At 47.4% G+C, this 144179-nt stretch overlaps 1 protein-coding gene across 4 annotated transcripts; it reads right to left on the reverse strand.

Annotated features, from left to right (window-relative positions):
* Positions 1-33459: 33459 nt before the first annotated feature.
* LOC141162313 (uncharacterized) lies at positions 33460-105092 on the reverse strand. Of its 4 annotated transcripts, none has more exons than XM_073648291.1 (4): positions 104970-105092; positions 77093-77204; positions 39566-39649; positions 33460-36204 (listed from the first exon to the last, which is right to left on the reverse strand). In XM_073648291.1, exons 2-4 carry the CDS (start codon positions 77154-77156, stop codon positions 33872-33874), a joined length of 2481 nt encoding a protein of 826 aa, XP_073504392.1. In that variant the 5' UTR covers positions 77157-77204; positions 104970-105092; the 3' UTR covers positions 33460-33871. The 4 variants fall into 4 exon arrangements, with proteins under 4 accessions (XP_073504392.1, XP_073504393.1, XP_073504394.1 ...); XM_073648292.1 differs by having other exon boundaries at positions 104952-105048; XM_073648293.1 differs by lacking the exon at positions 39566-39649.
* Positions 105093-144179: the final 39087 nt, after the last annotated feature.

The raw sequence follows: 144179 nt of genomic DNA on the forward strand, positions 1-144179 counted from the left end.
ATGCAGAAAATTTTTTTATTCAATTTGCAACCTGATGGAGGTCAGTATAGATGGACTAATAGACCAAGTCCCACACACTGCTAGAAGCCCAAATATTTTTTCAGAGCTAGATGCAGAAAAAAATTATTTTTAATTTGCAACCTGATGGAGGTCAGTATAGATGGACTAATAGACCAAGTCCCACACACTGCTAGAAGCCCAAATATTTTTTCAGAGCTAGATGCAGAAAAAAATTATTTTTAATTTGCAACCTGATGGAGGTCAGTATAGATGGACTAATAGACCAAGTCCCACACACCGCTAGAAGCCCAAATATTTTTTCAGAGATAAATGAAGAAAAAAATTATTTTTAATTTGCAACCTGATGGAGGTCAGTATAGATGGACTAATAGACCAAGTCCCACACACTGCTAGAAGCCCAAATATTTTTTCAGAGCTAGATGCAGAAAAAAATTATATTCAGTTTGCAACCCGATGGAGGTCAGTATAGATGTACTAATAGAATGATGCTATGCCCAAAAGATTTTACTTCACTAGGTGCAGTAAAAAAATTGGTATTCTATACACAGGTGGTATATCTTGCAACACAGATAGGCTACTCCACTGACTAACACACTCTGCAATAGGCCAAAAAGGATTAGCTTTGCTAGATTCAGCCAAATGCTGTGAAAAAAACTTGCACAGCACTGGCACAGACCTGCCTGGCAAAAACTGATAGGAACTGATGTAACCTAGTCCTGAAAAGGACTCCAATTACAATTAGTCTTTACTCCCACAATCTATCTATTTAAGAGCACAGACCTGCCTGATAAAAGTCGTAGGAAATGCTGTAACCTAGTCCTTAAAAGGACTGCAATCACAACTATTCCCTACTCCCAAGCTATCTGTATATTTGTGCGAAAATTGGCTTGAAATTAACAAGGTATAGCACACACAGCAACAGCGGTGCCGTCTAACACGCAGCTGCAGCAGTGAGAAAATGGTGGCGACGGGGAAAATGGCTTGGTCTTATAGGGCAAGGACATGTGACATACACTGCCAATCACACATGCCCTTGCTTGTGTGAAAAAAAGCACTTCGCTCCGTGTGTGCGCTGCTGATAGGCTGACAGATTGCACCTCCCCACTGCAAATGCGGGAAAGAGAAAAAAAAATGGAGATCTTCATTGTTCCTGCAGAGATCCATCCCCTCCCCCCACCCCGCTGTACACTCAAACTGCGTATTAACATTAATTTTCATCATTACTGAGAAAAAATCCAGTTATGATTTTGGTGCACGAACAGTTATCGAACATAACCTCGAACAGCCGAATTTTTCTCAAATTGTTCGTGTTCGCCGACCGGCTCGAACACCGCCCAAAACAGCTCGAATTTGAGATTGTCGAACAGTTCGAGTAGAACAACGCTCATCTCTACTACAGACATCAGATGTATACAGTATACTCCTTGTTATATGTACACACCCATGTATATGACTATATATTGTAACATCTGATGTCGGTATCACTGTGTATCATATACCAGTCACATATTATCCTGTGTACTGGATGTGTACAAACATCTGATCTAATATAAAGGATAATATCTGTCTGGTGTAATATCTGATGTCTGTAGTATATAACTGTCACATCCTATACATGACATTGTATATCATACACCAGTCACATATTCTCCTATATGCTGGATGTATATACTATTTACAGACATCCGATGTTAAATACAGGATAATATGCAGCTGGTGTAATGTCTGATGTCTAATAATAATAATAATCTTTATTTTTATATAGCACTATCATATTCTGCAGCGCTTTACAGACATTATCATCAATGTTCCCAATGGGGCTCACAATCTAGATTCCCTATCATTATGTCTTTGGAGTCATACTATAATATATACTGACATATTCTCCTATATACTGGATGTAATATACTATATACACAGACATCAGATGTTATATACAGGATAATATGCAGCTGGTGTAATGTCTGATGTCTTTCTCACACTTTATCATATTCTAGTCATATATTATCCTGTATACTGTATGTGGTATACTATGTGCACAGACATCAGGTGCATATACAGGATAATATGACTTATATATCCTATACTGTGTATACAGACATCATATGTCATACAGGACAGGTTACTCAGTGCTACCGCTTTGCAGCATCATTCTACAATGGTCAGATACAGCAGACCTATACTTACATTTTTATAACTATATGTCCCCAAATTTAAACATCGCATTTCATTAAAGGGGTTGTCCACTACTTTCACAATGATGCCCTTTCCATAGGATAGGGCAACAATGTATGATCGGCCGGGGTCCCGCACGCGGCTCCCCCCCGATCAGCTATTATCGGTGCCAGCGGCGGTTGCCGGCCGGAAGTGCTCACCTGCGGTGCTTGGCCGTCAAGTTGTAGTGGCCGGCGCTTGTTACTGCACATCCGTCTCTTATTCAATTGAATGGGCGGCGAATGTGCAGTTACAAGCAGCGGCCACTACAGATGACGGCCAAGTAACGCAGGTAAGGACTTCCGGCCGGAAACCGCCGCTGGCACTGATAATAGCTGATCGGGGGGGAGCCGCGTGCGGGACCCCGGACGATCATACATTGATGCCCTATCCTACCGATAGGGCATCATTGTGAAAGTAGTGGACAACCCCTTTAATGCATAGGAAAGAAAAAATCTGAGACTATTAAGTCACAGTTAATGAAAAGTTTTACATTATCATAGATCTCTTCTTAAACTGTCAAATAATAGTCTCAGATTTTTTCTTTCCTATACTTACATTTCACCGCCTTTACACTTAGTACATGTATTATTTTTAATACATTTTAGTAGTGTAGAAAAGCACAGCGTACCATGCTTTACTACAATTAAAAAAAAAAACATATACCCTACTTAAAGGAAATCTGCCATCCCCAAAACACAATTTAAGCTACTTTCCTACAGGGTACTGTAACGAGGGGTGTTCACACCGTGCAGTAACTGAGGCAGTGACCCAAGCAAGTCCAACATAAACAGCTTTAATCAGCAAATCACGGGTAAACAGAAAAGTCCTCTGGTTCACAACCGGGTTAACATGAGTCCTTAAACAACGGTTGCCGTCGGCAACGGCCGCGCCGGGCCGCTCAGAGCCTGACGGGTGCAGAGCCTTCCCAGGCATGGGTTCAGCTACTCACAGGCCTGCCAAGCTTTCCTGCTATGCTTCTAGCAGGTCCCAACACTGAACAACACTAATCCTTAGTGCAGGGTTTTTAAAGGACCTGTGGCAAGAGCCCTGGAAAATCCAGGTTGGAGGGAGGAGGCCGCCCCACTGCCTCCTGTGACCTCCTCCAAGAAATGAAAGCCCTGCCGGGTTTTACTTAATCTGCCTTGGCCAGATAGCCTGACCAGGTCAATGCTCACCTTCATTCCTGCATTGCAGCCGCAGGTGAGTTTTTGACTGCAATGCACTACAATGGATTTAATAAGCCTCTGTGCACATTCTGGGGGATATATAATGTCCCTCGTATACGATCCCAGTCACTGCCTCACATATCCCCCCCCTCTGTTCAAACTTGTGGGGTTGAACATTTGTCACCATACAGGGTTGTATTGCCAAGCTTTTAGCAATAAGGTTTGGATACGGCTTTAAAGAAGGCAACCACTTGTAATATAGCACAATTTTATTTATAACAGTTAATTTGAAAGATAAAATACAGAATCAAAGGAATATTATGATATTATGATATTGAGTACACTTTTGTAGATTAAAGGTTACAAAGGTTCAATACTTATAAAGGTTACATACTTACTATTAGATAGAAGAAGAAAAAGATTTCCCTAGTAGCATGTACATCATCTGTCCGGAAACTTCAGCTGGAGAAGCATTCAGCGATGGGCAGAGAATACGTACTAGGTCCTACACTGTGAAGAGCGTCCTCTTCACAGGTCCACAATGCTTCTGCCATAACTGAATTCTTCAAGAGCTTTTATATTTTAGAAAAAGGCTTACCCAACCTAATATTACGTAAGCATGAAAGTTCATTGGTTGTTGTCCAGCATTTCAATCCTGTGACAGTGGCCAGCTATCACAGATAAGCAATACTGGACAAGACCTGTTCACGGACCATTCTACTTCTGTCATGATGTTTACATATGATAAGAGTAAATCCTACACCGGGTTATAAATCAGAACAAGGTTTTCTTCCCAGACAGTATATTGTGTTAAGAAGCTATGTATCAGTGAGATACATTCACAGACAAAGTATACCTTAACACAGAATATATAATCATAATATTAATTAAAGGTTGAATACATCATAAAGGGTTTCAGATAGCCACTTATATTTTTGGTACTACAATAAGCTTCTCCATCTTAAGCCATATGCCTGTAGTCTTATTTACAATATTGTGCAATCGTCTGTGTCTGGTTGTACCACGGATCTAATGGCAAACACAGCTATACAAAGTCTAATTCCCTTCAGCAATAAAGATTAAACCTCAGACTGTTAGCAAACTTAACCTAAAGCTATGTTTTAGTATGTCTGGACTAATGACCCCTAGTCTACTGAGGTAGGATACCTACAAATGCTGACATGTCTGGTTCCTATTTTATTTCAATATGGATTTGAAATATAAAATAGCCATTTTTCATGTTCATACTACAAGGGAGCCGGGGACAGGGCATCTGCATTTGCCTGCGACTTCCCAGAGCGATGTTCTACAGAGAAACTGAAATTTTGCAGTGACAGGAACCACCTGGTGACTCACGCATTCCTCTCCTTGGCGGTCCTCATCCATACCAAGGGTGAGTGGTCCGTCACCAAGCGGAACTGACGCCCGAGTAAATAATAACATAGTGATTCCAAGGCCCACTTAATAGCCAAACACTACTTCTCTACCATGCTATAGTTTTTCTCTGCCGGGATAAGTTTTCTACTCAAGTAGGTTACCGGGTGCTCTTCGCCATTCACTTTTTGTGACAATACCACCCCGAGGCCTACCTCTGAGGCGTCTGTCTGTACAATGAAGGTTTCCTTGAAGTTGGGGCTGATGAGGACCGCCTTTCCACACAGGGCCAACTTCATGGACTGAAAGTCTTCTTCTGCCTGAGGGTTCCACCGAACCATTACCGATTTTTTTTTCCTTTCAAGAGATCGGTCAGGGCCGGCGTTCTCCCAGCAAAATTAGGTATAAATCGGCGGTAATACCCAAGGATGCCAAGGAACGCCCTCACCTGCTTTGTACTTGACGGTTTAGGCCATTTTTTTATGGCCTCAACTTTACTGATTTGGGGCTTGATAACTCCTCGGCCAATAACATACCACAAATATCGGGCTTCCTCTAGCCCTATCACACATTTTTTTGGGGTTTGCCGTTAACCCCACGGCTCTGAGAGAATCCAGCATCGCTTGTACCTGGATAGATGCGTATGCCAGTCGGTGCTAAAGATGATAATATCATCTATATACGCGGACGCGTACTCCTGATGGGGCTTGAGCACTATGTCCATCAGCCTTTGGAATGTACCCGGGGCCCAATGTAACCCAAAAAGGTAAGACCACAAAGTGATATAGACCCTCCAGAGTTATGAAGGCGGTCTTTTCCTTCGCCGATTTCGTGAGAGGTACTTGCCAGTAACCCTTGGTGAGATCGAGCGTGGTAAAGTAGTGGGCCTGCCCCAGTCTCTCAATCAGCTCATCCTCCCTGGGCATTGGATATAAGTCAAATTTCGACACTTCATTTAATTTCTGGAAATAGTTACAGAAGCGTAACGATCCGTCTGGTTTCGGAATCAGTACGATGGGGCTAGCCCATCACTCCATGATTCCTCGATGGCGCCTAACTGGAGCATTTGATTTACCTCAGCCGTGATGGCTTGCCTCCAGGCTTCGGGTACCTGGTACGGTCTCATTCACACCCTTACTCCAGGTTCGGTAACAATTTCATGTTGGCGAACGGTAGTCCTACCCGGTAGCTCTGAGAACACGTCGGTATTCTGCTGCACCAGCGAGCGAGCCTCCCGTCGCTGCTGCTTAGTGAGGGCATCACTTATCCTGACCTCTACCCCAGGCGCATCCCTGGCTGAAGGTAGAGAACTCTCTGACGGCATGCCCGAAGAGACGTCTGTAACTAAACACTCTCGATCTTTCCACGGTTTTAGCAGGTTTACATGGTAAAGCTGCTCAGGTTTCCTCCTTCCGGGCTGATACACCCAGTAATTTATCTCCCCCACCTTTTCTCGAAACCTCATATGGCCCTTGCCACTTGGCCATCAGCTTACTCTTGGCTGTGGGTACCAGTACTAATACCCGATCGCCCTTGTTAAAAGACCTGACCGTGGCTCTTTTATTATATGTGTGCCTCTGGACTGCCTGGGAATCTAACAGATGTTCTTTCACGATGGGCATGACTGCCGCAATCCGGTCCTGCATACTAGCCACGTGTTCAATTATGCTCCTATGTGGAGTCGGCTCTTGCTCCCACATCTCTCTAGCTACGTCCAACAGACCCCTAGGGTGTCTGCCGTACAATAACTCAAAGGGAGAGAATCCTGTAGAAGCCTGGGGTACCTCACGGATGGCGAACATAAAATAGGGTAGCAACATGTCCCAATCCCTTCCGTCCTTAGAAACCACCTTTTTTAACATGGACTTGAGGGTTTTATTGAACCGTTCTACTAACCCGTCGGTTTGTAGGTGGTACACCGAGGTGCGCAATTGTTTAATTTTTAGCATTTTGCACAGTTCCCTTGTCACCTTGGACATAAAAGGGGTCCCTTGATCCATCAGGATCTCCCTAGGTAGTCCAAGGCGACAGAATATGGCAAACAGCTCCCGTGCAATCAGTTTCGCTGAGGTGCGGCATAGCGGTATAGCCTCCGGGTACCGGGTGGCATAGTTAACGACCACCAGTATATGTTGGTGGCCACGAGCAAATTTTACAATGTGCCTTACCAAGTCCATTGCAATCCGTTCAAAAGGTACCCCTATCACTTGCAGAGGTACCAATGGGCTACGGAAATAGGCGGTGAGTGTGGTCAGTTGACATTCGGGGCAGGATTTGCAGTACTTTTGGACCTCAGCGTAAATCCCTGGCCAAAAGAACCGCTGCAAAATACGTTCTTGCGTCTTTTTAACCCCTAAGTGTTCACCCAGCAGGTGTGTGTGTGCCAAATCTAGAACCACCAGACGGTACGACTGAGGTACCACTAACTGTTCCACGACCTCGTCCCTGATCTTGTCTTCCCTATAGAGCAACTCACCATTGACTACCATGCGTGGAAATACAGTATCTGCACCGGGCTGTTGAGAAACACCATTTACCTCTAACACCCTTTCCCGTGCCTCAGTTAGGGTGGGATCCTGTAGCTGAACTGTCCCAAACGTGTCCCGGGACACTTCCAGCTCGGGGATTGATGGGGTCTCCTCGACCTCTCCTGCCAGCACCTCTAGGGGAGACCTATCAGGGTCACACTCTGTCCCTAGGTTGGACACCCCTACTGCAGGTATCCCCGACTCGGGCTCATCGGGTACAGCACCTGTAATAAATTTTACTAGGGGAGAGTGGATTTTGTTTTTCCACAGAGTCCACAACAGGGGCAAGTCTCTTCCCAACACAGACCCATAGGGAAGAGATTTTACCACCCCCACCACATGTTTTATGCTGCCACATGGCGTGGACAAAACTACCTCCGCGGTTGGGTACTCTCGACAACCTCGACTGTCCATCCACTGGGGTTGTCTCCTGCCACCAGCGACTCATGCACCAAAGTCACTAGGCTCGCTGAGTCTAGGAGGGCCTCCGTGGGGTAACCATTAACCAGTACCTGGCACAGTTGGGGTTCGCTGTCCAAGGGGTCAGCACTCTGACACCGCCAGCACCTAATGGTGGAGGTACCGTTAGGTCTCATGCCCGTTTGGGAGGGAACCGGTCTTCTGCTACTCTCACTCCGGGGTACCCCTTCAGCACGGGTTCGGTGCTGACTGTCCTCAGCAGAGGGAAGCGACCCCCTTCCCGGTTCCTGGGTTGGCAGGGATCGGCGTGACACCCGCGAGGGGGCAGAGTCCCGGATAAAGTCCTGAGTGGCCGAGTAGCGTTCGATCAGGCTAACCACCTGGTCGAGGGTGCCGGGTTCCCCTTGTCCCACCCAATGTTGGATAGCGGCTGGCAGAGTCCTCACCAGCCGGTCGACCACTACCCTCTCCACCATCTGGGCTGGAGTCAAAGACTCAGGCTGGAGCCACCTCTTTACCAGCTGCAAAACGTCATAAGCCTGAGACCGGGCAGGTCGGGTCTCAACAAAGGCCCATGAAAAGGCGCGCTGAGCCCTTACGTACGTATTGACCCCAGCCGGGCAAGGATCTCACCTTTGAGCCTCTGGTGGTCCTGGTGTCCTACCGACTGAGGTCGAAATAGGCCTTCTGGGCATCGCCGACCAAAAACGGAGCCACCACTTCCGCCCACTGGCCGGCTGATAGGTTTTCCCGCTCTGCTGTGCGTTCGTAGACAGTCAGGAAGGCTTCCATGTCGTCCTCCAGTCCCATCTTCCTCAACGCTGAGCGAACCTTGTCCCGGGCCTCTCGACATTCCGGAATCGGTGTTGTGGCCATTTCCCGCAGGGCAGCAATCTGTCGCAGCAACAGTTCATTTGTTTTTTGCTGCTGCTGGTACAGTAACTGCTACTGCTGATTGTGCTGCTGCTCCCGCTGTTGCCGCTGAGACTGCAGCTGCTGCTGATTGTACTGCTGCTCCGGCTCCTGCAGTTGCCGTTGGAGACTCTGGTGCTGCTCCTGCTGTTGCCGTTGGAGACTCTGGTGCTGCTCCTGCTGTTGCCGTTGGAGACTCTGGTGCTGCTCCTGATGTTGCCGCTGAGACTGCAGCTGCTGCTGCTGGGTAAGTAACAGCTCCTCCATTTTGTCCACGGGGTGGGGCTGAAATGTGGCAGGCCGGATTGTAGTCATGCAGCTGCCGGTGGGGTATGCCTCAGTCACTATGCCCGCATTCTCCACCAAGCTGTAAGGCGGCGGTGTTCACACCGTGAAGTAACTGAGGCAGTGATCCAAGCAAGTCCAACATAAACAGCTTTATTCAGCAACTCACGGCTAAATAGAAAAGTCCTCTGGTTCGCAGCCGTGTTAACATGAGTCCGCAAACAACGGTTTCCGTGGGCAACGACCGCGCCGCTCAGAACCTGACGGGTGCAGAGCCTTCCCAGGCGTGGGTTCAGCTACACACAGGCCCGCCGAGCTTTCCTGCTATGCTTCTAGCAGGTTCCAATACAGAACAACACTAATCCTTAATGCAGGGTTTTTAAAGGACCTGTGGCAAGAGCCCTGGAAAACCCGGGTTGGAGGGAGGAGGCCGCCCCACTGCCTTCCTGTAGCCTCCCCCAAGAAATGAAGGCCCTGCCAGGTTTTACTAATCTGCTTTAGCCAGACAGCCTGACCAGGTCCACGCTCACCTTCATTCCTGCATTGCAGCCGCAGGTGAGTTTGTGACTACAATGCACTCCAATGGATTCAATAGGTCTCTGTACACATTCTGGGGATATATAACGTCCCTCGTATATGATCCCGGTCACTGCCTCACAGTACATAGCCCCTATAAAACCTACTGTATAGATTTCACTTTTTTAGTTTTTCCAGAAAAAAATGTTTTTTTTTTTAAATGTAAATGAGGGCTCCTCTGTGCTCCCTTGGCATGGCCAAGGGCTCAGTGCACTATTGACCCCCTTAATCACCTTTCTGCACACCTCTACTTGGCTCGATTGACAAAGCTCACTTGCCCAGAGCGAGAGCTGTCTGAATTTAATCTCTGGCCCTGTGCACACGGTCAGCACAGGTGCACGCTCATCCCTCTCTCCTCTCTTCATCAACCACCCGCTACTATGTGATTCTTGAGTTCAGTGAATGGGAACTGCACACGGGAGAGGAGGATGAAAGCACACCCGCACTGATATGGTGTGCGCACAAGCTGGGGTCCTGCAGTGTCAATGCAGACATGGAGGGGAAAGGATTCAACTCAGGCAGTGCTCACTCTGGGCAGACGTGTGCTGTCAATCAATCTAAGGGAGGTATGAGACATGCTGATCGAGAGGGCGGAACGGAGTGTGAGCCCTTGGCCACGCCAACAGTACACTGAGGAGGAATGAGACATACTGATCGAGGGGGCGGAATGGTGTGTGAGCCCTTGGCCATGCCAACAGTACACTGAGGAGGTATGAGGCATACTGATCGAGGGGGCGGAACGGTGTGTAAGCGCTTGGCCACGCCAACAGTACACTGAGGAGGTATGCTGTCAATCAATCTAAGGGGAGGTATGAGACATGCTGATCAAGAGGGCGGAACGGAGTGTGAGCCCTTGGCCATGCCAACAGTACACTGAGGAGGTATGAGACATACTGATCGAGGGGGGGGGAAACATGTGAGCCTTTGGCCACGCCAACCGTACACTGAGGAGGTACAGTGCTGGCCAAAAGTATTGGCACCCCTGCAGTTCTGTCAGATAATACTCAGTTTCTTCCTGAAAATGATTGCAATCACAAATTCTTTGGTATTATTATCTTCATTTAATTTGTCTTCAATGATAAAACACAAAAAGAATTGTCCTAAAGCCAAATTGGATATAATTCCACACCAAACCTAAAAAAGGGGGTGGACAAAAGTATTGGCACCCTTTGAAAAATCATGTGATGCTTCTCTAATTCGTGTAATTAACAGCACCTGTAACTTACCTGTGGCACCTAACAGGTGTTGGCAATAAGTAAATCACACTTGCAGCCAGTTAACATGGATTAAAGTTGACTCAACCTCTGTCCTGTGTCCTTGTGTGTACCACATTGAGCATGGAGAAAAGAAAGAAGACCAAAGAACTGACTGAGGACTTGAGAAACCAAATTGTGAGGAAGCATGAGCAATCTCAAGGCTACAAGTCCATCTCCAAAGACCTGAATGTTCCTGTGTCTTCCGTGTGCAGTGTCATCAAGAAGTTTAAAGCCCATGGCACTGTGGCTAACCTCCCTGGATGTGGACGGAAAAGAAAAATTGACGAGAGATTTCAATGCAAGATTGTGCGGATGGTGAATAAAGAACCTCGATTAACATCCAAACAAGTTCAAGCTGCCCTGCAGTCCGAGGGTACAACAGTGTCAACCCGTACTATCCGTCGGCGTCTGAATGAAAAGGGACTGTATGGTAGGATACCCAGGAAGACCCCACTTCTTACCCCGAGACATAAAAAAGCCAGGCTAGAGTTTGCCAAAACTTACCTGAGAAAGCCTAAAACGTTTTGGGAGAATGTTCTCTGGTCAGATGAGACAAAAGTAGAGGTTTTTGGGAAAAAGCATCAACAGAGTGTACAGGAACAAAAAAGAGGCATTCAAAGAAAAGAACACGGTCCCTACAGTCAAACATAGCGGAGGTTCCCTGATGTTTTGGGGTTGCTTTGCTGCCTCTGGCACTGGACTGCTTGACCGTGTGCATGGCATTATGAAGTCTGAAGACTACCAACAAATTTTGCAGCATAATGTAGGGCCCAGTGTGAGAAAGCTGGGTCTCCCTCAGCGGTCATGGGTCTTCCAGTAGGACAATGACCCAAAACACACTTCCAAAAGCACTATAAAATGGTTTGAGAGAAAGCACTGGAGACTTCTAAGGTGGCCAGCAATGAGTCCAGACCTGAATCCCATAGAACACCTGTGGAGAGATCTCAAAATGGCAGTTTGGAGAAGGCACCCTTCAAATATCAGGGACCTGGAGCAGTTTGCCAAACAAGAATGGTCTACAATTCCAGCAGAGCATTGTAAGAAACTCATTGATGGTTACCGGAAGCGGTTGTTCACAGTTATTTTGGCTAAAGGTTGTGCAACCAAGTATTAGGCTGAGGGTGCCAATACTTTTGTAAGGCCCTTTTTTGGAGTTTTGTGTGAAATGATCAATGATTTGATTTTTGCTTCATTCTCTTTTGTGTTTTTTCCTTGCAAGCAAATTAAATGAAGATAATAATACCAAAGAATTTGTGATTGCAATCATTTTCAGGAAGAAACTGAGTATTATCTGACAGAATTGCAGGGGTGCCAATACTTTTGGCCAGCACTGTATAAGACATACTGATCGAGGGGGCGGAACGGTGTGTGAGCCCTTGGCCACGCCAACAGTACACTGAGGAGGTATGAGACATACTGATCGAGGGGGTGGAACGGAGTGTGAGCCCTTGGCCACACCGACAGTACACTGAGGAGGTATGAGACATACTGATTGAGGGGGCGGAACGGTGTGTGAGCCCTTGGCCACACCAATTGTACACTGAGGAGGTATGAGACATACTGATCGAGGGGGCGGAACGGTGTGTGTGAGCCCTTGGCCACGCCGACAGTACACTGAGGAGGTATGAGACATACTGATCGAGGGGGCGGAACAGTATGTGAGCCTTTGGCCACGCCAACCGTACACTGAGGAGGTATAAGACATACTGATCGAGGGGGCAGAACGGTGTGTGAGCCCTTGGCCACGCCAACAGTACACTGAGGAGGTATGAGACATACTGATCGAGGGGCGGAACGGAGTGTGAGCCCTTGGCCACGCCAACAGTACACTGAGGAGGTATGAGACATACTGATCGAGGGGGGGAAAAATATGTGAGCCTTTGGCCACGCCAACCGTACACTGAGGAGGTATAAGACATACTGATTGAGGGGGCGGAACGGTGTGTGAGCCCTTGGCCACGCCAACAGTACACTGAGGAGGTATGAGACATACTGATCGAGGGGGTGGAACGGAGTGTGAGCCCTTGGCCACACCGACAGTACACTGAGGAGGTATGAGACATACTGATTGAGGGGGCGGAACGGTGTGTGAGCCCTTGGCCACGTCAATTGTACACTGAGGAGGTATGAGACATACTGATCGAGGGGGCGGAACGGTGTGTGTGAGCCCTTGGCCACACCGACAGTACACTGAGGAGGTATGAGACATACTGATCGAGGGGGCGGAACAGTATGTGAGCCTTTGGCCACGCCAACCGTACACTGAGGAGGTATAAGACATACTGATCGAGGGGGCGGAACGGTGCGTGAGCCCTTGGCCACGCCAACAGTACACTGAGGAGGTGTGAGACATACTGATCGAGGGGGTGGAACGGAGTGTGAGCCCTTGGCCACACCGACAGTACACTGAGGAGGTATGAGACATACTGATCGAGGGGGCGGAACGGTGTGTGAGCCATTGGCCATGCTGACAGTACACTGAGGAGGTATGAGACATACTGATCGAGGGGGCGGAACGGTGTGTGAGCCCTTGACCACGTTGACAGTTCACTGAGGAGGTATGAGACATACTGATTGAGGGGGCGGAATGGTGTGTGACCCTTGGTCACACCACCAGTACACCGAGGAGGTTATGAGACATTCTGATCGAGGGGGCGGAACGGTATGTGAGCCCTTGGCCACACCAACCGTACACTGAGGAGGTATGAGACATACTGATCGAGGGGGCGGAACTGTGTGTGAGCCCTTGGCCACGCCAACAGTACACTGAGGAGGTATGAGACATACTGATCGAGGGGGCGGAACGGAGTGTGAGCCCTTGGCCACACCGACAGTACACTGAGGAGGTTTGAGACATACTGATCGAGGGGGCGGAATGGTGTGTGAGCCCTTGGCCACCCCGACAGTACACTGATGAGGTATGAGACATACTGATCGAGGGGGCGGAACGGTGTGTGAGCCCTTGACCACGTTGACAGTTCACTGAGGAGGTATGAGACATATTGATTGAGGGGGCGGAATGGTGTGTGACCCTTGGTCACACCACCAGTACACCGAGGAGGTTATGAGACATTCTGATCGAGGGGACGGAACGGTGTGTGAGCCCTTGGCCGTGCTGACAGTACATTGAGGAGGTATGAGACATACTGATCGAGGGGGCGGAAGGGTGTGTGAGCCCTTGGCCGCGCTGACAGTACATTGAGGAGGTATGAGACATACTGATCGAGGAGGCGGAACGGTGTGTGAGCCCTTGGCCACGCTGACAGTACATTGAGGAGGTATGAGACATACTGATCGAGGGGGCGAAATGGTGTGTGAGCCCTTGGCTGCACTGACAGTACATTGAGGAGGTATGAGACATACTGATCGAGGGGACGGAACGGTGTGTGAGCCCTTGGCCGCGCTGACAGTACATTGAGGAGGTATGAGACATACTGATCGAGGGGGCAGAATTGTGGGTGAGCCCTTGGCCACGCCAACCGTACACTGAGGAGGTATGAGACATACTGATCGAGTGGGTGGAACGGTGTGTGAGCCCTTGGCCATGCTAACAGTACACTGAGGAGGTATGAGGCATACTGATCGAGGGGGCGGAACGGTGTGTAAGCCCTTGGCCACGCCAACAGTACACTGAGGAGGTATGCTGTCAATCAATCTAAGGGGAGGTATGAGACATGCTGATCGAGAGGGCGGAACGGAGTGTGAGCCCTTGGCCACGCCGACAGTACACTGAGGAGGTATGAGACATACTGATCGAGGGGGCGGAACAGTATGTGAGCCCTTGGCCACGCCAACCGTACACTGAGGAGGTATGAGACATACTCATCGAGGGGGCGGAATGGTGTGTGAGCCCTTGGCCACGCCAACAGTAAACTGAGGAGGTATGAGACATACTGATCGAGGGGCGGAACGGAGTGTGAGCCCTTGGCCACACTGACAGTACACTGAGGAGGTTTGAGACATACTGATCGAGGGAGCGGAACGGTGTGTGAGCCCTTGGCCATGCCGACAGTACACTTAAGAGGTATGAGACATACTGATCGAGGGGGCGGAATGGTGTGTGAGCCCTTGGCCACGCCAACAGTAAACTGAGGAGGTATGAGACATACTGATCGAGGGGCGGAACGGAGTGTGAGCCCTTGGCCACACTGACAGTACACTGAGGAGGTATGAGACATACTGATCGAGGGGGCGGAATGGTGTGTGAGCCCTTCGCCGCGCTGACAGTATATTGAGGAGGTATGAGACATACTGATCGAGGGGGCGGAACGATGTGTGAGCCCTTGGCCGCGCTGACAGTACATTGAGGAGGTATGAGACATACTGATCGAGGAGGCGGAGCTGTGTGTGAGCCCTTGACCGCGCTGACAGTACATTGAGGAGGTATGAGACATACTGATCGAGGGGGCGGAATGGTGTTTAAGCCCTTGGCTGCGCTGACAGTAAATTGAGGAGGTATGAGACATACTGATCGAGGGGGCGGAACGGTGTGTGAGCCCTTGGCCGTGCAGACAGTACATTGAGGAGGTATGAGCCATACTGATCGAGGGGGCGGAATTGTGGGTGAGCCATTGGCCGCGCCAACCATACACTGAGGAGGTATGAGACACACTGATCGAGGGGGTGGAACGGTGTGTGAGCCCTTGGCCACACCAACAGTACACTGAGGAGGTATGAGGCATACTGATCGAGGGGGCGAAACGGTGTGTGAGTCCTTGGCCACGCCAACAGTACACTGAGGAGGTATGCTGTCAATCAATCTAAGGGGAGGTATGAGACATGCTGACCGAGAGGGCGGAACGGAGTGTGAGCCCTTGGCCACGCCGACCGTACACTGAGGAGATATGAGACATACTGATCGAGGAGGCGGAATGGTGTGTGAGCCCTTGACCACGCCAACAGTACACTGAGGAGGTATGAGACATACTGATCGAGGGGGTGGAACGGAGTGTGAGCCCTTGGCCACACGGACAGTACACTGAGGAGGAATGAGACGTACTGATTGAGGGGGCGAAACAGTGTGTGAGCTCTTGGCCACGCCGACAATACACTGAGAAGGTATGAGACATACTGATCGAGGGGGCCGAATGGTGTGTGAGCCCTTGGCCATGCTGACAGTACACTGAGGAGGTATGAGACATACTGATCGAGGGGGCGGAATGGTGTGTGACCCTTGGTCACGCCAACAGTACACTGAGGAGGTTATGAGACATGCTGATCGAGGGGGCGGAACAGTGTGTGAGCCCTTGGCCGCGCTGACAGTACATTGAGGAGGTATGAGACATACTGATTGAGGGGGCGGAACGGTGTGTAAGCCCTTGGCCGCGCTGACAGTACATTGAGGAGGTATGAGACATAGTGATCGAGGGGGCGGAACGGTGTGTGAGCCCTTGGCCGCGCTGACAGTACATTGAGGAGGTATGAGACATACTGATCGAGGGGGCGGAACGGTGTGTGAGCCCTTGGCCGTGCTGACACTACATTGAGGAGGTATGAGACATACTGATCGAGGGGGCGGAACGGTGTGTGAGCTCATGGCCGTGCTGACAGTACATTAAGGAGGTATGAGACATACTGATCGAGGGGGTGGAATGGTGTGTGAGCCCTTGGCCACGCCGACAGTACACTGAGGAGGTATGAGACATACTGATCGACGGGGCGGAATGGTGTGTCACCCTTGGTCACGCCAACAGTACACTGAGGAGGTTATGAGACATGCTGATCGAGGGGGCGGAACGGTGTGTGAGCCCTTGGTCACGCTGACAGTATATTGAGCAGGTATGAGACATACTGATCGAGGGGGTGGAACAGTGTGTGAGCCCTTGGCCGTGCTGACACTACATTAAGGAGGTATGAGACATACTGATCGAGGGGGCGGAACGGTGTGTGAGCTCTTGGCCGTGCTGACAGTACATTAAGGAGGTATGAGACATACTGATCGAGGAGGCGGAACGGTGTGTGAGCCCTTGGCCGCGCTGACAGTACATTGAGGTGGTATGAGACATCATTGAGGTGGTATGAGACATACTGATAGAGGGGGCGGGATTGTGGGTGAACCCTTGGCCGCGCCGACAGTACATTGAGGAGGTATGAGACATACTGATCGAGGGGGCGGAATTGTGGGTGAGCCCTTGGCCACGTCAACCGTACACTGAGGAGCTATGAGACATGCTGATCGAGGGGGCGGAACGGTGTGTGAGCCCTTGGCCACGCCAACAGTACACTGAGGAGGTATGAGACATACTGATCGAGGCGGCGGAACGGAGTGTGAGCCCTTGGCCACACCAACAGTACACTGAGGAGGTATGAGACATACTGATCGAGGGGGTGGAATGGTGTGTGAGCCCTTGGCCACGCCGACAGTACACTGAGGAGGTATGAGACATACTGATCGAGGGGGCGGAATGGTGTGTCACCCTTGGTCACGCCAACAGTACACTGAGGAGGTTATGAGACATGCTGATCGAGGGGGCGGAACGGTGTGTGAGCCCTTGGTCACGCTGACAGTATATTGAGCAGGTATGAGACATACTGATCGAGGGGGTGGAACAGTGTGTGAGCCCTTGGCCATGCTGACAGTACACTGAGGAGGTATGAGACATACTGATCGAGGGGGCGGAACAGTGTGTGAGCCCTTGGCCACGCTGACAGTACATTGAGGAGGTATGAGACATACTGATCGAGGGGGAGAATGGTGTGTGAGCCCTTGGTCACGCCAACAGTACACTGAGGAGGTTATGAGACATACTGATCGAGGGGGCGGAACGGTGTGTGAGCCCTTGGCCACGCCAACAGTACACTGAGGAGGTATGAGACATACTGATTGAGGGGGCGGAACTGTGTGTGAACTCTTGGCCACGCCAACAGTACACTGAGGAGGTATGAGACATACTGATCGAGGGGGCGGAACAGAGTGTGAGCCCTTGGCCACCCCGACAGTACACTGAGGAGGTATGAGACATACTGATCGAGGGGGTGTAACGGTATGTGAGCCCTTGGCCACGCCGACAGTACACTGAGGAGGTATGAGACATACCGATCGAGGGGGCGGAACAGTATGTGAGCTCTTGGCCATGCAAACAGTACACTGAGGAGGTATGAGAGATACTGATCGAGGGGGCAGAACGGTGTGTGAGCCCTTGGCCACGCCAACAGTACACTGCGGAGGTATGAGACATACTGATCGAGGGGGCAGAACGGTGTGTTAGCCCTTGGCCACGCCAACAGTACACTGAGGATGTTAAACACAAAAACACAAAGAATATAGCCACATGTAGGAGGGTTTTCATCAAGGACCAGTTGGTCAATATAAAATACCCATAGTATCAAAATTGTGTGCTATATGGAAAAAAATAAATGGCAGACCATTCGGATGAAAGCACAACAAACAAGAGAACCACAGAACGTCGGGTCCAATTATCAGTATGACAATAATTGGGATACATAAAAAACCTTTATTAAAGTACTGGTTACAGTGACACTACAAGCACAAGAATGCCCACATAAAAATACAAAAATTAGACGTATGAGTCATGATAAAAGGATCAAATAGAGAATAAACATATAAACAATGTTATAATAAGGTATGTAAAAACCAAGGTACTACCAGCAGGTACAAAAAATAGTGGAATGTAGAAACCAAGGTACTACCAATAGGTACAAAAATGGTAGTATGCCGTGCCTATTTGATACACCAATATAATACTTCAATGATATTATGTATAGAAATAAAAATTATTAAATCAATCAAATACCAAACCAATAGTGGTGTATCATTAGGCACCTCATACAGGTCTGTAATCAATGGTAGTATAACAATGACTAACTCCTACAGTGACCATGATGTATAATTGCTGACACTTGCTGCCCTCATGGTGAAGGAGACCTAATGATCAATATGAATAGTATGGAGAGCTGGTCACGGATGGAGGCAATGCTGATTGGCATACCTGATATAACGATCCTGTGTTTGAATGCAGGGCAACCCCGATGCGCGTTTCGGACGGGGAATCCTTCGTCAGGGGTTTATGAGACATACTGATCGAGGAGGCGGAATTGTGGGTGAGCCCTTGGCCATGCCAACAGTACACTGAGGAGGTATGAGACATACTGATCGAGGGGGCGGAACGGTGTGTGAGCCCTTGGCCACACCGACAGTACATTGAGGAGGCCTCATTAGCATATGTAATAAAAAAATAAGTGAAATCTACACTACAGGTCGGCTGTTCTTTATATGGGACTACGTCCTTCTATAGCTGTTTAAATAATTTAAATTGAGTTTTGAGGATGACAGACCTTTTTTAGTTATAGTCCATTTACAATAGCCAAATATGAATGAGGGTTCCTAGGAACAAAGGGAACCTTTCACCAGTTTTATATCTTATAAACCCTGCCCATCACCTATGAATGCATGTAAGCAGGTTTCCTACAGCCCCGTTATACCCTCCTAGGTTCTTCTGCATATCTACAGAAAAGTGTTTTTATTCATGTCTCGAGCTGTTGGGCTATGTTCATACTAGGTGTTTTTTTCAGCATTTTTTTTTCTGCAGCACAAACCTAATCTAGCCAGGAAGGTTTGTTCAGGATTTTGCTTGTTTTTTTTTGTTTTTTTTTGCTGCAGTTTTGCTGTTTTTTTCACTGTTCTTTAGTCTCTTTATGCATGTACATAAAGTTCAGTGAAAAAAAAAAACTCATTCTATTTCATCAGGTTATGGCACAAAAAACGCTGCAAAACCTCATGTCTGCATTTATTGGTGCGTTTTTTTCAGTATTTTTTAATCACCCAATACTTCCAATGGGTGAAAAATGTAAAACGCTGAAAAAATGATGAAAGAAGTGACATGCTCTATTGTGCAAAAAAACATGCAAAGCACAAAATACTGGTGAAACAAAAACCAATGTGTGTGCATGAGATTTCTGAAATCTCATAGACTTTGCTGATACTGTAAAACGCAGCTGAAAATTTACATAAAAAAGCATAAAAAAAACGCAATGTATGAACATAGCTTTACGGATAGCAAACTATCTGTAATTACATAGGTGTGTGCCATCTCAATAACACACCAGTTTTTGTTTTTTTAAAGCCTTGGTACCTTTAATTTATGAAGCAGCCAGAGGTAAATATGATACTGATGAGTCACGAATCATGGGCCACCATTGTGTGCTTGCCCCCCCCAAGCTAAAATTTGCCAGCCAGCCCCTGATCACGTTCAACCTTCCTCCACCAATTATACATTTTGTCACTAATTTAACTATAACCCACGATGTTATGTGTACTGAGGAAATCATCCAGCCCTTTTTTAAAAGCTGTTACAGTGTCGGACATCCGTATCTCTTGTGGTCGGCATTCCACAGTCTGACTGCTCAGACTGTAAAGAACCCTTTCCTGTTTAGGTGCCGGAATCGCCTCTCTTCCACCCGTAATGAGTGCCCCCTGGTCCTTAGTATGGTCTTTGCAAGGAATAACTTTATGTGCCAGTACTTTGTACTGACCACACATATATTTGAGATCTCCTCTGAGATATATTTTTTTCATGTAGAATCCATCCGTTCACCTTTTCTGTGTCACACAAAGACACGGTGGTTGGAACCAAAGATCTCAAATTTGGACTCATCAGACCAAAGCACAGATTTCCACTGGTCTAATGTCCATTCCTTGTGTTCTTTAGCCCAAACAAGTCTCTTCTGCTTGTTGCCTGTCCTTAGCAGTGGTTTCCTAGCAGCTATTTTACCATGAAGGCCTGCTGCACAAAGTCTCCTCTTAACAGTTGTTGTAGAGATGTGTCTGCTGCTAGAACTCTGTGTGGCATTGACCTGGTCTCTAATCTGAGCTGCTGTTATCCTGTGATTTCTGAGGCTGGTGACTCGGATAAACTTATCCTCAGAAGCACAGGTGACTCTTGGTCTTCCTTTCCTGGGGCGGTCCTCATGTGAGCCAGTTTCTTTGTAGCGCTTGATGGTTTTTGCAACTGCACTTGGGGACACTTTCAAAGTTTTCCCAATTTTTCGCACTGACTGACCTTCATTTCTTAAAGTAATGATGGCCACTCGTTTTTCTTTACTTAGCTGCTTTTTTCTTGCCATAATACAAATTCTAACAGTCTATTCAGTAGGACTATCAGCTGTGTATCCACCAGACTTCTGCACAACACAACTGATGGTCCCAACCCCATTTATAAGGCAAGAAATCCCACTTGTTAAACCTGACAGGGCACACCTGTGAAGTGAAAACCATTTCCGGTGACTACCTCTTGAAGCTCATCAAGAGAATGCCAAGAGTGTGCAAAGCAGTCATCAAAGCAAAAGGTGGCTACTTTGAAGAACCTAGAATATAAGACATATTTTCAGTTGTTTCACACTTTTTTGTTAAGTATATAATTCCACATGTGTTAATTCATAGTTTTGATGCCTTCAGTGTGAATGTACAATTTTCATAGTCATGAAAATACAGAAAAATCTTTAAATGAGAAGGTGTGTCCAAACTTTTGGTCTGTACTGTATGTCATGACACAAAGCTCTCAGGTGGGGATGCCACATTTTGTGTTATACAAGCTCTAGTAAAGCCTCTGGTCCTGGGTGAGCAAAAACTGAATGATTAAATTTAATCAGGGGCTTGATCATTGTCGTGGGTATGTAAGGCACAGGCTTGTCATTAACCCTTTTGTAGTACAGAGACTCCCCTTTTTCCATGGACAGAGACTCGAGGGAATTAAACAAGGATGAGTCTCCATCCTTCTTCTGTGCTTTTATAAGGTCCTGACAAGGAGAAAAAACAAGGAGAAAAAACAAGGGGGGGGGGGGCTCTTGAGGCTTCTTAGTAACAGCAGCGATCACTTAATGAGGGTATTTTTCCTCCCCTGTAAGGGCGGCTTCCTTGGCTGCATGTTCTACATATACATTGCAAAGGGTGTGGTGGTCAGGAGTTAGTTTTTGGTGACCTTTGATTTTACAAAAGGACCATAAATTTGGGAATTCTTTGCCCCGATGTACAATTTGTCTGAGAATCTCTGCATGTTGTAAGGGCTTGTTCTGTGAATCAACCATCCTCCTCAGGGCCGTAACATTTATATACAAAGTGAGGGAGGAAACAACATAGGCACTGTCACTGAGAATATTCATAGGTTCGGTTTACGCTAGAATAAGTTGTAGAGCTGCTTCTAATTCAGCTCTTTGGGCAGAAAAGTGACCTGTGAGTCTGTACTGCAGCAACAACTGTTTATTGGGAAAGCATACAGCATAACCTGTGGCAGAGCATCCATTATATCAGTATCGAGCTCCGTCAATATAGGCACAAGGGACGCCTTCCTGAAAGTCTGCTCAGAAGAGGGAGGGAGTGACATTAGCCTGCTCAACTTGACAATCGTGACACTTTCCTGCGTACTGCATCATCTGAGCTAAATGATATTTTTCACCCACTTCAACTTGTAAGTCTCTGGTCTCAAAGTCAATGATCCATTGAGCCATTCTCTGTGAATTTACCCCCCAGGCTTTTCCTTTGAACAGAGTTTTTAGAGTAACATGTGGGGTTTGTAGAATTAACGGAGCAAATCCCACTACATATCTTACTTGATTCATCGTCCAGTGCACGGCCAGTAAGTGCTTCATGCATGGAGTAAAACCTTTCTCCACAGGGGTCAGCAACCTTCAGTAACCCAGGGCATACAACTGACTGGACACTTCAGGACTATCTTTGGGCCATTTTTGTAAAAGCACAGAGGAAATCGATATATCACCGGTGTGGGCTTGAATGTAAAAGGGCTGGGACGGGTCAGGGCTGATTAACGCAGTTGCTGCTGTAAGGGCTTACTTCATACCTTCAAAAGCCGGCAAGGCTTCTCCCTCTACAATGACAGGGGCGTGATCGTTATCAACTTCTTTTAACAAATCATACAATGGTTTAGCCAGATGAGCAAAGTCAAATTCTCTGGAAAAATTAATAAGACCCTAAAATTTTGTCAGCTCAATAATATTAGTTGGTATGGGAACAGGTTCAATAGTATTAACCCTAACATGCATTTTTTTTTCCTTCTGCTAAAATTGACACACCCAAAAATTTAACCTTTGACTTCATCAATTGTACTTTGTCAAGGCTCATTTTGAGTCCCGCGTCAAGTTTCAAGGGTCTCTTTGTGTTCATATTCATCAACAGTTTGAATTAACGAATTATCAACATATTATAAGACTTTGTCTCCGTAACCAAGGGGTTCTAAGACCTGAGCCAATGCCTGATGGAAATACACAGGGGAACTGTGGACTCCCATGAGCGACCGCATGAACAAGTACTGCACATTCTCAAAGGTGAATGTAAAGCGGAGGGCAGATTCAGGTGTTAGGGGTACTGAGAAAAAGCCATTTGCAATGTCCAAACAACAAAACACTTTACAATCACTCCTCAGCTGTGACATAACTTGAGGGACAGATGCAACTAGGTGAACACCTGAGGGAGCGTACTTATTTACAAGTCTCAAGTCTATAACCATGCGAAAGCTACCATCTTCCTTTTTTATAAGTAAAATGGGACTGTTACATGGAGAATTACATTTTACAACAAAACCTTGTTTTTCTAATTCACTGACCGCAACCTTTATGTGAGGCATTGCATCCTCAGGAATTTGGTGCTGATGCTGGACAGGTGGTAGCTTTTCATTATCAATTTTAACTTGTGTTTGCATTAACACATAATCAGTTTTCTTTGAGATCCATAATTCAGGGAACCTTTGTTTCAATTCATTTTTAAGTACATCATTATCAACATTTTCATCATTTTCATCAGTAAGTACATGAACTTAGACTGGCAATGGGTAATTTGTGACTCTCCAACTCCTCCTCCACAGGTACAATTATAGAACAAATATTTGCTTCTTTGTTTCGCCCCAGAACTTTGTTACATAAATCAACAACAATCCCCATTGATCCCAAAAACATTGGTACCCATAATAGTGGACCGTAATTGTGGATTTACCCAAAAATTGCATCGAAGACCCCTTTTCTTCGATCCCCCTGCAACCTGAAATGTCAGGTTCACTGGACGACTTTTTACTGCTTGAATACAAGAGCCCTCAAATCCTACCAAAGTGGTAGTCTCAGGCAGTTCAGGGGGTGACTGCAATTTGTGTCCGGTTACTGAAACTGAGGCTCCTGTATCGATGAGGATGTCTTCCCTCGGCAGTCCCTCTATTCTCTCGTTGACATAAGGTCTTCCATCCTTGCCCAGGGAACGAGGGACAAGGAAGGCAAGAGGAACAGGGGAAGCACATTATCAGTTGGTGTTACCTGCGTTGGGAAGCCTGAAAAATCCATCATCTTCATCTGAGAAAGTTTTCCATCCTACAGCTCCCACCTCAGCCCCAAAGAGATCTTCAGTAAGAAACCGGTCCTCATGATCCCACAGCTCCTTCATTAAAGAAGCATGGAGATGATGAGGGGTGGCTCTTCCCTGAATAATATTGATCTCCTTGCTGGACAGCTGGGGGCTGCTGGAGAGAAAGCAAGAGCAGAAGGCTCCTGAGAGACAGTGTTATCCATTTGAAGACCCCTATACTGCTGATATATCCTAGGATCATTCACAGCAGGATAAGGAGATCACCAGTTAACAAAGTCTTTACAACACCATCAATAGATTCAGCATTCTACAAGACTCCTGACTTGAAAGCTCCCTCTAAGGGTAGTTTCTTTAAAAATTACATAAACTCTTTTCTAAACTGTTCCTCAACGCTTTCAAGATGTCTTATCACCACATTCTGTTTCTCTAAATGTCCATTCTTCTATTCTATGTCTCCTGTCCTCAATCTTATTATTGTCAATCTCTGCTACCCCTCTCATTTCATCAATGACTATTTATGAAGCCCAGTATTCATACCCATCTTTCCCTACTATCTCTGCTTCCTTTAGAGTTTCATCCAGCTTTTCTACTCTCTCTCTGAACACTGCCCCTCCCTGGGTGATCACATTAACATGCTGCCTTGCAGGAAATCTATGAATGGACTGAAGAAAGCAATAACTCTTACACAAAGCCACTGTTTGGCTACTATATTTCCCTAATGCCCTTCTCTCATCTAGTTCCCTGCTTTCTTTTGTTAACCACTGCATACAATTTAGCCAAGTGGATTTAACATTAACCCCCTACAGCTACGGTGTGCCAGTATGCTTATCTGCCTGCTTTCCTAACCACTCCATACTGGAGGACTACAAGGACGTGATTTCTTTGTTCTGGTATTAACAAGTGCAATTTAAGCAAAAGTTAGATACTCACACCTCTCTGTCTTGGAGACCCTTTGCAGGCTTGAGTCGATCAAAAGAGGTGTGGCCGCGTTTCCAGCCTCTCTCGCTACGCTTGCCAGGTGTCTCCCTCCGCTTTTTAAAGCCTCATTGCTACCAGGCTCACAACGTCTTCTTCACGGCCTTGTAGATAACTCACGTAGAGGTTTCTTCTTGGTTGCACATATATTTTTATAGACCTTCGCTTTTGTAGTTTTCTTATAAATTCTGGCAGGCTTGAAGCTCTCCACGAGAGGTCCTCTATCCGGCTGGCTTACTTTGAGCGATTTACACGTGGCGCCACACCTTTTCTGTCCTTCCAGTCTCTAGCTCCTTATCTACAATCCTCTCCTTTGGTTCTTCTGGAGGCAGCTCTCCTGAGCCGCTCCTCCTGGCTGGCTCGCCAATTGTAAGAAAGTCCTTACTAAGAGCTGAAAGAGCCTGGAAAAGAGTGTAGATAATTCTTCAAAGCAGAGAATGAAGTTTATTCAGAGGTACGCGACAGAACAGTTCAAAATGCAGGCAGGCAAAATACACTTGCCACTCGCAGGTGTCTAGATAAGCAAAACAGCATTGAGATATCTGGCGATGGTCTGGCCATGGTGTGACTTCGGTCTGGCGATGGTGTGGCCTTGGCGATGGACTGCCTGTAGACTGGCGATAGAATGGCCCCGAACAACAGTATCAGAGCCTTTTTATGCATAGCTTAAACAAAGGAACTGCATATTGCGGCAAAAGGCGTATACATGATAACATCATACTGCAGGGAAGACTTGCATTTTAGAACAACAATGTGATAATGCAACATGACAATATTCATAAGTATTCTAACCAAACTCCATTAAATCCATAAATCCCCATGTCCTTACTTAAGAAATGGCATATTGACAACTATATTGTCCTAATTTCTATACCACAATTACAATAACATTATTTACTACCTTATAACACCACTTATTTACTCTAATATTGACCTGAAGCTGCTGCTTTTAACCTTTGTGTATACTAACCATACCTGCTAATGGCACTGACATCATTTTTTGGCTCCATTGTTATTAGGACATGTGTAGGACATGCATCTCATTAGCTGAAAAACTCAAATCTCAAACTTCTGAACAAGATGGGTGCTAGGTTTAACATGGCTGTTCAGAATATTAGGAGTTTTCATTCTCTTACACTGCATTACCAATATCCAGATATACAGGAACAGCTGGACTGGGACAGGTGCAGACAGGGTCAGGAAAACAGGATGGGCAGGATCAGATTCAGAGCGCACAGGTACAGGGACCATACAACTAGGTAGAAGGAACTCACTGATAGAAATGAAGTTGCTAAAGCACTTCTTCTTTGGGGAAGGTGCCTTACATATCCAATGTCTCCCAGACATTTTCAAAAGCACGCACAGCCCCTTTAAGAAGCAGGAAGCGCATGCGCCCTAATGCATTCTCCCAGGAAACCTGCGTTCTGTGCGCAGACCCGGGAGGAGAGAGAAGCTGGGGGAGCGCAGACGGGTAAGTGAACATGCTGGCGTCCCTGCTGAGGTGAGGAAGGGCACCCATGCAGGGTCAAAGGCGCTGTTCTAAAAGTATCCCCCCTCTTCTTCAAGTCCTCCATTTATTTCTGTAGAAGTGGAGCATGAAGGTCCAAATCCCTTCCAATCAACTAAGAAAAATGTTTTTCCTCTCACCTTCTTCAAGTCTAGGATATTCTTTACTTCAAAGACATCCTCTGAGCTGATGAGAGCAGGCATGACACAAGGATCCTTAAAGAAAAGACTCAAGATGACTGGCTTCAGGATGTACAATTGGGTATCCGTAAGGAGACTGGCAGCATCAACTTATAGGATACTTCATTAATTTGCTTGCTGACTTCAAAGGGACCGATGAAGCGCGGGCCTAACTTGCAGGATGAGATCTTAAGACTGATGTACTTAGAAGATAGCCACATCTTATCCCCTGGACGATAAGCGTCTCTTATCCAAATGCTTTTTCACACGCTCAGACGATCTCTCTAGAGTGGTTTTAGTGTCCTCCCATATCTTCGAGAAATCCTTTGTAAGAGCATCAGCTGCTGCTATGCCAGAAGCAGGAGATAATGGAAGAGGAATTTCTGGCTGTTGCCCAAAGACGATAAAGAATGGAGAGCTTGCAGAAGACTCTCTTACGTTACGTAGTTGTTATAGGAGAACTCTGCACATTATAAGAGCTTGAACCAATCGATATGATGTGTGTTTGTGAAGTGCCGCAGGAAGTTGGCCAGAATCTAGTTGATTCTCTCTACCTGTGAATTGGATTGAGGGAGATATTCAGATGAGATGTCCAGCACAACATTCAGAAGTTTGCACAAAGCTCGCCAGAATCTGCATGTGAACTGGATATCTCGGTCGTATACGATGTGGCGAGGTTATCCGTGAAGATGGAAGATGTGCTGGATGAATTTCTCTGCAAGCTCCGGAGTGGCTGGAAGGCTTGAAAATGGGGTGAAATGTCCCATCTTCGAGAAGGGATTCATAGGTACCCAGATGACGGAACAGCCGGATGACATAGGAAAGTCTGTAATAAAGTCCATGACAATATGCTGCCAAGGCACCGAGGGCACAGGAAGGGGTAGGAGTCACCCAGACTACGCATGGTGGGGCACCAGTAGTGTCGGGATATGCGCTGCAATGTCTTTCTCTGCCCAGCATGGCCGGCCACCTTGGCGGAGTGCCCCCATAGTAGAACTCGCCTCTTGTCCTATTCTGATACCAAGGTCTAACCAGGAGGAATTTGGGACAAGTTTACCGGAGCCATAGTAACCATCGTGGATGACTCGATGATGAGTTGATGTTCCTCCTCTTGGTCGGTGGGCAGGAAGAAGCGGGAAAGAGCATCAGCTTTGATATTTTTGTCAGATGGCCGGAAATGCAGAAAATCAAAGCTGGCAAAATATAACTACCACCTTACCGGGCGCGGGTTCAGTCTTTGCGAGGACTGCATATTGGCCTGGTCTTAAGTTCTGTTTAAATAATGACTGGATGGATTTCTCCGTCAAGAAGGAACTGCCCCTCCTTTAGAGCCATCCTAATTGCCAACAACTCTCGGTCGCCAATCGAGTAGCTGAGCTTCGGGTCAGAGAATACCTTGAAGAAGAATTCACAGATTACCATACGGCCAGAGGAAGACTTTTGGGTGAGAACTGCTCCAGCCACAGAAGATGAAGCGTGTACCTCCAGAAAGAATTGTTTGCTCACTTCTGGTTGATGTAATACTGAAGTGTTGGAAAAGGCCTGTTTCAGAGAGAGAAAAGTGTTCTCAGCCTCAGTAATCCATACCTTTGGATCGGCACCCTTACGGATCATAACGGAGATGAGAGCGGTCTGGGATGAAAAATGCGGAATTTTCGGTAGTACAGGTGCATCTCACTAAATTAGAATATCGTCAAAAATTTATTTCAGTTCTTCAATACAAAAAGTGAAACTCATATTACATAGAGTCATTACAAATAGAGTGATCTATCAAGGGTTTCTTTCTGTTAACCCCTTAACCCCCGAGGGTGGTTTGCACGTTAATGACCAGGCCAATTTTTACAATTCTGACCACTGTCACTTTATGAGGTAATTACTCTGGAACGCTTCAACGGATCCCCCTGATTCTGAGAATGTTTTTTCGTGACATATTGTACTTCATGATTGTGGTAAAAATTCTTCGATATCACTTGCATTTATTTGTGAAAAAAATGGAAATTTGGCGAAAATGTTGAAAATTTTGCAATTTTCAAAATTTGAATTTTTATGCCCTTAAATCAGAGAGATATGTCACACAAAAGAGTTAATAAATAACATTTCCCACATGTTTACTTTACATCAGCACAATTTTGGAACCAAAATTTTTTTTTTGTTAGGGAGCTATAAGGGTTAAAAGTTGACCAGCGATTTCTCATTTTTCCAACAAAATTTACAAAACCATTTTTTTAGGGACCACACCACATTTGAAGTCACTTTGAGAGGTCTTTATGACAGAAAATACCCAAAAGTGACACCATTCTAAAAACTGCACCCCTCAAGGTGCTCAAAACCACATTCAATAAGTTTATTAACCCTTCAGGTGCTTCACAGGAATTTTTGGAATGTGGAAGAAAAAAATGAACATTTAACTTTTTTCACAAAAATGTTACTTTAGACCCAAGTTTTTTTATTTTCACAGGGGTAACAAGAAAAAATGGACCCCAAAATTTGTTGTGCAATTTCCCCTGGGCACGCAGATACCTCATATGTGGGGAAAAAACACTGTTTGGGCGCACGGCAGGGCTCGGAAGGGAAGGAGCGCCATTTGACTTTTTGATTGTAAAATTTGATTGAATAATTAGCGGACACCATGTTGCGTTTGGAGAGCCCCTGTGTGCCCAAACATTGGAGCTCCCCCACAAGTGACCCCATTTTGGAAACTAGACCCCCCAAGGCACCTATCTAGATGCATAGTGAGCACTTGGAACCCCCAGGTGCTTCACAAATTGATTCGTAAAAATGAAAAAGTGTTTTTTTTTTTTCACTTTTTCATTGTTCGGGCACACAGGGGCTCTCCAAACGCAACATGGTGTCCACTAACAATTTGAGCTGACAATTTGTTAGCGGACACCATGTTGCATCGCAGCATTGCGGGGGTTAATGTGCTGGGAGCGGTGCGTGACCGCTCCCTGCACATAGTACCGGGTGTCAGCTGTGACAATCAGCTGACACCCGGCGGCGATCGCGCCCGCACAGCCTGTGACTTACTAATAAGGGTCTGGCTCTTAAGTCCCAGGGCACAGACGCGTATTAGCACATCTAATGTTGCTAAGGGGTTAATGTTGATGATTATGGCTTACAGCTAATGAAAACACAAGTCATTATCTCAGTAAATTAGAATACTTTATATAAACCGCTTGAAAAATGATTTTAAAAACCAAAATGTTGGCCTACTGAAATGTATGTTCAGTAAATGCACTCAATACTTGGCCGGGGCATCATCCTTTTGCATCAATTACTGCATCAATGTAGTGTGGCATGGAGGCGATCAACCTGTGGCACTGCTGAGGTGTTATGGAAGTGCAGGTTGCTTTGATAGCAGCCTTCAGCTTGTCTGCATTGTTGGGTATCATGTCTCATCTTCCTCTTGACACTACCCCATAGATTCTCTATGGGGTTAAGGTCAGGTGAGTTTGCTGGCCAATCAAGCACAGTGATACTGTTGTTTTTAAACCAGGTATCGGTACTTTTGGCAGTGTGGACAAGTGCCAAGTCCTGCTGGAGAATGAAATTTCAATCTCCAAAAACCTTGTCGGCAGAGGAAAGCATGAAGTGCTCTAAAATTTCCTGGCAGACGGCTGCACTGACTTTGGTCTTGATAAAACACAGTGGACCTACACCAGCAGATGACATTGCTCCCCAAACTATCACTGATTGTGGAAACTTCACACTAGACCTCAAGCAACATGGATTGTGTGCCTCTCCACTCTACCTCCAGACTCTGGGATGTTGATTTCCAAATGAAAATTGAAACTCTGGGCCTTAGTGGAGTGTGTCAATGACTGCCTTCTGGACATCTGTCAAGTCAACAGTCTTCCTCATGATTGTGGAGAATACTGAAAGAGACTAGGGGACCTTTTTAAACGCTAAGGAAGCCTTTGCAGGTGTTTTTTGTTAATTATTTTAATTTACTGAGATGAATTTTGTGTTTTCATTGGCTGTAAGCCATAATCATCAACATTAACAGAAATAAACACTTCAAATACAGTACAGACCAAAAGTTGGGATACACCTTCTCATTTAAAGATATTTCTGTATTTTCATGACTATGAAAATTGTACATTCTCACTGATGGCATCAAAACTATGAATTAACACATGTGGAATTATATACTTAACAAAAAAGTGTGAAACAACTGAAAATATGTCTTATATTCTAGGTTCTTCAAAGTAGCCACACTCTTGGCATTCTCTTGATGAGCTTCAAGAGCTAGTTACCTAAAATGGTTTTCACTTCACAGGTGTGCCCTGTCAGGTTTAATAAGTGGGATTTCTGGCCTTATAAATGGGGTTGGGACCATCAATTGTGTTGTGCAGAAGTCTGGTGGATACACAGCTGATAGTCCTACTGAATAGACTGTTAGAATTTGTATTATGGCAAGAAAAAAGCAGCTAAGTAAAGAAAAACGAGTGGCCATCATTACTTTAAGAAATGAAGGTCAGTCAGTGCGAAAAATTGGGAAAACTTTGAAAGTGTCCCCAAGTGCAGTTGCAAAAACCATCAAGCGCTACAAAGAAACTGGCTCACATGAGGACCGCCCCAGGAAAGGAAGACCAAGAGTCACCTCTGCTTCTGAGGATAAGTTTATCCGAGTCACCAGCCTCAGAAATCGCAGGTTAACAGCAGCTTAGATTAGAGGCCAGGTCAATGCCACACAGAGTTATAGCAGCAGACACATCTCTTCAACAACTGTTAAGAGGAGACTTTGTGCAGCAGGCCTTCATGGTAAAATAGCTGCTAGGAAACCACTGCTAAGGACAGGCAACAAGCAGAAGAGACTTGTTTGGGCTAAAGAACACAAGGAATGGACATTAGACCAGTGGAAATCTGTGTTTTGGTCTGATGAGTCCAAATTTGAGATCTTTGGTTCCAACCACCATGTCTTTGTGCGACACAGAAAAGGTGAACGGATGGACTCTACATGCCTGGTTCCCACCGTGAATCATGGAGGAGGAGGTGTGATGGTGTGGGGGTGCTTTGCTGGTGACACTGTTGGGAATTTATTCAAAATTGAAGGAATACTGAACCAGCATGGCTACCACAGCATCTTGCAGCGGCATCCTATTCCATCCGGTTTGCGTTTAGTTAGACCATCATTTATTTTTCAACAGGACAATGACCCCAAACACACCTGCAGGCTGTGTGAGGGCTATTTGACCAAGAAGGAGAGTGATGGGGTGCTACGGCAGATGACTTGGCCTCTACAGTCACCAGACCTGAACCCAATCGAGACGGTTTGGGGTGAGCTGGACCGCAGAGTGAAGGCAAAAGGGCCAACAAGTGCTAAGCATTTTTGGGAACTCCTTCAAGATTGTTGGAAAACCATTTTGCGGTGACTACCTCTTGAAGCTCATCAAGAGAATGCCAAGAGTGTGCAAAGCAGTCATCAAAGCAAAAGGTGGCTACTTTGAAGAACCTAGAATATAAGACATATTTTCAGTTGTTTCACACTTTTTTGTTAAGTATATAATTCCACATGTGTTAATTCATAGTTTTGATGCCTTCAGTGTGAATGTACAATTTTCAAAGTCATGAAAATACAGAAAAATCTTTAAATGAGGTGTGTCCAAACTTTTGGTCTGTACTGTAGATCACTCTGTTTGTAATGACTCTATATAATATATGAGTTTCCCTTTTTGATGATGTTTTAATTTAGTGAGTTGCACCTGTAGTTGGCGAATACAAGGAATCACTACACTGTGTTCCAAATTATTATGCAAATAATATTTTCTCAGATTTTCCCAAATTACCTATATGAATTGCAGTCATTGTAATTTTCCAGTCAAATAACTATTAGAGTACAATTGAAAGTTTTTTGTACAAACTGCCTATGATAACAGTATATTTTTAAAAAAATAAAACACTCAAACTGCACTCAAAATGCATGTTCCAAATTATTATGCACAGCAGAGTTTTCAACCTTTTCATTTTAATAAAGAACAAAAAATGGTCATTTTTGAAATTATAAGCATTAGCAGGTTATTAGAAACTGAAATCAAACAGTTTTCAACTCAAAACTTTATTCTAGGTGATGTAACATTTGCACATAGGACCCCTTGTTCAAAAGGAGCTTCTGAACTCTCTCGTCCATTGAATTTGTCAGGTTTTGGATGGTTTCTGCTTCAATTGTTTTGCATGAGGACAGAATACCCTCCCAGAGCTGTTGCTTAGATGTGAACTGCCTCCCGCCATCATAGACACTCCTTTTGATGATGCTCCAAAGGTTCTCAATGGGGTTGAGTTCAGGGGAGCATGGGGCCCACACCATAAGTTTGTCCCCTTTTATGCCCACAGCAACCAGAGATGCAGATGTGTTATGTGCAGCATGAGACGGGGCATTATCATGCATGAAAATGATCTTTGTATACTTTGCGGGTTGATATTTTTAAAGTGATATCCCTTCAGGGGAATTTCCAATATATAGGCCCCTCAAAGGCACTTCAAAACTGAATAAGTCCCTAAAAAAATAAGTTTAGTACATTGCCCTAAAATAATGAAACCTTGCTGCTAAACTTTTAACCCTTCTGACAAAAAAACTTGAATTATTTTGACATTGTAAACATAAGGTAAATGTTACTTATTCACTTTTTTATGTAGTATAACTATTTAGTTTTTGTGTATAAAAATTCAGTTTGAATATTATAAATTGTTTTTTTTTAAAACTTGTATAAATAAAAGTGAAACACATTGATTTAAATTTATTACTAATATAAAATACGTTCCAGGAAAAAAAACACTGTGATAACAGGGATAAGTTGAAAAATTCCATGGTTATTATCAAAATAAAGTGACACGTCAGATTTAAAAAATTGGGCTTAATCACAAAGAGGTTAAAATGGCTCCTTCCATGGGCGGAACGGTGGCGCAGTGGTTAGCATTGCAGCACTGAGGTCCTGGGTTCAAATCCCACCAAGGACAACATCTGCAAGGAGTTTGTACGTTCTCCCCATGTTTGCATGGGTTCCCTCCGGTTTCCTCCCACACTCCAAAGACATACTGATAGGGAATCTAGATTGTGAGCCCCGATGGGGACAGCGACAATAATGTATGTAAAGCGCTGGGGAATATGTTAGCGCTATATAAAAATAAATATTATTATTTATTATTATTCTTCCCAATGTGAATTCTCTGATGTCTAACAAGTTGTAATTTTATAGTAAAACATTTCCCACATTCTGAACATGAAAATGGCTTCTCTCCTGTATGAACTCTCTCATGTTTAACAAGATCTGATTTATTAGTAAAACATTTCCCACATTCTGAACATGAAAATGGCTTCTCTCCGGTATGAACTCTCTCATGTTTAACAAGATCTGATTTCTTAGTAAAACATTTCCCACATTCTGAACATGAATATGGCTTCTCTCCTGTGTGAATTCTCTCATGGATAAGAAGAGATGATTTATCTGTAAAACATTTCCCACATTCTGAACATGAATATGGCTTCACTCCTGTGTGAATTCTCTCATGAGTAAGAAGAGATGATTTAACTGTAAAACATTTCCCACATTCTGAACATGAAAATGGCTTCACTCCTGTGTGAATTCTCTCATGTATTTCAAGATGAGATTTTAAATTAAAACACTTTCCACATTCGGAACAAGAAAGTGGCTTCTCCCCTGTGTGAATCCTCTCATGTGCAACAAGATAAGATTTACAATTAAAACATTTCCCACATTCTGAACATGAAAATGGCTTCACTCCTGTGTGAATTCTCTCATGTATTTCAAGATGAGATTTGAAATTATAACACTTTCCACATTCGGAACAAGAAAATGGCTTCTCCCCTGTGTGAATTCGCTCATGTATTTCAAGATGAGATTTGAAATTAAAACACTTTCCACATTCAGAACAAGAAAATGGCTTCTCTCCAGTGTGGGATCTCTCATGTACAACAAGAAGTGATTTCTTAGTAAAACATTTCTCACATTCTGAACATGAAAATGGTTTCTCTCCTGTGTGAATTTTCTCATGTGTAACAAGAAGAGGTTTGTTACTAAAACATTTCCCACATTCTGAACATAGAAATGGCTTCTCTCCTGTGTGAATTCTCTCATGCCCTACAAGATGTGATTTCATAGCAAAACATTTCCCACATTCTGAACATGAAAATGGCTTCTCTCCAGTGTGGGATCTCTCATGTACAACAAGAAGTGATTTCTTAGTAAAACATTTCTCACATTCTGAACATGAAAATGGTTTATCTCCTGTGTGAATTCTCTGATGTGTAAAAAGAGTTGATTTAATCGCAAAACATTTTCCACATTCTGAACATGAATATGGCTTCTCTCCTGTGTGAATTCTCTCATGGGTAAGAAGAGATGATTTATCTGTAAAACATTTCCCACATTCTGAACATGAATATGGCTTCACTCCTGTGTGAATTCTCGCATGAGTAAGAAGAGATGATTTAACTGTAAAACATTTCCCACATTCTGAACATGAAAATGGCTTCACTCCTGTGTGAATTCTCTCATGTATTTCAAGATGAGATTTGAAATTAAAACACTTTCCACATTCGGAACAAGAAAATGACTTCTCCCCTGTGTGAATTCTCTCATGTATTTCAAGATGAGATTTTAAATTAAAACACTTTCCACATTCGGAACAAGAAAGTGGCTTCTCCCCTGTGTGAATCCTCTCATGTGCAACAAGATAAGATTTACAATTAAAATATTTCCCACATTCTGAACATGAAAATGGCTTCTCTCCTGTGTGAATCCTCTCATGTGCAACAAGATAAGATTTACAATTAAAACATTTCCCACATTCTGAACATGAAAATGGCTTCTCTCCTGTGTGAATTCTCTCATGTATTTGAAGATGAGATTTGAAATTAAAACACTTTCCACATTCGGAACAAGAAAATGGCTTCTCCCCTGTGTGAATTCTCCCATGTGCAACAAGATAAGATTTACAATTAAAACATTTCCCACATTCTGAGCATGAAAATGGCTTCTCTCCTGTGTGTGAGCTTTCATGTACCACAAGATTTGATTTAACAGCAAAACATTTCCCACATTCTGAACAAGAAAATGGCTTCTCTCCTGTGTGGGATCTTTCATGTACCACAAGATTTGATTTCAGAGCAAAACATTTCCCACATTCTGAACAAGAAAATGGCTTCTCTCCTGTGTGAGTTCTCTTATGTTTAGAGAGATTGCTTTTATCTGTAAAACATTTCTCACATTCTGAGCATGAAAATGGCTTCTTCCTTGTGGACGCTCTTTGATCTTCCCCACTTCTTATGCTAATTTTATATTGCTTAACAGTCTGTGATGAATTAGGAGATAGTTCTTTGCTATGAAGGGCTGAGGGTATATCTGAGATGTTGCTATGCTCCTCATATGTTTCTTGTGAAATGCTATCATCTTCTGCTTTGAAATACGAACATATCCGATGTCTTTCGGAGCTGCTGGTACAATGATCTGCAAAGAAGAAAACGGATTGGATTTTTGAACAAAATAACTTTAAAAATCATATTCATCTAAATATGAAAATTACAAATTTAGGAAAAAGTTAAAAATTCCATACAAATTTATAAGGTAGGCAACAACGCTCTATTAATAACTGACTAAAGTATCATTTACATGACGTGACGATTGCAAAGAATCAACTGTACTAATATTTGTTCAAATCATTGCCCGGTGCAAACATGAAACGTCAAAGAATAAATCATTTGTCATGGATTGCATATTTTATACAACCATAAAAATTATCATTGTCGGCAGCGCATTTCTTTGTGTAAATAGAGGATGTTCTGCAATGATAAAAATGCATGAGAGAACCATCATTGCTACATCACAATGAAAGCCAATAAGCACCAATCAACTTCCTATATCATCAATCAGTTATATTCTCCTTGCAGCCGCTCACTTTCAGTCTTCAATGGAAATAGACGGTTGTAGCAGTCATCTCTATCTGAGCAGTGACTGTTAGAGCTAACTGCACCTCCTCAATGACTAGAAGAAAGCGGCTACAGAGAAAATATAACTTCAGTTTCTCCCAGTAGCCGCTCTTCCAGTAAAATAATCTAACAAGATTTAAATACTATTTACCTGCAGATTACCACTATAACTTTACAAAGGCAGATAATGGCCTGCAACAAGCACTGTTAGGTCATATGAGAGCATATTTCTTCTCTCTCCCCATCGAGAACAGATAGACACATGGCCGGACGTTCATGACTATAGAGGATTCAGGAGAGACATCGGACAGCAGACTCAGCTATAATTGCATGTTTTCACTAACATCACTAATTACATGTCTGTGGCCTGAACTGTTCTTGAATAATGAACAATAATTAGGTTCCATCAATTGCATACCCCAATGTGTGCTGTGGAAGTTATGTTTACTGTTCAGTGACTACCTCAAGCCGATCACTAGCACCCCAACTTCCATGTGACAGAACCCAGGACACGCTCATATTGTACCACTCGTGTTACGGGAAATGCTCAGGTATCAGTGCTATTAGGTGGTGTCCGTCTCATACACTCCCTGCAAGCTATATGCAGAGGAGAGGAGCAGTATGGTCGTGTATTAGGAAGTCATGGCATTGGCGCAAATATAAGGCAATTTTCTGCTTTCTATTATAATCTAATTCTGGCTGTGACTATGAAGCAATTACTTTAAAACTTTTTTAAGCTCTGCCTGGTTCAGCATATCAAATAGGTTACTTAGGTTATATATTAATAACCAGAGCCATGATGGATATTACATAAAACACTAAACGAGATACCTATTATCTCAGTCTATTCTTAAATTCATATTCTTAAATCTCAGTCTATTCTTAAATCCATCCATATCCACCTCCCATTGAGAAAGCTACACGAGAAACGCGCATCAGGGCAGTGCTGGTGGGCTCTATTGATCCTCCCTTACCAAGGGTAAGCAACACCATTTATAAACTATTTTCTCTGTGTCACTATATGTTTATGGCTATTTGGCCTCTTATCATACATAGCTCCCTGAGACTGGTTGTATAGATGTACTGCATACTGTATGCTGCTTGACTTGTTGGATCCACTTGCTGCTCTCCACTTTGATTCCTCCTTATTTGGCATAGTTGTATTTAATGGTAATTATTTTTAATGTGAATTTTTTGAATAAATGAGTATTTTAATCTTATTAGTGGTTTATGGTTACTCCATTTTTTTTTCTTCGTCTTGCTCTTAAATCCATATTGGAAGCCAGAGAAACTAGGAGTTTTTTGTGCAAAAGTATCACAAAGTCTTTATTAAATACAAATATATACATAGAAACAAACGGACAAAATAGATAAAAACAGTGTGCATAAGGGCCAGTGTCGAGAAAACCCCCCTTAAATAAGACCAGTCAGAGGTAATACATAGCTCTTTGCAAGGTATAGACTGGGAAAGGGAATTCATTAGGCTAGTGGTAGGAGGTTGACCAAGGTAATATATATAGATCAAATGATAGGAGTGTAAGCACACAGTGTGCCACTAAAATGCAAAATGCCAGGGCCACCATCAGCAAGTATATCAATATCAGAATGATTAAACCAAAAGCCTTAAGCCCCCGTCTCACATAGCGAGATCGCTGCTGTGTCACGGTTTTGGTGACGCAACAGCGACCTCACCAGCGATGTCGCTATGTGTGACACTTTGCAGCGATCAGGCCCCTGCTGTGAGGTCGCTGATCGCTGCAAAGTGTCCTGGACCATTTTTTGGTCGTTGCTCTCCCGCTGGTCAGCACACATCGCTGTGTGTGACCAGCGGGAGCAGCGATCAGGCTGGTAACCATGATAAACATCGGGTTACTAGGGGCACACGCGCACCTAGTAACCCGTTGTTTATCATGGTTAAGAGCCTGCTAAAGTGAGCGGTAACCTCCAGCTCACTGTAGCAGAGTGGTAACCATGATAAACAACGGGTTACTAGGTGCGCGTGTGCCCCTAGTAACCCGATGTTTATCATGGTTACGAGCCTGCTAAAGTGAGCGGTAACCTCCCGCTCACTGTAGCAGAGTGGTAACCATGATAAACAACGGGTTACTAGGTGCGCGTGTGCCCCTAGAAACCCGATGTTTATCATGGTTACCAGCCTGCTCCTGCTTCAGCAGGCTCGTAACCAGGAGCAGGACATCGTGGAAAGATTCTTTCCACGATGTCGCTGCTCCCCTGATCGTTGGTGAGCCTGCCTGTTTGACAGCTCACCAGCGACCACATAGCGACGCAACGATCCCTGACAGGTCGTATCGTTGTCGGGATCGCTGCAGCGTCGCTAAGTGTGACGGGGCCTTTAAGCTGCTTACCCTAATATCCCACAGGCCCCAGACCGGTGACTGGGGTGATTTAGCTTCTTCCCAAAGCGCGTTTTGCGTTGCCTGTGCGCTGCTTTCTCAAGAGAAGTAGTGGTATTGCCCTTCCAGGACCTTAATGTGTCATAGCAACCGATCACATGGGAAACTATGTGATCGGGAGCTGGCCAATGGCACTGTTAGATTCGGCGCATGCGCCCTCGGGAAGCCACGCCCCCCCACACGCACCGGGCAGTCAACCCATAGGAGGCGTGTGCTGCTCTGGAGAGAACCGCCACAGCGCCTGCACGGGCAGAACAGACGCTGGACCGAGGCAGGTGAGCGCAAGTCCAGAGGGCGCATGCGCACCACAGCGCCACCAATGATACATATATATAGAAATCTAACAGGCCTGTCTAACACTGCAGTTATAAATGTAGGTAACATCCATAGGGGAAATAGTATGTGTATAAGAAGAATTACAAAAGAAAAACAGAGCACTGCATAATATAATGTTCATGAATACAGTACACATCAGAATTCTTCCAAAGCTTTTTGCAGGTATTCCAGACCAGAGGATTCTTCCAAAAGGAGCAATAAGGCAAAAGCGATGACCTGTTAAAAATACCAAACAAGGATTAAATCCTGGACAAGAAAATGAAAAAATACAAACAATAAGAACGAAGTGTTGGATAAAGATGTAATAAGGACAACACATGACAAATCACCAAAACACCTAACAAATAAAAATTATCTATATATATAATCGTCTTATCCCGTCTGTCTGTCTGTGTGTCTGTCCAGGAAATCCCGCGTCGCTCATTGGTCCGGCAGCAGCCAATCAGCGCCGCGGGATTTCTGAAAAAAGATGGCGGCCGTTAGCGGCTCATCTGCGGGACGGAGCTGAGCGGCGATGCAGCCGGGAGATGAGAGCCGCGAGGCGCTCATCTCCCGGCCGGCAAAAGCAGAAGGAACCCGACCGCCGGACCAATCTGCGGGACGGAGATGCAGCCGGGAGATGAGCGGCGCGAGGCGCTCATCTCCCGGCCGGTAGCAGCGGATGGACCGCCGGCGTCGCTGACCTCCATGTGGAAGGGAGGACCGGGGATCGGCGCTGCGGGTCGGGATACTTCTGCTGCGAGCGCCCGCTCATGTCCCGGGTTCTCGCAGCCGAAGTAGCCGCACAGGCAGCCGCTCCCCGGTCCTCACCAAGACGATTCGATGATTGGTCGCGGTCTTCGGACCCGACCAATCACTGATCTTAGCGCAAAAGTTAAATACCGCTGTGCTGATTGGTCGCGGACGCTGCCCGCGACCAATGACCGATTTGGGCGCCACATTTAAATATCGGCCGCGACCAATCAGCACAGCGGTGTTTAAATGAGGAATCAAGATCGGTGATTGGTCGCGGCCGATATTTAAATTTGGCGCACAAATCGGTGATTGGTCGCGGGCCAAGACCGCGACCAATCACCGATTTGTGCGGCACATTTAAATAGCGGCCGCGACCAATTGGATGTCAGCGCCGCTCCCTGGTCCTCCCTTCACACCCTAGCCGCATGGATGTCAGCGGCGCTGCCTGTGCGGATACTTCTTCTGCGAGAACCAGGGACATGAGCGGGCGCTCGCAGCAGAAGTATCCCGACCCGCAGCGCCGCTCCCCGGTCCTCCCTTCCACATGGAGGTCAGCGACGCCGGCGGTCCATCCGCTGCTACCGGCCGGGAGATGAGCGCCTCGCGCCGCTCATCTCCCGGCTGCATCTCCGTCCCGCAGATTGATCCGGCGGTCGGGTTCCTTCTGCTTTTGCCGCGACCAATCACCGATTTGGGCGCCAAATTTAAATATCGGCCGCGACCAATCAGCACAGCGGTGTTTAAATCTGGAGCCAAGATCGGTGATTGGTCGCGGCAGATATTTAAATTTGGCGCCCAAATCGGTGATTGGTTGCGGGCAGCGCCAGCGACCAATCAGCGATTTTTAACACAAATGTCCGGACCTTTGTAACACCATGCGGATACTGTGGGGACATCAGGGGCTAGGGTGTGAAGGGAGGACCGGGGAGCGGTGCTGCCTGTGCGGATACTTCTGCTGCGAGAACCAGGGACATGAGCGGGCGCTCGCAGCAGAAGTATCCCGACCCGCAGCGCCGCTCCCCGTTCCTCCCTTCACTCCCTAGCCACTGATGTCCCCACAGTATCCGCATGGTGTTACAAAGGTCCGGACATTTGTGTTAAAAATCGCTGATTGGTCGCTGGGCGCCAAATTTAAATATCGGCCGCGACCAATCACCGACCTTGGCTCCACATTTCAACACCGCTGTACTGATTGGTCGCGGACGCTATTTAAATGTGGCGCCAAAATCGGTGATTGGTGGCGCCCAGCGTCGGCGACCAATCAGCACAGCGGTGTTTAAATGTGGAGCCAAGATCCGTGATTGGTCGCGGCCGATATTTAAATGTGGCGCCCAAATCGGTGATTGGTCGCGGGCAGCGCCAGCGACCAATCAGCGATTTTTAACAGAAATGTCCGGACCTTTGGAACACCATGCTGTGGGGACATCAGCGGCCAGGGTGTGAAGGGAGGACCGGGGAGCGGCGTTGCGGGTCCGGATACTTCTGCTGCGAGCGCCCGGTCATGTCCCGGCTTCTCGGAGCAGAAGTATCGGCACAGGCAGCGGCGCTGACATCCATGTGGAAGGGAGGACCGGGGAGCGGCGCTGACATCCATGCGGCTAGCGTGTGTAGGGAGGACCGGGGAGCGGCACTGCGGGTCCGGATACTTCTGCTGCGAGAGCCCGCTCATGTCCCGGCTTCTCGGAGCGGAAGTAGCCGCACAGGCAGCCGCTCCCCGGTCCTCACCAATACGATACGCTGATTGGTCGCGCCCTCCTGACGCGACCAATAAGAGATTTGAACGCTGAATTTAAACACACTGTCCGCTGCTTAGGAACACGGCGCGCGACATTTAAAACCTGCTTTTATGATTGGTCCCGGACGCCGCCCGCGACCAATCACAGATTTCCGCGCCAAATTTAAACACGCTCTCCGGCCAATTACCGCAACATTTCAAATATCTACGCCACCTTCGGGAGATAGCACGGCTAACTCCGCCCATGTGGTCATGTGACTCACAAAATGCTCATAACGTACTGAGCAGGTTTTCTCTGTCACACTGTGCGAGGGACTTCTGTCACACTGTGCGAGGGACTTCTGTCACACTGTGCGAGGGACTTCTGTCACACTGTGCGAGGGACTTCTGTCACACTGTGCGAGGGACTTCAGTCACACTGTGCGAGGGACTTCTGTCAGGTTTACTGAACACGTTCTGCTAGTGACAGCGCGCTGAAGAGATACTTCTTTACGCTTCCTGTTTTATAATGGGTCGTAAGCGAAAATACGCCACGGAGGAAGACCGAAAAGCAGCAGAAGCAGCAAGAAAACGACAACGTCGAGAGCAACAGGCACCACAACATACTGCCGCCAGACAAGCCCAGGATGCGGAAGCTCACAAAAACCGCCGGGAACAGGAGACACCGCAACACACTGCCGCCAGACAAGCCCAGGATGCCGAATCTCAACAAAAACGCCGGGAACAGGAGACACCGCAACACACTGCCGCAAGACAAGCCCAGGATGCGGAAGCTCAAAAAAAACGCCGGGAACAGGAGACACCGAAACACACTGCCGCCAGACAAGCCCAGGATGCCGAATCTCAACAAAAACGCCGGGAACAGGAGACACCGCAACACACTGCCGCAAGACAAGCCCAGGATGCGGAAGCTCAAAAAAAACGCCGGGAACAGGAGACACCGAAACACACTGCCGCCAGACAAGCCCAGGATGCGGAAGCTCACCAAAAACGCCAGGAACAGGAGACACCGCAACACACTGCCGCCAGACAAGCCCAGGATGCGGAATCTCACCAAAAACACCGGAAACTGGAGACACCGCAACACACTGCCGCCAGACAAGCCCACGATGCAGAATCTCAACAAAAACGCCGGGAACAGGAGACACCGCAACACACTGCCGCCAGACAAGCCCAGGATGCGGAATCTCACCATAAACGCCGGGAACAGGAGACACCACAACACACTGCCAGCAGACAAGCCCAGGATGCGGAAGCTCACAGAATAATTCGGAAGCAGGAGACAACACCACACACTGCCGCCAGACAACCACAGGATGCGGAATCTCAACAAAAACGCCGGGAACAAGAGACACCACAACACACTGTCGCCAGACAAGCCCAGGATGCGGAATCTCACAGACAACGTCAGAAACAGGAGACACCACAACACACTGTCGCCAGACAAGCCCAGGATGCGGAATCTCACAGACAACGTCGGAAACAGGAGACACCACAAGACACTGCCGCCAGACAAACACAGGATGCGGAATCTCACAGACAACGTCGGGAACGTGAAACACCGCAACACACTGCGGCTAGACACGAACACGATGCAGAATCCCATAGACAATGTCATCTGAATGAATCTCCAGAATCCAGGACAAACCGAGAACAACACGATCGACAAATTTATCAAAAAAGAATGCTCTACCAACTAAGGCAAACCCAGCAGAACATTCAACAACTTGCACGTTACGTAACAGACAATGAAACTATCATTATTCAACACTACTGTGGGAAGATGAATGTAGTTTGTTCAAAATGCGAATCTATGAATCTTATCGAGGAAAAACCATCTGACAATCAGTTTACTCAATGCTGCCAAAAAGGAAAAGTGATGCTACCAAGATGTCACTGCTCAGATCTGTTTGAGCAGTTGATGAAAGGAACGCATGAACACAGTAGAAATTTTATGGAAAACATCAGAAGTATCAATAGTTCTCATGCGTTTGCTTCATTTGGTGCCAACATTGCACCGCCCCCTGGATTCGGACCGTATTGTTTTAAAATTCATTGCCAGATCTACCACCGTACTGGAACACTTCACCCAGAACTAGGACAACCACCAACATTTGCACAATTATACATCTTTGATCCAAATGAGGCTACAGAACAAAGGATGAACCGAAAAGAAAATGAAAAGTGTAATGCAGAACTGATGAACCTAATTGCCGTACATTTACAAACAATCAGCCCATTTGCTGCCGCATATCGCATGCTAAAAGACGTTGAAGCTGAGGAGGAACAGAGAGCTATACAAAATGGGACGGAAATGCCTTCTATTATCATGGCCATTAAACAAGAACGTCAACAAGATCCCCGATGTTACAACAAACCACGTGTAAGTGAGGTCGCAGTTGTTTTTCAAAACGATGATGGAGAGCCTCCTTTTCAAAGAGATATATTAGTCCATCTTAAGCCAGACAAAAACAACCCTTTCATTCCTAAAACAACGGATTAGCATTTTGCACAGCAACCTTGATGCTCTTCTGTATCCGCTATTCTTTCCAAGCGGTGATCAAGGGTGGCATGAAAACCTACACCAGCAAGGAACTTCAAGAAGAATTACACAACTACAGTACTACAGTTTTCTTCTGTCTGTGCGAAATTACTTCAATCCTATTTTAAACGGTGGGAAACTGACACAACAGTACTTAGTAGACGCATGCGTTAAAATTGAAGCAAATCGGCTCAATTTCATACGAAGGAATCAAAAACAACTTAAAGTTGAAGACTACTGCGTTCTTCAAGAACATTTGCAAAAACAATCCATTCAAAAAGGAATTCCAATTGGAAAAACAGTAATTCTCCCGTCGTCCTTTGAAGGTAGCCCCCGCAACATGCAACAGCGTTATCAAGATGCAATGGCAATAGTAACAAAGTATGGAAGACTTGACATTTTTTTAACAATGACCTGTAATCCTAAATGGCCGGAAATTACAGAAAATCTACAACCCTGGCAGCAAGTTGAACACAGGCCGGACTTAGTTGCACTCGTATTTCGACTAAAACTCAGCAGCCTTTTTGAAGACATCAAAAAAGGCCTTTTTGGAACAGTCGTAGCAATGGTACACGTCATAGAGTTTCAGAAATGAGGTCTCCCACATGCGCATATACTAATTATTTTAGACGCGGATTCCAAGTTTCGCACGGAGGATGAAATTGACAACATAGTGTGGGCTGAAATTCCTAAACAAGAAAAGTATCCTGAACTGTATAATATTGTAATCTGTAATATGGTTCATGGCCCATGCGGTGTAGCAAATCCAAAAAGTCCATGCATGGAAAACGGAAAGTGTACAAAAGGGTTTCCAAAGCAGTTGAAACAGCACACTGTTAAAGATTTGGACGGCTACCCATCCTACCGGAGACAACTGATTGATAACATTGTACACAACAAAAAGATTATAAATAACTCATGGATAGTTCCATACAACCCGTACTTATTAAAACGCTACAACTGTCACATCAACGTTGAAATCTGCGCTTCAATAAAAAGTGTTAAATGTAGCGTCGGCGTCCCTGCCTCCTGCTAGGCAGGGACGCTGTTCCCCTCACCTCTCTGCTCCGTGCCCGGCGTCTTCCTCCCGCTCTGCTAGCAGCGCGCGCTCCTTCCCGGCCACGGTGCTTAGGGCGCACGCGCGCTCCCCCTCTCTTAAAGGGGCCGCGCGCGCCGTCCTAAGGAGTCCCCGGCCAATGGCCGGAGGACTTCACCATATATAAGGCACCTCCTCCAAAATGGAGGTGCCCGAGCAATGTTGTAGCACAGTTCATCACTCTGCTTCAGCCCTCAGGTCCCGTTTCCAGTTACCTGCCAGTTTCCTGTCTGATACCTGCCTGTCTCGTGTCAACCTGCTACTATTCCTGCGGTCCGACAGTCTGCCTACCAGCCCTGCCAGTCTGTCTATGGATCCGTCTGCCCGCTCACCTGGGAGCGCACATCTGCTACCTGCCTGCTAGCCTACCTGGAGGCTCCGCCGTCACGTGCTGTGACCACCAGCCTGTCCAGAGACTCTTGCCCGCTCACCTGGGAGCGCTCACCTTCTACCTGTCTGCTAGCCTACCTGGAGGCTCCGCCGTCACGTGCTGTGACCACCTGCCTGTCCAGAGACTCTTGCCCGCTCATCTGGGAGCGTCCACCTGCTACCAGCCTGCTTGCCTACCTGGAGGCTCTGCCGTCACTTGCCGTGACCACCCGCCTGTCAAGAGACTGTCCCGGTCACTTGCCGTGACCACCTGCCCGTTTACCCAGAGACTGTCCCGGTCACTTGCCGTGACCACCTGCCCGTTTACCCAGAGACTGTCCCTGTCACTTGCCGTGACCACCTGCCCGTTTACCCAGAGACTGTCCCGGTCACTTGCCGTGACCACCTGCCCGTTTTCCCAAAGACTGTCCCTGTCACTTGCTGTGACTACCTGCCCATCTTCCCTGGGCGCCACCCGCTTCCTTACAAGGGCCGCCCCCTTGTATAGTTGCTCAGAGGTTCCGCCTCCCAGACCCGTTACATTAAATATCTTTTCAAGTACATCTACAAGGGGCATGACAAAGCTAACGTCGAAATCCAACAAAAAACAGTCAATCACGATGAATCATCACGGTTTGTTGATTCAAGATATGTCAGTGCTCCAGAAGCTGCTTGGAGAATATTTGCATTTCCAATGCATTCACAGTCCCATGCCATTATACGTTTAGCTATTCATTTACCAAATCAACAGCAGCTTTATTTCTTTGAAAATGCTCAAGTCGAAGATGTCTCCAAAACTTTAAGTACAACGTCAACATTAATGGAATGGTTTTTGCTGAACCAACGTGACGAAAAAACAAGGCAGTATTTGTATCGAGAGATTCCAGAGCATTACGTTTGGAATAAAACTTGGAAGCCAAGACAACGAGGACTTAGCAGAATAATTGGACGCATGTATACTGTTAGTGTCAAGGATCAAGAAAGATATTGCCTTCGGCTGTTACCACTGCATGTCAAAGGAGCTAGAAGTTACGAAGATTTGAAAACAGTTAATGGAGTATTGCACGATACATTTAAAGCTGCAGCTTTGGCTTTAGGACTTCTATTGGATGATACTATGTGGACACTTACTTTAGAAGACGCAGTTACTCTACATATGCCTAAGAAACTTCGTGAATTGTTTGCCTACATTTGTGTCTTTGGACCGCCTACAAATCCGGCTCAACTTTGGACAAATTTCAAAGAACATATAATTGAAGATTACTGCTTACGTCTTCACAACAAAAGTGGAAATTGTCACAATTGCGAATCTTATGCCATGCAAGATGTCCAAAATATCCTACTACTGCATGGAAAAACGTTTTCAGACTTTAATTTGCCACAGCCTGCAAGTCAAGTTGCACAAATTCAAGAGTATGACGAAGCTTATGAATTATTGTTGGCAACAGAGAAGAAAAACTCCTTAAATCAAGAACAACGGATTGCATATGACACTATTGTGAGCGCTGTAGAAAACCAAGCCGATCCAACGCCAAAATGTTTCTTTATTGACGGTCCTGGAGGCAGCGGTAAAACATACCTCTATGAAGTTTTAATGCATCACGTTAGAGGATTAGGAAAAGTCGTATTGCCATCGGCTACAACAGGTATTGCAGCAAACCTTTTACGAGGAGGTCGCACTATGCATTCACTCTTTGGGATACCAGTTCCGGTCAATGAAATCTCCGTTTCCAGAATCAAACAAGACACATTTGCAGGAAAACAGTTGAACAGTGCAAATCTTTTGATACTTAATGAGTGCACCATGGCGCCCAAATATGCTTTGAGCTTAATTGACAGACTTCTGCGTGAAGTTATGACTACAAATATTGCTGAAAAAAATGAAATTCCTTTTGGAGGTAAAGTTTTTGTCCGTGACGGAGATTTTAGGCAATGCCTTCCAGTTGTACCGAATGGAACAAGAACAAATATTATCGAGTCAACCTTAAAAATGTCAGACCTTTGGAAAGAGTTTAATAAACTACAAATAATTAACAACATGCGATCTTCTGACCCAGAGTACAGCAACTGGCTTCTTAAACTTGGTAATGGTGAACTGAGCAATGAATATAACCTTGGAGAAGACATTATTGAAATACCAGAAGACATGGTGTGCACTGACTGCATCGTAAGTGATGTTTTTGGACAACGCGTTGAAATAGATGTAAACGACCAAAGCAGTGTTGAGAGGGCCTCTTCCTATGCAATTCTCTGTCCCAAGAACGATGACGTAGCTCTGCTAAATTCCCGTGTGATGGATAGAATGCCTGGAGACTATAAATTGTACAAAAGTGATGATTCGGTGGATGTCGACAACGAAGATGAACGAGAGCATTATCCAGTTGAATTTTTAAATAGTGTTACGCCATCAGGAATGCCATCCCATAGACTACAACTTAAAGTTGGAGCAATCGTAATGTTGCTTCGGAATCTAAATACAAGAAATGGTCTATGTAATGGAACTCGCCTTATTGTTACTGGACTCCATTCCCATATAATTCAAGCAACAGTGATCACTGGATCTGCAAAAGGAGAGGAAGTGTTCATTCCACGCATTGATTTATGTCCTTCAGACACCGGTCTTCCATTTAGGCTTCGAAGTCGACAGTTTCCAGTAAAACCAGCATTTGCCATGACAATAAACAAGTCACAAGGTCAAACTCTACAACGTGTTGGCATATATTTACCGGAGCCCGTTTTTGGACATGGACAACTCTATGTTGCATTTTCAAGAGTTAAAATGAGATCCAATGTCAAGGTGCAAGTTTTGGATACCCATTTACAAGGAAAGTTGCTTACAGATAGTCCAAAAGTATTCACCAAAAATGTCGTGTACAAAAATATTTTAGGTTGATATTGTTAATAAATAAATTCTAGGGTCATACTTCTTTTGTCCGATGATTTATTGTAAAATATTGTTACATATTCATGGAATAGTTTATATATTTTGATCATCTGTTTAATAATTTTGTTCAGTTGTATTAAGTTCTATAACCAATAATAGTTAATAAAGTATTATTCTGTGTATTCATTGTATTATTGTTAAATCTTCATACCGGCATCTGCAGCATGTGCTATTAAAGTGAATGCAGATTTGTGCCTCTCCACTCACTTAGTCCCGGCGTGGAAAGCAGCGAATCTACAGACAGCAGCTTATCACAGCAGTATCTGAGAGCGCGTGCTGTGCCTCACATCCTGCGAGGAGCTGCTGAAAACAGGACAGACAATGCTAGACCAGAGAAAGGAAACAAAGGGAGGATTAGGGTTTAGTTTTTGAAATGTGCTGTGGAGATGGGGGAATGAGTAGGTCATACAAAACCAGGATAAGGGGGCCATACAAGCTCAGATGAGGAAGGCGTACAATCCAAAATAAGTCAGCCATACAAACCAGGATTAGAGGAATGAAGCAGCCATACAAACCACATTGACTGACCGCGCTGTGGATGCTGGATGTGACATGATGAGGGATAACCCCGCCCACAGCCCGTCATTCACTGTGGTACGCGTAACAGCAGACCCCTGGCTGCAGCCACAAATAGTCGTGATGTAAGCGGAAGCAACAGCCGGCTGCAGGCGGGAGAATTACGTGCTGCCTGAGCGTCGTCAGCGATGTTGTCACAAGCAGGATTGACAACATGACGTAATGACAAAATTCATTAGGGGCACCGAGGGGATACATTGTGAAGTTAATTAAAAGTAGTGCACAACCCATTTAAACACTGCTTCGCTGCTTAGTGGCGCCCGGTCAGCCGCATGCATATTCTAGATTACCCGATGCATTAGAATCGGGCCACCATCTAGTTAAAGAATAAACAAGGAGGGAAATAAGGGAGACAAGTGGAAAATAAGAACAATAGGGGATGGTCAAATTTGGAAGGGGGGGAGGGCAGCACCAAAAAGAGCATACACCACAGTACATGGAAAAACAATAAATATTAAAGAAAAAACTACCATCCTAAAGAAAGGGGGAAAAGCTAAGGGACTCATTGAGTCCCTTAGGAGCCATTGTATCAAGAGTCACGATCGTGCCGTGCGAGGATTCTTTGAACATTCCCACCCCGTGTCCCTAAATGTATCAAATCAATGCCCCTCCCCATCAGTGAATGTGGGTCACAATTGTGGAAATCCCTGAAATGGCGGGGAATTGTTTTGAGTTCTGATGCATCAGTCCCTTGCCTGGTAGCGCAGATGTTCCTAACGTGTTTGCGGACTCTGAGCTCTCTGGAGGTGAGCCCCACATAAATCAGTTGGCATCCGCATGTGGTGTAATAGATAACATTGGTGCTACCACATAAGATCCAATGTTTGATTCTAAATTGGCTCTCACCTCCAGCAGAGTCAAAAGTCTTGCAGCGAAGGACGTTAGCGCATGCCAGGCAGTGATCGCACGGGACGCACCCCACTGTCGGTTTGAAAGAAGCCAAGAAAGTATTATTAGCTGGAACATAATGGCTCCTAACAAAAAAATCACTAAGATTGCGTGATCTTCTTGGTGTCATAGATAGTTTGGCTCCTAGTAGTGGAGACAGCAATGGTTCGGTACTAAGAATGGACCAATGTTTAGTTAAGATTGATCTCATTGTGTTCCATTCTCTGTTATATGTAGAGATGAACCTAATCTTGTCGTCACCCATGTCTTCTCTCCCACGAGGGTACAACAGTTGTGATCTCGGGGTCCTTTTTGCCCTGGTGTATCCTCTTTTGATGGGCCGCTGGCTATAACCCTGTTGTTCAAAGCGGGTCCAAAGATCCATAGCCTGTGTTTCAAACCTTAGTAGAGAGGAACAGATCCGCCTAACCCGGAGAAACTGTCCGATCTGGACGGCCCTGATAGTAGCGGGGTCATGGGCTGACGAAGCATGGATAAGTACATTAACTGCAGTTGTCTTTCTGAAGACATCAGTCTGGATGGCCGACGCGAAGTTGACCTCCAGGCTGACGTGCAAGAAGTCAATCGTGGTGGTATCATACTTATAAAAGTCAAACAAATATTTTTTTCGTTACAATTGAGTCTGTCCATGAATATTCCGAGCTGCTGCGCTGTGCCCCTCCACATCAAAAAAAATATCGTCAATGTATCGGTACCAGCACAGCACATGGTCAGCGGCCCATCCTCCCATCTTCGAAAATGGATCTCTCCCAGGAACCCAGGAAGAGATTGGCGTATGAGGGGCACAAGCCACGCCCATGGCCGTGCCGCGTACCTGTAGATAAAAAAGATCTTTAAAAGTAAAAAAATTATGAGTGAGGACAAAGTGCAGCAGCTCTAGAATAAACCCGCATAGAGGGCTGTCCAGGTCAGAGGCACCCAGGAAAAGGCGGACCGCCTCCAATCCATCGTCAAGGCCGATGCAAGTGTAAAGTGTTTCGACATCCGCCGTGACAAAGAGAACGTTATGGTCCACAAAGATGCCGTCAACCCGGGTAAGGACGTCCGTCGTGTCCTTGATATATGACGGGAGGGTCTCGACCAATGGCTTGAGATAGTAATCAATCACCTAAGTTGACACGATTCCCCCCTTTGTCCCCAAGTCCTGCGATAGAAATTTATACCAAATTGGTGTCTGAAGATTTTAAAACCTTATCTACAACACGTAAGCATGATAATACAACTCATGCACAATGGAATGCCATTAAAGATCTACAATCTTATCGAGATGTGGTATTTAAACAGGCGGACAAGGGGAGGAATATCGTGGTGTGGCCTTGCTCTCTTTACGAACGCGAGGCCTTTCGACAATTGAGGGACAAAAATACCTACTACAAATTACCTCACTCCCCACTTGCCTCCTTCTCGGTAGAACTTCAGTCCATACTTATTGGCGCCTTTGAATCAGGAATTATACCTAAGAAGGTGCTTGATGGACTAACTGTCCGGTTTCTGAGAGTCCCTACCTTTATCTACTGCCCAAAATCCACAAAGATGCTGTCAACCCACAGTAACGTCCGATCGTGTCAGGGATTGAGAAATCTGCGAACCAATTTGCAAATTTATTGATTACCAAGCCATTGGTCGAGACCCTCCCGTCATACATCAAGGACACGACGGACGTCCTTACCCGGGTTGACGGCATCTTTGTAGACGATAACCTTCTACTCATCACGGCGGATGTCAAAACACTTTACACTTGCATCGGCCATCGCGATGGATTGGAGGTGGTCCTGGGTGCCTCCAACCTGGATGGCCTTCTATGCGGGTTTATTCTAGAGCTGCTGCGCTTTGTCCTCACTCATAATTTTTTTACTTTTAAAGATCTTTTTTATCTACAGGTACGCGGCACGGCCATGGGCGCAGCCTGTGCCCCCTCATACGCCAATCTCTTCCTGGGAGAGCTCCGTTTTCGGCCATGGGGGGCATGGGCCGCTGACCATGTGCTGTGTTGGTACTGATACATTGACGATATTTTTTTGATGTGGAGGGGTACAGCGCAGCAGCTCGGAATATTCATGGGCAGACTCAATTGTACTACTACTATCAGGGCCGTCCAGATCGGACAGTGTCTCCGGATTAGGCAGATCTGTTCCTCTATCCAAAGGTTGGAAACAAAGGCTATGGATCTTCGGACTCGATTTGAACAACGGGGGTATAGCTGGCAGTCCATCAAAAGAGGATACACCAGGGCAAAAAGGACCCCAAGATCACAACTGTTGTACCCTCATGGGAGAGAGGACATGGGTGACAAGATTAGGTTCATCTCTACATATAACAAAGAATGGAACACAATGAGATCAATCTTACCTAAACATTGGTTCATTCTTAGTACCGAATCGTCGCTGTCTCCACTACTAGGAGCCAAACCATCTATGACACCAAAGAAATCACACAATCTTAGTGATTTTCTTGTTAGGAGCCATTATGTTTCAGCTAATAATACTTTCCTGGCTTCTTTCACATCCCCAGTGGGGTGCTTCCTGTGCGGTCACTGCCTGGCATGCACTAATGTCCTTCGCTGCAAGACTTTTGACTCTGCTGGAGGTGAGAGCCAATGTAGCATCAATGTTATCTATTACACCACATGCGGATGCCAACTGATTTATGTGGGGCTCACCTCCAGAGAGCTCAGAGTCCGCAAACACGTTAGGAACATCTGCGCTACCAGGCAAGGGACTGATGCATCAGAACTCAAAACAATTCCCCGCCATTTCAGGGATTTCCACAATTGTGACCCACACTCACTGATGGGGAGGGGCATTGATTTGATACATTTAGGGACACGGGGTGGGAATGTCCAAAGAATCCTCGCACAGCACGATCGTGACTCTTGATACAATGGCTCCTAAGGGACTCAATGAGTCCCTTAGCTTTTCCCCCTTTCTTTAGGATGGTACTTTTTTCTTTAATATTTATTGTTTTTCCATGTACTGTGGTATATGCTCTTTTTGGTGCTGCCCCCCCCCCCACAAATTTGGCCATCCCCTATTGTTCTTATTTTCCACTTGTCTCCCTTATTTCCTTCCCTGTTTATTCTTTAATAATTTTTATTTGTTGGATGTTTTGGTGATTTGTCATGCGTTGTCCTTATTACATCTTTATCCAACACTTCGCTCTTATTGTTTATATTTTTTCATTTTCTTGTCCAGGTTTTAATCCTTGTTTGGTGTTTTTAACTGGCCATCGCTTTTGCCTTATTGCTCCTTTTGGAAGAATCCTCTGGTCTGGAATACCTGCAAAAAGCTTTGGAAGAATTCTGATGTGTACTGTATTCATGAACATTATATTATGCAGTGCTGTGTTTTACTTTTGTAATTCTTCTTATACACATACTATTTCCCCTATGGATGTTACCTACATTTATAACTGCAGTGTTAGACAGGCCTGTTAGATTTCTATATATACGTATCTGTTACGGATCCGGGTGGTGGAACCTCTGTGCTGCGGTGCAAGGAGGGACCAGAGGGGCGTAACTAGGTATCAATTCAGACTGACCAAGGTCGCACGGCGGCTCAATCGACTCCGTGAACAAGGGAAGGACCGAGCAGAGGGACCAGGTGCTACTCTGGACCAGTCCTTGTATGAGAGCAGGTGACTCCCACGGGTCAGAAGGCAGGAACTGACAGGTACAGCAGATGAGCACGGCAGGCAGGCTGACGGGTGATCCGGGTAGAAGGACTGGCAGACACCACGGGTAACTGGCAGGAGCCTCCAGGTAGGCTGGCTGGTAGGCACGGCATGTAACTGGTACGTTCTCCGGGTAGGCAGGTAAGCCTGGCCCACAGACAGACTGGCGGGTTTGGACCGTAAGTGTTAGAACCCTCCTGTTAGTTTTTGCTATCTTGTGTTTTGCGGTCACATGACCATCTGCCTATTTATTCCAGCTCCGCCCTTCTGGCTTTGCTGGACTTCAGTGTTGTTTGACTGTCTCTCTAGCCAGGTGCTTCAGTGCCTATCTCTGTCTAGTTCGTTTGGTCCTCTGAGACCTCTAGTACGTTTTGTCTGTTTGTCTTTTGTGCTCTGCATCTACTTCTGTTTAGGAGGTGTCCCATTTTTGTTCCAGTCCTTAGTTTTTTAGGGACCCCTCCCTTAACTCTATAGTCTTCGTTCAGACTAGCCGAGGACTAAGGCAGGTCTGTTCACAAGGAACAGGCAGCCCGCTACATCGTAGGGATTCAGCTTAGTCTTACTGTAGGGACACCTTTCCCCTATCTTTCCTTAGTTTATGTTGCAGATCATAACAGTAAGTCCAGCCCAAAAAAACCCAAAAAACTAAAAGGAAAGAAATTCGGGGATCAGTATGGTTTCTGTCCAGGAGTTCAGGAGTTGGCTCAACGCCTGCAGGGATTGTTTCTGGAGGTGGACGAGCTTCAGCAACACGTGAGTAGCTGTCCTGGAGCGCATTTTGTTGAACCCAAGGTAGGACTGCCTGATTTTTTTTTAAGGTAAACAGCAAGATTTTTTTCCTTTAAAAATGCTTGTTTGTTATATTTTCGTTTGAGACCAAGATCCTCTGGGAATGAATCACAGCGCATTGGTTTTATTATGTCACTTTTGCGCAAAGAACCACAGGGTTGGGCCTTTTCTCTCCAGCCTAATGATCCCTGTTTAAGTTCTGTTGAAGAATTTTTTTCTGCTATGGGGCTATTATATGACGATCCTGATCGAATCTCATCTGCTGAATCAGAACTTAGACGTTTGAATCAGGGGTCAGATGATGTTGAAAATTATTGCACACACTTCAGGAGATGGGCTTCAGAAGTTAAATGGAATGATTCTGCACTAAGACGTTTATTTCTTGCTGGTCTGAGTGAAAGGGTTAAGGATTTGCTATTTGCATTCCCTGCACCTGAGACTCTGCAGGAAGCTATGCAGTTAGCTGTTCGTGTGGACAGGAGACAGAGGTCCAGAGTTAATGATGTAAAAACTTCTGTAACTTCAGGTCCTAGTTCCCAGAAAATTTGCTCCAACAGCGGAGAACCAATGGAGGTTGGGGCGATGTCACTCCGCTCTCAGGAAAGAGATCGGAGATTCGCCGAAGGTTTGTGTCTTTATTGTGGTAAAGATGATCATTTGATTAAGTATTGTGAGCGTCGTTTAAGTAAAGAAAAAAAAAAGGTCAGTTACGCCCGTATAGCTTGTTTACGCTCTGCAGGAGTATTTCTTTCTGGTAGTACTACTCTGCAGGGAGATTTGATTGAATTTCAGGTATTTGTGGATTGTGGTTCAACACTTAATGTGATTGATAAAGGGTTTTTGGAAAACCTTAAATTGAAATCCAAACCTTTGTCATCACCTATTTCTGTGGTTGCAATTGATAACACTCCTTTGAAATGTATTACTCACAAGACTGCTGCATTTCCTCTCACTATCAATGGAGATCACCAAGACATTTTGGACTTGGTTGTTTTGGATAATTTGCCCTCTCCAGTTGTTCTAGGATTGCCTTGGTTAAGACTGCACAATCCTTTATTGGACTGGTCTACTAATGTGATTAAGTCTTGGAGTCCGAAGTGCTATGATAAATGTTGTAATGGTCGCATTGCGGCTGTGGAAAAGGGAGAATTACCTGTACCTATTCAAGGTTTTTTTCGGAGGAGTCGCAAGTTTTACCTCCTCTGCTGGGTGCTCTCCTTTTTTTTGTTGTACTGGGAGACATCCGTCTTTCGGTTCGTTCTCCAAATTGGGGTCGGCGGTACCAGAGGAGGAGAATTTTTCCGGGGATTTGGAGAGAGTTTGGACAAATGTACGTTGTAACCTGCAAGAGGCTAACAAGAAGTCCAAGAAGTATTTTGACAGGAAACGTAAAGAGGTTTTGTTTACTGTGGGTGACATGGTTCGGCTGTCCTCGAAGAACCTGCGGTTGAGGATTCCCTCTAAAAAACTGGGTCCTAAGTTTGTGGGTACATTTAAAGTGCTTCAGGTTGTTAACCAGTCTGCTGTTAGGTTGGATGTCCCTACTTCCTGGAAGATTAATCCTGTGTTTCATGTTTCCTTGTGGAAAAAGGCTGACGTATCTAATAGGGACGCCACTGTCACAGTTCCTCCTGTGGTGGAAGACGGCGAATATGAAATTTCTCGTATTTTGAATTCTAGATGGCATAGAGGGAAATTACAGTATCTTGTCTCCTGGAAGGGTTTCGGTCCCGAAGACAACTCCTGGGTAAGGACGGATGATGTCTCTGCTCCTAGGCTTGTTAAAGCTTTCCACAGGAGGTTTCCTGATAGGCCTGGGCCTGGAGGATCCTCATAGAAGAGGGGGTACTGTTAGAACCCTCCTGTTAGTTTTTGCTATCTTGTGTTTTGCGGTCACGTGACCATCTGCCTATTTATTCCAGCTCTGCCCTTCTGGCTTTGCTGGACTTCAGTGTTGTTTTGACTGTCTCTCTAGCCAGGTGCTTCGGTGCCTATCTATGTCTAGTTCGTTTGGTCCTCTGGGACCTCTAGTACGTTTTGTCTGTTTGTCTTTTGTGCTCAGCATCTACTTCTGTTTAGGAGGTGTCCCATTTTTGTCCCAGTCCTTAGTTCTTTTAGGGACCCCTCCCTTAACTCTATAGGTCTTCGTTCAGACTAGCAGAGGACTAAGGCGGGTCTGTTCACAAGGAACAGGAAGCCCTCTACATCGTAGGGATTCAGCTTAGTCTTATTGTAGGGATAGCTTTCCCCTATCTTTCCTTAGTTTATGTTGCAGATCATAACAGTAAGCAGGCAGTCGGGCTGGACTGGTAGTCAGGCTAGCGGACTGGTAGTCAGGCTGGCGGACTGGTAGTCAGGCTGGCGGACTGGTAGTCAGGCTGGCAGACTGTACTGGTAGTCAGGCTGGCGGACTGGACTGGTAGTCAGGCTAGCAGTGGGACCTGAGGGCTGAAGCAGAGTTAGTACACAAAGCTACAAACTTGCACGGGCACCTCCATTTTGGAGGAGGTGCCTTTTATATGAGAAGTCCTCTGGCCATTGGCCGGGGACTCCTTAGGACGGCATGCGCGGCCCCTTTAAGAGGGAGGGAGAGCACCCTAAGCACAGTGCCCGGGAAGCTGCGCGAGCCGGCAGCAGCAGCAGGAGAGTCGGAAGACGCCGGGCCAGGAGTGCGGCGGTAAGGGGGACGGCATCTCTGCCTGTCAGAGGTCAGACACGCCGATGCTACAGTACCCACCTCCTTTACGCCCCCTCTTATCTAGGCCTGAATTTTTTTTTAAAAAGAAGAGGGGCGTGGATGTTCTCCCTGGGTTCCCAAGTTCTCTCCTCTAGGCCAAACCCCTTCCAATCCACCAGAAAAAAGGTTTTTCCTCTTACCCTCTTGGTGGCCAGAATGTTCTGTAACTCATAGACGTCCTCGGTGGAGACAGGAGCTGGGGAGGTACCTGGATCGTCGGAAAAAGAATTAAAAACAACCGGTTTGAGGAAAGATACGTGGAAGGAGTTGGGAATCGGTAAGGTGGCAGGGAGTTTTAACTTGTAGGCCACTGGATTGATTTGCTTGAGGACTTCAAATGGACCGATGAACCGTGGACCCAACTTATAGGAGGGTATTTTGAGACAAACATGTTTGGAGGAGAGCCAAACCTTGTCTCCTGGACGGAATTGAGGTGGGTCCAGACATCTCTTGTCGTCATGTCTCTTCATCCGCTCGGAGGAATGAAGAAGTGTGGATCTAGTGTCCTCCCAAATAGTGGAAAATTCGCTGACCAGAGACTCCGCGGCAGGATTGTCCACTGAAGCGGAGACGGGAAACCATAGATCACAAAGAATGGGGACTTGGAAGAAGATTAGCTTTCATTGCTGTTATAGGAGAACTCAGCCCATGGTAGGAGCTCTACCCAATTGGCATGGTGAGCGTTGACGAAGTGCCGGAGGAAGCTGGTAAGGATCTGGTTGATACGTTCCACTTGGCCATTGGACTGAGGATGATAAGCAGAGGAGAAATCCAGGGAGACATCCAGCAGCTTACACGTAGCTCTCCAGAAGCGCGAAGTGAACTGGACCCCTCGATCAGACACAATGTGGAGGGTTAGGCCGTGGAGACGAAAGATGTGATGGATGAAGTCCTTAGCCAGCACAGATGCAGACGCGAGACAAGGCAGAGGGATAAAGTGGGCCATTTTAGAAAAGCGGTCAGCGACCACCCAAATCCGGACGGTGCAGCACCGGGGCAGAAGAGAAGGCTTGTTTTAAGGAGAGGAAGGCCTCCTCCGCTTCGGACGTCCATTCCTTAGGATTTTCTCCCTTAAGGGTGAGCGCAGAGATGGGTGCAGTCCGGGAAGAGAAATGTGGGATGAAGAGGCGGTAATAGTTAGCAAAACCAGGAATCGCTGAATCGCATCCATCCCCTCCGGTCGGGGCCACTTTAAGATGGCAGAGACCTTCTCGGGGTCCATCCGTAGACCTGTCTTAGAGACAATATAGCCTAGGAACGGAAGAGAGGTCTGCTCGAAGAGGCATTTCTCAAATTTTGCGTATAGGCGATTCTGCCTGAGCCTAAGCAGGACCTGATGAACATCCCTCCGGTGTGTGGGTAGATCCGGAGAGAAGACCAAGATGTCGTCCAGGTACACCACCACGCATGAATATCGTTAACTAGTTCTTGGAAGACTGCTGGAGCATTACAGAGACCGACGGGCATCACACGGTATTCAAAGTGACCGTCCCGGGTATTGAATGCAGTCTTCCACTCGTCTCCTTGGCGAATCCGGACCAAGTTATACGCCCCACGAAGATCGAGCTTGGTGAAGATCTTCAGCCTTTAAGGCGGTCGAACAGCTCTGAGATGAGTGGCAGGGGGTATTTGTTTTTGATAGTAATCTGGTTGAGTCCCCTATAATCGATACAGGGGCGTAGTGAAGCGTCTTTCTTTTTTACGAAGAAGAATCCTGCTCCAGCCGGGGAGGTAGATTTCTGGATGAATCCCCTAGCAAGATTTTTTTCGATATACTCAGATATGGCCCGGGTTTCGGCCAGCGACAAGGAGTAGATACGCCCACGGGGTGGAGAGGCACCGGGTACCAGGTCGATAGGGCAATCATATGGCCTATGAGGTGGCAGTGTCTCTGCTTCCTTCTTGTCGAAGACATCTGCATAGGACCAGTAAGGTGTCAGTAGACCAGGTAAATTAGCCGGAGTAGACGGAGGTCGAGTCGGGCGAACTGGAACCAGGCAGGTCTCATGGCAATCCTGCCCCCAACGGAGCACCTCACCGGATCGCCAATTCAGAAAGGGTTCATGTCTCTGTAGCCAGGGTAGACCTAGCAAAAGGGAGTGAGAGAGTCAGGATAGCACATGGAAGGAGATCCTCTCTGAGTGCAGCATTCCCACCTGAAGGGTTACAGGCTCTGTGACGAGCAAGATGGTCACCGGAAGGAGTCTTCCATCCACGGAAGCGACTGCCAATGGTTCAGCCAGAGGTTTGGTGGGTGTAAAGGGAAGTGTCTCAGGTTGTACATGCATATACATATCTGCATGCTAGCCATGCTTGCAGATAAGTATACATGTATATATTGGCCCCCATCTCTCCATGTATTTCAGTCTGTTTGCTGCTGTTGGGGGGTGGATTAACAGAATGTCCAGCCATGTACTAATACAGGTTTTGCTAGTATGGTTGGACATGAACAAAGACCTTAGCCAGTGGGCGGGGAATAATACATCATTTCCTGTCACATGAAGGTGGACACTGGCTGGACTTAAAACCCCAGAGCCCACATGTGCTCGGCCCTTTTTGACTCTTGAAGATGGACATAACAACATATGGCTGAGTATCTCTCTTCCCATGTAACTTCTTTATTTACTAGCCCTACATACCCTGTACTAACCCTCCTAGATATTGATATCTACTATATAATTGTCTTATCCCGTCTGTCTGTCTGTCTGTCCAGGAAATCCCGCGTCGCTCATTGGTCCGGCAGCGGCCAATCAGCGCCACGGGATTTCTGAAAAAAGAAGGCGGCCGTTAGCGGCTCATCTGCGGGACGGAGCTGAGCGGCGATGCAGCCGGGAGATGAGCGCCGCGAGGCGCTCATCTCCCGCCCGGCAACAGCAGAAGGAACCCGACCGCCGGACCCATCTGCGGGACGGAGATGCAGCCGGGAGATGAGCGGCGCGAGGTGCTCATCTCCCGGCCGGTATCAGCGGAAGGACCGCCGGCGCCGCTGACCTCCATGCGGAAGGGAGGACCCGGGAGCGGCGCTGCGGGCCGGGATACTTCTGCTGCGAGCGCCTGCTATGTCACGGGGTCTCGCAGCGGAAGTACCCGCACAGGCAGCGCCGCTCCCTGGTCCTCACCAAGACGATTCGGTGATTGGTCGCGGTCTTCGGACCCGACCAATCACTGATCTTAGCGCAAAACTTAAACACCGCTGTGCTGATTGGTCGCCGAAGCTGCCCGCGACCAATCACGGATTTGGGCGCCACATTTAAATATCGGCCGCAAACAATCCGCACAGAGGTGTTTAAATGTGGAGCCAAGATCGGTGATTGGTCGCGGCTGATATTTAAATTTGGCGCCCAAATCGGTGATTGGTCGCGGCCAGCGTCCACGACCAATCAGCACAGTAGTGCTTAACTTTGGCCGCAAGTTCAGTGATTGGTCGCGGGCCAAGTCCGCGACCAATCACCGATTTGTGCGGCACATTTAAATAGCGGCCGCGACCAATTGAACCCGCAGCGCCGCTCCCCGGTCCTCCCTTCACGCCCTAGCCGCATGGATGTTAGCGGCGCTGCCTGTGCGGATACTTCCGCTCCGAGAACCAGGGACATGAGCGACTGCTCGCAGCAGAAGTATCCCGACCCGCAGCGCCGCTCCCCGGTCCTCCCTTCACACCCTAGCCGCTGATGTCCCCACAGTATCAGCATGGTGTTACAAAGATCCGGACATTTGTGTTAAAAAACGCTGATTGGTCGCTGGCGCTGCCCGCGACCAATCACCGATTTGGGCGCAAAATTTAAATATCGGCCGCGACCAATCACCGATCTTGGCTCCACATTTAAACACCGCTGTACTGATTGGTCGCGGACGCTATTTAACTGTGCCGCCCAAATCGGTGATTGGTCGCGCACAGCGTCGTCGACAAATCAGCACAGCAGTGTTTAACTTTAGCGCCAAGATTACTGATTGGTCGCGTGCGGAGAGCGCGACCAATCAGCGAATCGTATTGGTGAGGAGCGGGGAGCGGAATCGTATTAGTGAGGACCGGGGAGCGCCGCTGCCTGTGCGGATACTTCCACTCAGAGAAGCCGGGACATGAGCGACTGCTCGCAGCAGAAGTATCCCGACCCGCAGCGCCGCTCCCCGGTCCTTACTTCACACCATAGCCGCTGATGTCCCCACAGTATCCGCATGGTGTTACAAAGATCCGGAAATTTGTGTTAAAAATCGCTGATTGGTCGCTGGCGCTGCCCGCGACCAATCACCGATTTGGGCGCCAAATTCAAATATCGGCTGCGACCAATCAGCACAGCGGTGTTTAAATGTGGAGCCAAGATCGGTGATTGGTCGCGGCCGATATTTAAATTTGGCGCCCAAATCGGTGATTGGCGCCCGCGACCAATCAGCGATTTTTAACACAAATGTCCGGACCTTTCTAACACCATGCGGATACTGTGGGGACATCAGCGGCTAGGGTGTGAAGGGAGGACCGGGGAGCGGCGCTGCGGGTCGGGATACTTCTGCTGCGAGCAGTCGCTCATCTCCCGGCTTCTCGGAGTGGAAGTATCCGCACAGGCAGCGGAACTCCCCGGTCCTCACTAATACAATTTCGCTCCCCGCTCCTCACCAATACGATTCGCTGATTGGTCTCGCTCTCCGCACGAGACCAATCAGTGATCTTGGCGCTAAAGTTAAACACCGCTCTGCTGATTGGTCGCGGCCGCTGCCCGCGACCAATCACCGATTTGGGCGCCACATTTAAATAGCGGCCGCGACCAATCACCGATCTTGCCGCGACATTTAAACACTGCAGTGCTAATTGGTCGCGGACGCCAGCCGCGACCAATCAGCGAGCTTGGCGCCAAATTTAAACAATGCTCTACTCATTGGTCGCGGACGCCAGACGCGTCCAATCAGCGAGATTGGCGCCAAATTTAAACAACGCTCTGCTGATTGATCGCGGTCGCTGGCCGAGATCAATCAGCAGTATTGGCGCAAAATTTAAACCCCACTCTGCTGATTGGTCGCGGTCGCCGGCCGCGACCAATCAGCAAGATTGGGCCAAATTTAAACAACGCTCTGCTGATTGGTCGCGGTCGGCGACCAATCAGCGATTTTGGCGACAAATTTAAACACCGCTCTGCATCGCTCTGCTAATTGGTCGCGGTCGCCGGCCGCGACCAATCAGCAGTATTGTCGCCAAATTTAAACACCTCTTTGCTGATTGGTCGCGGTCGCGACTAATCAGCGATTTTGGTGCCAAATTTAAACACGCTCTCCATTCCTCACTAACACGGTTCGCTGATTGGTCGCGGCCGCCACCCGCGACCAATCAGCGAGATTGGCGCCAAATTTAAACAACGCTCTGCTGATTGGTCGAGGCCGGCGACCGCGACCAATCAGCAGAGCGATGCAGAGCGGGGTTTAAATTTGGCCCCAAAGTCGCTGCTGACGGCCGCGACCAATCAGCAGAGCGTTGTTTAAATTTTGCGCCAAAATCGCTGATTGGTCGCGGCCGGCGGCCTCGACCAATCAGCAGTATTGGCGCCAAATTTAAACACCGCTCTGCTGATTGGTCGCGACTAATCAGCGATTTTGGTGCCAAATTTAAACACGCTCTCCAGTCCTCACTAACACGGTTCGCTGATTGGTCGCGGCCGCCGCCCGCGACCAATCACCAATATTGCCGCCAAATTTAAACACCGCTTTGCTGATTGGTCGCGGTTGCCGAACGCGACCAATCAGCGATTTTGGCGCAAAATTTAAACACCGCTCTGCTAATTGCGCCCCGTCGGCCGCATACCTATTCTAGAATACCAGATGCATTAGAATCGGGCCACCATCTAGTCTACTATATAATTGTCTTATCCCGTCTGTCTGTCTGTTTGTCTATCTGTCTGTCTGTCTGTCTGTCCAGGAAATCCCGCGTCGCTCATTGGTCCGGCAGCGGCCAATCAGCGCAGCGGGATTTCAGAAAAAAGATGGCGGCCGTTAGCGGCTCATCTGCGGGACGGAGGTCAGCGGCGTTGCAGCTGGGAGATGAGCGCCGCGAGGCACTCATCTCCCGGCCGGTAACAGCAGAAGGACCCCGACCGCCGGACCCATCTGCGGGACGGAGATGCAGCCGGGAGATGAGCGGCGCGAGGCGCTCATGTCCCGGCCGGTAGCAGCGGAAGGACCGCCGGCGTCGCTGACATCCATGCGGAAGGGAGGACCGGGGAGCGGCGCTGCGGGTCGGGATACTTCTGCTGCGAGCGCCCGCTCATGTCCCGGGTTCTCGCAGCGGAAGTAGCCGCACAGGCAGCGCCGCTCCCCGGTCCTCACCAAGACGATTCGATGATTGGTCGCGGTCTTCGGACCCGACCAATCACTGATCTTAGCGCAAAAGTTAAATACCGCTGTGCTGATTGGTCGCGGACACTGCCCGCGACCAATCACCGATTTGGGCTCCAAATTTAAATATCGGCCGCGACCAATCAGCACAGTAGTGGTTAACTTTAGCCGCAAGATCAGTGATTGGTCGTGGGCCAAGATCGCGACCAATCACCAATTTGTGCGGCACATTTAAATAGCGGCCGCGACCAATTGGATGTCAGCGCCACTCCCCGGTCCTCCCTTCACACCCTTGCCGCTGATGTCCCCACAGTATCCGCATGGTGTTACAAAGATCCGGACATTTGTGTTAAAAATCGCTGATTGGTCGCTGGCGGTGCCCGCGACCAATCACCGATTTGGCCGCCAAATTTAAATATCGGCCGCGACCAATCACCGATCTTGGCTCCACATTTAAACACCGCTGTACTGATTGGTCGCGGCCGCTATTTAAATGTGGCGCCCAAATCGGTGATTGGTCGCGCCCAGCGTCGGCGACCAATCAGCACAGCGGTGTTTAAATGTGGACCAAGATCGGTGATTGGTCGCGGCAGATATTTAAATTTGGCGCCCAAATCGGTGATTGACCAATCAGCGATTTTTAACACAAATGTACGGACCTTTGTAACACCATGCGGATACTGTGGGGAGATCAGCGGCTAGGGTGTGAAGGGAAGACCGGGGAGCGGCGCTGCGGGTCGGGATACTTCTGCTGCGAGCAGTCGCTCATGTCCCGGGTTCTCGCAGCGGAAGTAGCCGCACAGGCAGCGGCGCTCGCCGGTCCTCACTAATACGATTCTGCTCCCCGCTCCTCACCAATACGATTCGCTGATTGGTCGCGCTCTCCGCACGCGACCAATCAGTGATCTTGGCGCTGAAGTTAAACACTGCTCTGTTGATTGGTCGCGGCCGCTGCCCGCGACCAGTCACCGATTTGGGCGCCACATTTAAATAGCGGCCGCGACCAATCACCGATCTTGCCGCCACATTTAAACACTGCTGTGCTAATTGGTCGCGGACGCCAGACGCGTCCAATCAGCGAGATTGGCGCCAAATTTAAACAACGCTCTGCTGATTGATCGCGGTCGCTGGCCGAGATCAATCAGCAGTATTGGCGCAAAATTTAAACAACGCTCTGCTGATTGGTCGCGGCCGTCAGGCGCGACTAATCAGCGATTTTGGCGCCAAATTTAAATACCGCTCTGCTGATTGGTCGCGGCCGGCGACCAATCAGCGATTTTGGCGCCAAATTTAAACCCGCTCTGCATCACTCTGCTGATTGGTCGCGGTCGCGACCAATCAGCAGTATTGTCGCCAAATTTAAACACCTCTTTGCTGATTGGTCGCGGTCGCGACTAATCAGCGATTTTGGTGCCAAATTTAAACACGCTCTCCATTCCTCACTAACATGGTTCGCTGATTGGTCGCGGCCGCCGCCCGCGACCAATCAGCGATTTTGGCGCCAAATTTAAACACCACTCTGCTGATTGGTCGCGGCCGCCATCCGCGACCAATCAGCGAGATTGGCGCCAAATTTAAACACCACTCTGCTGATTGGTCGCGGCCGCCATCCGCGACCAATCAGCAAGATTGGCGCCAAATCTAAACAACGCTCTGCTGATTGGTCGAGGCCGGCGACCGCGACCAATCAGCAGAGCGGGGTTTAAATTTGGCCCCAAAGTCGCTGATTAGTCGCGTCTGACGGCCGCGACCAATCAGCAGAGCGTTGTTTAAATTTTACGCCAAAATCGCTGATTGGTCGCGGCCGGTGGCCTCGACCAATCAGCGATTTTGGCGCCAAATGTAAACACCGCTCTGCTGATCGGTCGCGGCAGGCGACCAATCAGCGATTTTGGTGCCAAATTTAAACCCCGCTCTGTATCGCTCTGCTGATTGGTCGCGACCAATCAGCAGAGCGGGGTTTAAATTTGGCCCCAAAGTCGCTGATTAGTCGCGTCTGACGGCCGCGACCAATCAGCAGAGCGTTGTTTAAATTTTGCGCCAAAATCGCTGATTGGTCGCGGCCGGCGGCCTCGACCAATCAGCAGTATTGGCGCCAAATTTAAACACCGCTCTGCTGATTGGTCGCGACTAATCAGCGATTTTGGTGCCAAGTTTAAACACGCTCTCCAGTCCTCACTAACACGGTTTGCAGATTGGTCGCGGACGCCTAACGCGACCAATCAGCGATTTAGGCGCCAAATTTAAACGTCGCTCTGCTAATTGCGCCCCGTCGGCCGCATACCTATTCTAGAATACCTGATGCGTTTGAATCTGGCCACCATCTAGTATATATATATATATATATATATATATATATATGGAAAGTTAGTATAGTTGGGTGGGCCGATATTGCATGAGTGATTAGGAAACGTGGGTGGAAAATATATTAGGTAATTGGGAATTGTATATCCATTTTGTGTACTGTGTTAGTGTGATAAATAGTAGTATATTAACTGTAAACTTTTGTGTAATAAATACCTTTTATTAGCACACGGTTTTGTCTCAGTTGGTATGTAGTATAAGGCACAGACAACGTTAGTGGATATTAATTATTAATAATCAAGTTTGATGTTAATAGTTAATATCGGACCTCAATAGAGGTGTAGGAGAGTTCCCCCATTAATTACCGATATTTTTGGAGGGAAAACTTGCCCTTTTACAGTGGGAATCTGATACTTCTCTACGAGGGACTGAGAAATGAGATTCCCAGCGGCTCCGGAATCCAGGTGGGTGGTTTCAAAGAAGCGGGTTTCTCTACAGGAAATAGAAACGGATAGAGTCAAGGACGGAGAGGATTTACTCTTGCCTAGGACGACCTCTCTGAGCGGTCCTAGACACTGGAGTTTCCCGGCTTCACCGGACAGGAACGGATCAGATGCTCCTTACTACCACAGTAGAAACAGCTCCCCTCGGCTCGGCGTGTTTCTTGGTGAGACTTGACCATCTTGGTCTGGTTGATCTGCATGGGTTCGGGCGAGCGTGCCCGGGGAGTTGCTGGTTGGGAGGCAGGTTTCTGGGAAACAGGAGCAAGACGAGGAAATCTTCTCTCCCGGGTAGTCTCCTTAGCTCGTTCCAGGAAACGGATGTCAATCTGGGTAGCTAGTGACATCAGGTCATCCAGGGTGGTAGGAATGTCCCGGCCGGCTAGCTCATCCTTGATCCGTCCGGAAAGACCCTCCCAGAAGATGGACACCAGGTCCTCGTTGTTCCAGGCAAGCTCAGATGGGAGGGTACGGAACTGTATGGCATACTGGCCCACGGTGAGACTCCCTTGGCGGAGACAAAGCAATGAGGAGGCAGTAGAATTCCTTCGTCCGGGCTTATCGAAGACTCTCCGGAAGGCAGTGAGGGAAGCCAGAAGATCGGACACCAGGGGATCCCCTCTCTCTCATAGAGGGTTTAGCCATGCCAATGCTTCCCCGGTGAGGTGAGACATGATGAACGCCACCTTGGCCCGGTCGGAGGGAAACTGATGTGCCAGTAGTTCAAAGTGCAGCGTGCACTAGTTCAGAAAACCCCGACATAAGGCGGGGTCACTCCCAAAACGAGGAGGCGCAGAGAGCCGGGGTCCAGAGCTGGATGCGGTGGCACTGGTAGGCAGAGGCGCCACCGGAGAGGGTGCCGCTTGGCTCGAGGCGGACACAGGTGAGACGGACAGCGTGTCCAGGCGAGAGTTGACAGACCGCAGGTAGGTCAGGATCGTTTCCTGTTGGGATCTCTTGACGAGAAACGTCCTGGTACAGGTCAGCAAGCGAAGGAGCCTGGGGGCCATCGGGTTCCATGGCCCGTGCAAACTGTTATGGATCCGGGTGGTGGAACCTCTGTGATGCGGTGCAAGGAGGGACCACAGGGGCGTAACTAGGTATCAACTCGGACTGACCAAAGTCGCACGGCGGCTCAATTGACTTCGTGAACCAGGGAAGGACCGAGCAGAGGGACCAGGTGCTACTCTGGACCAGTCCTTGTATGAGAGCAGGTGACTCCCACGGGTCAGAAGGCAGGGACTGACCGGTACAGCAGATGAACATGGCGGCAGGCTGACGGGTGATCCAGGTAGACGGACTGGCAGACACCACGGGTAACTAGCAGGAGCCTCCAGGTAGACTGGCTGGTAGGCACGGCAGGTAACTGGTACGTTCTTCGGGTAGGCAGGCAAGCCTGGCCCATAGACCGTAAGCAGACTGTCGGGCTGGACTGGTAGTCAGGTTGGCGGACTGGACTGGTAGTCAGGCTGGCGGACTGGACTGGTAATCAGGCTGGCGGACTAGACTGGTAATCAGGCTGGCGGACTAGACTGGTAATCAGGCTGGCGGACTGGACTGGTAGTCAGGAGTCAGGTTGGCGGACTGGACTGGTAGTCAGGGTGGCGGACTGGGCTGGTAGTCAGGCTGGCGGACTGGACTGGTAGTCAGGCTGGCGGACTGGACTGGTAGTCAGGCTAGCAGCGGGACCTGAGGGCTGAAGCAGAGTTAGTACACAGAGCTACAACCTCGCACAGGCACCTCCATTTTGGAGGAGGTGCCTTTTATATGAGAAGTCCTCCGGCCATTGGCCGGGGATTCCTTAGGACAGCGCGCGCGGCCCCTATAAGAGGGAGGGAGTGCGCCCTAAGCACAGTGCCCGGGAAGCTGCGTGCGCCGGCAGCAGCAGCAGGAGAGCCGGAAGAAGCCGGGCCAGGAGCGCGGCGGTAAGGGGGACGGCGTCTCTGACTGTCAGAGGGCAGAGACACCGATGTTACAGTATCATTGGTGGTGCTGTGGTGCGCATGCGCCCTCTGGACTTGCGCTCACCTGCCTCGATCCGGCGTCTGCTCTGCCCGTGCAGGCGCTGTGGCGGCTCTCTTCAGAGCAGCACGCGCCTCCTATGGGTTGACTGCCCGATGCACGGTGGGGGGGGGGGCGTGGCTTTCCAAGGGTGCATGCACCTACAGTACAGACCAAAAGTTTGGCCACACCTTCTCATTTAAAGATTTTCAGTATTTTCATGACTTTGAAAATTGTACATTCACACTGAAGGCATCAAAACTATGAATTAACACATGTGGAATTATATACTTAACAAAAAAGTATGAAACAACTGAAAATATGTCTCTGCGGTCCAGCTCACCCCAAACCATCTCGATAGGGTTCAGGTCTGGTGACTGTGGAGGCCAGGTCATCTGGCGTAGCACCCCATCACTCTCCTGCTTGGTCAAATAGCCCTTACACAGCCTGGAGGTGTGTTTGGTGTCATTGTCCTGTTGAAAAATAGATGATGGTCCAACTAAATGCAAAGCGGATGGAATAGCATGCTGCTGCAAGATGCTGTGGTAGCCATGCTGGTTCAGTATGCCTTCAATTTTGAATAAATCCCCAACAATGTCACCAGCAAAGCACCCCCACACCTCCTCCTCCATGCTTCACGGTGGGAACCAGGCATGTAGAGTCCATCTGTTCACCTTTTCTGCTTCGCACAAAGACATGGTGGTTGGAACCAAAGATCTCAAATTTGGACTCATCAGACCAAAGCACCGATTTCCACTGGTCTAATGTCCATTCCTTGTGTTCTTTAGCCCAAACAAGTCTCTTTTGCTTGTTGCCTGTCCTTAACGGTGGTTTCCTAGCAGCTATTTTACCATGAAGGCCTGCTGCACAAAGTCTCCTATTAACAGTTGTTGTAGAGATGTGTCTGCTGCTAGAACTCTGTGAGGCATTGACCTGGTCTCTAATCTGAGCTGCTGTTAACCTGCGATTTCTGAGGCTGGTGACTCGGATAAACTTATCCTCAGAAGCAGAGGTGACTCTTGGTCTTCCTTTCCTTTGTAGCGCTTGATGGTTTTTGCAACTCCACTTGGGGACACTTTCAAAGTTTGCCCAATTTTTCAGACTGACTGACCTTCATTTCTTAAAGTAATGATGGCCACTCGTTTTTCTTTACTTAGCTGCTTTTTTCTTGCCATAATACAAATTCTAACAGTCTATTCAGTAGGACTATCAGCTGTGTATCCACCTAACTTCTGCACAACACAACTGATGGTCCCAACCCCATTTATAAGGCAAGAAATCCCACTTATTAAACCTGACAGGGCACACCTGTGAAGTGAAAACCATTTCCGGTGACTACCTCTTGAAACTCATCAGGAGAATGCCAAGATGGTGCAAAGCAGTCATCAAAGCAAAAAGGTGGCTACTTTGAAGAACCTAGAATATAAGACATATTTTTAGTTGTTTCACACTTTTTTGTTAAGTATACAATTCCACATGTGTTAATTCATAGTTTTGATGCCTTCAGTGTGTAACATCCCTGGCGGCGTGCTTGCATAGTGCACCACCTCCCACTATGCAAGACCGCAATCTTACCTGTCAGTCCAGCCTACAAACCTTGCTCCAGTTCATGCTGTGTGCATGTCTCTTGACTGACTGCTTAGGGCGGCGGCCTGGTTACTTCCTGATTCTTATAGCTGCTGTGGGCGCACCCCTATTGATTCTCCAGCCTATTGCTGTGAGTCACTGCATATTTAAACCCCCTCCACCCAGAAGGAGGTGCCTGTCAACACCTTCACTCAGTTAGTCTTTGCTACTGAATTGCCAGGTCCTGTCCTGTTTCTAGTCTGTTTCCGCCACTCTGGGGGCTGCATACCCAGACCTGTAACCTGTTACTTCTAGTCTGTTTCCGCCACTCTGGGGGCTGTATACCCAGGCTCGTTCTTGTATCTCATTGCAGTAGCAGTCCCTGTCTGAACTGTATCCTAGCCTGTTACCTGTTTGTCTCTATGTCCGTACCTTCCCTTTTCCTGCAGTATCTGAACCTGCACCTAACTCCAACACGTTGTCTCTGTACTTCTGTTTGTGAGTTTTGTGTCCACTCGCTACTTCATAGGAAGTACCTTGTGTGCATCTGGTTCTGCTTGTCCCTTTATCCTATTCAGTATATCAAGGCTGCATTATACAATATATGTACTTTTTACCTTTTGTGTCTCCCCCACTTCCTCATAGACTGTAAGCTCGCGAGCAGGGCCCTCACTCCGTTCGATATGAGATATGCTTATTCTGTATTGTCTGTATAAGTCCCCCCTAAAATTTGTAAAGTGCTGCGGAATATGTTGGCGCTATAAAAATAAACTATTATTATTATTATTATTATTTCCCTTCCTCCGTATCTTCCTCCTGTGTTCTAGCCATCTTCCTGTATTTTCCAGTCTGTTCCATGTGATCAGAGCCCTGTCCTCTCTGCCTTGTGCACCGCACCTGCGGTTTCGCTCCGCTCTGTCTTGCCCACCGCTCCGGCGGTTTCTCTCTGCTCTGACTTGCCCACCGCTCCGGCAGCTCGCTCTGCTCTGCCTTACCCACCGCTCCGGCAGCTTCTCTCTGCTCTGACTTGTCCACCGTTCTGGCGGCTTCTCTCCGCTCTGCCTTGCTCACAGCACCAGCGGTTTCTCTCTGCTCTGTCTTGCCCATCGCTCCGGCGGCTTCTCTCTACTCTGCCTTGCCCACCGCTCCGGCGGCTTCTCTCTGCTGTGCCTTGCCCACTGCTCCGGCGGTTCCGCTCTGCTATGCCTTGTCCACCACACCTGCGGTTTCTCTCTGCTCTGCCTTGTCCACCGCTCCGGCGGTTCCGCTCTGCCTTGCCCACCGCACCTGCGGTTTTCGCTCCGCTCTGCTTGCTCACCGCACCAGCAGTTCCTCTCTGCTCTGCCTTGTCCTCCGCTCCGGCGGTTTCGCTTTACTCTGCTTGTCTACCGCATCTGCGGCTCTGTAACTGTCTCCCAGTCTGTACTGGACCCTATCCAGCCTGCGCTCCAACCTGCTAGTACCTCCCTGTCTGCACTCCAGCCGTGCTTGCCAGTATCTCCCTGTCTGCATACCAGCCGTGCTTGCCAGTGCCCACCTGTCTGCATACCAGCCGTACTTGCCAGTACCCACCTGTCTGCATACCAGCCGTACTTGACAATAGCCACTTGCCTGTATGCCAGTCTAACCTGCCTGTTCCTGCATTCCCCGGTGTGGGTCAACAACTGTGACCGGGGTCTGACCTGGAGTCGCACCTGGTCCCTCTGCTCGGTTCCTCCTTGGTCCACGGAGTCGACTGAGCCGCCGTGCGACCTTGGTCGGATCGGGTTGATACTTAGTTACGCCCCTCCAGGCACTCCTCGGTTCATGGTACAGTGGGATCACTAATCACGCTCACGCCAGTCAGTCCGGGCGTGAGCGTTACAGTTTGCTCAGGCCATGGTTCCCGTTGAGCCCCCACGGCCTTTCGCTCTCAGAGACATTTTGAATCCTTGTCTGGCGAATACGTGCACGAAGAAAAACATTTTTTCTCAAGCTATGGCCCAGACGATTTATGCAGCAGCCCAAATGGATCTATCAGCACTCGTTCCTGTGGATCCACCACAGTACTATGGGGATCCAAAACGTAGCCGTGCATTTGTGGAGCAATGCATGCTGCATTTCAAGTTCTATGCTCACTATTTTCCTACCGATCGGGTTAAAGTGGCATTTATGATGTCCTACTTAGTGGGTGACGCCTTGAAATGGATCACCCCCCTATGGGAAGCATGGGATCCTATCGTCTTTGAGCTGCAGGCCTTCCTGGTGGCCTTTCTAATGGTCTTCGATGACCCTAATCCTGAAGCCTCTGCTAAATAGGCTGCTCCCAATATCCCGGAGCAGCCCCGATGGGTAATGTGTGTAGGTAGCCTACCAGTCCTCCAGCCCGAAGAGACTGCTGCCCACCCAGAATCCACACAGGATGACTATGCTCCACAGAACACTTCTCTTCCCAACCTCAAGAGGCAGTCCAGACGTGCAAGGCGTAGAGATAAACCGTCACGTCAGGTTCTGTCCTCCCAAAGACCTCCTGTTCCCCAGCCTGTAGAGGCAGTTTTCCGCACAGAATCCATGAAGGATGACTATGTTCGTCAGGCAAAGCAGAAGCCAGAACTCAGTCACAAAATCGGATTGCGGTCCCGCTGCGGTGGTTTGGGACCCCCTGACGGTCTTTGTCCAGCGAAGGTTGGAGAATCCCAAGACATTAGGCCTGTAGAAGAGGCTGCCCTTGGCGTTAGTGTTTCCTCTCCACAGATGACCATGACTGTCTCCGTGGCAAGTGAAGGCCTCGGATTAACCGGAAGTTTCGGGCTTAAAGCCTTGAAGAGTCTGTGTCTGATTCCCGTCCGACAACTCCAGAAGCCGGTTTGGGCATTGTCAGCAGAAGGACGAGCCCTACTCAGAAATAGTCAAAATATGTTTGTACAAATTAAGTTCCAGATTGGAGCATTACACATGAAGAAGTTCACATTCCAGGTGCTGACTGGCTTACCCACAGGTCGTCCAGAGCTGAGAGATCTAGTGCACGCTCGTCTGGAGATCCTGCATGGTGTATCCTGGGGGACTGCTGAGGTACAAGGGGTGTCCAGTCTCCACATCTTCAGGACAGTCAGCAGTTTCTTCTTCTTCTTCTTTACCAGATCTGCTAGTCGCTGACTCGCTGTGCGCTGAAGTCTCCGAGGGAAGAGAAGCGGAGGCGATGTCCCCACACAGTCTCGACGATTGTACCAATGATCTGGCTTCAGGTACCGTCCCGCCTTACAGACATGTCATCTCTGAAACCAGTCTGAAGATGGTCCTAAAGCAAGGACCCTCCGTCTCTAATAAATCTGGTCCTACGTCCATCAAGGCGGTGTTTACCCCCGAGTCTCTGCACCCCTCCAACCAGGCGGAGGACCTCCAGTTGTCTCCTGAATCCTCCGGGGTGCTACCTGATAACAAAGGGAGAGAGACTTTCCTACACCCTGTACCTGGCACTTCGCCCACTTCATCCAGTAAGCTTGGCAAAGTGTACACCGAAGCAGTGATTACCCCCGAGTCTCTGCACCCCTCCAACCAGGCGGAGGACCTCCAGTTGTCTCCTGAATTTCCCGGGGTGCTACCTGATAAACGGAGAGAGACTTTCCTACACCCGGTACCTGGTATGCCGCCCACTTCATCCAGTAAGCTTGGCAAAGTGTACGTCAAGGCGGTGGTTACCCCCGAGTCTCTGCACCCCTCCAACCAGGCAGAGGACCTCCAGTTGTCTCCTGAATCCATCAGGGTGCTACCTGATAACAAATGGAGAGAGACTTTCATGTGTGCTGTTCCTGGTACTTCACCCACTTCATCTGTTGCTGAGGATGGCTTGATAGGAGGAAGCATCCTAGTCACCACCAAGATGATGAGATCAGTTTTGTTTCCTCTAATGGACAGAAGAGGTAATCCTTTTGAAGAGAAGGATTGGCCTCCAAATTCTCTGCAGAAGACCCTTGCAGGCTTGAAGAAGAGGGGGCGTAAAGGGGGGGGGGTACTGTAACATCCCTGGAAGTGTGCTTGCATAGTGCACCACCTCCCACTATGCAAGACCGCAATCTTACCTGTCAGTCCAGCCTACAAACCTTGCTCCAGTTCATGCTGTGTGCATGTCTCTTGACTGACTGCTTAGGGCGGCGGCCCGGTTACTTCCTGATTCTTATAGCTAATGCGTCTCCAGCCTATTGCTGTGAGTCACTGGATATTTAAACCCCCTCCACCCAGAAGGAGGTGCCTGAGCAACACCTTCACTCAGTTAGTCTTTGCTACTGAATTGCCAGGTCCTGTCCTGTTTCTAGTCTGTTTCCGCCACTCTGGGGGCTGCATACCAAGACCTGTTATCTCTGACTTCTAGTCTGTTTCCGCCACTCTGGGGGCTGTATACCCAGGCCTGTTACCTGTTACTTCTAGTCTGTTTCCGCCACTCTGGGGGCTGTATACCCAGGCTCGTTCTTGTATCTCATTGCAGTATCAGTTCCTGTCTGAACTGTATCCTAGCCTGTTACCTGTTTGTCTCTATGTCCGTACCTTCCCTTTTCCTGCAGTATCTGAACCTGCACCTAACTCCAACTCGTTGTCTCTGTACTTCTGTTTGTGAGTTTTGTGTCCACTCGCTACTTCATAGGAAGTACCTTGTGTGTATCGGGTTCTGCTTGTTCCTTTTCCCTTCCTCCGTATCTTCCTCCTGTGTTCTAGCCATCTTCCTGTATTTTCCAGTCTGTTCCATGTGATCAGAGCCCTGTCCTCTCTGCCTTGTGCACCGCACCTGCGGTTTCGCTCCGCTCTGTCTTGCCCACCGCTCCGGCGGTTTCTCTCTGCTCTGACTTGCCCACCGCTCCAGCAGCTTTCCTCTGCTCTGCCTTCCCCACCGCTCCGGCGGTTTCTCTCTGCTCTGACTTGCCCACCGCTCCGGCGGCTTCCCTCTGCTCTGTCTTACCCACCGCTCCGGCGGCTTCTCTCTGCTCTGCCTTACCCACCACTCCGGCGGCTTCTCTCTGCTCTGACTTGCCCACTGCTCCGGCGGCTTCCCTCTGCTCTGCCTTACCCACCGCTTCGGCGGCTTTTCTCTGCTCTGACTTGCCCACCGCTCCGGCGGCTTCTCTCTGCTCTGCCTTGCTCACCGCACCAGCGGTTTCTCTCTGCTCTGTCTTGCCCACCGCTCCGGCGGCTTCTCTCTACTCTGCCTTGCCCACCGCTCCGGCGGCTTCGCTCTACTCTGCCTTGCCCACCGCTCCGGCGGCTTCGCTCTACTCTGCCTTGCCCACCGCTCCGGCGGTTCCGCTCTGCTCTGCCTTGTCCACCACACCTGCGGTTTCTCTCTGCTCTGCCTTGTCCACCGCTCCGGCGGTTCCGCTCTGCCTTGCCCGCCACATCTGCGGTTTTCGCTCCACTCTGCTTGCTCACCGCACCAGCAGTTCCTCTCTGCTCTGCCTTGTTCTCCGCTCCAGCGGTTTCGCTTTACTCTGCTTGTCTACCGCATCTGCGGTCTGTACCTGTCTCCCAGTCTGTACTGGACCCTATCCAGCCTGTGCTCCAACCTGCTAGTACCTCCCTGTCTGCACTCCAGCCGAGCTTGCCAGTATCTCCCTGTCTGCATACCAGCCGTGCTTGCCAGTGCCCACCTGTCTGCATACCAGCCGTGCTTGTCAGTGCCCACCTGTCTGCATACCAGCCGTACTTGCCAGTACCCACCTGTCTGCATACCAGCTGTACTTGACAATACCCACTTGCCTGTATGCCAGTCTAACCTGCCTGTTCCTGCATTCCCCGGTGTGGGTCAACAACTGTGACCAATGTCTGACCTGGAGTCGCACCTGGTCCCTCTGCTCGGTTCCTCCTTGGTCCACGGAGTCGACTGAGCTGCCGTGCGACCTTGGTCGGATCGGGTTGATACTTAGTTACGCCCCTCCAGGCACTCCTTGGTTCATGGTACAGTGGGATCACTAATCACTCTCACGCCAGTCAGTCCTGGCGTGAGCGAAACACAGTGTGAATGTACAATTTTCAAAGTCATGAAAATACAGAAAAATCTTTAAATGAGGTGTGTCCAAACTTTTGGTCTGTACTGTATGTGATCGGTTGCTATGATTCATTAAGGTCCTGGAAGGGCAATACCACTACTTCCCTTGAGAAAGCAGCGCACAGGCAACGCGAAACACACGTTGGGAAGAGGCTAAATCACCCGTCACCGGTCTGGGGCCTGTGGGATATTACCCTAAAGGGTAAGCAGCTTAAAGCTTTGGGCTTATCATTCTGATATTGATATACTTGCTGATGGTGGCCCTGGCATTTTGCTTTTTAGTGGCACACTGTGTGCTTACACTCCTATCATTTGATCTATATATATTACCTTGGTCAACCTCCTACCACTAGCCTAATGAATTCCCTTTCCCAGTCTATACCTTGCAAAGAGCTATGTATTACCTCTGACTGGTCTTATTTAAGGGGGGTTATCTCGACACTGGCCCTTATGCACACTGTTTTTATCTATTTTGTCTGTTTGTTTCTATGTATATATTTGCATTTAATAAAGACTTTGTGATACTTTTGCACAAAAAAAATCCTATTTTTTTGGATTTACATGGGCACGCTCTTACTTATGCATGTTGAAGTGCCCTAGTTTAATATGATCTTGGGAAATTTATATATAATTCTTAAATCCATATTGTAGAGGCACAAACCAGTGTTATCACACAGAGTGCCATCACATTGTCAGCCATATATAAACTGTATTTTAGCTGAATGGGGGAATGTACGGCCATAAAAACCTGAGAAAACACAAAACATAAAACTCTAGCCCAGAATTTTCTTGTACGGTGAATGAGGACAATGTGACTCTTTTCTCTTATTTCGTGGTGACTCCTCATCAGGACGGTTACCTGTAAGAACTTCCTCTTTGTGCCGCCACTCATCTCCCTGCACATCGCTTTCTCCTTTCTCCATTATGCCTTCAGCATTAATATTCTTCAGATTTTTGCCTGGATTTCAAAACTGTGAAAAAAATAATAATAATATTAATAATAATAATGTAAAAGTCAGAGTCAGAAGGAAAACTCACGTGGAATATTCTAGATGGACACTTCTACTACGAGCTCGTGTGACACCTGAGCCGCCAACCGATGCCGACATCACCACCTCCTATATCACCAGTGCTGCCCTCAGTCACTATAGCGGAGCCTAGTGATGGAAGCAGGGGTGGCTGGAGCAGGGTCCACTAAGTGTACCCCATAACGACAAAGTTATTTCTTCACATTTCGAGTGTTATAACAGTTTTTTGTTTGAAAATGTGTTTTGGGGGTATATTATTTTTTCTTTCTTAGTGGGCTAAAAAAAAATTCTTTATTTTAAGGCATTCACTTGTGCTATAAATGTCATGTTGGAGGAATCATATATCCCTTTTTTATAATTACATGCAGCTCAGTATAGTCTAAACCAGGGGTCTCAAACTCAGCTGGGTATATGGGCCGCACACGGAAAAAAATTAATTTGGGGGGCCGCATTCTTTGCAGGACAAAGTGACATTTTTAGTGATACCATTTTTTTTCTATACACCTTTTGAACATTTTTGCTGTTTTATTTTATTTTTTATAGCTTGGGTCGTTACGGGTGTGGCGATGATAAACTTGCACTTTTTTTTTTTTACTTTAGTTGATATGTAAAGCAGCATTTTTAGTGGCCGAATATTTTTTCATGCTTTATTCTGACGTTTTTCTGGCAAAAATCTTGTAGTAATGTGCCTCACCCTGGTCTACATCTTGTAATGTCCCCCAGCTTGTCGTAATATTCCATACTGGTCCCCATCTTGTTGTAATGTCTCCCATCCTGGGCCCCATATTGTCGTAATGTCACATACCGGTCCCCATATTGTAGATATGTCCTCATCTTGTAGTAATGTCCCCATCCTGGTCCCCATCTCGTAGTAATGTGCCAATCCTGGTCCCCATCTCGTAGTAATGTGCCAATCCTGGTCCCCATCTCGTAGTAATGTGCCCATCCTGGTCCTCATCGCGTAGTAATGTGCCCATCCTGGTCCCCATCTTGTAGTAATGTGCCCATCCTGGTCCTCATCTTGTAGTAATGTGCCCATCCTGGTCCTCATCTCGCAGTAATGTGCCCATCCTGGTCCTCATCTCGTAGTAATGTGCCCATCCTGATCCTCATCTCGTAGTAATGTGCCCATCCTGGTCCCCATCTTGTAGTAATGTGCCCATCCTGGTCCCCATCTTGTAGTAATGTGCCCATCCTGGTCCCCATCTTGTAGTAATGTGCCCATCCTGGTCCTCATCTTGTAGTAATGTGCCCATCCTGGTCCTCATCTTGTAGTAATGTGCCCATCCTGGTCCTCATCTTGTAGTAATGTGCCAATCCTGGTCCCCATCTTGTAGTAATGTGCCAATCCTGGCCCCCATCTTGTAGTAATGTGCCCATCCTGGTCCCCATCTTGTAGTAATGAGCCCATCCTGGTCCCCATCTTGTAGTAATGTCCCCATCCTGGTCCCCATCTTGTAGTAATGTGCCCATCCTGGTCCCCATCTTGTAGTAATGTGCCCATCCTGGTCCCCATATTTTAGAAAGGTCCCCATCTTGTAGGAATGCCCCCATCTTGTAGGAATGTCCCCATCCTGGTCCCCATCTTGTAGGAATGTCCCCATCCTGGTCCCCATCTTGTAGGAATGTCCCAATCCTGGTCCCCATCTTGTAGTAATGTGCCAATCCTGGTCCCCATCTTGTAGTAATGTGCCCATCCTGGTCCTCATCTTGTAGTAATGTGCCCATCCTGGTCCCCATCTTGTAGTAATGTGCCCATCCTGGTCCCCATCTTGTAGGAATGTCCCCATCCTGGTCCCCATCTTGGAGGAATGTCCCCATCCTGGTCCCCACCTTGTAGTAATGTGCCCATCCTGGTCCTCATCTTGTAGTAATGTGCCCATCCTGGTCCTCATCTTGTAGTAATGTGCCCATCCTGGTCCTCATCTCGCAGTAATGTGCCCATCCTGGTCCTCATCTCGTAGTAATGTGCCCATCCTGATCCTCATCTCGTAGTAATGTGCCCATCCTGGTCCTCATCTTGTAGTAATGTGCCCATCCTGGTCCCCATCTTGTAGTAATGTGCCCATCCTGGTCCTCATCTTGTAGTAATGTGCCCATCCTGGTCCTCATCTTGTAGTAATGTGCCCATCCTGGTCCTCATCTTGTAGTAATGTGCCAATCCTGGTCCCCATCTTGTAGTAATGTGCCAATACTGGCCCCCATCTTGTAGTAATGTGCCCATCCTGGTCCCCATCTTGTAGTAATGAGCCCATCCTGGTCCCCATCTTGTAGTAATGTCCCCATCCTGGTCCCCATCTTGTAGTAATGTGCCTATCCTGGTCCCCATCTTGTAGTAATGTGCCCATCCTGGTCCCCATCTTGTAGTAATGTGCCCATCCTGGTCCCCATCTTGTAGTAATGTGACCATCCTGGTCCCCATATTGTAGAAAGGTCCCCATCTTGTAGGAATGCCCCCATCCTGGTCCCCATCTTGTAGGAATGTCCCCATCCTGGTCCCCATCTTGTAGGAATGTCCCCATCCTGGTCCCCATCTTGTAGGAATGTCCCAATCCTGGTCCCCATCTTGTAGTAATGTGCCAATCCTGGTCCCCATCTTGTAGTAATGTGTCCATCCTGGTCCTCATCTTGTAGTAATGTGCCCATCCTGGTCCCCATCTTGTAGAAATGTCCCCATCCTGGTCCCCATCTTGTAGGAATGTCCCCATCCTGGTCCCCATCTTGTAGGAATGTCCCCATCCTGGTCCCCATATTGGAGGAATGTCCCTTGTGCCGTTCTTCACATACACAAATAAAAGAAAAAAAAAAGATTCTTCTCACCTGTCCTCCATTCCCTCGGCGTCCTTTCTGCACCTGTGGCCCGCAGGCACCATAGCCCCCTTGACGATCGCGGCCCGGTCCAGGAGCCGCCGACAGCTGGGCTTTAGTTAGGTGTATTGCTGCGCAGAGACCGGCTCTCTGCACAGCAATACCAATACCAGCCGTCGGCCTATCAGAGGCCAGCAACTGACATCTGCGCATGTCAGTGACGTCATATGCCGCTGCGCTGGGACGCAGATGTCCATTATGTCCAGATGGGCCATTATTATGTATGGAGGACTATATGTTGCCCATAATACTGTATGGAGGACTATGTGGGGCCCATTATGCTGTATACTGGTTGGCCCGTGACTTTGTCCAAGTTTTTAATTATGGCCCTGTGTGTATTTGAGTTTGACATCCCTGGTCTAAACTAAAGAAATAAAACACGTTTATCTACTGATCTCCCAGCATCACTCTCCTATCGGCAGGTCCTTTGTCAAGATCATCCTTACTGGAGCTGGCGTGATGTGTGGATGTGACCTGGGTATCCACTACAAGACCACCCAGTCTATCTAATAGCATTACAATACTCTAATGTATAACTCAAGTTCATGAATAACCACCCAAAACTGCCAACACTGAGGTCTTCTGGAAGCCTTCAGTAACCCCATTACTTCTCCACATAATGGAGCTTAGCACATGGATTCAAGAAAGAACTTATTACATGGAGTCTAGTATAATGAGAACAGCCCCAATGCTTAATAAATACAAAATACAAAAGCTGCAAACAAGTTTCTTAAAATAAAAGGAAACGAACCAGAAACCTAACAGTCACTTTTTGTGTATAGTATCCATTGCCTGGGGGAAGCAGAAACCGGGACAAGTCCTCCATTCGATTCCACTTATATTTACCACTAGATGGTGGCCCGATTCTAATGCATCGGGTATTCTAGAATAGGTATGCGGCCGACCGGGCACAATTAGCAGAGCGGTGTTTAAATTTTGCGCCAAAATCGCTGATTGGTCACGTTCGGCAACCGCGACCAATCAGCAAAGCGGTGTTTAAATTTGGTGGCAATATTGATGATTGGTCGCGGGCGGCGGCCGCGACCAATCAGCGAACCATGTTAGTGAGGACTGGAGAGCGTGTTTAAATTTGGCACCAAAATCGCTGATTAGTCACGACCAATCAGCAGAGCGGTGTTTAAATTTTGCGCCAATACTGCTGATTGGCCGCCGGCGACTAATCAGCGATTTTGGTGCCAAATTTAAACACGCTCTCCATTCCTCACTAACACGGTTCGCTGATTGGTCGCGGCCGCCGCCCGCGACCAATCAGCGATTTTGGCGCAAAATTTAAACAACGCTCTGCTGATTGGTCGCGGCCGTCAGACGCGACTAATCAGCGACTTTGGGGCCAAATTTAAACCCCGCTCTGCTGATTGGTCGCGGTCGCCGGCCTCGACCAATCAGCAGAGCGTTGTTTAAATTTGGCGCCAATCTCGCTGATTGGTCGCGGATGGCGGCCGCGACGAATCAGCAGAGCGGTGTTTAAATTTGGTGTCAAAATCGCTGATTGGTCGCGGGCGGCGGCCACGACCAATCAGCGAACCGTGTTAGTGAGGAATGGAGAGCGTGTTTAAATTTGGCACCAAAATCGCTGATTAGTCGCGACCGCGACCAATCAGCAGAGCGATGCAGAGCGGTGTTTAAATTTGGCGCCAAAATCGCTGATTGTTCGCGGCTGGCGGCCGCGACCAATCAGCAGAGTGGGGTTTAAATTTTGCGCCAATACTGCTGATTGATTTTGGCCAGCGACCGCGATCAATCAGCAGAGCGTTGTTTAAATTTGGCGCCAATCTCGCTGATTGGACGCGTCTGGCGTCCGCGACCAATGAGCAGAGAGTTGTTTAAATTTGGCGCCAAGCTCGCCGATTGGTCGCGGCTGGCGTCCGCGACCAATTAGCACAGCAGTGTTTAAATGTCGCGGCAAGATCGGTGATTGGTCACGGCCGCTATTTAAATGTGGCGCCCAAATCGGTGATTGGTGGCGGGCAGCGGCCGCGACCAATCAGCAGAGCGGTGTTTAACTTTAGCGCCAAGATCACTGATTGGTCTCGTGCGGAGAGCGCGACCAATCAGCGAATCGTATTGGTGAGGAGCGGGGAGCGGAATCGTATTAGTGTGGACCGGGGAGCGCCGCTGCCTGTGCGGATACTTCCACTCCGAGAAGCCGGGAGATGAGCGACAGCTCGCAGCAGAAGTATCCCGACCCGCAGCGCCGCTCCCCGGTCCTCCCTTCACACCCTAGCCGCTGATGTCCCCACAGTATCCGCATGGTGTTACAAAGGTCCGGACATTTGTGTTAAAAATCGCTGATTGGTCGCCGGCGCTGCCCGCGACCAATCACCGGTTTGGGCGCCAAATTTAAATATCGGCCGCGACCAATCACCGATCTTGGCTCCACATTTAAACACCGCTGTGCTGATTGGTCGCGGCCGATATTTGAATTTGGCGCCCAAATCGGTGATTGGTCGCGGGCAGCGCCAGCGACCAATCAGCGATTTTTAACACAAATGTCCGGATCTTTGGAACACCATGCGGATATTGTGGGGACATCAGCGGCTAGGGTGTGAAGGGAGGACCGGGGAGCGGCGCTGCGGGTCGGGATACTTCTGCTGCGAGCAGTCGCTCATGTCCCGGCTTCTCGGAGTGGAAGTATCCGCACAGGCAGCGGCGCTCCCCGGTCCTCACTAATACGATTCCGCTCCCCGCTCCTCACCAATACAATTCGCTGATTGGTCGCGCTCTCCGCACGCGACCAATCAGTGATCTTGGCGCTAAAGTTAAACACCGCTGTGCTGATTGGTCGCCGACGCTGTGCGCGACCAATCACCGATTTGGGCGGCACATTTAAATAGCGTCCGCGACCAATCAGTACAGCGGTGTTTAAATGTGGAGCCAAGATCGGTGATTGGTCGCGGCCGATATTTAAATTTGGCGCCAAAATCGGTGATTGGTCGCGGGCAGCGCCCGCGACCAATCAGCGTTTTTTAACACAAATGTCCGGACCTTTGTAACACCATGCAGATACTGTGGGGACATCAGCGGCTAGGGTGTGAAGGGAGGGCCGGGGAGCGGCGCTGCGGGTCCGGATACTTCTGCTCCGAGCGCCCGCTCATGTCCCGGGTTCTCGCAGCGGAAGTATCCGCACAGGCAGCGCCGCTGACATCCATGCGGCTCCACATTGGTCGCATGTGGTGATTGGTCGCGGGCAGCGTCCGCCTCGCGCCGCTCATCTCCCAGCTGCATCTCCGTCCCGCAGATGGGTCCGGCGGTCGGGTTCGTTCTGCTGTTACCGGCCGGGAGATGAGCGCCTCGCGGAGCTCATCTCCCAGCTGCATCGCCGCTCAGCTCCGTCCCGCAGATGAGCCGCTAACGGCCGCCATCTTTTTTCAGAAATCCCGCGGCGCTGATTGGCTGCTGCCGGACCAATGAGCGACGCGGGATTTCCTGGACAGACAGACAGACACACAGACAGACGGGATAAGAGGATTATATATATAGATAGGGCAGGGGCGGCCTGGCAATTTTTAGCCTAGGTGGTAAGCTCAAAGCACTGGAACATGACCGGCGCGCCTCTCCTATAGACTTGGGTCTCATGTAGCACTCAGTCAGAAATTAATCGCAAATGGCGTACTTATTGTTAATAGCTGCACAATTTCAACAAAATTTTGCACTTGATTTCTAATTTTACATACTAAAACATTGCGGTTTGAGGCACCTCTCTAGCCCAAAACAAAACTACATAGACCTTTGCCGTAATAACCCTCCCTCACAGTAATATAATAACTTATTTCCCACTCCACCCGAATTATAAACCCACAACCTTTTGCAGTGATTACCCATAGTATAATAATCCCCCCCACCCAGGTTATAACATGTCCCCACCCTGCAGTAATCAGCCACCACTTCCCACGGATTACAAACACATACCCCGTTACATAATAATTCATCAACCCCCCCATAACTGTAACCTACCCCCCTGCAATATTCATTCAGCTCCCCCTCCCCTGAGATTTCACACCTCCTGCAGTATATTAGTTAAAGGGTTATTCCTAAAAAATTAAGTTATCCCCTAACTATAGGACAGAAAATAACATGCTGATTGCTGGGGTCTGACCGCTGGGGGGCTCCGATACACAGTCCTCAATAGAGTGTAGGTGTAAACATGCAGCCTACGCTACACACATTGTATTTGGCAATCCCATAGACAGCGCTCCAGTATTTCCAGAAGTCCCATGGACGATGAGTGGAGCAGATGCTGAGGAAGTGCACCTTGGCTCCATTCAGGACAAGGCTGCAGAGCGTCGCTTTCAATCCTACCCTGCAGTATATGCCTGTGTGCCCACTATGCGTTTTCCAAGCGTTTATGCTGCGGAATTTCCGCAGCATAAACGCTTGGGAAACGCTTGGTAATCCGCCCCCCATGGTCCCCAATGACAAGCCACAATGTCAATGCCCATGCTGCGGATTTTTCCGCAGCGTTTATGCTGCGCTCAAAAATCCACAGCATGTCCATTAATTTTGCGGACACGCAGCGTAAGCGCCACCATTGACTAGCATTAAAACTCATATTATCCGTCTCAGTACATTTGTACACACGGATAATATGCGTTTCTATGTGTGGATGGTACCCAAGTCTGGAGGAGAGGAGACTCTCATCCAGACCTGGGTACCATAGAAACTGTAAAAAAAAAAAGAATTTAAAATAAAAAATAAAGTTTATACTCACCTTCCGATGTCCTCCCGGTGTTTTGTCCGCTCCGTCCGGTGTCTTGCATTGCTCGCGCTGTTGTGAAGGACCTGCCATAACGCCATTGAGTCATGTGACCCATCACATGACTCAATGACGTCACCGCAGGTCCTTCACAACAGCGCGAGCCGCGCAACACACCACACGCGGCAGAGAGAACACCGGGAGGACATCGGAAGGTGAGTATAAACTTTATTTTTTACCATTCTTATTCTTCTTTTTTTTTACTAACTTGATCACACTACTATAAATCCATGTCGGTTGCATGGATTTATATAGTGTGAACAAGTTGTCAAGCACTTTTCCAAGTGATGCTAAAATCGCTTGGAAAAGCGCTTGATAACCCTCATGCAGAAAAAACGCTTGACAAATGCTTCTACCTAGCGGGAAAAAAGCATGTAAAAAAACGCATGCGTTTTTCCTGCCAGGGAGAAGCGTAAAAAATATGCAGCATTTCTGCATTGTGGGCACATAGCCTATCACTCCTTAGCCCCTTTATGTACAGACTCCATATGCAGTACATTGCTCTTCAGCCCCTTTATGTACCGACTCCATATGCAGTACATTGCTCCTCAGCCCCTGTATATACAGCCTCCATATGCAGTACATGCATCAGCCCCTGTATACAGCCTCCATATGCAGTACATGCCTCAGCCTCTGTATGCAGGCATGTACTGCGCACACCTGGCGGTCGTGTGGCCCTGAACAGTTAGGCTATGTTCACACTACCGTAGGTGTGTCTTCAGCTTTTTTATGCAAATTTTCAGCTGCATTTTACAGTACCAGCAACGTCTATGAGATTTCAGAAATCTCATGCACACACATTGGTTTTTATTTCATCAGTATTTTGTGCTTTCCATGTTTTTTGCACAATAGAGCATGTCACTTCTTTCAGCGTTTTTCACCTATTGAAAGTAATGAGTGCTGAAAAAAACGCATAGTGTGAACATAACTATCAGGTTTTGCTGCACTTTTAATGAAAAAAACAAGTACAGCAGTATGTGAAACTCATTTATTTTTGTGATTTTACCATCTTGTCTTGGTCACTGAGATGGCAGTTTGGATTAAGACAGTTTAATTAAATTAGCGATGTGTAAAATGTAAACATTGCTAGGTGTGAGATTGAACAATACTTGTGGCCCACAGAGATGTGAAATTGAACAATTTCTGAGCAACTCAATGGCAGACCATAGTGTGAAAATAAATAGTGTCTTACAAACTCAATGCACTGCCAGTGTCTTAGGGTATGTGCCCACGATGCAGAAATGAAGCAGAAAATTTCTGCAGGGTTTCTGCATGTTCTTGGCAGTAAAAACACTTGCGTATTTTACACGCGTTTTTGACTAGTTTTTACATGCGGATTTGACTTGCATTTTTCAAATGCATTGGGACCTCAAATCCGCATGCAGAAACGCACAAATAATGGACATGCTGAGGATTTTTCCGCTGCGGAAAATTCCGCAGCATGGGCACAGAACATGCAGATTTTCATTGGGGATCATGGGGCACGGACTATCAAGCGTTTTGCAAGCGTTTACGCTGCGGAAGTTCCGCAGCAAAAACGCTTGAAAAACGCATAGTGGGCACACAGCCTTAGGTAAACTATTCCTGAACAATTAACCTCTCCCCACTATTACATTTGTAATTCTGCATAATACGGTTCAACATACAGTGTCTTGTGAAAGTATTTGGCCCCCTTGAACTTTCTACCTTTTGCCGCATTTCTGGCTTCAAACATAAAGATATAAAATTCTAATTTTTGGGGGGGAAGAATCAAAAACAAGTGGGACACAATCGTGAAGTTGAACGAAATTGTGATGAACCTGTAGCCGCCATCTTGGTAATGATAAATCATATCCAGGGATGGCCACACTTCAGCAGCCCCCACCCTTGGGACCTTCTGTTAAAACGTCAACTAGATAGTTTCCCCCCATCCAGGCTCCTGTAAGATAAGAAGCCTACTTAACACTTGAATGCTAGGAGCTTCAAAGACTTCGAGAGGAAACACAGCCAGCAGGGGGGGGTGCTTCGTCTATCTGTACCTGACCATTTGTCCCATAGGACTAGTTTCTTTGTCTGTCACAAGCATGGAGGCATAAGATATAGAAACATGAATAGTACACGCATGTTGCGTGGGATGGGCCGATAAAAAAATATCACGGCGTCCCGGAGCCATTGCGCACACAAGCCTCCGCGGTAGACGTTTGTACGTGCTCTGGAAGCCAAGATATAGCGCGGAGCCATTCCTGAGGACCGTATGGTATCATAATTGATATCAAAAGGTCGGTTACGGCGGCCCGAATCCATGGGAACCCCTGGGGGTATCATGAGACCATCCCAGAAGAAGTTATTGGGTTCCATAGAATTTGGGCTTCTGATCGAAGTTAGACCTGAGGGTGGAGACTGAGCCAGCTGACCTCACCAGCAGTGGGCGGGACGGGGCAGGTAAGATAGCAGGACAGACAAGAGACAAGTCAGTTTTTGACCCAAGAGTGGTGTGCTGAACATCTGAGCACCAGCTGAGGCCACCAAGGGGAGGAGCAGTTTGACCATGCGGTGGTAGGCCTCAGCCTGTAACAAAGAACCGTGCCTGCGACCGCAGAATCCTCTCCCTGCGTCACAAGAAAATCAAGAAACCGGTAACTGATATGCTGTGGTGATTCTGTGTGTTGTATTCCATTGTTGTATAGTTTAGCCTGACCTTATACCTGTGTATATTTAGTTGTATATCGTGTATCTAGTGTATTATTATAATCAATTACCTCAAGTAATTGTGGGCCTGCCTTTTATTCTGCATAACGAACGCACGTCCGTGTGAGCTCGGCTCAAGCCAAAAACGCTACCCAGGGTTGGTTCCTGACCCGATATAGGCCCATTCACGGACTGGGCGTATATCTAAAATAGGGACTGGTGGCAGCATACCAACTGGGGATTGGGGAAGGCTGGTAGTGACGGTCGGAGGTTCAGATATATATATTCCTGGCGCGGCCAAGGAAGATATATATACCGCCCTCACTACAGAGGGCCCCGATACCCAGTAGGTTACAGGACAGTCTCCCTGGCGACCGCTTATCCTAGGTGCAGTTCCTTGACTGACCTGAGGCTAAGAGGGCGCTAGCGAGTTGTGCTGTGTAGTGACGTTACGGTTTAGTGACGTTGAAGGGATAACACACTACCGTGTTCCCTGCGCTGGTTGCAGCTTCCTGGCACTACTTTCTCTAGGTGCAGTACCTTGACTGACCTGAGAGGTAAGGGGGCGCCAGAGAGCTGCACCCACCGGCCGGCTTTCATCACATTGGTGGCAGAGCGGTGGGATTGCAGAATAATAGTGTTGTGGGACCCCTACTCCCAGGCACTAAAGACTGCCAGTGGTAACTTCCACTGCTGGAGTCTTAAGGTCAGCCCAACGTTAGACGGTCAGGCTAAAAGTATAACAAGGTGTGTGCAAACTCAGGGTTGCAGCGGTGTCGGTTACCAAGATGGCAGACGGCACCAGGAGCAAGACCCTGCAGGAGGCTAATGCTACGGTCCGTGTGGCAGGAGGGGAGGACATTGTTACTCATGGCGAGGAGGAGTCCAGCCCGGGCACCTCAGGGAGCCAGTCCCCAGTATACGGTCCCGCAGTGGGCTGCCCACCACCTACCCAGCCCAGCCTGTCCAGATCACAAGCCCTTTTACAAGCGGCTATGGCAAGTCTCCAGTCTCATGGCGATGCCGTCTACAAAACCCTCCTGGCAGCATCAGAGAAGGCAGCGGAGGAGGAGCGCGAAGCTGCGGAGCGCCGGGAGGCTGCGGAGCGTGAAGCTGCAGAGCGCCGGGAGGCTGCGGAGCGTGCAGAGCGAGCTGCGGAGCGCCAGCACCAACTGGACCTGGCCCAGCGGGGGCTTCCGCTAGAGCAACCAACCCATCAGGAGACCAAGTCGTCCAAAGTCCGAGCTGAGGACTTCCCTCTACTGGAGAAGGATGGGGACCTGGACTCCTTTCTGGTGGCATTTGAACGGACCTGTCTTCAGCACCATCTGGCCCGGGATCAGTGGGCCAGATACCTGACCCCCCGTTTGAGGGGTAAGTCCCTGGATGCCTTGGGGGACTTACCTGCCGGGGAGGTACAGAACTACGACTGCATCAAGCGGGCCCTGATCCGGCAGTACAACCTCACTCCCGAGTCGTACCGCCAGAAGTTCCGGAGCCTGCTGCGTGGCCCCAAGGACACCTGGACCGATCATATGCGGGCGCTGTTGAGAGCCGCAGAGCACTGGACCTCGGGTCTAGCGCTTACTACCCGCCAGGAGGTCCAGGAACTGTTCGTCACGGAGCAGTTTTTGTGGAACTGCCCAGAGGACCTCCGACAGTTCCTCCGTGACCGAAAACCAACAGGGGCTTCTGCTACAGCCGCCCTGGCAGACGAGTATGCCAATAACAGGGCGCCTGAGCTGAAGAAGTCTGCCAGCAGCACCTGGAGAGGGGGTAAGCCCAGTCATGCCCCTGTTTCCCCGGCCCCTAGAACACAAGGGGTGTATCCCCCTGTTGCCCTCTCCAGGCAAGGACCAGACGTAAGACGTTGTCATCTATGCAACAAACCAGGACACTTTAGGGCTGAGTGTCCCCAGCGCCAAAAGACCCCATCCCAGTCCCAGAGAGCGCCCAATGTTTTGTGTGTGGGAGGGGGTGGTGGTAGGTCCCTGGACAACATCCAACCCGTCACCATAGGCCGTTCTGCGGTCATGGGACTGCGGGACACGGGCGCTGAACGAACACTGGTACGGCCTGAGGTGGTGTCCCCCCAGGACTTGGTACCAGGAAAGACTCTTTCCGTCTCCGGGGTTGGAGGCGTGGAGCCGGCACTTCCCGTTGCCATGGTGTATTTGGACTGGGGTGCCGGAAGGGGGATGCGGGAGGTGGGAGTAACGCCAAATATTCCCGCAAATGTTTTATTAGGGACCGACTTGGGGCGTCTAGTATCGCAGTATGTACCCTCTGAACCCCCAAGTTCGGCCCCCCAAGAGTGTATTGATTTGTCTGCTGCTAATGCCAACCATGTTGTATGTAGTGTGTGTCCTGCTGAGGAGGAGGGAGTGAAACCTGAGGGTAACACCTGCACAGACACAACACCAACAGGGTTAGTGAAAGCAGGTGGGGAGTGTGGGGATGCCCGCAGAGGTGCTCAGCCGGCGTGCCGTGACCTCTTGTCCTCCGGTGAGGGAGGGGGCGGGCAGGATTCTGTAGAGGGAAGCTCAGGGATGGAGAGGGGGGCAGCTACCGGCAGTGTAGGGCTCCCAGGGGTATCCAGGCTGCTGAGTATAGGCCCACTGCAGGGGGAGGAACAGGCCATGGGAGGTGGGGGTGTCCCAAGAGAGGAGCCGCCAGGTAAGACCCCAGGGCAGGAGTTCCCCACCTCCGAGATGTCCAAAGGCCTAGGAAGCCTGCCTGATCGGGCGGCTTGGTCAGAAACAAAGGGGAAGCAGGCACTACCCACGGTCACAGCGGTCATAGCCGCTGTCACCAGGAGTGGGAGCGCCGGAGCCCAAGGAGCCTTGCAGAGGTCCGACGGCTTCCCCACTTCTGACCAAGTGTCTGCCGGGTCAGACAGCGGCCAGGTGACATGCCCGGAGGGGCTGACAGAGGATGTGGCAGTTTCGTCGATTCTGGCCACATCAAGTCAGGAATTTCAGGCTGCGTTGGAAGCAGACGACAGCCTGAAAGCTCTCAAGGAACAGGCGGCACAGCCTCCCATGGAGTCAGACTGCGAGCGGGTGGTCTGGGACCAGGGACGGCTGTACCGGGTAACGGTCCAGCAGGGTTCACCGGAGGCGTGGCCCAGGGACCGACAGTTAGTGGTACCCTATCCGTTCAGGGCGGAATTGTTGCGGATCGCACACGAGATTCCGATGGCCGGACACCTAGGGATCGCTAAAACCAAGGCCAGGATAGCTCAGCATTTCTACTGGCCTGGGATGGGAGCCGCGGTGGGTGCCTACTGCCGTTCGTGTGACACCTGTCAGAGGGTGGGGAAGGCGGGGCCGCGCCCCAAAGCCCCACTGGTAACTCTGCCAATCATCGAAGAGCCTTTCTCGAGGGTTGCTGTGGATCTTATTGGACCTCTGTCCACTCCCAGCCACTCCGGGAAATGCTTCATACTCACGGTAGTGGACTATGCCACCCGGTACCCGGAAGCGGTAGCTTTGTCGTCCATTCGGGCCGACAAGGTGGCTACCGCCTTACTGGAGATCTTCTCCAGAGTGGGTTTCCCCCAAGAAATGCTCACCGACCGAGGGACCCAGTTCATGTCGCGGCTGATGGAGTCCCTCTGTAAGCAAATGCAGGTGCAACATCTGGTGGCCAGCCCGTATCACCCACAGACTAATGGCCTGTGTGAGCGGTTCAATGGCACCTTAAAGCAGATGCTTAAGATGTTGGTCGACTCCCACGGGAGAGACTGGGAGCGTTACCTCCCACACCTCCTATTTGCTTACCGGGAGGTTCCGCAGGCCTCAACGGGGTTCTCCCCCTTTGAGCTCCTGTACGGGCGACGGGTACGGGGCCCCCTGGCTCTGGTGAAGGAAGCATGGGAAGGGGATTTGGCCACCCCCGAGGTGTCGGTCATCGAGTATGTCGTGCGCCACCGGGACAGGATGATGGCCTTGGCAAAGCTGGTGCAGGACAATATGGCCCAGGCCCAGGCCGACCAGAAGCGGTGGTACGACCAGAATGCTTGTGAGAGGACCTACCAGGTGGGTCAAAAGGTGTGGGTACTGGTCCCCGTACCACAGAACAAGCTTCAGGCAGCCTGGGAAGGTCCCTACTTCGTGCACCAGAAACTCAATGCCGTCACCTATCTGGTCACCCTGGATCACGCCCGTGGAAGGAGGAAGGCCTTCCACGTGAACATGATGAAGGCTCATCATGAGCGGGAAGCGACTGCCCACCCAGTGTGCAACCTTCCCGAGGAAGGAGAGGTAGAAACCCTCCTGGATCTGCTCACCCAAGCCAAGGCGGGTGGGTCCATCGAGGATGTGGGGGTTGGCCACCAGCTCACGGAGGACCAACGGTCCCAGCTGGGGACCACCCTGCACCCCTTCCGGGGGCTGTTCAGCAGCCTGCCCGGAAGGACTGAGATGGCTGTCCACGACGTGGACACTGGCGATCACCCGCCGATCCGGCGTTCAGCATATCGGGTCTCTTTCGAGGTGCAGGGAAACATGCGCCAAGAGATAGACGAGATGCTGAAGCTGGGGGTGATCCAGGCATCCAGCAGCGCGTGGGCCTCGCCTGTAGTCCTCGTACCAAAGAAGGACCGAACTACACGGTTCTGCGTGGACTACCGGGGGCTCAACGCTGTAACGGCCACCGATGCGTTCCCCATACCACGCATCGATGACCTGCTCGATCGGATGGCCGGGGCTAAGTACCTGACCATCATGGATCTGAGCCGGGGGTACTGGCAGATTCCTCTGACCCCCGCGGCAAGGGAACGCTCTGCCTTTATCACCCCTTTTGGACTGTACGAGTCCACAGTGATGCCATTCGGCATGAAGAATGCCCCTGCCACTTTTCAGCGGATGGTCAATACGCTGCTTGAGGGACTTGAAGGGTACGCGGCTGCGTACTTGGACGATATTGCAGTCTTCAGTCCCACTTGGGAGGATCACCTAGAGCACCTGCGGCAGGTGCTCGGTCGGATCCACCGGGCAGGCTTGACCATCAAGCCGGAAAAGTGCCAGCTGGGCATGAGTGAGGTCCTCTACCTGGGTCACCGGGTAGGCGGGGGGGTTCTGAAGCCAGAACCGGGGAAAGTGGATGCCATCGCATCCTGGCCCACTCCTAGGACCAAAAAGCAGGTGATGTCCTTCTTGGGGACCGCCGGGTACTATAGGAGGTTCGTCCCACACTATAGCACCCTGGCCAAGCCCCTGACGGACCTCACCAAGAAGAAGCTGCCCGTCGCAGTCGACTGGACAGTCGCCTGCGAGACAGCTTTCGGGGCACTCAAGGCCGCCCTAAGTAGCTCCCCTGTACTGCAAGCTGCCGACTTCGACCGGCCGTTTGTGGTACAGACCGACGCCAGTGACTTTGGCCTCGGTGCTGTGCTAAGTCAGGTCAACACGACAGGCCAGGAACATCCTGTCTTGTACCTGAGCAGGAAGCTACTGCCCCGGGAGGTGGCTTACTCCACGGTGGAAAAAGAATGCCTGGCAATTGTATGGGCCCTGCAGCGTCTGCAGCCCTACTTGTACGGGAGCCATTTCACCGTGGAGACGGACCACAACCCCCTCAGCTGGTTACACACGGTCTCTGGGTCGAATGGCAGGTTGCTACGCTGGAGCCTCGCTCTCCAGCAGTACCACTTCTCCATTCGCCACAGAAGAGGCCGTGACCACGGTAACGCTGACGGGTTATCCCGGCAAGGGGAGGGTGCAGAAGGACGCACGGGGGAACACAGGAATGTGCTACCCCCTCGCGCCCTCGTATAGGGGGAGGTGTGATGAACCTGTAGCCGCCATCTTGGTAATGATAAATCATATCCAGGGATGGCCACACTTCAGCAGCCCCCACCCTTGGGACCTTCTGTTAAAACGTCAACTAGATAGTTTCCCCCCATCCAGGCTCCTGTAAGATAAGAAGCCTACTTAACACTTGAATGCTAGGAGCTTCAAAGACTTCGAGAGGAAACACAGCCAGCAGGGGGGGGTGCTTCGTCTATCTGTACCTGACCATTTGTCCCATAGGACTAGTTTCTTTGTCTGTCACAAGCATGGAGGCATAAGATATAGAAACATGAATAGTACACGCATGTTGCGTGGGATGGGCCAATAAAAAAATATCACGGCGTCCCGGAGCCATTGCGCACACAAGCCTCCGCGGTAGACGTTTGTACGTGCTCTGGAAGCCAAGATATAGCGCGGAGCCATTCCTGAGGACCGTATGGTATCATAATTGATATCAAAAGGTCGGTTACGGCGGCCCGAATCCATGGGAACCCCTGGGGGTATCATGAGACCATCCCAGAAGAAGTTATTGGGTTCCATAGAATTTGGGCTTCTGATCGAAGTTAGACCTGAGGGTGGAGACTGAGCCAGCTGACCTCACCAGCAGTGGGCGGGACGGGGCAGGTAAGATAGCAGGACAGACAAGAGACAAGTCAGTTTTTGACCCAAGAGTGGTGTGCTGAACATCTGAGCACCAGCTGAGGCCACCAAGGGGAGGAGCAGTTTGACCATGCGGTGGTAGGCCTCAGCCTGTAACAAAGAACCGTGCCTGCGACCGCAGAATCCTCTCCCTGCGTCACAAGAAAATCAAGAAACCGGTAACTGATATGCTGTGGTGATTCTGAGTGTTGTATTCCATTGTTGTATAGTTTAGCCTGACCTTATACCTGTGTATATTTAGTTGTATATCGTGTATCTAGTGTATTATTATAATCAATTACCTCAAGTAATTGTGGGCCTGCCTTTTATTCTGCATAACGAACGCACGTCCGTGTGAGCTCGGCTCAAGCCAAAAACGCTACCCAGGGTTGGTTCCTGACCCGATATAGGCCCATTCACGGACTGGGCGTATATCTAAAATAGGGACTGGTGGCAGCATACCAACTGGGGATTGGGGAAGGCTGGTAGTGACGGTCGGAGGTTCAGATATATATATTCCTGGCGCGGCCAAGGAAGATATATATACCGCCCTCACTACAGAGGGCCCCGATACCCAGTAGGTTACAGGACAGTCTCCCTGGCGACCGCTTATCCTAGGTGCAGTTCCTTGACTGACCTGAGGCTAAGAGGGCGCTAGCGAGTTGTGCTGTGTAGTGACGTTACGGTTTAGTGACGTTGAAGGGATAACACACTACCGTGTTCCCTGCGCTGGTTGCAGCTTCCTGGCACTACTTTCTCTAGGTGCAGTACCTTGACTGACCTGAGAGGTAAGGGGGCGCCAGAGAGCTGCACCCACCGGCCGGCTTTCATCACAGAAATTTATTGGATATTTTAAACTTTTTTAAAAAATTAAAAACTGAAAAGTGGGGCGTGCAATATTATTCGGCCCCTTTACTTTCAGTGCAGAAGTTCCGTGAGGATCTCTGAATGATCCAATGTTGTCCTAAATGACTGGTAATGATAAATAGAATCCACCTGTGTGTAATCAAGTCTCCGTATAAATGCACCTGCTCTGTGATAGTCTCAGGGTTCTGTTTCAAGTGCAGAGAGCATCATGAAGACCAAGGAACACACCAGGCAGGTCCGAGATACTGTTGTGGTGAAGTTTAAAGCCGGATTTGGATACAAAAAGATTTCCCAAGATTTAAACATCTCAAGGAGCACTGTGCAAGCGATCATATTGAAATGGAAGGAGTATCAGAACACTGAAAATCTACCAAGACCCGGTCGTCCCTCTAAACTTTCATCTCGAACAAGGAGAAGACTGATCAGAGATGCAGCCAAAAGGCCCATGATCACTCTGGATGAACTGCAGAGATCTACAGCTGAGGTGGGAGAGTCTGTCCATAGGACAACAATCAGTCGTACACTGCACAAATCTGGCCTTTATGGAAGAGTGGCAAGAAGAAAGCCATTTCTCAAAGATATCCATAAAAAGTCTCGTTTGAAGTTTGCCACAAGCCACCTGGGAGACATCAAACATGTGGAATGAGGTGCTCTGGTCAGATGAAACCAAAATCGAACTTTTTGGACACAATGCAAAGCGATATTGTAGTGCCGGCGTCCCTGCCCTCTGCTAGGCAGGGACGCTGCTCCCCTCACCGCTCTGCCCCGTGCCCGGCGTCCCTCTCCCGCTCTGCTCTCAGCGCGCGCTCCTTCCCGGCCCCTGTGCTTAGGGCGCGCGCTCCCCTCCTCTTAAAGGGGCCGCGCGCGCCGTCCTAAGGAGTCCCCGGCCAATGGCCGGAGGACTTCATCATATATAAGGCACCTCCTCCAAAATGGAGGTGCCCGAGCAATGTTGTTTGCACCTGTGTCTCACCTGTGCTTCAGCCCTCAGGTCCCGTTGCCAGTTACCTGCCAGTTACCTGTCAGATTCCTGCCTGATTACTTGCTACCTGTCTGCTAGTCTGAGGTCCGACGGTCTGCCTTACTACTCCTGTCAGTCTGTCTAAGGACCAGCCTGCCCGCTCACCTGGGAGCGCACCTCAGCTACCTGCCTGCTTGCCTGAGGTCCGACGGTCTGCCTTACAACTCCGGTCAGTCTGTCTATGGACCAGCTTGCCCGCCCACCTGGGAGCGCTTCTCCGTTACCTGCCTGCTTGCCAGCCCGGAGGCTCCGCTGTCACGTGCTGTGACCACCAGCTACTCCAGACTCTTGCCCGCTCACCTGGGAGCGCTTCTCCGCTACCTGCCTGCTTGCCTGCCCGGAGGCTCCGCTGTCACGTGCTGTGACCACCAGCTATTCCTGAGACTCTTGCCCGCTCACCTGGGAGCGCTTCTCCGTTACCTGCCTGCTTGCCTACCTGGAGGCTCCGCCGTCACGTGCTGTGACCACCTGCTATTCCAGAGACTCTCGCTTGCTCACCTGGGAGCACACATTCTCCATCTGCCTTGCTAGCCTACCTGGAGGTTCAGCCATCACAGGTCGTACCTACCCTTTATCCAGAGACTGCCCCGATCACTTGCCGTGTCCTCCTGCCCGTACACCCAGAGACTGTCCTGGTCACCTCCTGTGACTACCTGCCTGGTCGCCACCCGCTCCCTTACAAGGACCGCCCCCTTGTATTGTAGCCCAGAGGTTCCGCCTCCCAGACCCGTTACAGTTTGCTCGGGCCATGGAACTCGGTGGCACCCAAGCTCCCTCGCTCTCGGACCTCTGTCTTGAACTGTCCCGTCAGAGGTCCCAACAGGAGGCCATCCTGGGTCACCTGCGGAATGTCAATACTCGCCTGAACACTCTGTCTGATCCACCAACAACCTCCGCCAGTGCCATATCTTGTAATCCGGCAGCTCCGCTGCCCACTAATACCATGGTATCCTACCCCGGACCCCGGCTTTCTGCACCTCCTCGCTTCGGAGGCGACTCCGTCCAGGCTCGGGGCTTCTTAAATCAGTGCACCCTGCACTTTGAACTTTTGTCCCACCAGTTTAACTCCGACCGGGCCAAAATTGCCTTCATCATGTCCCATCTCACCGGGGAGGCCCTGGCCTGGCTAAATCCTCTATGGGAGAGAGGAGACCCCCTGGTGTCCAACTTGCCTGCTTTTCTCACGGCTTTCCGGAAAGTCTTCGACGAACCCGGACGGAAGACCTCATCTGCATCATCGTTGCTACGCCTCCGTCAGGAGAGTCTCACCGTGGGCCAATATGCCATACGGTTCCGTACCCTTACCTCGGAGCTGGCCTGGGATAACGACGCTCTGGTTTCCGTCTTCTGGGAGGGTCTGTCCGGCCGTATTAAAGATGAACTTGCCGGTCGGGACATTCCTACCACTCTCGATGACTTAATAATTCTTGCCACCCGGATTGACCTACGGTTCCAGGAGCGTGCCAGAGAGGTCACCCGTGAGAGGAGGTTACCACGTCTAGCTCCTACTTTTCAGAAACCCGTCACTCCTTCTGTCTCTAACCAGGTACACCCTCCTGAGCCTATGCAGGTCGACCAGACCAAGATGGTCAAGACCCGTCAGGACTTACGCCGTGCCGAGGAGACCTGCTTCTACTGTGGCAGTAAGGAGCACCGGATCCGTGCCTGCCCGGAGAGGTCGGGAAACGCCTGTGTCTAGGTTCGCTCAGAGAGGTCCACCTAGACAAGAATAAATCCTCTCCATCCCTGCTGTTGTCAGTTTCAATCGTCTACGGGGAGAACCGTTATTTCGAACTAGCCCAACTTGACTCTGGAGCAGCCGGGAATCTTATTTCACAGTCCCTGGTAGAGAAATACCGCATCCCCACCAAACCTTTGGCTGTACCCTTGTCTGTGGCTGCCGTGGATGGGGGGCTCTTACCACGCCCCATCCAACTCATCACCGAATCCATTACTCTGCAGGTGGGAATGCTGCATTCTGAAAGTATCTCCTTTCATGTTCTGCCTGGACTCTCTCACGCCCTCTTGCTAGGTCTGCCTTGGCTCCAGAAACATGCACCCGTGCTTGACTGGCAAACCGGAGAAGTCCTTCGCTGGGGACAAGACTGTCATAAGACCTGCCTGGTTCCCGTCCATCCCGTCCGTCCCTCTCCTACCCCAGCTAATCTACCTGGACTTCCAATTCCTTATTGGTCTTATGCTGATGTCTTTAATAAAAAGGAGGCAGAGACATTACCCCCTCATAGACCATATGACTGTCCCATCGACCTGTTACCCGGTACTACTCCTCCCCGTGGGCGTATTTATCCTTTATCCGCTGCTGAGACCCGGTCGATGTCCGAATATATTGAGGAGAATCTGGCCAGGGGATTCATCCGGAAATCTACCTCCCCGGCGGGAGCAGGCTTCTTTTTCGTCAAAAAAAAGGACGGCTCTCTCCGTCCCTGTATAGACTATAGAGGCCTAAACCAGATCACGGTGAAGAATAAGTACCCCCTTCCGCTCATTCCAGAATTATTTGATCGTTTAAGGGGGGCTAGAATCTTCACCAAACTAGACCTCCGTGGGGCGTACAACCTGGTTCGTATCCGTCAAGGGGATGAATGGAAGACGGCATTCAACACCCGGGACGGCCACTATGAATACCTGGTAATGCCCTTTGGTCTCTGTAACGCTCCTGCCGTCTTTCAAGAGTTGGTCAATGACATCTTCCGGGACCTTCTCTACTCCTGCGTAGTGGTGTACCTGGACGACATCTTGGTCTTCTCTCCGGATCTCCAGACTCACCGGAGGGACGTTCGTCAGGTCCTGCTCAGGCTCAGGCAGAATCACCTCTTCGCTAAATACGAGAAGTGCCTCTTTGAGCAGACCTCGCTTCCGTTTTTGGGCTACATTATTTCTCAGACCGGCCTACGAATGGATCCAGAGAAACTGTCTGCCATCGAGAAATGGCCCCGACCGGAGGGGTTGAAGGCCATTCAGCGGTTCCTGGGCTTCGCCAACTACTACCGCCTCTTCATACCACACTTCTCTTCCCGGACTGCCCCAATTTCCGCGCTCACCCGTAAGGGTACTAATCCCAAAGAGTGGCCGCCCGAAGCAGAAGAAGCCTTTCTTTCCTTAAAACAGGCCTTCTCTTCCTCCCCGGTGCTGCATCGCCCGGACGGCAACAAGCAGTTCTTCCTGGAAGTGGACGCCTCCTCCTCTGGAGCTGGAGCGGTACTTACTCAAAAATCTTCTTCCGGGAGGATGGTAACTTGCGGCTTCTTCTCTAAACTCTTCTCCTCCTCTGAGCGCAATTATTCCATAGGAGATCGAGAGTTATTGGCCATCAAACTGGCATTGGAGGAGTGGCGTTACCTGCTTGAGGGGGCTCTTCACCCGGTAATAATTTACACTGACCACAAGAACTTGGCTTACCTCCAGCATGCCCAGAGACTTAACCCGCGCCAAGCCCGGTGGTCCTTGTTTTTTGCTCGTTTTGATTTTGTCCTTCATTTTCGCCCGGCTGACAAAAACGTCAAGGCGGACGCCTTGTCTCGATCCTTTCTGGTATCTGATCTCGAGGAAGATCCGAAACACATCATCGATCCCGCCAGAGTAATGCAGGTGGCTCCCGTGAGTCTAAATCGTCTCCCTCCCGGAAAGACGTTCGTATCAGTACCTGATCGGGAGAAGATCCTTCACTGGGGTCACTCGTCTAAACTGGCTGGCCACGCTGGTCAGAAGAAGACCCTCCAGCTTATTTCCCGGCACTACTGGTGGCCTACCCTGCACAAGGATGTAATAGACTTTGTTTCTGCCTGTGTGTCCTGCGCCCGCAACAAGATTCCGAGACATCTGCCAGCCGGTCGCCTCCTTCCGCTCCCAGTACCTGCTGCCCCCTGGCAGCATATTGCAATGGACTTCATAACTGACCTCCCACTCTCTGCCGGTTGTACGGTCATTTGGGTGGTCGCTGACCGCTTCTCCAAGATGGCTCATTTCGTTCCCCTGCCAGGCCTCCCGTCTGCACCCGAGCTAGCTAGAGACTTTATTCGTCACATCTTCCGTCTTCATGGCCTGCCCCTCCACATCGTGTCGGATCGTGGGGTACAGTTCACCTCACGCTTCTGGAGAGCCACTTGTAAACTACTAGACGTCACCCTGGACTTCTCTTCCGCTTACCACCCACAGTCCAATGGTCAAGTGGAGCGGATCAATCAGAACCTGACCAGTTACCTCCGGCACTTCGTTAATGCCCACCATTCTGACTGGGTGGATCTCCTACCATGGGCCGAGTTCTCTTACAATAATCACGAGAGCGAATCCTCCTCCAAATCCCCGTTTTTTGTAGTCTTTGGTCAGCATCCTCGGATTCCTTTTCCTGTCTCCACCTCGGTGGACAACCCGGCTGCGGAATCTCTCGTTAGCAAATTTTCCTCCATTTGGGAGAGTACCCGATCCGCACTCCTTCAGTCGTCCGAGCGGATGAAAAGACACGCTGACAAAAAACGCCTGGATCCTCCTCAATTTCGTCCAGGAGATAAGGTCTGGCTCTCATCTAAATATGTTCGACTCAAGATACCCTCTTACAAGTTAGGGCCTCGGTTCATCGGACCTCTGGAGGTCACCAGTCAGATCAACCCGGTGGCCTATAAATTGAAACTCCCGGCCAACTTACGGATCCCTAACTCCTTCCATGTATCTCTCCTCAAACCTGTGGTACTTAACTCTTTTTCCAAGTCTACAGGTACGCCTCCTGCTCCGGTTTCTGCTGAGGACGAGTTTGAGGTAGAGAACATTCTTGCCACCAAAAGGGTAAGAGGAAAGACCTTTTTTCTGGTAGATTGGAAGGGGTTTGGTCCTGAGGAGAGAACGTGGGAGCCCCGGGAGAACATCCATGCCCCTCTCATCCTAGCTAAATTTCTGTCTGGCCTAAAAAAGGGGGGGCCTAAAGGGGGGGGTACTGTAGTGCCGGCGTCCCTGCCCTCTGCTAGGCAGGGACGCTGCTCCCCTCACCGCTCTGCCCCGTGCCCGGCGTCCCTCTCCCGCTCTGCTCTCAGCGCGCGCTCCTTCCCGGCCCCTGTGCTTAGGGCGCGCGCGCGCTCCCCTCCTCTTAAAGGGGCCGCGCGCGCCGTCCTAAGGAGTCCCCGGCCAATGGCCGGAGGACTTCATCATATATAAGGCACCTCCTCCAAAATGGAGGTGCCCGAGCAATGTTGTTTGCACCTGTGTCTCACCTGTGCTTCAGCCCTCAGGTCCCGTTGCCAGTTACCTGCCAGTTACCTGTCAGATTCCTGCCTGATTACTTGCTACCTGTCTGCTAGTCTGAGGTCCGACGGTCTGCCTTACTACTCCTGTCAGTCTGTCTAAGGACCAGCCTGCCCGCTCACCTGGGAGCGCACCTCAGCTACCTGCCTGCTTGCCTGAGGTCCGACGGTCTGCCTTACAACTCCGGTCAGTCTGTCTATGGACCAGCTTGCCCGCCCACCTGGGAGCGCTTCTCCGTTACCTGCCTGCTTGCCAGCCCGGAGGCTCCGCTGTCACGTGCTGTGACCACCAGCTACTCCAGACTCTTGCCCGCTCACCTGGGAGCGCTTCTCCGCTACCTGCCTGCTTGCCTGCCCGGAGGCTCCGCTGTCACGTGCTGTGACCACCAGCTATTCCTGAGACTCTTGCCCGCTCACCTGGGAGCGCTTCTCCGTTACCTGCCTGCTTGCCTACCTGGAGGCTCCGCCGTCACGTGCTGTGACCACCTGCTATTCCAGAGACTCTCGCTTGCTCACCTGGGAGCACACATTCTCCATCTGCCTTGCTAGCCTACCTGGAGGTTCAGCCATCACAGGTCGTACCTACCCTTTATCCAGAGACTGCCCCGATCACTTGCCGTGTCCTCCTGCCCGTACACCCAGAGACTGTCCTGGTCACCTCCTGTGACTACCTGCCTGGTCGCCACCCGCTCCCTTACAAGGACCGCCCCCTTGTATTGTAGCCCAGAGGTTCCGCCTCCCAGACCCGTTACAGATATGTTTGGCGTAAAAGCAACACAGCTCATCACCCTCAAAACACCATCCCCACTGTCAAAATGGTAGTGACAGCATGATGGTTTAGGCCTGCTTTTCTTCAGCAGGGTCAGGGAAGATGATTAAAATTGATGGGAAGATGGACGGAGCCAAATACAGGACCATTCTGGAAGAAAACCTGTTGGAGTCTGCAAAAGACCTGAGACTGGGACGGCGATTTATCTTCCAACAAGACTATGATCCCAAATATAAAGCAAAATCTACAATGGAATGGTTCAAAGATAAACGTATCCAGGTGGTAGAATGGCCAAGTCAAAGTCCAGACCTGAATCCAATCGAGAATCTGTGGAAAGAGCTGAAAACTGCTGTTCACAAACGCCCTCCATCCAACCTCAATGAGCTCGAGCTGTTTTGCAAGGAAGAATGGGCAAGAATTTCAGCCTGTCGATGTGCAAAACTGATAAGAGACATACCCCAAGCGACTTGCAGCTGTAATCGCAGCAAAAGGTGGCGCTACAAAGTATTAACTCAAGGGGGCCGAATAATATTGCACGCCCCACTTTTCAGTTTTTAATTTGTTAAAAAAGTTTAAAATATCCAATAAATTTCGTTCAACTTCATGATTGTGTCCCACTTGTTGTTGATTCTTCCCCCAAAAAAATAGAATTTTATATCTTTATGTTTGAAGCCAGAAATGTGGCAAAAGGTAGAAAAGTTCAAGGGGGCCAAATACTTTCACAAGGCACTGTATGTCTTGCATTGGTGACCTGTGTTCATACTTCTGTGGTGGAAGCAAAGCTGAACTTTGGGATCCTGAAAAAAGCAGTAAAAACTTAACAAAACCTGCGGTTTTGAAGTAGCTTCTTTACTGCCAACAGATCAGGTTTTGCTGCAGAAAAAAAAACCGCTGGAAAAAACGCCTAGTGTGAACATAGCCTTACTAGACAAACGGCCAGGCAGACATCTGTCAATCTGTCCCCCCCTCCTTCCTGGCCAAGCGCACCTCTGCAATAGGGTCTGTCAGGGGCGTTGGTAGGGTCAGGTATGTTTTGCCACCTATCCTCTGACCCAAACAAATAATGTAATCCACAGATAACAGTGATATCTCTCTGAGTACAGATAATGTAGATGTCACTCTCTTTCGTTGCCCGTCTCTCTTGCATCCTGTCTCTCTTTTACCTCCTCTCTGTCTCTCTCTTACCTCCTGTCTGTCTCTCTCTTACCTCCTCTTTCTCTCTCTCTCTATCTCACCTCCTGTCTCTCTCTCACCTCTTGTCTCTCTCTCACCTCCTGTCTCTCTATCTCACCTCCTGTCTCTCTCTCACCTCCTGTCTCTCTCTCACCTCCTGTCTCTCTCTTACCTCCTGTCTCTCTATCTCACCTCCTGTCTGTCTCTCTCTTACCTCCTGTCTCTCTCTCTCACCTCCTGTCTCTCTCTCTCACCTCCTGTCTCTCTCACCTCCTGTCTCTCTCTCTTCCCTCCTGTCTCTCTCTCACCTCCTGTCTCTCTCTCTCTTCCCTCCTGTCTCTCTTGCCTCCTGTCTCTCTCTCTTCCCTCCTGTCTCTCTCTCACCTCCTGTCTCTCTCTCTCTCACCTCCTGTCTCTCTCTCTCACCTCCTGTCTCTCTATCTCTTACCTCCTGTCTCTCTCTCTCTCTTACCTCCTGTCTCTCTCTTACCTACTGTCTCTCTCTCTCTTACCTCCTGTCTGTCTCTCTTACCTCCTGTCTCTCTCTCTCTCACCTCCTGTCTCTCTCTCTCTTACCTCCTGTCTCTCTCTCTCTTACCTCCTGTCTCTCTCTCTCACCTCCTGTCTCTCTATCTCACCTCCTGTCTCTATCACTCATCTCCTGTCTCTCTCTCTCACCTCATGTCTCTCTCACCTCCTGTCTCTCTCTCTTCCCTCCTGTCTCTCTCTCACCTCCTGTCTCTCTCTCTCTTCCCTCCTGTCTCTCTCACTTCCCTCCTGTCTCTCTCTCTTCCCTCCTGTCTCTCTCTCGCTTCCCTCCTGTCTCTCTCGCTTCCCTCCTGTCTCTCTCTCTTCCCTCCTGTCTCTCTCTCTCTTACCTCCTGTCTCTCTCTCTCTTACCTCCTGTCTCTCTCTCTCACCTCCTGTCTCTCTCTCTCACCTCCTGTCTCTATCACTCATCTCCTGTCTCTCTCTCTCACCTCCTGTCTCTCTCTCTTCCCTCCTGTCTCTCTCTCACCTCCTGTCTCTCTCTCTCTTCCCTCCTGTCTCTCTCTCACCTCCTGTCTCTCTCTCTTCCCTCCTGTCTCTCTCTCGCTTCCCTCCTGTCTCTCTCGCTTCCCTCCTGTCTCTCTCTCTTCCCTCCTGTCTCTCTCTCTTCCCTCCTGTCTCTCTCTCACCTCCTGTCTCTCTTGCCTCCTGTCTCTCTCTCACCTCCTGTCTCTCTCTCTTACCTCCTGTCTCTCTCTCTTACCTCCTGTCTCTCTTTTACCTCCTGTCTCTCTATCACCTCCTGTCTCTCTATCACCTCCTGTCTCTCTATCACCTCCTGTCTCTCTCTCTTACCTCCTGTCTCTCTCTCACCTCCTGTCTCTCTCTCTTCCCTCCTGTCTCTCTCTCTCTTACCTCCTGGCTCTCTCTCACCTCATATCTCTCTCTCTTACCTCCTGTCTCTCTTCCCTCCTGTCTCTCTCTCTCTTCCCTCCTGTCTCTCTCTCTCTCTTACCTCCTGTCTCTCTATCACCTCCTGTCTCTCTATCACCTCCTGTCTCTCTCTCACCTCATATCTCTCTCTCTTACCTCCTGTCTCTCTTCCCTCCTGTCTCTCTCACCTCCTGTCTCTCTCTCTTCCCTCCTGTCTCTCTCTCTCTCTTACCTCCTGTCTCTCTTTTACCTCCTGTCTCTCTATCACCTCCTGTCTCTCTATCACCTCCTGTCTCTCTCTCACCTCATATCTCGCGCTCTCACCTCCTGTCTCTCTCTTCCCCCTGTCTCTCTCTCACCTCCTGTCTCTCTCTCTTCCCTCCTGTCTCTCTCTCTCTCTTACCTCCTGTCTCTCTCTCTCACCTCATATGTCTCTCTCTTACCTCCTGTCTCTCTCTTACCTTCCCTCTCTTGTTGCGGCAGCTTCTAGATTGGAGTTGATTTCTTGAGGGGGAGGAGTAATTTCATTCTATCGTGACGTCACCGGAAGGGGCGGGGCCTTCTCACCCCAGTGGACACTATTCCACCTTGAAGCTGGGTTGAGCCTGGAATGTATGGGCTGCAGTCACGACCTGGAAGGAACCCATACATTCTAGAAGATAGCAGAATGTATGGGCTCCTGTCAGGTATATATTATTGGAGGCAGCAGAATGTATGGGCTCCTGTCAGGTATATATTATTGGAGGCAGCAGAATGTATGGGCTCCTGTCAGGTATATATTACAGGAGGCAGCAGAATGTATGGGCTCCTGTCAGGTATATATTATTGGAGGCAGCAGAATCTATGGGCTCCTGTCAGGTATATATTATTGGAGGCAGCAGAATCTATGGGCTCCTGTCAGGTATATATTATTGGAGCCAGCAGAATGTATGGGCTCCTGTCAGGTATATATTATTGGAGGCAGGAGAATGTATGGACTCCTGTCAGGTATATATTATTCTAGGCAGGAGAATGTATGGGCTCCTGTCAGGTATATATTACAGGAGGCAGCAGAATGTATGGGCTCCTGTCAGGTATATATTATTGGAGGCAGCAGAATGTATGGGCTCCTGTCAGGTATATATTACTGGAGGCAGCAGAATGTATGGGCTCCTGTCAGGTATATATTACAGGAGGCAGCAGAATGTATGGGCTCCTGTCAGGTATATATTATTGGAGGCAGCAGAATCTATGGGCTCCTGTCAGGTATATATTATTGGAGACAGGAGAATGTATGAGCTCCTGTCAGGTATATATTATTGGAGGCAGCAGAATGTATGGGCTCCTGTCAGGTATATATTATTGGAGGCAGCAGAATGTATGGGCTCCTGTCAGGTATATATTATTGGAGGCAGCAGAATGTATGGGCTCCTGTCAGGTATATATTATTGGAGGCAGCAGAATGTATGGGCTCCTGTCAGGTATATATTATTGGAGGCAGGAGAATGTATGGGCTCCTCTCAGGTATATATTATTGAAGGCAGCAGAATGTATGGGCTCCTGTCAGGTATATATTATTGAAGGCAGCAGAATCTATGGGCTCCTGTCAGGTATATATTATTGGAGGCAGCAGAATGTATGGGCTCCTGTCATGTATATATTATTGGAGGCAGGAGAATGTATGGGCTCCTCTCAGGTATATATTATTGGAGGCAGCAGAATGTATGGGCTTCTGTCAGGTATATATTATTGTAGGCAGCAGAATCTATGGGCTCCTGTCAGGTATATATTATTGGAGGCCACAGTATCTATAGGCTCCTGTCAGGTATATATTATTGGAGGCAGCAGAATGTATGGGCTCCTGTCAGGTATATATTATTGGAGGCAGCAGAATGTATGGGCTCCTGTCAGGTATATATTATTGGAGGCAGCAGAATGTATGGGCTCCTGTCAGGTATATATTATTGGAGGCAGGAGAATGTATGGGCTCCTCTCAGGTATATATTATTGGAGGCAGCAGAATGTATGGGCTCCTGTCAGGTATATATTATTGGAGGCAGCAGAATGTATGGGCTCCTGTCAGGTATATATTATTGGAGGCAGCAGAATGTATGGGCTCCTGTCAGGTATATATTATTGAAGGCAGCAGAATCTATGGGCTCCTGTCAGGTATATATTATTGGAGGCCACAGAATCTATAGGCTCCTGTCAGGTATATATTATTGGAGGCAGCAGAATGTATGGGCTCATGTCAGGTATATATTATTGGAGGCAGGAGAATGTATGGGCTCCTGTCAGGTATATATTATTGGAGGCAGCAGAATGTATGGGCTCCTGTCAGGTATATATTATTGAAGGCAGCAGAATCTATTGTCTCCTGTCAGGTATATATTATTGGAGGCAGGAGAATGTATGGGCTCATGTCAGGTATATATTATTGGAGGCAGGAGAATGTATGGGCTCCTGTCAGGTATATATTATTGAAGGCAGCAGAATCTATGGGCTCCTGTCAGGTATATATTATTAGAGGCAGCGGAATGTATGGGCTCCTGTCAGGTATATATTATTGGAGGCAGCAGAATGTATGGGCTCCTGTCAGGTATATATTATTGGAGGCAGCAGAATGTATGGGCTCCTGTCAGGTATATATTATTGGAGGCAGCAGAATGTATGGGCTCCTGTCAGGTATATATTATTGGAGGCAGCAGAATCTATGGGCTCCTGTCAGGTATATATTATTGGAGGCAGGAGAATGTATGGACTCCTGTCAGGTTTATATTATTGGAGGTAGGAGAATGTATAGGCTCCTGTCAGGTATATATTATTGGAGGCAGCAGAATGTATGGTCTCCTGTCAGGTATATATTATTGGAGGCAGGAGAATGTATGGACTCCTGTCAGGTATATATTATTGGAGGTAGCAGAATCTATGGGCTCCTGTCAGGTATATATTATTGGAGGCAGCAGAATGTATGGGCTCCTGTCAGGTATATATTACAGGAGGCAGCAGAATGTATGGGCTCCTGTCAGGTATATATTATTGGAGGCAGCAGAATCTATGGGCTCCTGTCAGGTATATATTATTGGAGACAGGAGAATGTATGAGCTCCTGTCAGGTATATATTATTGGAGGCAGCAGAATGTATGGGCTCCTGTCAGGTATATACTATTGGAGGCAGCAGAATGTATGGGCTCCTGTCAGGTATATATTATTGGAGGCAGCAGAATGTATGGGCTCCTGTCAGGTATATATTATTGGAGGCAGCAGAATGTATGGGCTCCTGTCAGGTATATATTATTGGAGGCAGGAGAATGTATGGGCTCCTCTCAGGTATATATTATTGAAGGCAGCAGAATGTATGGGCTCCTGTCAGGTATATATTATTGAAGGCAGCAGAATCTATGGGCTCCTGTCAGGTATATATTATTGGAGGCAGCAGAATGTATGGGCTCCTGTCATGTATATATTATTGGAGGCAGGAGAATGTATGGGCTCCTCTCAGGTATATATTATTGGAGGCAGCAGAATGTATGGGCTCCTGTCAGGTATATATTATTGGAGGTAGCAGAATCTATGGGCTCCTGTCAGGTATATATTATTGGAGGCCACAGAATCTATAGGCTCCTGTCAGGTATATATTATTGGAGGCAGCAGAATGTATGGGCTCCTGTCAGGTATATATTATTGGAGGCAGCAGAATGTATGGGCTCCTGTCAGGTATATATTATTGGAGGCAGCAGAATGTATGGGCTCCTGTCAGGTATATATTATTGGAGGCAGGAGAATGTATGGGCTCCTCTCAGGTATATATTATTGGAGGCAGCAGAATGTATGGGCTCCTGTCAGGTATATATTATTGGAGGCAGCAGAATGTATGGGCTCCTGTCAGGTATATATTATTGGAGGCAGCAGAATGTATGGGCTCCTGTCAGGTATATATTATTGAAGGCAGCAGAATCTATGGGCTCCTGTCAGGTATATATTATTGGAGGCCACAGAATCTATAGGCTCCTGTCAGGTATATATTATTGGAGGCAGCAGAATGTATGGGCTCATGTCAGGTATATATTATTGGAGGCAGGAGAATGTATGGGCTCCTGTCAGGTATATATTATTGGAGGCAGCAGAATGTATGGGCTCCTGTCAGGTATATATTATTGAAGGCAGCAGAATCTATTGTCTCCTGTCAGGTATATATTATTGGAGGCAGGAGAATGTATGGGCTCATGTCAGGTATATATTATTGGAGGCAGGAGAATGTATGGGCTCCTGTCAGGTATATATTATTGAAGGCAGCAGAATCTATGGGCTCCTGTCAGGTATATATTATTAGAGGCAGCGGAATGTATGGGCTCCTGTCAGGTATATATTATTGGAGGCAGCAGAATGTATGGGCTCCTGTCAGGTATATATTATTGGAGGCAGCAGAATGTATGGGCTCCTGTCAGGTATATATTATTGGAGGCAGCAGAATGTATGGGCTCCTGTCAGGTATATATTATTGGAGGCAGCAGAATCTATGGGCTCCTGTCAGGTATATATTATTGGAGGCAGGAGAATGTATGGACTCCTGTCAGGTTTATATTATTGGAGGTAGGAGAATGTATGGGCTCCTGTCAGGTATATATTATTGGAGGCAGCAGAATGTATGGTCTCCTGTGAGGTATATATTATTGGAGGCAGGAGAATGTATGGACTCCTGTCAGGTATATATTATTGGAGGCAGGAGAATGTATGGACTCCTGTCAGGTATATATTATTGGAGGCAGGAGAATGTATGGACTCCTGTCAGGTATATATTATTGGAGGCAGGAGAATCTATGGGCTCCTGTCAGGTATATATTATTGGAGGAAGGAGAATGTATGGGCTCCTGTCAGGTATATATTATTGGAGGCAGGAGAATGTATGGGCTCCTGTCAGGTATATATTATTGGAGGCAGCAGAATGTATGGGCTCCTGTCAGGTATATATTATTGGAGGCAGCAGAATGTATGGGCTCCTGTCAGGTATATATTATTGGAGGCAGCAGAATCTATGGGCTCCTGTCAGGTATATATTATTGGAGGTAGGAGAATGTATGGACTCCTATTAGGTATATATTATTGGAGGCAGCAGAATGTATGGGCTCCTGTCAGGTATATATTATTGGAGGCAGGAGAATGTATGGGCTCCTGTCAGGTATATATTATTGGAGGCAGGAGAATGTATGGACTCCTGTCAGGTATATATTATTGGAGGCAGCAGAATGTATGGACTCCTGTCAGGTATATATTATTGGAGGCAGGAGAATGTATGGGCTCCTATCAGGTATATATTGTTGGAGGCAGGAGAATGTATGGACTCCTGTCAGGTATATATTACTGGAGGCAGCAGAATGTATGGACTCCTGTCAGGTATATATTATTGGAGGCAGGAGAATGTATGGACTCCTGTCAGGTATATATTATTGGAGGCAGCAGAATGTATGGACTCCTGTCAGGTATATATTATTGGAGGCAGGAGAATGTATGGGCTCCTGTCAGGTATATATTATTGGAGGCAGCAGAATGTATGGACTCCTGTCAGGTATATATTATTGGAGGCAGGAGAATGTATGGGCTCCTATCAGGTATATATTATTGGAGGCAGGAGAATGTATGGACTCCTGTCAGGTATATATTATTGGAGGCAGGAGAATGTATGGACTCCTGTCAGGTATATATTATTGGAGGCAGGAGAATGTATGGACTCCTGTCAGGTATATATTATTGGAGGCAGGAGAATGTATGGACTCCTGTCAGGTTTATATTATTGGAGGCAGCAGAATGTATGGACTCCTGTCAGGTATATATTATTGGAGGCAGCAGAATGTATGGACTCCTGTCATGTATATATTATTGGAGGCAGCAGACTGTATGGACTCCTGTCAGGTATATATTATTGGAGGCAGCAGAATGTATGGACTCCTGTCATGTATATATTATTGGAGGCAGGAGAATGTATGGACTCCTGTCAGGTATATATTATCGGAGGCAGGAGAATGTATGGGCTCCTATCAGGTATATATTATTGGAGGCAGGAGAATGTATGGACTCCTGTCAGGTATATATTATTGGAGGCAGGAGAATGTATTGACTCCTGTCAGGTATATATTATTGGAGGCAGGAGAATGTATGGACTCCTGTCAGGTATATATTATTGGAGGCAGCAGAATGTATGGACTCCTGTCATGTATATATTATTGGAGACAGGAGAATGTATGGACTCCTGTCAGGTTTATATTATTGGAGGCAGCAGAATGTATGGACTCCTGTCAGGTATATATTATTGGAGGCAGCAGAATGTATGAACTCCTGTCATGTATATATTATTGGAGGCAGGAGAATGTATGGGCTCCTGTCAGGTATATATTATTGGAGGCAGCCGAATGTATGGACTCCTGTCAGGTATATATTATTGGAGGCAGCAGAATGTATGGACTTCTGTCAGGTATATATTATTGGAGGCAGGAGAATGTATGGGCTCCTGTCAGGTATATATTATTGGAGGCAGCAGAATGTATGGGCTCCTGTCAGGTATATATTATTGGAGGCAGCAGAATGTATGGGCTCCTGTCAGGTATATATTATTGGAGGCAGAAGAATCTATGGGCTCCTGTCAGGTATATATTATTGGAGGTAGGAGAATGTATGGACTCCTATTAGGTATATATTATTGGAGGCAGCAGAATGTATGGGCTCCTGTCAGGTATATATTATTGGAGGCAGGAGAATGTATGGGCTCCTGTCAGGTATATATTATTGGAGGCAGGAGAATGTATGGACTCCTGTCAGGTATATATTATTGGAGGCAGCAGAATGTATGGACTCCTGTCAGGTATATATTATTGGAGGCAGGAGAATGTATGGGCTCCTATCAGGTATATATTATTGGAGGCAGGAGAATGTATGGACTCCTGTCAGGTATATATTATTGGAGGCAGCAGAATGTATGGACTCCTGTCAGGTATATATTATTGGAGGTAGCAGAATCTATGGGCTCCTGTCAGGTATATATTATTGGAGGCCACAGAATCTATAGGCTCCTGTCAGGTATATATTATTGGAGGCAGCAGAATGTATGGGCTCCTGTCAGGTATATATTATTGGAGGCAGCAGAATGTATGGGCTCCTGTCAGGTATATATTATTGGAGGCAGCAGAATGTATGGGCTCCTGTCAGGTATATATTATTGGAGGCAGGAGAATGTATGGGCTCCTCTCAGGTATATATTATTGGAGGCAGCAGAATGTATGGGCTCCTGTCAGGTATATATTATTGGAGGCAGCAGAATGTATGGGCTCCTGTCAGGTATATATTATTGGAGGCAGCAGAATGTATGGGCTCCTGTCAGGTATATATTATTGAAGGCAGCAGAATCTATGGGCTCCTGTCAGGTATATATTATTGGAGGCCACAGAATCTATAGGCTCCTGTCAGGTATATATTATTGGAGGCAGCAGAATGTATGGGCTCATGTCAGGTATATATTATTGGAGGCAGGAGAATGTATGGGCTCCTGTCAGGTATATATTATTGGAGGCAGCAGAATGTTTGGGCTCCTGTCAGGTATATATTATTGAAGGCAGCAGAATCTATTGTCTCCTGTCAGGTATATATTATTGGAGGCAGGAGAATGTATGGGCTCATGTCAGGTATATATTATTGGAGGCAGGAGAATGTATGGGCTCCTGTCAGGTATATATTATTGAAGGCAGCAGAATCTATGGGCTCCTGTCAGGTATATATTATTAGAGGCAGCGGAATGTATGGGCTCCTGTCAGGTATATATTATTGGAGGCAGCAGAATGTATGGGCTCCTGTCAGGTATATATTATTGGAGGCAGCAGAATGTATGGGCTCCTGTCAGGTATATATTATTGGAGGCAGCAGAATGTATGGGCTCCTGTCAGGTATATATTATTGGAGGCAGCAGAATCTATGGGCTCCTGTCAGGTATATATTATTGGAGGCAGGAGAATGTATGGACTCCTGTCAGGTTTATATTATTGGAGGTAGGAGAATGTATGGGCTCCTGTCAGGTATATATTATTGGAGGCAGCAGAATGTATGGTCTCCTGTGAGGTATATATTATTGGAGGCAGGAGAATGTATGGACTCCTGTCAGGTATATATTATTGGAGGCAGGAGAATGTATGGACTCCTGTCAGGTATATATTATTGGAGGCAGGAGAATGTATGGACTCCTGTCAGGTATATATTATTGGAGGCAGGAGAATCTATGGGCTCCTGTCAGGTATATATTATTGGAGGAAGGAGAATGTATGGGCTCCTGTCAGGTATATATTATTGGAGGCAGGAGAATGTATGGGCTCCTGTCAGGTATATATTATTGGAGGCAGCAGAATGTATGGGCTCCTGTCAGGTATATATTATTGGAGGCAGCAGAATGTATGGGCTCCTGTCAGGTATATATTATTGGAGGCAGCAGAATCTATGGGCTCCTGTCAGGTATATATTATTGGAGGTAGGAGAATGTATGGACTCCTATTAGGTATATATTATTGGAGGCAGCAGAATGTATGGGCTCCTGTCAGGTATATATTATTGGAGGCAGGAGAATGTATGGGCTCCTGTCAGGTATATATTATTGGAGGCAGGAGAATGTATGGACTCCTGTCAGGTATATATTATTGGAGGCAGCAGAATGTATGGACTCCTGTCAGGTATATATTATTGGAGGCAGGAGAATGTATGGGCTCCTATCAGGTATATATTGTTGGAGGCAGGAGAATGTATGGACTCCTGTCAGGTATATATTACTGGAGGCAGCAGAATGTATGGACTCCTGTCAGGTATATATTATTGGAGGCAGGAGAATGTATGGACTCCTGTCAGGTATATATTATTGGAGGCAGCAGAATGTATGGACTCCTGTCAGGTATATATTATTGGAGGCAGGAGAATGTATGGGCTCCTGTCAGGTATATATTATTGGAGGCAGCAGAATGTATGGACTCCTGTCAGGTATATATTTTTGGAGGCAGGAGAATGTATGGGCTCCTATCAGGTATATATTATTGGAGGCAGGAGAATGTATGGACTCCTGTCAGGTATATATTATTGGAGGCAGGAGAATGTATGGACTCCTGTCAGGTATATATTATTGGAGGCAGGAGAATGTATGGACTCCTGTCAGGTATATATTATTGGAGGCAGGAGAATGTATGGACTCCTGTCAGGTTTATATTATTGGAGGCAGCAGAATGTATGGACTCCTGTCAGGTATATATTATTGGAGGCAGCAGAATGTATGGACTCCTGTCATGTATATATTATTGGAGGCAGCAGACTGTATGGACTCCTGTCAGGTATATATTATTGGAGGCAGCAGAATGTATGGACTCCTGTCATGTATATATTATTGGAGGCAGGAGAATGTATGGACTCCTGTCAGGTATATATTATCGGAGGCAGGAGAATGTATGGGCTCCTATCAGGTATATATTATTGGAGGCAGGAGAATGTATGGACTCCTGTCAGGTATATATTATTGGAGGCAGGAGAATGTATTGACTCCTGTCAGGTATATATTATTGGAGGCAGGAGAATGTATGGACTCCTGTCAGGTATATATTATTGGAGGCAGCAGAATGTATGGACTCCTGTCATGTATATATTATTGGAGACAGGAGAATGTATGGACTCCTGTCAGGTTTATATTATTGGAGGCAGCAGAATGTATGGACTCCTGTCAGGTATATATTATTGGAGGCAGCAGAATGTATGAACTCCTGTCATGTATATATTATTGGAGGCAGGAGAATGTATGGGCTCCTGTCAGGTATATATTATTGGAGGCAGCCGAATGTATGGACTCCTGTCAGGTATATATTATTGGAGGCAGCAGAATGTATGGACTTCTGTCAGGTATATATTATTGGAGGCAGGAGAATGTATGGGCTCCTGTCAGGTATATATTATTGGAGGCAGCAGAATGTATGGGCTCCTGTCAGGTATATATTATTGGAGGCAGCAGAATGTATGGGCTCCTGTCAGGTATATATTATTGGAGGCAGAAGAATCTATGGGCTCCTGTCAGGTATATATTATTGGAGGTAGGAGAATGTATGGACTCCTATTAGGTATATATTATTGGAGGCAGCAGAATGTATGGGCTCCTGTCAGGTATATATTATTGGAGGCAGGAGAATGTATGGGCTCCTGTCAGGTATATATTATTGGAGGCAGGAGAATGTATGGACTCCTGTCAGGTATATATTATTGGAGGCAGCAGAATGTATGGACTCCTGTCAGGTATATATTATTGGAGGCAGGAGAATGTATGGGCTCCTATCAGGTATATATTATTGGAGGCAGGAGAATGTATGGACTCCTGTCAGGTATATATTATTGGAGGCAGCAGAATGTATGGACTCCTGTCAGGTATATATTATTGGAGGCAGGAGAATGTATGGACTCCTGTCAGGTATATATTATTGGAGGCAGGAGAATGTATGGGCTCCTGTCAGGTATATATTATTGGAGGCAGCAGAATGTATGGACTCCTGTCAGGTATATATTATTGGAGGCAGGAGAATGTATGGGCTCCTATCAGGTATATATTATTGGAGGCAGGAGAATGTATGGACTCCTGTCAGGTATACATTATTGGAGGCAGGAGAATGTATGGACTCCTGTCAGATATATATTATTGGAGGCAGGAGAATGTATGGACTCCTGTCAGGTATATATTATTGGAGGCAGGAGAATCTATGGGCTCCTGTCAGGTATATATTATTGGAGGAAGGAGAATCTATGGGCTCCTGTCAGGTATATATTATTGGAGGCAGGAGAATGTATGGGCTCCTGTCAGGTATATATTATTGGAGGCAGCAGAATGTATGGGCTCCTGTCAGGTATATATTATTGGAGGCAGCAGAATGTATGGACTCCTGTCAGGTATATATTATTGGAGGCAGCAGAATCTATGGGCTCCTGTCAGGTATATATTATTGGAGGTAGGAGAATGTATGGACTCCTATTAGGTATCTATTATTGGAGGCAGCAGAATGTATGGGCTCCTGTCAGGTATATATTATTGGAGGCAGGAGAATGTATGGGCTCCTGTCAGGTATATATTATTGGAGGCAGGAGAATGTATGGACTCCTGTCAGGTATATATTATTGGAGGCAGCAGAATGTATGGACTCCTGTCAGGTATATATTATTGGAGGCAGGAGAATGTATGGGCTCCTGTCAGGTATATATTATTGGAGGCAGCAGAATGTATGGGCTCCTGTCAGGTATATATTATTGGAGGCAGCAGAATGTATGGGCTCCTGTCAGTTATATATTATTGGAGGCAGGAGAATGTATTGGCTCCTGTCAGGTATATATTATTGGAGACAGGAGAATGTATGAGCTCCTGTCAGGTATATATTATTGGAGGCAGCAGAATGTATGGGCTCCTGTCAGGTATATATTATTGGAGGCAGCAGAATGTATGGGCTCCTGTCAGGTATATATTATTGGAGACAGCAGAATGTATGGGCTCCTGTCAGGTATATATTATTGGAGGCAGCAGAATGTATAGGCTCCTGTCAGGTATATATTATTGGAGGCAGCAGAATGTATGGACTCCTGTCAGGTATATATTATTGGAGGCAGCAGAATGTATGGGCTCCTGTCAGGTATATATTATTGGAGGTAGGAGAATGTATGGGCTCCTGTCAGGTATATATTATTGGAGGCAGGAGAATGTATGGGCTCCTCTCAGGTATATATTATTGGAGGCAGCAGAATGTATGGGCTCCTGTCAGGTATATATTATTGGAGGCAGCAGAATGTATGGGCTCCTGTCAGGTATATATTATTGGAGGCAGCAGAATGTATGGGCTCCTGTCAGGTATATATTATTGAAGGCAGCAGAATCTATGGGCTCCTGTCAGGTATATATTATTGGAGGCCACAGAATCTATAGGCTCCTGTCAGGTATATATTATTGGAGGCAGCAGAATGTATGGGCTCATGTCAGGTATATATTATTGGAGGCAGGAGAATGTATGGTCTCCTGTCAGGTATATATTATTGGAGGCAGCAGAATGTATGGGCTCCTGTCAGGTATATATTATTGAAGGCAGCAGAATCTATTGTCTCCTGTCAGGTATATATTATTGGAGGCAGGAGAATGTATGGGCTCATGTCAGGTATATATTATTGGAGGCAGGAGAATGTATGGGCTCCTGTCAGGTATATATTATTGAAGGCAGCAGAATCTATGGGCTCCTGTCAGGTATATATTATTAGAGGCAGCGGAATGTATGGGCTCCTGTCAGGTATATATTATTGGAGGCAGCAGAATGTATGGGCTCCTGTCAGGTATATATTATTGGAGGCAGCAGAATGTATGGGCTCCTGTCAGGTATATATTATTGGAGGCAGCAGAATGTATGGGCTCCTGTCAGGTATATATTATTGGAGGCAGCAGAATCTATGGGCTCCTGTCAGGTATATATTATTGGAGGCAGGAGAATGTATGGACTCCTGTCAGGTATATATTATTGGAGGTAGGAGAATGTATGGGCTCCTGTCAGGTATATATTATTGGAGGCAGCAGAATGTATGGTCTCCTGTCAGGTATATATTATTGGAGGCAGGAGAATGTATGGACTCCTGTCAGGTATATATTATTGGAGGCAGGAGAATGTATGGACTCCTGTCAGGTATATATTATTGGAGGCAGGAGAATGTATGGACTCCTGTCAGGTATATATTATTGGAGGCAGGAGAATCTATGGGCTCCTGTCAGGTATATATTATTGGAGGAAGGAGAATGTATGGGCTCCTGTCAGGTATATATTATTGGAGGCAGGAGAATGTATGGGCTCCTGTCAGGTATATATTATTGGAGGCAGCAGAATGTATGGGCTCCTGTCAGGTATATATTATTGGAGGCAGCAGAATGTATGGGCTCCTGTCAGGTATATATTATTGAAGGCAGCAGAATCTATGGGCTCCTGTCAGGTATATATTATTGGAGGTAGGAGAATGTATGGACTCCTATTAGGTATATATTATTGGAGGCAGCAGAATGTATGGGCTCCTGTCAGGTATATATTATTGGAGGCAGGAGAATGTATGGGCTCCTGTCAGGTATATATTATTGGAGGCAGGAGAATGTATGGACTCCTGTCAGGTATATATTATTGGAGGCAGGAGAATGTATGGACTCCTGTCAGGTATATATTATTGGAGGCAGGAGAATCTATGGGCTCCTGTCAGGTATATATTATTGGAGGCAGGAGAATGTATGGGCTCCTATCAGGTATATATTATTGGAGGCAGGAGAATGTATGGACTCCTGTCAGGTATATATTATTGGAGGCAGGAGAATGTATTGACTCCTGTCAGGTATATATTATTGGAGGCAGGAGAATGTATGGACTCCTGTCAGGTATATATTATTGGAGGCAGCAGAATGTATGGGCTCCTGTCAGGTATATATTATTGGAGGCAGGAGAATGTATGGGCTCCTGTCAGGTATATATTATTGGAGGCAGGAGAATGTATGGACTCCTGTCAGGTATATATTATTGGAGGCAGCAGAATGTATGGACTCCTGTCAGGTATATATTATTGGAGGCAGGAGAATGTATGGGCTCCTATCAGGTATATATTGTTGGAGGCAGGAGAATGTATGGACTCCTGTCAGGTATATATTACTGGAGGCAGCAGAATGTATGGACTCCTGTCAGGTATATATTATTGGAGGCAGGAAAATGTATGGACTCCTGTCAGGTATATATTATTGGAGGCAGCAGAATGTATGGACTCCTGTCAGGTATATATTATTGGAGGCAGGAGAATGTATGGGCTCCTGTCAGGTATATATTATTGGAGGCAGCAGAATGTATGGACTCCTGTCAGGTATATATTATTGGAGGCAGGAGAATGTATGGGCTCCTATCAGGTATATATTATTGGAGGCAGGAGAATGTATGGACTCCTGTCAGGTATATATTATTGGAGGCAGGAGAATGTATGGACTCCTGTCAGGTATATATTATTGGAGGCAGGAGAATGTATGGACTCCTGTCAGGTATATATTATTGGAGGCAGGAGAATGTATGGACTCCTGTCAGGTTTATATTATTGGAGGCAGCAGAATGTATGGACTCCTGTCAGGTATATATTATTGGAGGCAGCAGAATGTATGGACTCCTGTCATGTATATATTATTGGAGGCAGCAGACTGTATGGACTCCTGTCAGGTATATATTATTGGAGGCAGCAGAATGTATGGACTCCTGTCATGTATATATTATTGGAGGCAGGAGAATGTATGGACTCCTGTCAGGTATATATTATTGGAGGCAGGAGAATGTATGGGCTCCTATCAGGTATATATTATTGGAGGCAGGAGAATGTATGGACTCCTGTCAGGTATATATTATTGGAGGCAGGAGAATGTATTGACTCCTGTCAGGTATATATTATTGGAGGCAGGAGAATGTATGGACTCCTGTCAGGTATATATTATTGGAGGCAGCAGAATGTATGGACTCCTGTCATGTATATATTATTGGAGGCAGGAGAATGTATGGACTCCTGTCAGGTTTATATTATTGGAGGCAGCAGAATGTATGGACTCCTGTCAGGTATATATTATTGGAGGCAGCAGAATGTATGAACTCCTGTCATGTATATATTATTGGAGGCAGGAGAATGTATGGGCTCCTGTCAGGTATATATTATTGGAGGCAGCCGAATGTATGGACTCCTGTCAGGTATATATTATTGGAGGCAGCAGAATGTATGGACTTCTGTCAGGTATATATTATTGGAGGCAGGAGAATGTATGGGCTCCTGTCAGGTATATATTATTGGAGGCAGCAGAATGTATGGGCTCCTGTCAGGTATATATTATTGGAGGCAGCAGAATGTATGGGCTCCTGTCAGGTATATATTATTGGAGGCAGAAGAATCTATGGGCTCCTGTCAGGTATATATTATTGGAGGTAGGAGAATGTATGGACTCCTATTAGGTATATATTATTGGAGGCAGCAGAATGTATGGGCTCCTGTCAGGTATATATTATTGGAGGCAGGAGAATGTATGGGCTCCTGTCAGGTATATATTATTGGAGGCAGGAGAATGTATGGACTCCTGTCAGGTATATATTATTGGAGGCAGCAGAATGTATGGACTCCTGTCAGGTATATATTATTGGAGGCAGGAGAATGTATGGGCTCCTATCAGGTATATATTATTGGAGGCAGGAGAATGTATGGACTCCTGTCAGGTATATATTATTGGAGGCAGCAGAATGTATGGACTCCTGTCAGGTATATATTATTGGAGGCAGGAGAATGTATGGACTCCTGTCAGGTATATATTATTGGAGGCAGGAGAATGTATGGGCTCCTGTCAGGTATATATTATTGGAGGCAGCAGAATGTATGGACTCCTGTCAGGTATATATTATTGGAGGCAGGAGAATGTATGGGCTCCTATCAGGTATATATTATTGGAGGCAGGAGAATGTATGGACTCCTGTCAGGTATACATTATTGGAGGCAGGAGAATGTATGGACTCCTGTCAGATATATATTATTGGAGGCAGGAGAATGTATGGACTCCTGTCAGGTATATATTATTGGAGGCAGGAGAATCTATGGGCTCCTGTCAGGTATATATTATTGGAGGAAGGAGAATCTATGGGCTCCTGTCAGGTATATATTATTGGAGGCAGGAGAATGTATGGGCTCCTGTCAGGTATATATTATTGGAGGCAGCAGAATGTATGGGCTCCTGTCAGGTATATATTATTGGAGGCAGCAGAATGTATGGGCTCCTGTCAGGTATATATTATTGGAGGCAGCAGAATCTATGGGCTCCTGTCAGGTATATATTATTGGAGGTAGGAGAATGTATGGACTCCTATTAGGTATATATTATTGGAGGCAGCAGAATGTATGGGCTCCTGTCAGGTATATATTATTGGAGGCAGGAGAATGTATGGGCTCCTGTCAGGTATATATTATTGGAGGCAGGAGAATGTATGGACTCCTGTCAGGTATATATTATTGGAGGCAGCAGAATGTATGGACTCCTGTCAGGTATATATTATTGGAGGCAGGAGAATGTATGGGCTCCTGTCAGGTATATATTATTGGAGGCAGCAGAATGTATGGGCTCCTGTCAGGTATATATTATTGGAGGCAGCAGAATGTATGGGCTCCTGTCAGTTATATATTATTGGAGGCAGGAGAATGTATTGGCTCCTGTCAGGTATATATTATTGGAGACAGGAGAATGTATGAGCTCCTGTCAGGTATATATTATTGGAGGCAGGAGAATGTATGGACTCCTGTCAGGTATATATTATTGGAGGCAGGAGAATGTATGGGCTCCTATCAGGTATATATTATTGGAGGCAGGAGAATGTATGGACTCCTGTCAGGTATATATTATTGGAGGCAGGAGAATGTATTGACTCCTGTCAGGTATATATTATTGGAGGCAGGAGAATGTATGGACTCCTGTCAGGTATATATTATTGGAGGCAGCAGAATGTATGGGCTCCTGTCAGGTATATATTATTGGAGGCAGGAGAATGTATGGGCTCCTGTCAGGTATATATTATTGGAGGCAGGAGAATGTATGGACTCCTGTCAGGTATATATTATTGGAGGCAGCAGAATGTATGGACTCCTGTCAGGTATATATTATTGGAGGCAGGAGAATGTATGGGCTCCTATCAGGTATATATTGTTGGAGGCAGGAGAATGTATGGACTCCTGTCAGGTATATATTACTGGAGGCAGCAGAATGTATGGACTCCTGTCAGGTATATATTATTGGAGGCAGGAAAATGTATGGACTCCTGTCAGGTATATATTATTGGAGGCAGCAGAATGTATGGACTCCTGTCAGGTATATATTATTGGAGGCAGGAGAATGTATGGGCTCCTGTCAGGTATATATTATTGGAGGCAGCAGAATGTATGGACTCCTGTCAGGTATATATTATTGGAGGCAGGAGAATGTATGGGCTCCTATCAGGTATATATTATTGGAGGCAGGAGAATGTATGGACTCCTGTCAGGTATATATTATTGGAGGCAGGAGAATGTATGGACTCCTGTCAGGTATATATTATTGGAGGCAGGAGAATGTATGGACTCCTGTCAGGTATATATTATTGGAGGCAGGAGAATGTATGGACTCCTGTCAGGTTTATATTATTGGAGGCAGCAGAATGTATGGACTCCTGTCAGGTATATATTATTGGAGGCAGCAGAATGTATGGACTCCTGTCATGTATATATTATTGGAGGCAGCAGACTGTATGGACTCCTGTCAGGTATATATTATTGGAGGCAGCAGAATGTATGGACTCCTGTCATGTATATATTATTGGAGGCAGGAGAATGTATGGACTCCTGTCAGGTATATATTATTGGAGGCAGGAGAATGTATGGGCTCCTATCAGGTATATATTATTGGAGGCAGGAGAATGTATGGACTCCTGTCAGGTATATATTATTGGAGGCAGGAGAATGTATTGACTCCTGTCAGGTATATATTATTGGAGGCAGGAGAATGTATGGACTCCTGTCAGGTATATATTATTGGAGGCAGCAGAATGTATGGACTCCTGTCATGTATATATTATTGGAGGCAGGAGAATGTATGGACTCCTGTCAGGTTTATATTATTGGAGGCAGCAGAATGTATGGACTCCTGTCAGGTATATATTATTGGAGGCAGCAGAATGTATGAACTCCTGTCATGTATATATTATTGGAGGCAGGAGAATGTATGGGCTCCTGTCAGGTATATATTATTGGAGGCAGCCGAATGTATGGACTCCTGTCAGGTATATATTATTGGAGGCAGCAGAATGTATGGACTTCTGTCAGGTATATATTATTGGAGGCAGGAGAATGTATGGGCTCCTGTCAGGTATATATTATTGGAGGCAGCAGAATGTATGGGCTCCTGTCAGGTATATATTATTGGAGGCAGCAGAATGTATGGGCTCCTGTCAGGTATATATTATTGGAGGCAGAAGAATCTATGGGCTCCTGTCAGGTATATATTATTGGAGGTAGGAGAATGTATGGACTCCTATTAGGTATATATTATTGGAGGCAGCAGAATGTATGGGCTCCTGTCAGGTATATATTATTGGAGGCAGGAGAATGTATGGGCTCCTGTCAGGTATATATTATTGGAGGCAGGAGAATGTATGGACTCCTGTCAGGTATATATTATTGGAGGCAGCAGAATGTATGGACTCCTGTCAGGTATATATTATTGGAGGCAGGAGAATGTATGGGCTCCTATCAGGTATATATTATTGGAGGCAGGAGAATGTATGGACTCCTGTCAGGTATATATTATTGGAGGCAGCAGAATGTATGGACTCCTGTCAGGTATATATTATTGGAGGCAGGAGAATGTATGGACTCCTGTCAGGTATATATTATTGGAGGCAGGAGAATGTATGGGCTCCTGTCAGGTATATATTATTGGAGGCAGCAGAATGTATGGACTCCTGTCAGGTATATATTATTGGAGGCAGGAGAATGTATGGGCTCCTATCAGGTATATATTATTGGAGGCAGGAGAATGTATGGACTCCTGTCAGGTATACATTATTGGAGGCAGGAGAATGTATGGACTCCTGTCAGATATATATTATTGGAGGCAGGAGAATGTATGGACTCCTGTCAGGTATATATTATTGGAGGCAGGAGAATCTATGGGCTCCTGTCAGGTATATATTATTGGAGGAAGGAGAATCTATGGGCTCCTGTCAGGTATATATTATTGGAGGCAGGAGAATGTATGGGATATATTATTGGAGGCAGGAGAATGTATGGGCTCCTGTCAGGTATATATTATTGGAGGCAGCAGAATGTATGGGCTCCTGTCAGGTATATATTATTGGAGGCAGCAGAATGTATGGGCTCCTGTCAGGTATATATTATTGGAGGCAGCAGAATCTATGGGCTCCTGTCAGGTATATATTATTGGAGGTAGGAGAATGTATGGACTCCTATTAGGTATATATTATTGGAGGCAGCAGAATGTATGGGCTCCTGTCAGGTATATATTATTGGAGGCAGGAGAATGTATGGGCTCCTGTCAGGTATATATTATTGGAGGCAGGAGAATGTATGGACTCCTGTCAGGTATATATTATTGGAGGCAGCAGAATGTATGGACTCCTGTCAGGTATATATTATTGGAGGCAGGAGAATGTATGGGCTCCTGTCAGGTATATATTATTGGAGGCAGCAGAATGTATGGGCTCCTGTCAGGTATATATTATTGGAGGCAGCAGAATGTATGGGCTCCTGTCAGTTATATATTATTGGAGGCAGGAGAATGTATTGGCTCCTGTCAGGTATATATTATTGGAGACAGGAGAATGTATGAGCTCCTGTCAGGTATATATTATTGGAGGCAGCAGAATGTATGGGCTCCTGTCAGGTATATATTATTGGAGGCAGCAGAATGTATGGGCTCCTGTCAGGTATATATTATTGGAGACAGCAGAATGTATGGGCTCCTGTCAGGTATATATTATTGGAGGCAGCAGAATGTATAGGCTCCTGTCAGGTATATATTATTGGAGGCAGCAGAATGTATGGACTCCTGTCAGGTATATATTATTGGAGGCAGCAGAATGTATGGGCTCCTGTCAGATATATATTATTGGAGGTAGGAGAATGTATGGGCTCCTGTCAGGTATATATTATTGGAGGCAGGAGAATGTATGGGCTCCTCTCAGGTATATATTATTGGAGGCAGCAGAATGTATGGGCTCCTGTCAGGTATATATTATTGGAGGCAGCAGAATGTATGGGCTCCTGTCAGGTATATATTATTGGAGGCAGCAGAATGTATGGGCTCCTGTCAGGTATATATTATTGAAGGCAGCAGAATCTATGGGCTCCTGTCAGGTATATATTATTGGAGGCCACAGAATCTATAGGCTCCTGTCAGGTATATATTATTGGAGGCAGCAGAATGTATGGGCTCATGTCAGGTATATATTATTGGAGGCAGGAGAATGTATGGTCTCCTGTCAGGTATATATTATTGGAGGCAGCAGAATGTATGGGCTCCTGTCAGGTATATATTATTGAAGGCAGCAGAATCTATTGTCTCCTGTCAGGTATATATTATTGGAGGCAGGAGAATGTATGGGCTCATGTCAGGTATATATTATTGGAGGCAGGAGAATGTATGGGCTCCTGTCAGGTATATATTATTGAAGGCAGCAGAATCTATGGGCTCCTGTCAGGTATATATTATTAGAGGCAGCGGAATGTATGGGCTCCTGTCAGGTATATATTATTGGAGGCAGCAGAATGTATGGGCTCCTGTCAGGTATATATTATTGGAGGCAGCAGAATGTATGGGCTCCTGTCAGGTATATATTATTGGAGGCAGCAGAATGTATGGGCTCCTGTCAGGTATATATTATTGGAGGCAGCAGAATCTATGGGCTCCTGTCAGGTATATATTATTGGAGGCAGGAGAATGTATGGACTCCTGTCAGGTATATATTATTGGAGGTAGGAGAATGTATGGGCTCCTGTCAGGTATATATTATTGGAGGCAGCAGAATGTATGGTCTCCTGTCAGGTATATATTATTGGAGGCAGGAGAATGTATGGACTCCTGTCAGGTATATATTATTGGAGGCAGGAGAATGTATGGACTCCTGTCAGGTATATATTATTGGAGGCAGGAGAATGTATGGACTCCTGTCAGGTATATATTATTGGAGGCAGGAGAATCTATGGGCTCCTGTCAGGTATATATTATTGGAGGAAGGAGAATGTATGGGCTCCTGTCAGGTATATATTATTGGAGGCAGGAGAATGTATGGGCTCCTGTCAGGTATATATTATTGGAGGCAGCAGAATGTATGGGCTCCTGTCAGGTATATATTATTGGAGGCAGCAGAATGTATGGGCTCCTGTCAGGTATATATTATTGAAGGCAGCAGAATCTATGGGCTCCTGTCAGGTATATATTATTGGAGGTAGGAGAATGTATGGACTCCTATTAGGTATATATTATTGGAGGCAGCAGAATGTATGGGCTCCTGTCAGGTATATATTATTGGAGGCAGGAGAATGTATGGGCTCCTGTCAGGTATATATTATTGGAGGCAGGAGAATGTATGGACTCCTGTCAGGTATATATTATTGGAGGCAGCAGAATGTATGGACTCCTGTCAGGTATATATTATTGGAGGCAGGAGAATGTATGGGCTCCTATCAGGTTTATATTGTTGGAGGCAGGAGAATGTATGGACTCCTGTCAGGTATATATTACTGGAGGCAGCAGAATGTATGGACTCCTGTCAGGTATATATTATTGGAGGCAGGAGAATGTATGGACTCCTGTCAGGTATATATTATTGGAGGCAGCAGAATGTATGGACTCCTGTCAGGTATATATTATTGGAGGCAGGAGAATGTATGGGCTCCTGTCAGGTATATATTATTGGAGGCAGCAGAATGTATGGACTCCTGTCAGGTATATATTATTGGAGGCAGGAGAATGTATGGGCTCCTATCAGGTATATATTATTGGAGGCAGGAGAATGTATGGACTTCTGTCAGGTATATATTATTGGAGGCAGGAGAATGTATGGACTCCTGTCAGGTATATATTATTGGAGGCAGGAGAATGTATGGACTCCTGTCAGGTATATATTATTGGAGGCAGGAGAATGTATGGACTCCTGTCAGGTTTATATTATTGGAGGCAGCAGAATGTATGGACTCCTGTCAGGTATATATTATTGGAGGCAGCAGAATGTATGGACTCCTGTCATGTATATATTATTGGAGGCAGCAGACTGTATGGACTCCTGTCAGGTATATATTATTGGAGGCAGCAGAATGTATGGACTCCTGTCATGTATATATTATTGGAGGCAGGAGAATGTATGGACTCCTGTCAGGTATATATTATTGGAGGCAGGAGAATGTATGGGCTCCTATCAGGTATATATTATTGGAGGCAGGAGAATGTATGGACTCCTGTCAGGTATATATTATTGGAGGCAGGAGAATGTATTGACTCCTGTCAGGTATATATTATTTTAGGCAGGAGAATGTATGGACTCCTGTCAGGTATATATTATTGGAGGCAGCAGAATGTATGGACTCCTGTCATGTATATATTATTGGAGGCAGGAGAATGTATGGACTCCTGTCAGGTTTATATTATTGGAGGCAGCAGAATGTATGGACTCCTGTCAGGTATATATTATTGGAGGCAGCAGAATGTATGGACTCCTGTCATGTATATATTATTGGAGGCAGCCGAATGTATGGACTCCTGTCATGTATATATTATTGGAGGCAGCCGAATGTATGGACTCCTATTAGGTATATATTATTGGAGGCAGCAGAATGTATGGGCTCCTGTCAGGTATATATTATTGGAGGCAGGAGAATGTATGGGCTCCTGTCAGGTATATATTATTGGAGGCAGGAGAATGTATGGACTCCTGTCAGGTATATATTATTGGAGGCAGCAGAATGTATGGACTCCTGTCAGGTATATATTATTGGAGGCAGGAGAATGTATGGGCTCCTATCAGGTATATATTATTGGAGGCAGGAGAATGTATGGACTCCTGTCAGGTATATATTATTGGAGGCAGCAGAATGTATGGACTCCTGTCAGGTATATATTATTGGAGGCAGGAGAATGTATGGACTCCTGTCAGGTATATATTATTGGAGGCAGGAGAATGTATGGGCTCCTGTCAGGTATATATTATTGGAGGCAGCAGAATGTATGGACTCCTGTCAGGTATATATTATTGGAGGCAGGAGAATGTATGGGCTCCTATCAGGTATATATTATTGGAGGCAGGAGAATGTATGGACTCCTGTCAGGTATACATTATTGGAGGCAGGAGAATGTATGGACTCCTGTCAGATATATATTATTGGAGGCAGGAGAATGTATGGACTCCTGTCAGGTATATATTATTGGAGGCAGGAGAATCTATGGGCTCCTGTCAGGTATATATTATTGGAGGAAGGAGAATCTATGGGCTCCTGTCAGGTATATATTATTGGAGGCAGGAGAATGTATGGGATATATTATTGGAGGCAGGAGAATGTATGGGCTCCTGTCAGGTATATATTATTGGAGGCAGCAGAATGTATGGGCTCCTGTCAGGTATATATTATTGGAGGCAGCAGAATGTATGGGCTCCTGTCAGGTATATATTATTGGAGGCAGCAGAATCTATGGGCTCCTGTCAGGTATATATTATTGGAGGTAGGAGAATGTATGGACTCCTATTAGGTATATATTATTGGAGGCAGCAGAATGTATGGGCTCCTGTCAGGTATATATTATTGGAGGCAGGAGAATGTATGGGCTCCTGTCAGGTATATATTATTGGAGGCAGGAGAATGTATGGACTCCTGTCAGGTATATATTATTGGAGGCAGCAGAATGTATGGACTCCTGTCAGGTATATATTATTGGAGGCAGGAGAATGTATGGGCTCCTGTCAGGTATATATTATTGGAGGCAGCAGAATGTATGGGCTCCTGTCAGGTATATATTATTGGAGGCAGCAGAATGTATGGGCTCCTGTCAGTTATATATTATTGGAGGCAGGAGAATGTATTGGCTCCTGTCAGGTATATATTATTGGAGACAGGAGAATGTATGAGCTCCTGTCAGGTATATATTATTGGAGGCAGCAGAATGTATGGGCTCCTGTCAGGTATATATTATTGGAGGCAGCAGAATGTATGGGCTCCTGTCAGGTATATATTATTGGAGACAGCAGAATGTATGGGCTCCTGTCAGGTATATATTATTGGAGGCAGCAGAATGTATAGGCTCCTGTCAGGTATATATTATTGGAGGCAGCAGAATGTATGGACTCCTGTCAGGTATATATTATTGGAGGCAGCAGAATGTATGGGCTCCTGTCAGATATATATTATTGGAGGTAGGAGAATGTATGGGCTCCTGTCAGGTATATATTATTGGAGGCAGGAGAATGTATGGGCTCCTCTCAGGTATATATTATTGGAGGCAGCAGAATGTATGGGCTCCTGTCAGGTATATATTATTGGAGGCAGCAGAATGTATGGGCTCCTGTCAGGTATATATTATTGGAGGCAGCAGAATGTATGGGCTCCTGTCAGGTATATATTATTGAAGGCAGCAGAATCTATGGGCTCCTGTCAGGTATATATTATTGGAGGCCACAGAATCTATAGGCTCCTGTCAGGTATATATTATTGGAGGCAGCAGAATGTATGGGCTCATGTCAGGTATATATTATTGGAGGCAGGAGAATGTATGGTCTCCTGTCAGGTATATATTATTGGAGGCAGCAGAATGTATGGGCTCCTGTCAGGTATATATTATTGAAGGCAGCAGAATCTATTGTCTCCTGTCAGGTATATATTATTGGAGGCAGGAGAATGTATGGGCTCATGTCAGGTATATATTATTGGAGGCAGGAGAATGTATGGGCTCCTGTCAGGTATATATTATTGAAGGCAGCAGAATCTATGGGCTCCTGTCAGGTATATATTATTAGAGGCAGCGGAATGTATGGGCTCCTGTCAGGTATATATTATTGGAGGCAGCAGAATGTATGGGCTCCTGTCAGGTATATATTATTGGAGGCAGCAGAATGTATGGGCTCCTGTCAGGTATATATTATTGGAGGCAGCAGAATGTATGGGCTCCTGTCAGGTATATATTATTGGAGGCAGCAGAATCTATGGGCTCCTGTCAGGTATATATTATTGGAGGCAGGAGAATGTATGGACTCCTGTCAGGTATATATTATTGGAGGTAGGAGAATGTATGGGCTCCTGTCAGGTATATATTATTGGAGGCAGCAGAATGTATGGTCTCCTGTCAGGTATATATTATTGGAGGCAGGAGAATGTATGGACTCCTGTCAGGTATATATTATTGGAGGCAGGAGAATGTATGGACTCCTGTCAGGTATATATTATTGGAGGCAGGAGAATGTATGGACTCCTGTCAGGTATATATTATTGGAGGCAGGAGAATCTATGGGCTCCTGTCAGGTATATATTATTGGAGGAAGGAGAATGTATGGGCTCCTGTCAGGTATATATTATTGGAGGCAGGAGAATGTATGGGCTCCTGTCAGGTATATATTATTGGAGGCAGCAGAATGTATGGGCTCCTGTCAGGTATATATTATTGGAGGCAGCAGAATGTATGGGCTCCTGTCAGGTATATATTATTGAAGGCAGCAGAATCTATGGGCTCCTGTCAGGTATATATTATTGGAGGTAGGAGAATGTATGGACTCCTATTAGGTATATATTATTGGAGGCAGCAGAATGTATGGGCTCCTGTCAGGTATATATTATTGGAGGCAGGAGAATGTATGGGCTCCTGTCAGGTATATATTATTGGAGGCAGGAGAATGTATGGACTCCTGTCAGGTATATATTATTGGAGGCAGCAGAATGTATGGACTCCTGTCAGGTATATATTATTGGAGGCAGGAGAATGTATGGGCTCCTATCAGGTTTATATTGTTGGAGGCAGGAGAATGTATGGACTCCTGTCAGGTATATATTACTGGAGGCAGCAGAATGTATGGACTCCTGTCAGGTATATATTATTGGAGGCAGGAGAATGTATGGACTCCTGTCAGGTATATATTATTGGAGGCAGCAGAATGTATGGACTCCTGTCAGGTATATATTATTGGAGGCAGGAGAATGTATGGGCTCCTGTCAGGTATATATTATTGGAGGCAGCAGAATGTATGGACTCCTGTCAGGTATATATTATTGGAGGCAGGAGAATGTATGGGCTCCTATCAGGTATATATTATTGGAGGCAGGAGAATGTATGGACTTCTGTCAGGTATATATTATTGGAGGCAGGAGAATGTATGGACTCCTGTCAGGTATATATTATTGGAGGCAGGAGAATGTATGGACTCCTGTCAGGTATATATTATTGGAGGCAGGAGAATGTATGGACTCCTGTCAGGTTTATATTATTGGAGGCAGCAGAATGTATGGACTCCTGTCAGGTATATATTATTGGAGGCAGCAGAATGTATGGACTCCTGTCATGTATATATTATTGGAGGCAGCAGACTGTATGGACTCCTGTCAGGTATATATTATTGGAGGCAGCAGAATGTATGGACTCCTGTCATGTATATATTATTGGAGGCAGGAGAATGTATGGACTCCTGTCAGGTATATATTATTGGAGGCAGGAGAATGTATGGGCTCCTATCAGGTATATATTATTGGAGGCAGGAGAATGTATGGACTCCTGTCAGGTATATATTATTGGAGGCAGGAGAATGTATTGACTCCTGTCAGGTATATATTATTTTAGGCAGGAGAATGTATGGACTCCTGTCAGGTATATATTATTGGAGGCAGCAGAATGTATGGACTCCTGTCATGTATATATTATTGGAGGCAGGAGAATGTATGGACTCCTGTCAGGTTTATATTATTGGAGGCAGCAGAATGTATGGACTCCTGTCAGGTATATATTATTGGAGGCAGCAGAATGTATGGACTCCTGTCATGTATATATTATTGGAGGCAGGAGAATGTATGGGCTCCTGTCAGGTATATATTATTGGAGGCAGCCGAATGTATGGACTCCTGTCAGGTATATATTATTGGAGGCAGCAGAATGTATGGACTTCTGTCAGTTATATATTATTGGAGGCAGGAGAATGTATGGGCTCCTGTCAGGTATATATTATTGGAGGCAGCAGAATGTATGGGCTCCTGTCAGGTATATATTATTGGAGGCAGCAGAATGTATGGGCTCCTGTCAGGTATATATTATTGGAGGCAGCAGAATCTATGGGCTCCTGTCAGGTATATATTATTGGAGGCAGGAGAATGTATGGGCTCCTGTCAGGTATATATTATTGGAGGTAGGAGAATGTATGGACTCCTATTAGGTATATATTATTGGAGGCAGCAGAATGTATGGGCTCCTGTCAGGTATATATTATTGGAGGCAGGAGAATGTATGGGCTCCTGTCAGGTATATATTATTGGAGGCAGGAGAATGTATGGACTCCTGTCAGGTATATATTATTGGAGGCAGCAGAATGTATGGACTCCTGTCAGGTATATATTATTGGAGGCAGGAGAATGTATGGGCTCCTATCAGGTATATATTATTGGAGGCAGGAGAATGTATGGACTCCTGTCAGGTATATATTATTGGAGGCAGCAGAATGTATGGACTCCTGTCAGGTATATATTATTGGAGGCAGGAGAATGTATGGACTCCTGTCAGGTATATATTATTGGAGGCAGGAGAATGTATGGGCTCCTGTCAGGTATATATTATTGGAGGCAGCAGAATGTATGGACTCCTGTCAGGTATATATTATTGGAGGCAGGAGAATGTATGGGCTCCTATCAGGTATATATTATTGGAGGCAGGAGAATGTATGGACTCCTGTCAGGTATACATTATTGGAGGCAGGAGAATGTATGGACTCCTATCAGGTAAATATTATTGGAGGCAGGAGAATGTATGGACTCCTGTCAGGTATATATTATTGGAGGCAGGAGAATCTATGGGCTCCTGTCAGGTATATATTATTGGAGGAAGGAGAATGTATGGGCTCCTGTCAGGTATATATTATTGGAGGCAGGAGAATGTATTGACTCCTGTCAGGTATATATTATTGGAGGCAGGAGAATGTATGGACTCCTGTCAGGTATATATTATTGGAGGCAGCAGAATGTATGGACTCCTGTCATGTATATATTATTGGAGGCAGGAGAATGTATGGACTCCTGTCAGGTTTATATTATTGGAGGCAGCAGAATGTATGGACTCCTGTCAGGTATATATTATTGGAGGCAGCAGAATGTATGGACTCCTGTCATGTATATATTATTGGAGGCAGGAGAATGTATGGGCTCCTGTCAGGTATATATTATTGGAGGCAGCCGAATGTATGGACTCCTGTCAGGTATATATTATTGGAGGCAGCAGAATGTATGGACTTCTGTCAGGTATATATTATTGGAGGCAGGAGAATGTATGGGCTCCTGTCAGGTATATATTATTGGAGGCAGCAGAATGTATGGGCTCCTGTCAGGTATATATTATTGGAGGCAGCAGAATGTATGGGCTCCTGTCAGGTATATATTATTGGAGGCAGCAGAATCTATGGGCTCCTGTCAGGTATATATTATTGGAGGCAGGAGAATGTATGGGCTCCTGTCAGGTATATATTATTGGAGGTAGGAGAATGTATGGACTCCTATTAGGTATATATTATTGGAGGCAGCAGAATGTATGGGCTCCTGTCAGGTATATATTATTGGAGGCAGGAGAATGTATGGGCTCCTGTCAGGTATATATTATTGGAGGCAGGAGAATGTATGGACTCCTGTCAGGTATATATTATTGGAGGCAGCAGAATGTATGGACTCCTGTCAGGTATATATTATTGGAGGCAGGAGAATGTATGGGCTCCTATCAGGTATATATTATTGGAGGCAGGAGAATGTATGGACTCCTGTCAGGTATATATTATTGGAGGCAGCAGAATGTATGGACTCCTGTCAGGTTTATATTATTGGAGGCAGGAGAATGTATGGACTCCTGTCAGGTATATATTATTGGAGGCAGGAGAATGTATGGGCTCCTGTCAGGTATATATTATTGGAGGCAGCAGAATGTATGGACTCCTGTCAGGTATATATTATTGGAGGCAGGAGAATGTATGGGCTCCTATCAGGTATATATTATTGGAGGCAGGAGAATGTATGGACTCCTGTCAGGTATACATTATTGGAGGCAGGAGAATGTATGGACTCCTGTCAGGTATATATTATTGGAGGCAGGAGAATGTATGGACTCCTGTCAGGTATATATTATTGGAGGCAGGAGAATCTATGGGCTCCTGTCAGGTATATATTATTGGAGGAAGGAGAATGTATGGGCTCCTGTCAGGTATATATTATTGGAGGCAGGAGAATGTATGGGCTCCTGTCAGGTATATATTATTGGAGGCAGCAGAATGTATGGGCTCCTGTCAGGTATATATTATTGGAGGCAGCAGAATGTATGGGCTCCTGTCAGGTATATATTATTGGAGGCAGCAGAATCTATGGGCTCCTGTCAGGTATATATTATTGGAGGTAGGAGAATGTATGGACTCCTATTAGGTATATATTATTGGAGGCAGCAGAATATATGGGCTCCTGTCAGGTATATATTATTGGAGGCAGGAGAATGTATGGGCTCCTGTCAGGTATATATTATTGGAGGCAGAATGTATGGACTCCTGTCAGGTATATATTATTGGAGGCAGCAGAATGTATGGACTCCTGTCAGGTATATATTATTGGAGGCAGGAGAATGTATGGGCTCCTATCAGGTATATATTGTTGGAGGCAGGAGAATGTATGGACTCCTGTCAGGTATATATTACTGGAGGCAGCAGAATGTATGGACTCCTGTCAGGTATATATTATTGTAGGCAGGAGAATGTATGGACTCCTGTCAGGTATATATTATTGGAGGCAGCAGAATGTATGGACTCCTGTCAGGTATATATTATTGGAGGCAGGAGAATGTATGGGCTCCTGTCAGGTATATATTATTGGAGGCAGCAGAATGTATGGACTCCTTTCAGGTATATATTATTGGAGGCAGGAGAATGTATGGGCTCCTATCAGGTATATATTATTGGAGGCAGGAGAATGTATGGACTCCTGTCAGGTATATATTATTGGAGGCAGGAGAATGTATGGACTCCTGTCAGGTATATATTATTGGAGGCAAGAGAATGTATGGACTCCTGTCAGGTATATATTATTGGAGGCAGGAGAATGTATGGACTCCTGTCAGGTTTATATTATTGGAGGCAGCAGAATGTATGGACTCCTGTCAGGTATATATTATTGGAGGCAGCAGAATGTATGGACTCCTGTCATGTATATATTATTGGAGGCAGCAGACTGTATGGACTCCTGTCAGGTATATATTATTGGAGGCAGCAGAATGTATGGACTCCTGTCATGTATATATTATTGGAGGCAGGAGAATGTATGGACTCCTGTCAGGTATATATTATTGGAGGCAGGAGAATGTATGGGCTCCTATCAGGTATATATTATTGGAGGCAGGAGAATGTATGGACTCCTGTCAGGTATATATTATTGGAGGCAGGAGAATATATTGACTCCTGTCAGGTATATATTATTGGAGGCAGGAGAATGTATGGACTCCTGTCAGGTATATATTATTGGAGGCAGCAGAATGTATGGACTCCTGTCATGTATATATTATTGGAGGCTGGAGAATGTATGGACTCCTGTCAGGTTTATATTATTGGAGGCAGCAGAATGTATGGACTCCTGTCAGGTATATATTATTGGAGGCAGCAGAATGTATGGACTCCTGTCATGTATATATTATTGGAGGCAGGAGAATGTATGGGCTCCTGTCAGGTATATATTATTGGAGGCAGCCGAATGTATGGACTCCTGTCAGGTATATATTATTGGAGGCAGCAGAATGTATGGACTTCTGTCAGGTATATATTATTGGAGGCAGGAGAATGTATGGGCTCCTGTCAGGTATATATTATTGGAGGCAGCAGAATGTATGGGCTCCTGTCAGGTATATATTATTGGAGGCAGCAGAATGTATGGGCTCCTGTCAGGTATATATTATTGGAGGCAGCAGAATCTATGGGCTCCTGTCAGGTATATATTATTGGAGGTAGGAGAATGTATGGAATCCTATTAGGTATATATTATTGGAGGCAGCAGAATGTATGGGCTCCTGTCAGGTATATATTATTGGAGGCAGGAGAATGTATGGGCTCCTGTCAGGTATATATTATTGGAGGCAGGAGAATGTATGGACTCCTGTCAGGTATATATCATTGGAGGCAGCAGAATGTATGGACTCCTGTCAGGTATATATTATTGGAGGCAGGAGAATGTATGGGCTCCTATCAGGTATATATTATTGGAGGCAGGAGAATGTATGGGCTCCTGTCAGGTATATATTATTGGAGGCAGCAGAATGTATGGACTCCTGTCAGGTATATATTATTGGAGGCAGGAGAATGTATGGGCTCCTGTCAGGTATATATTATTGGAGGCAGGAGAATGTATGGACTCCTGTCAGGTATATATTATTGGAGGCAGCAGAATGTATGGACTCCTGTCAGGTATATATTATTGGAGGCAGGAGAATGTATGGACTCCTGTCAGGTATATATTATTGGAGGCAGGAGAATGTATGGGCTCCTGTCAGGTATATATTATTGGAGGCAGCAGAATGTATGGACTCCTGTCAGTTATATATTATTGGAGGCAGGAGAATGTATGGGCACCTATCAGGTATATATTATTGGAGGCAGGAGAATGTATGGACTCCTGTCAGGTATATATTATTGGAGGCAGGAGAATGTATGGACTCCTGTCAGGTATATATTATTGGAGGCAGGAGAATGTATGGGCTCCTGTCAGGTATATATTATTGGAGGCAGCAGAATGTATGGGCTCCTGTCAGGTATATATTATTGGAGGCAGGAGAATGTATGGGCTCCTGTCAGGTATATATTATTGGAGTCAGGAGAATGTATGGACTCCTGTCAGGTATATATTATTGGAGGCAGCAGAATGTATGGACTCCTGTCAGGTATATATTATTGGAGGCAGGAGAATGTATGGACTCCTGTCAGGTATATATTATTGGAGGCAGGAGAATGTATGGGCTCCTGTCAGGTATATATTATTGGAGGCAGCAGAATGTATGGACTCCTGTCAGGTATATATTATTGGAGGCAGGAGAATGTATGGGCTCCTATCAGGTATATATTATTGGAGGCAGGAGAATGTATGGACTCCTGTCAGGTATATATTATTGGAGGCAGGAGAATGTATGGACTCCTGTCAGGTATATATTATTGGAGGCAGGAGAATGTATGGACTCCTGTCAGGTATATATTATTGGAGGCAGCAGAATGTATGGACTCCTGTCAGGTATATATTATTGGAGGCAGCAGAATGTATGGGCTCCTGTCAGGTATATATTATTGGAGGTAGGAGAATGTATGGGCTCCTATTAGGTATATATTATTGGAGGCAGCAGAATCTATGGGCTCCTGTCAGGTATATATTATTGGAGGCAGCAGAATGTATGGGCTCCCTTCAGGTATATGTTATTGGAGGCAGCAGAATGTATGGACTCCTGTCAGGTATATATTATTGGAGGCAGGAGAATGTATGGACTCCTGTCAGGTATATATTATTGGAGGCAGGAGAATGTATGGACTCCTGTCAGGTATATATTATTGGAGGCAGGAGAATGTATGGACTCCTGTCAGGTTTATATTATTGGAGGCAGCAGAATGTATGGACTCCTGTCAGGTATATATTATTGGAGGCAGCAGAATGTATGGACTCCTGTCATGTATATATTATTGTTGGCAGCAGAATGTATGGACTCCTGTCAGGTATATATTATTGGAGGCAGCAGAATGTATGGACTCCTGTCATGTATATATTATTGGAGGCAGGAGAATGTATGGACTCCTGTCAGGTTTATATTATTGGAGGCAGCAGAATGTATGGACTCCTGTCATGTATATATTATTGGAGGCAGGAGAATGTATGGGCTCCTGTCAGGTATATATTATTGGAGGCAGCCGAATGTATGGACTCCTGTCAGGTATATATTATTGGAGGCAGCAGAATGTATGGGCTCCTGTCAGGTATATATTATTGGAGGCAGGAGGATGTATGGGCTCCTGTCAGGTATATATTATTGGAGGCAGGAGAATGTATGGGCTCCTGTCAGGTATATATTATTGGAGGCAGGAGAATGTATGGGCTCCTGTCAGGTATATATTATTGGAGGCAGCAGAATGTATGGGCTCCTGTCAGGTATATATTATTGGAGGCAGCAGAATGTATGGGCTACTGTCAGGTATATATTATTGGAGGCAGCAGAATGTATGGGCTCCTGTCAGGTATATATTATTGGAGGCAGCAGAATCTATGGGCTCCTGTCAGGTATATATTATTGGAGGTAGGAAAATGTATGGATTCCTATCAGGTATATATTATTGGAGGCAGCAGAATGTATGGGCTACTGTCAGGTATATATTATTGGAGGCAGGAGAATGTATGGACTCCTGTCAGGTATATATTATTGGAGGCAGGAGAATGTATGGGCTCCTGTCAGGTATATATTATTGGAGGCAGGAGAATGTATGGACTCCTGTAAGGTATATATTATTGGAGGCAGCAGAATGTATGGACTCCTGTCAGGTATATATTATTGGAGGCAGGAGAATGTATGGGCTCCTAGCAGGTATATATTATTGGAGGCAGGAGAATGTATGGACTCCTGTAAGGTATATATTATTGGAGGCAGGAGAATGTATGGACTCCTGTCAGGTATATATTATTGGAGGCAGGAGAATGTATGGACTCCTGTCAGGTATATATTATTGGAGGCAGGAGAATGTATGGACTCCTGTCAGGTATATATTATTGGAGGCAGGAGAATGTATGGACTCCTATCAGGTATATATTATTGGAGGCAGCAGAATGTATGGACTCCTGTCAGGTATATATTATTGGAGGCAGCAGAATGTATGGACTCCTGTTAGGTATATATTATTGGAGGTAGGAGAATGTATGGGCTCCTATTAGGTAGATATTGTTGGAGGCAGCAGAATCTATGGGCTCCCGTCAGGTATATATTATTGGAGGCAGCAGAATGTATGGGCTCCCGTCAGGTATATATTATTGGAGGCAGCAGAATGTATGGACTCCTGTCAGGTATATATTATTGGAGGCAGGAGAATGTATGGACTCCTGTCAGGTATATATTATTGGAGGCAGGAGAATGTATGGACTCCTGTCAGGTATATATTATTGGAGGCAGGAGAATGTATGGACTCCTGTCAGGTATATATTATTGGAGGCAGGAGAATGTATTGACTCCTGTCAGGTATATATTATTGGAGGCAGGAGAATGTATGGACTCCTATCAGGTATATATTATTGGAGGCAGCAGAATGTATGGACTCCTGTCAGGTATATATTATTGGAGGCAGCAGAATGTATGGGCTCCTGTCAGGAATATATTATTGGAGTCAGGAGAATGTATGGGCTCCTGTCAGGTATATATTATTGGAGGCAGCAGAATGTATGGTCTCCTGTCAGGTATATATTATTGGAGGCAGGAGAATGTATGGACTCCTGTCAGGTATATATTATTGGAGGCAGGAGAATGTATGGACTCCTGTCAGGTATATATTATTGGAGGCAGGAGAATGTATGGACTCCTGTCAGGTATATATTATTGGAGGCAGGAGAATGTATGGACTCCTGTCAGGTATATATTATTGGAGGCAGCAGAATGTATGGACTCCTGTCAGGTATATATTATTGGAGGCAGCAGAATGTATGGACTCCTGTCAGGTATATATTATTGGAGGCAGCAGAATGTATGGGCTCCTGTCAGGTATATATTATTGGAGGCAGGAGAATGTATGGTCTCCTGTCAGGTATATATTATTGGAGGCAGCAGAATCTATGGGCTCCTGTCAGGTATATGTTATATGAGGTAGGAGAATGTATGGGCTCCTGTCAGGTATATATTATTGGAGGCAGCAGAATCTATGGGCTCCTGTCAGGTATATATTATTGGAGGCATCAGAATGTATGGGCTCCTACCAGGTATATATTATTGGAGGCAGCAGAATGTATGGGCTCCTGTCAGGTATATATTATTGGAGACAGGAGAATGTATGGGCTCCTGTCAGGTATATATTATTGGAGGCAGCAAAATCTATGGGCTCCTGTCAGGTATATGTTATATGAGGTAGGAGAATGTATGGGCTCCTGTCAGGTATATATTATTGGAGGCAGCAGAATCTATGGGCTCCTGTCAGGTATATATTATTGGAGGCATCAGAATGTATGGGCTCCTACCAGGTATATATTATTGGAGGCAGCAGAATGTATGGGCTCCTGTCAGGTATATATTATTGGAGGCAGCAGAATGTATGGACTCCTGTCAGGTATATATTATTGGAGGCAGGAGAATGTATGGACTCCTGTCAGGTATATCTTATTGGAGGCAGCAGAATGTATGGACTCCTGTCAGGTATATATTATTGGAGGCAGCAAAATCTATGGGCTCCTGTCAGGTATATATTATTGGAGGCAGCAGAATGTATGGACTCCTGTCAGGTATATATTATTGGAGGCAGGAGAATGTATGGACTCCTGTCAAGTATATATTATTGGAGGCAGCAGAATGTATGGACTCCTGTCAGGTATATATTATTGGAGGCAGCAGAATGTATGGGCTCCTGTCAGGTATGTATTATTGGAGGCAGGAGAATGTATGGACTCCTGTCAGGTATATATTATTGGAGGTAGGAGAATGTATGGGCTCCTGTCAGGTATATATTATTGGAGGCAGCAGAATGTATGGTCTCCTGTCAGGTATATATTATTGGAGGCAGGAGAATGTATGGACTCCTGTCAGGTATATATTATTGGAGGCAGGAGAATGTATGGACTCCTGTCAGGTATATATTATTGGAGGCAGGAGAATGTATGGACTCCTGTCAGGTATATATTATTGGAGGCAGGAGAATCTATGGGCTCCTGTCAGGTATATATTATTGGAGGAAGGAGAATGTATGGGCTCCTGTCAGGTATATATTATTGGAGGCAGGAGAATGTATGGGCTCCTGTCAGGTATATATTATTGGAGGCAGCAGAATGTATGGGCTCCTGTCAGGTATATATTATTGGAGGCAGCAGAATGTATGGGCTCCTGTCAGGTATATATTATTGGAGGCAGCAGAATCTATGGGCTCCTGTCAGGTATATATTATTGGAGGTAGGAGAATGTATGGACTCCTATTAGGTATATATTATTGGAGGCAGCAGAATGTATGGACTCCTGTCAGGTATATATTACTGGAGGCAGCAGAATGTATGGACTCCTGTCAGGTATATATTATTGGAGGCAGGAGAATGTATGGACTCCTGTCAGTTATATATTATTGGAGGCAGCAGAATGTATGGGCTCCTATCAAGTATATATTATTGGAGGCAGGAGAATGTATGGACTCCTGTCAGGTATATATTATTGGAGGCAGGAGAATGTATGGGCTCCTGTCAGGTATATATTATTGGAGGCAGCAGAATGTATGGACTCCTGTCAGGTATATATTATTGGAGGCAGGAGAATGTATGGACTCCTGTCAGGTATATATTATTGGAGGCAGCAGAATGTATGGGCTCCTATCAGGTATATATTATTGGAGGCAGGAGAATGTATGGGCTCCTGTCAGATATATATTATTGGAGGCAGGAGAATGTATGGGCTCCTGTCAGGTATATATTATTGGAGGCAGCAGAATGTATGGACTCCTGTCAGGTATATATTATTGGAGGCAGGAGAATGTATGGGCTCCTATCAGGTATATATTATTGGAGGCAGGAGAATGTATGGACTCCTGTCAGGTATATATTATTGGAGGCAGGAGAATGTATGGACTCCTGTCAGGTATATATTATTGGAGGCAGCAGAATGTATGGGCTCCTGTCAGGTATATATTATTGGAGGTAGGAGAATGTATGGGCTCCTATTAGGTATATATTATTGGAGGCAGCAGAATCTATGGGCTCCTGTCAGGTATATATTATTGGAGGCAGCAGAATGTATGGACTCCTGTCAGGTTTATATTATTGGAGGCAGGAGAATGTATGGACTCCTGTCAGGTATATATTATTGGAGGCAGGAGAATGTATGGACTCCTGTCAGGTATATATTATTGGAGGCAGGAGAATGTATGGACTCCTGTCAGGTTTATATTATTGGAGGCAGCAGAATGTATGGACTCCTGACAGGTATATATTATTGGAGGCAGCAGAATGTATGGACTCCTGTCATGTATATATTATTGGAGGCAGCAGAATGTATGGACTCCTGTCAGGTATATATTATTGGAGGCAGCAGAATGTATGGACTCCTGTCATGTATATATTATTGGAGGCAGGAGAATGTATGGACTCCTGTCAGGTTGATATTATTGGAGGCAGCAGAATGTATGGACTGCTGTCATGTATATATTATTGGAGGCAGGAGAATGTGTAGTGCCGGCGTCCCTGCCCTCTGCTAGGCAGGGACGCTGCTCCCCTCACCGCTCTGCTCCGTGCCCGGCTTCCTCCCCCCGCTCTGCTGTCAGCGCGCGCTCCGTCCCGGCGTCCTCCTCCTGCTCTGCTCTCAGCGCGCGCTCCTTCCCGGCCCCTGTGCTTAGGGCGCGCGCGCGCGCGCTCCCCTCCTCTTAAAGGGGCCGCGCGCGCCGCCCTAAAGAGTCCCCGGCCAATGGCCGGAGGACTTCATCATATTTAAGGCACCTCCTCCAAAATGGAGGTGCCCGAGCAATGTTGTTTGCACCTGTGTCTCACCTGTGCTTCAGCCCTCAGGTCCCGTTGCCAGTTACCTGCCAGTTACCTGCCTGATTCCTGCCTGAATACTTGTTACCTGTCTGCCAGTCTGAGGTCTGACGGTCTGCCTTACTACTCCTGTCAGTCTGTCTAAAGGACCAGCCTGCCCGCTCACCTGGGAGCACATATCTGCTACCTGCCTGCTTGCCTGAGGTCCGACGGTCTGCCTTACTACTCCGGTCAGTCTGTCTATGGACCAGCTTGCCCGCTCACCTGGGAGCGCTTCTCCGTTATCTGCCTGCTTGCCAGCCCGGAGGCTCCGTTGTCACGTGCTGTGACCACCAGCTATCTCAGAGACTCTTGCCCGCTCACCTGGGAGCGCATCTCCGTTACCTACCTGCTTGCCAGCCCGGAGGTTCCGCCGTCACGTGCCGTGACCACCTGTTATTCCAGAGACTCTCGCTTGCTCACCTGGGAGCACACATCTACCATCTGCCTGCTAGCCTACCCGGAGGCTCTGCCATCACAGGTCGTACCTACCCTTTACCCAGAGACTGCCCTGATCACTTGCCGTATCTCCCTGTCCGTTCATCCAGAGACTGCCACCCGCTCCCTTACAAGGGCCGCCCCCTTGTATAGTAGCTCAGAGGTTCCGCCTCCCAGACCCGTTACAGTTTGCTCGGGCCATGGAACCCGGTGGCACCCAAGCTCCCTCGCTCTCGGACCTCTGTCTTGAACTGTCCCGTCAGAGGTCCCAACAGGAGGCCATCCTGGGTCACCTGCGGAATGTTAATACTCGCCTGAACACTCTGTCTGATCCACCAACAACCTCCGCCAGTGCCATATCTTGCAATCCGGCAGCTCCGCTGCCCACTAATACTATGGTATCCTACCCCGGACCCCGGCTTTCTGCACCTCCTCGCTTCGGAGGCGACCCCGTCCAGGCTCGGGGCTTCTTAAATCAGTGCACCCTGCATTTTGAACTTTTGTCCTACCAGTTTAACTCCGACCGGGCCAAAATTGCCTTCATCATGTCCCATCTCACCGGGGAGGCCCTGGCCTGGCTGAATCCTCTATGGGAGAGAGGAGACCCCCTGGTGTCCAACTTGCCTGCTTTTCTCACGGCTTTACGGAAAGTCTTCGACGAACCCGGACGGAAGACCTCATCTGCATCATCGTTGCTACGCCTCCGTCAGGGGAGTCTCACCGTGGGCCAATATGCCATACGGTTCCGTACCCTTGCCTCGGAGCTGGCCTGGGATAACGACGCTCTGGTTTCCGTCTTCTGGGAGGGTCTGTCCGGCCGTATTAAAGATGAACTTGCCGGTCGGGACATTCCTACCACTCTCGATGACTTAATAACTCTTGCCACCCGGATTGACCTACGGTTCCAGGAGCGTGCCAAAGAGGTCACCCGTGAGAGAAGGATTCCACGTTTAGCTCCTACTTTCCAGAAACCCGTCATTCCCTCCATCTCTCCCCAGGTACACTCTCCTGAGCCTATGCAGGTCGACCAGACCAAGATGGTCAAAACCCGTCAGGACTCACGCCGTGCCGAGGGGAGCTGCTTCTACTGTGGCAGTAAGGAGCACCGGATCCGTGCCTGCCCGGAGAGGTCGGGAAACGCCTGTGTCTAGGTTCGCTCAGAGAGGTCCACCTAGACAAGAATAAATCCTCTCCATCCCTGCTGTTGTCAGTTTCGATCATCTACGGGGAGAACCGTTATTTCGAACTAGCCCAACTTGACTCTGGAGCAGCCGGGAACCTTATTTCACTGTCCCTGGTTGAGAAATACCGCATCCCCACCAAACCTCTGGCTGTACCCTTGTCTGTCGCTGCCGTGGATGGGGGCCTCTTACCTCGCCCCATTCAACTCATCACCGAATCCATTACCCTGCAGGTGGGAATGCTGCATTCTGAAAGTATCTCCTTTCATGTTCTGCCTGGACTCTCTCACGCCCTCTTGCTAGGTTTGCCCTGGCTCCAGAGACATGCACCCGTGCTAGACTGGCAAACCGGAGAGGTCCTTCGCTGGGGACAAGACTGTCATAAAACCTGCCTGGTTCCCGTCCATCCCGTCCGTCCCTCTCCTACCCCAGCTAATCTACCTGGACTTCCGATTCCTTATTGGTCTTATGCAGATGTCTTTAATAAAAAGGAGGCAGAGACATTACCACCAC

The sequence above is a fragment of the Phyllobates terribilis genome, unplaced genomic scaffold (assembly GCF_046119375.1).
Source record: "Phyllobates terribilis strain yellow unplaced genomic scaffold, ASM4611937v1 Scaffold_9__5_contigs__length_417890890, whole genome shotgun sequence".
NCBI classification, from domain to species: Eukaryota; Metazoa; Chordata; class Amphibia; order Anura; family Dendrobatidae; genus Phyllobates; species Phyllobates terribilis.

Coding starts and splice junctions, on each gene's coding strand:
- LOC141162313 (XM_073648291.1), bottom strand. CDS start 77,156: ATGGAGAAAGGAGAAAGCGATGTGCAGGGAGATGAGTGGCGGCACAAA. Junction 39,650..77,092: donor CAAAGAGGAAGTTCTTACAG/GTAACCGTCCTG, acceptor TATTTTTAACAG/GTCATCGCTTTTGCCTTATT. Junction 36,205..39,565: donor CTTTGGAAGAATTCTGATGT/GTACTGTATTCA, acceptor TCTTCTTTGCAG/ATCATTGTACCAGCAGCTCC.